General features: G+C 46.5%; 4 protein-coding genes across 6 annotated transcripts; 1 reads left to right on the forward strand and 3 right to left on the reverse strand.

The window, feature by feature from the left end:
* Positions 1 to 7,443: 7,443 nt before the first annotated feature.
* Positions 7,444 to 39,660, reverse strand: VANGL1 (VANGL planar cell polarity protein 1). Its single transcript, XM_075722249.1, has 7 exons — positions 39,578 to 39,660; positions 37,647 to 37,773; positions 33,100 to 33,707; positions 14,568 to 14,701; positions 11,127 to 11,259; positions 8,857 to 9,091; positions 7,444 to 7,704 (listed from the first exon to the last, which is right to left on the reverse strand). Exons 1-7 carry the CDS (start codon positions 39,658 to 39,660, stop codon positions 7,444 to 7,446), a joined length of 1,581 nt encoding a protein of 526 aa, XP_075578364.1.
* A 15,420-nt stretch (positions 39,661 to 55,080) lies between these two features.
* Positions 55,081 to 79,517, reverse strand: CHD1L (chromodomain helicase DNA binding protein 1 like). 3 transcript variants are annotated; one of them, XM_075710004.1, is made up of 23 exons: positions 79,477 to 79,517; positions 78,043 to 78,155; positions 77,150 to 77,256; positions 75,782 to 75,896; positions 74,191 to 74,222; positions 71,780 to 71,861; positions 70,334 to 70,496; positions 69,838 to 69,993; positions 68,519 to 68,611; positions 67,962 to 68,058; positions 66,472 to 66,545; positions 65,265 to 65,375; positions 63,543 to 63,657; positions 62,951 to 63,104; positions 61,685 to 61,850; positions 60,306 to 60,451; positions 59,809 to 59,972; positions 58,859 to 59,067; positions 57,700 to 57,798; positions 56,873 to 56,943; positions 56,499 to 56,613; positions 56,141 to 56,249; positions 55,081 to 55,436 (listed from the first exon to the last, which is right to left on the reverse strand). In XM_075710004.1, exons 2-23 carry the CDS (start codon positions 78,064 to 78,066, stop codon positions 55,358 to 55,360), a joined length of 2,481 nt encoding a protein of 826 aa, XP_075566119.1. In that variant the 5' UTR covers positions 78,067 to 78,155; positions 79,477 to 79,517; the 3' UTR covers positions 55,081 to 55,357. The 3 variants fall into 3 exon arrangements, with proteins under 3 accessions (XP_075566119.1, XP_075566127.1, XP_075566126.1); XM_075710012.1 differs by having other exon boundaries at positions 70,334 to 70,504; positions 71,779 to 71,861; positions 79,477 to 79,507; XM_075710011.1 differs by lacking the exons at positions 77,150 to 77,256; positions 79,477 to 79,517 and having other exon boundaries at positions 78,043 to 78,119.
* Positions 79,518 to 79,788: 271 nt separating this feature from the next.
* On the forward strand, positions 79,789 to 96,016 carry LOC104029169 (uncharacterized). Its single transcript, XM_075725889.1, has 20 exons — positions 79,789 to 79,944; positions 80,222 to 80,278; positions 82,000 to 82,037; positions 83,294 to 83,434; positions 85,016 to 85,078; positions 86,237 to 86,357; positions 86,783 to 86,875; positions 87,931 to 88,091; positions 89,195 to 89,280; positions 89,495 to 89,578; positions 90,811 to 90,873; positions 91,012 to 91,089; positions 91,200 to 91,288; positions 92,034 to 92,070; positions 93,318 to 93,466; positions 93,683 to 93,745; positions 94,065 to 94,140; positions 94,785 to 94,869; positions 95,051 to 95,138; positions 95,764 to 96,016. The coding sequence occupies exons 1-20, from the start codon at positions 79,789 to 79,791 to the stop codon at positions 95,872 to 95,874; spliced, it is 1,839 nt and encodes a 612-aa protein (XP_075582004.1). The 3' UTR covers positions 95,875 to 96,016.
* Positions 96,017 to 98,547: 2,531 nt separating this feature from the next.
* Positions 98,548 to 107,054, reverse strand: TMEM39A (transmembrane protein 39A). The gene is made up of 8 exons (XM_009480395.2): positions 106,867 to 107,054; positions 105,060 to 105,282; positions 103,557 to 103,640; positions 102,001 to 102,143; positions 101,166 to 101,514; positions 100,158 to 100,345; positions 99,514 to 99,634; positions 98,548 to 98,952 (listed from the first exon to the last, which is right to left on the reverse strand). The coding sequence occupies exons 1-8, from the start codon at positions 106,977 to 106,979 to the stop codon at positions 98,719 to 98,721; spliced, it is 1,455 nt and encodes a 484-aa protein (XP_009478670.2). The 5' UTR covers positions 106,980 to 107,054; the 3' UTR covers positions 98,548 to 98,718.
* Between the last annotated feature and the right edge of the window lie 19,853 nt (positions 107,055 to 126,907).

Genomic DNA, 126,907 nt, shown 5'->3' on the forward strand with positions numbered 1-126,907 from the left:
GGCAGGAGAGAAAGTGCCACGAATGGCAGCAATCAGGTGTTGATTCGGTATCAGCACTAAACCACAAATGAAACAGAGCATGCTGAACTCGTATGTACAGACACAACTCTCAAGGCTAAGAGCCTAGGATGAGGCTGACAAGCAGATCATCTTGTTTGTGCCAAATTCCTGCTTCTAACACCTTCCCGCGGCACACCTGCAGCCAGCTCCCACAGTGTATTTACCTACACAGCTCCAGTCCGCCAAGTCAGATCTTCCCCCAAGAGGCAGGAAGGGACCAGCAATGGCTGCACACCCATCACAGGCTCTGCAGGGCGGTAGCAGCGTTATTTCCTTTCCCTGCCCACCTCCAGGAGCTGCACTACAAACAGCCCAGGGCTGGGCACTGCCAAAGCACCAGCAGGATGAGGGGGACAGATCAAAAGCTGAGAGATCAAGGGAGGGCAGGACCCACCACACCCCCATCCCACCCTTCCTGCTTCCTCCTGGGCTTTAGTTCAGTGCTCTATAGCCTAAATACATCCATCCACCCCCAAGCAGAGAATTATCCATTTAGATGTTTCTCTCCACCAGCGTTTGTACGTGTGCTGCTTATCTCCACAACTGTTGCATTCTATTTTTTCACTGCGCAGCAGCATCCTGTGGATTTTTCCAGCAGTTGAAGCCACCGAGGAGATCTGCTGGGCAGGGCGCAGCTGTGAGGCCAGGCACTCCCCATTAAAAGGGCCTTTCCTGAAGTGCAGGCACCAAAGCCTGTCTAGGTAAGAAGGCTGCTCCCATCTTTCCTTGGGCACAGCAGCTCAGTCTTTCCGAGCACTCGGCGCTCTGGTGATGGAAACTGGAGGTGGGGAGAGCCACACCCACAGGTGCTGTTGAGGCGAGATCCCTGCACGTTGTTTTAGCAGAGCACAGGCTCACATCCACACAAACAAGGAGCACTGCCTTTTCCTCCTCTCACCACTCCTCCTCCGCGTCAGGTCCAAATAAGGAACTCGGCAATGAGTCCTGCGCTTCATAATTCATGTGCAAACTAGGAGAGAAGACAGAAGGCAGAAAAACCTGTTCCCATTCCAGTCATGCCCCCCCCCAGCTGCATTTGCTCCCCACCAGTTGAGATTTCAGGTGTTCAAAGCAGTCACCTACCAGTCTTTCTTCAGGAGTGATAAATGAGTTTGCATTTTACTGTGGCAGGGTGGATCAGAAAGGTCTAGAACGAGTGTGACAAAAAGACAGCCTCAAAAAGGTTAAACCACATGTTTGCAGGGCCCCTCCCAGCCACAGCTAAGGAATGCTTGAAGGCCAGAAAAAGCTTTTTTGTCTGAAAGGAAAAGAGGAAGGAGTGGGACAATGGAATCTGGTTTCAGTTTATTTCCAGAATTTTACTGTACAAAATATGCAAAGTGTAAAACGGTTTTATGTTTCAGTTTAAAAACAACAAAACCCCATCCATCTATAACTTAAGAGAACCCAGCTTGGAACAGAACAATTTACTAGGCTAGACCCACAGTGCATTAATGTCACAGACACCAGGAATTTGCTTACTTAAGTTCACGATTAGAAAAGAACAGAAAGACCATGTACCATTGCAGTTAAAGTCACATGTGCAAAGAGGGAGGGAAGAAATGCTGGTTAGTGTCTATTAGTTAGAAAACCTTGGCAAAATCCATCTTACTATACACAGTTTGTGTAGAAAAAGAGTATTACACAGTGATCAAAAGGGGGCGAGGGAAGGGCGTTTGCTCCCACCCCCTTCCCCAAGACACAATAATGCTGAATCAAAGAAACAGGCACAGAAGAGTGTTAAGATTCCTTCACAGTTACATCTGTGCAGGTAGCGAGCCACGGCATCCCCCGTGCACACAGGAGATACCCCCAAGCATCCTTAGCGCTGGTGAGAGGTGCCCGGGAAGCAGCCAGAGGGGAGGATTCCCTCTCTCGGCAGAGCACACATAGGGCAGGGCTGGCTGCCTGCTGCCCGCAGGGCTTCAGTATGTTGCAGGGATAGAAACGCAGTCTCTTGGAGGGATGCAGAGGGGCAGATGACACCAGCTGTACCGCTGGTGCTGCGGGGACCCGGCTCAGGAGTATCCCAAAGCGATCCGCACCGGTCACAGAGCAGCTGTCGGAAACGGCAACTTTTGGTCATCATCTATCGGAGGCAGCAGCCTGAACGCAGGAGGATGCATATTCCTGTAGGACACTACATGGCCCAAAGCCATCTCTTTCAGGAGAACAGAAATTTGGGGTGGGTTGGTTTTTTTTTTGGGGGGGGGGGGGGGGGGGGGGGGGGGTGTTAATTTAAAAAAAAGAAAACCAAACAAACCCAACAGCTCAATCCCAAGAGCACTTCCTTCTTAACACAGTTTAAATACTGAACCACCAAGCCTGGCTTGAGGCTTTATACATGTATAATGCACACATCTATAAGGGAAAAAGCATACAAACACACAAGCTGAATGAGGAAACAGACATCTGCGCATACATCTCGCAAACAGCTCTCATACAGCAGGGCAGAACTGAGTGCAACTGAATAGCAGAGTCTGGGACCAGACTACAGCATTTTTGCAAAACACTGCAAGACTTTTGTTTTACCTTTGAAAAGCACAGATTTACACATTTTGGTAAGCAAGATGAAATTGGCTTGAATAGGTTTCCACGTTTAGCATGGTATGGATCTTTCCAGTTTCTTCAGCAGCAAGTGTTGGAAATGAGCACATCTCAAACAAGACTTAAAAGCTGCATATGCAGGGCCAGCTTCAGAAACTGCTTCCCTGCAGCTTTTGGCATACTTGGCAACAGCTGATTCCTGACGCCTTGCGTGGTGATCCCCATCCCAAAGGAAAAGGTTAAGAGGCTCTGTGAGGACTGGGGTTTGTTCAGACTTCCCCCAAACTTGGCACCTTATCATGAGCTGCCCCCAAGCTCCAAGCTGCAGCCCCAGCACCTCCCATCCCAGTGTATACTTGTTCTGCCTCACTAGGGAACTTTAGGGAAAAATACATGGAGGGGAGGACGGGAGCTGGAGGTGGAGTGACTGAAGTTGCTGGCAGGAAAATTTTGAGAGCCAGAAGTCAGAGGAATAGCTGGCAGAAGCTGAAATCAGATCTGCCTTTCTCTCCAATATCCCCCTTCAGAGAAGATTGCTCTTGAAGGCACCCAGGACAACCCCAGAAGCAGGAGCCGACCTTGCTCTGCAAGCAAGCTGCATCCCACCACCCTTTCATGCATGGTGCATCCCACCCCAGCTTCCCTGCTGCCTACAGGGGTGCATGGGTAGCAACATTTCCCCTCTGCAGGGTGTAAACTGGTAGTTGCAAGCAGCCCCCCACCCCCCGCAAGCCAACCACAGGGGCTTGGTCAGGGACTGGTACGCTATGGAGGGGAGTGCTAAAATGCTTACACTTCTGAGAGCGCTGCCTGCTCCGCTCCCGGAGCGGGAAAGGAGTCTGAGACCTGGGGCAGCCCCACAGAGCCTATACAAGGACAGCTGCAGCCACATGGCAACGAGAGGCTACCAGATGTGCCTACAACCTTTACTCAAGCCTAGTTACAGGACTGGCAAGGTATGAAGGGTCTAGTATCTGCCCCTACACTCCTAGAAGCTGCAATAAATCTCAATCTTTCACTCTTCAGCCATGAAAGAGAAAGCCAGCCTTCATGGAAACCCACAGCCATTTCCATCTGCTCTGGAACAGTTGAAAGTCTTCGCTGCATCTGGTTTTGGAAGATCTCAGCATGGTTTTGGATTTAGGCTGTAACAAGTCTGAGAGCAAAACCAAAGCCTTTAAAGTATCTGAGCAGCATACTTGAGAGTCACAGGAAAAACACCAACATGGAACGGAGGAGTGGGGCAACACAGCACCCTATCGAATGGTTCAGCCTTTAGTGAAGGATGTCCACTGCAAGGAACATTGCCCACTTCACCACAAACAGGGTTGTCTTATAAACCACTTGAATTCTAAAAAAAAAAAAAAAACAAACCAATTCCCAGCCAGGTACAAGCATCCAAGCTGGGAGGAAGGAGGGAGAATACGTGCAAGGAGACAATGCAGGATAGGAGAGTCATTTGGAGGAAAACAGCCTGCGCTTGGCTGGCAAACCCTACAAGCCTTATTTATGCTCAGCTCTTGGCAAGCTCTGCAGAAGTAAGGACTGCAGGATTTGGATCAGAGCTTCATTCCCTGTGACTCGATTCTTACTCATTAGCTGGCTATAAACAGAGTTAAACAAACCAGTCTGTTCTCACCACGCAGTATTTTTATAAAGAGTCCGAATTCCTATAGATAGGTGCCACAGATCCATCTGTGGACCTCAAAGCACTTGATGACAAGTTGAGTTTAGCCTCACAACACCCCAGTGAGGTAGGTATGACAGTGGTCCCCTGATTTTGCACAGAAAGGGGAAACAAGAGGGAACACTCAGGAGTCCCGATTCCCCTTTTGGTCTGCCCTCACCCCTAAGTCAGTTGCATTGGTAAAGAGACCATTTGAGAGGCCCAGTCCTCTCCTTCAGATTTCATCAGGCAAAGCTCTCGCACTACTGACACAAGGAAGAGCGTTTAATGTAGGAGTTGGCCCCCATTAACTGTCCTTTTCGGCAGCAGGCAGAAAAGGCAGCGCTGAACCACAGCACACAGATGAGGAAGCAGATCCGGAGCGAGCACATGCCGCTTCCGTCTGGTTCTCCATGTGTTCAAGGATTTAACGCAATTAAGACATGAGTTTCCTGAGCAGATACTGTCAGACAACTCCCCTCGCAGGGGAGGGAAAAGGAAAGGGAAAGGAAATCCTGGGAAAGTAAGAAAGTTTTGCAGAGGTGCCCGAGACAAGGTGCTCTCACGCACATGGCACACCCAAGCCCCCGGCAAGGTGGTTCTTGTTCTGGCTTCACAGAAATGAGCCAATTCAGCTACAGGCAGTAGCCTCCACACAGGCATAAGTGCTCCACAGTCTCCCAAGCTACTCCCAGTCTCTCCCACCTTACTGGTTATACACATCATAAAAGCCAGATACACGCATCTTTAGGAGAGCCAAGGTGTGAGACACTACATGCTCCTTTTTTTTTTTTTTTTGTAAGGAGGGAAGAAAATAATCTATTTTTTCAAAATGAAATACTGCAAAGGCCACAGTCAATAAAGGAGTTCCCGTACAGACTACCAGAAAGCCTGACCTAGAAAGAAACCCAAACACTAAGCTTAGAGAAGGGAAAACTCTACCTACTTCCCATCCTTTAAGGGATGTGTGCGTGATCCCGACATGTACCATGCCATCCCGTTTCTTCACAACCACATCTGGCACATTACGTGGAGAAAACAGGATCCAGGTGACTACCACGCACTTGTAAGAAAGATGCAGGACACTGCTGGTGTCACTTGGATGGGGAATCACCACTTTTGACCCTTGCTCACCAGGGTGCTCCCTTGATCCCAAGAGGACTATCCACAGGTGCTCCTGAACATGCAGCTCCATTGCTGCTGAAGCTGGAAGGGGCTGGACCCCCTGCTTAAGGCTGCTCCCTCCCACCAGTGGTGGGCACTGGCCAGCCCACACCAGCCATGCCATGCAAGACTGGCAAAGACCCACTCCCTGGCCACAGCTGGGCCACCTCACGCTGGTGGGAGTGGGGGGCAGCCCCACGAGCTGGTGATGGAGCCCAGGGAAGGCCTAAGGGGACAGAAAGGGCTGTCACAGGCCCCCTCGGAAGACAATGCCACCCTGGCAGTGAAAGGCACTGGCTTATGTACCTTGCTGAACTGGGGCCCTCTGTATTAAGACATCCATATGGAAGGCAGATCAGCTCCTGCCTGGTAGAGATATTTGCATGGCAAAAGACTGGGCAGAATGAATCAAGTGTTTGCATTCACACACACAAATCCACTGCCACAGAGCTGGGGGACTCCTGGAAGGACCTGACTGAAGGCAGGTCACTGCTGGCCTTGGAGCTAGCTCCAGAGTCATGCAATGCCCTGTGCCGGCAATCAGACTTCAGACACCGGTTTAGACTCATCGTTAAAAGCAAACCTTTCAAAACTCCACACATCTCAAGACAAAAGTCACACACAAAAGCTGCACTGATGGACAAAGGCAGCCTTACAAACCAAACTGCAATTTAAGAGCTACGCATCTCTCACAGGAGCAGATCCCAGCATTGAGCAGAAACTCCTGCAGTACAGAAAGGCCAATAAAGGCAGGCAGATTTTCAACATTCAGACATAGTTTGGTATTTCTTAGCTATAGCTGAAGGCGTATGGTGGGGAAGGACACACTGCAGTGTTTCCAGAGCACAGCAGTTCTCCAAAGCAAGTGCATGTGGCAGAGGTAGCCCTTCCCTGGCTCCTCTCCTCAAGGAGGGAAGTGCTTTTGCCCGTCTTTCCTCCAGACACACTTGAAGCCGGCTGGAAAGGGAGGGGCACATTCCTGCCTGCACTCCCCTTCCCCTCAAAGAGGCTGTCAGACATAGGGAGGGTCTGTGATTTATCTGAGGAGAAGCCAGCTACTTACCTACCCTGTGCCAGTGCAAATACGCAGCTCTTGCAGGTGCAAAAGGAAGCGGCAGTAAGGCAGACCCTGAGGGGACTGTGGCTGGAGAAACACATTCAGAAAGCCAGACAGAAGGGACAGAAACAGGGAGCCTTGGGAGTGCCTGACACAGATGCAGGCAAGCAGGAGAGAGGGAAGCAGGTGAGAGATAACAGGGAACTGTGTCACACAGAACAGTTTCACTAACAAGCACTGGTTAAAAAAAAAAAAAAATTGAAGAGCTGCAAGATGGGCTGATGCAGTTCAAGACAAGCAACTTCAGAGAGACAGAGAGCAAAACCATCCCCCTATGCTAGTACAGGTCCAGCATTGACAGAAGAGGGCACATGGAGAGGAGGAGGAAGAGAGTAAGTCTTCAGTCTCCAGATTAGGTGGCTCACAGAAGCAGCCCTCTCACACCCCACCCCCCCTTTGATACCCTCTCTTCCCCAAATGAACAGGGACTGCAAACCCCCCCTTGCAAGCAGGTTTCTGTAGTGGAGAGGTGAGCAACACGCTCTCATAAACAGCTACAGGTAGCAAAAGCAGACACACAAAAGCGCAGGCGCGTGCACGGCATAAGGCAGTGCTCCAACAAAAATACCGACGTTGCAATCGTGCAGAGAAAGAGAGAGCATGAGATTTACAGTATGCCTGGAAAAGGGAGAGGGGGAGGGGGGGAGAAAAAAATCTGTTCTGTCTCCAAGGCTGAGCTAACCGAGCCAAGTCACCCTGTCGCCTCTTAAGATATTTCTTTCTAGATAAGAAATCCCAACTCCCCCCTCCCCTTTCCAAATAAAGTGCAGATGGTCAAATATTACTGGTCCATCATCTGCCAGTTTCAGTCAGCATTGGGGAAATTAAACCCAAAAGCACAATATTGAAAAAAAAAAAAAATCCCCAAACAACCCACCCTCAAAATCCCTTAGACTGAAGTCTCAGACTGTAAGCGGAGGACAAATTTATGAGATTTAGGGTCTATGAACTCTTCTGAGAGTTTGATGAAGGGGATTTTCTTCACATTAACAACAAGGCTGAAGTCCAAGCACTTGAGGACAAAAACAATGCCATCTTGTAACCCGCTTGTGACCGCTTCCTCGCTGACAAGCGTCCACTGCTTGGAGAACCAGCGATCCCTGTCGTACTGGAGGGTTGGGCCCGGGTTGAGGTAACGCTCCAGGAATGCCTGCCAAGACAGGGACACGCGTTAGCGCTGGCTCCGCAACTTGTTCTGCATTGATGCTCTCTTCCCATCTCCAGCTACAGCTCCGCGAGCACAGGCTTGCCATGCTGCAAATGGTTTCAGCTTCCACGCTTTAGAAGACATCCTCTCCCCAGTCCCTCCCAGATTTTCAGACCCCAGGAGCAGACACAACCACCAGATCATCCTCTTTCAGCCCATCCCAGCAAGCTTGCAAAGCTATAGCCCTGACTTCTGTTATCAGCACTGCCATCCAGCAGCAGTTCAGTAGAGCAGAGGTAATTTCTCCCCTACTAGCCCCATCACCCACCCCAAAACTGTAGTCCCAGACAGGCAGATGGGATAGCTGGCCCTCCCTTCTTCAGGCCAAGCTAAGGTTTCCATGTTTGCAGCCTGAGGCTGCAAAACTGAAAGCAGAACAGGGAAAACCATTTGATGTCGCTTGTGTTTTAAAGTTGTCATTGCAATCTTAATGGCAGCAGAACTCCCCCTTGCATACCTGGGTGAGGTCCCAGGTGGACCCCAGTGAGAGGGTGCTAAGTCCCATCTCGACAACATTTCTGCTCTTAGCGTAGTAAGTCCAGGGTAAATGCCCAGGAGTAAATGTTTGCATTTCTAACCCTTCTCTAGGATTGTGGGGTGTTTTTAGAGGGGAAGGCGGAGAGTGTGACCCGTTTCCCTCATCATTCAGTCCCTTCCTGTGCCTGCAAGTCAACAGTCACAGTCAGGGTGTGAAGCAGCAAACTGACATTCGACCAAGCAGCCCACAAATAAGAAACACTGAGACAGACAGGGACTTTAGGTGATAATCAGCAGCAGTCCAAAATGCAGCTACCATGAGCCAGCTGGGACCTGTGACTCAAGGCCACTGTCTTGGACACTTTGGTACTCCCTTTGCTGAACTGGATATGAGAACAATTATCTCATAGGCACTTTCAGATCAAGAGACAGATGATGCTGTAGAGGAAACATTACTTCCCTTTAAGACCTGATGCAACCTACAATGCATTGATATCACAGGCAGCAACGATGAAAACCTCCACTCACCTCCCCTGACAATTTTCTGTTCTGCATGCACACACAGATGTGCTATCCCTTTCTCCCTCCTTCCTGCACCAACATTAGAGAAAGCATTACCTTTGGTGTCATGTTATTGGTGATGCAGAAGGACAAGTGTTGCAAGATGCTCTCCATGCTGTGGTACTGTTGCTGGCGGGTGGTCCGAAGGTACTTCTGCAGAGCTCTTGCCATGGAGGGGAAGATTGCCTGGGCTGCTTCTCGGGGGTCCATCATCTCTCCTGGAGCTTTCTGCTGTTCCTCTGCCTGGAGGCGTTTAATGTGAGTGAAAGCCTCCTCTACTGCAACTACAAGCCTGCATAAGGAAAATTGGGACAGTAAGAGTCACAACAAGAGAGGTAGGATGGGTCTGTGGTTAAGGCAGAGCCTGGGAGTCAGGATTTACAAGCTCCTATTCCCGTCTCTGCCACTGACTCACTGCCTGCCATCAGACAATTTACATAAAATCTTCTCTACTGACAGTAGTCTGAGGGGTAGACAGCAGCTTTTCTTTCCCTGCCCAAGCCATCCAGCAAATGAGGGTCATAAACCAGGATTAAGACTTTAAAAGCCTGAGTGTCGTACTTGGTTCTGCCAACACAGCATAAACATCAGCTACATGACTCAAACAAGACACAGCTGCCCTTGCATTTAATGCACGTCTTTGAAAACAACGGTTCCAGCATACAGTACTGCAGTGTGAAGCATAAGGATGGGCAAGCAGTCAGGAAGGGGCTGGCTATAAGCTAGTACAGACTGCTCTGTGACTCTGTGCTCACAAACTGCAATCTGCTCTGATTTACATCGACTGGGTACAGACCTTGTGCTGCTGAATGACTGTTCTGCACCCCTACACTGAACAGTGACAGAGCTCCCGTCTTCACTCCTAATGCTGCAGCTAAGAGACATCGTCTGCAAACCATTCCTGTGTTGGCACAGGTGAGCAAACAGCAAGACCACGCCATAAAAAGGCAAACAGATGCCATACGACACTTTCAAGTTAGCCCAGTACTAGATACCAAGTGAGGGGCTACACTGCAGTTAGTGAGGGAAAAATAACGATAATGGAAGAGTCACTCAACAAAACTCTTTTGCCCCTCCAGAAAGGACTTGTTTCACACTAGGTTTCCACTCAAGTCACCAACTTCTGTCCACGCTGCCCTCAATACCCAAAGCATCTTAAAGCCAGGGGAAGCTGCCTCACAACAAGCAGAGGTATAGCATACCACATTCAGACTATATACGAGAAACAGCATGAGAAGCCCTGACCCCTGCCCATTTTGTTTCATTTGACTTGGGGAAGGTGGGGGGTGGAAATCAGTTTCTAATCTCTTCACGTCTTTTTGTTGCAGTTCTGACCTTCCTCCTTTGAAACATCTGGCCTGGTCTTCCAGTGACTGATGGTTTTCCTCTGACTAAGCAGCTGTTCTAACCAAATTCAGCAAGCAAGGGAGATGTGCCCGAGTTAGGATGCTACATTGCACGGAAAGGAAAGTTGAAGTTCCTCTTGCTCCGAGGCTGGAAGAGAGCCCAAAAGACAGTGGCTATGGAGCACAGGTCAGACCGAAGCAGGCCGGGGGAGACACTGTGCCAGCACTTTCCCAATGAAATAAAAACTGCCAAAAGAAAACACAAAAAAAGCCAGCTCCTTCCAGTTACGGCACATTCCTTCCAAACACAGCTCAGTTCAGGGGTGCCTGTCTGTAAGTAACTTGCCTCAAACTGTTATGTATGCTAAGTACAAACTGTAATTAGGCTCCAGAGCAAACAGATGCACTATCTCCGGTCACCTCAACACAGCATCAACTCTGCAGCCTAAGTGTGACTGGCAGAAAACATACCTATGTTCCAAAATAAAACACAACCAGTTCTGGTCACGTCTTTCCTCCGCAACTCATTGAAAAGGGCAAACTGCCCCTTTTAGTAGTCTGCAAACACAAATACTCTCCTCGCCCATGAACAGGCAACACCAAGTGCTCCACCGATCCTGTCCCTGGATTATGTGAGCTGAGAAAACAAGCCTGGGCATAGGGGAAGTAATGGGATTTCCTACAGCAAGTAACTACAGATTTGTCAAGCACTGGACTATTCCCTAATCCGTGACATTGCATTAGCTTATCTGGCACAGTAAACATGAGCTCTGCTTTATGAATGTTCTGCAGATAATTCCAGCTGCAAGCTGTCACCATCCCTTATGCATCTGGGTTTCATACGCTGCTTCGCTATGACAGATTTACAGCCAACCCCCAGCCCTTAATCAAGGGTTCCCCCTGTCTCATCAGGCTCAACAAGCCCCATGTGACTGAGCCTCATGGCGCTGGGGAGCAGCACCCGGGAAGGGACAGCTTTACCTTGCACGGCGTTTTTTCACTCGGCGCTCGTGGTCAGCCTCTTCATAGTAGAGTTCATTGTGACTGGAGTCCCTGCGACGGGCCGCGGCTGCAATCATGGCACGGGACTGCCCCGAGGCGTTGTTACCTGGGCCTTTGGGGAGGGGAGGACGAGCAGAAAGGAAACAAGAAAGGTGGCGTTACTGCCACAGGACTGGGGCTGGGACAGACCAGCACCCCACAGCACCTGTCACAAGTGTTCTGTGGCTCCAACCTTTGCATCCAAGGCTGTAAACCCTTCCCCAGCCCTCAGGAGCTCCGACAGAAACCCTGCTAGACAGCAGGGCTTTGGCTTGTGGACAAGGGAAGTTAGTTGGGATAAAGGATCTCACGCAACGTACACAAAGGCAGGGGTGAGGTGCACATGCCAAGGATGCAACTTACCACCCATTATATATGTTTTCAGTTTGAAGGCAAAGGCAGCTGGAACACACCACATTTCAGCAACAATACAGTATGAGAGCACCAAGAAGTGGGGAGTTGCAAAGAGGAGAAAGACAAACAAGAACATCAAGAGACATGGAGATGAATGAATGAAAGCCAAACTCCAGACAGTTACATGCAGGGAGTATAGAGAGGATGCAGAGGCAGCAGGGTCATCTCTAGACAAAGCATAGGGTCTTCCAGAAGGGCAGATGCTGTCAGAACAGCAGTCCTGCAATAGGGTAGGCTGGGTTCTATATGCATAGTAGCCTCTCAAAGCTCCGAGAGCAGCACCTGCCATTAGCGCTTCTGTTGCTGTCAACAGATCCTACACAGCTACAGGAACAGGGAAGCTGCAGTCTGGTCTAACACCTGGACAAGCGACAGAGCTGTCTACACTACAGGACCTTAACTAGTGACCTTAAAATGTAGTAGTAGTTTCTGCAGTTCCTCCATGAAGCTCACAGCTCTGGCTGTTTGGGCACAGAGGGGGGAAAAAAAAATTGTTGCCCCAGAAGAGTCTACCAACCCTTTTATCTAGATGGAGGACAAAGGTGGGTCTACCCAGAGGGAAAAAGGAGAAATCCAGGACTGTCTCCAAACCACCAAGAGCTGCTTTTCTGACTAACTGCTCTGAAAGCCCACAATTTCAACTCGCAGTGGTTAGGGCCAATCAATTTCCACAGACATGCTTAAAATTGTTCTGCTCATGCAAGGGCAACTTGTTAATTTTTTCCTAAAAAGCACAAACCAGATTCCAAAACAGAAGCCTGCAGCTCAGCAGTGGGAAGGACGAGCGTTCACACAGACAGCTTCTTAAGAGTTTAAACACTTCAGATTTTGACAGCCCTGAAATGGAGGATATGACTCAAGGGGGACACTAACTCCCAAATTTGGGTTAGAACTGTAATTTGCCTTGTTGACTATGCCTGGCAATGAAAATCCTGGTTTTGAAGGTGAGCCTCCCCACTCTATATAAGAGAGATTACAGCAAGATGTTTTTCCTTCCTGGCTGCTCCAGTATCAAATACAAAAGCTGCCAACAAATTAGGCTGCCTTAATAGCATTACTGTCTTTTCACATGGACACTGTATGAGACTGTCAGGATGCCACAGTACACTGCAGCCAGAACTACACTCCGCTTCGTAAAATGGATGAGAATCTTCTTAAGGACATGCCTCTAAGCCTGAGATCTCCACGTCCTCAAAGGCAGCGGCATTGCACAAGGAACAGCCCAGGGAACCAGTGCTGCCCCAAAATGGAAGGCACGAGTTTTCAGGTCCTGCCAGGCTCATGAACTTGACACTTGGAAAGGCCTGCCAGCCACATGTGGAGCTTGCTTCTGGTTCCTTCTCTTCCAACAAAGTTTTGTGAGCTCACAGCTGCTAAGCTACTAAGGCTACCAGACCAGCAGTCTTTCCTCTGAGCTTGGGAGTCCCAATGTCCCAGCAGGTGCTGCAGGAACAGAACCCCTGCCACCTCCTGAAGAGATGCTGCAGTGCAGGAGAAGACAAGCTGGCTAGTAACCAGAATGGCACGCCCTGCAGCCAGCCTGGCAGGCCGTTCGGTTTGAATGGTGTGCAGACAGCTGTGGGACTGGGAAGCCCTCACTTTCCACACACCAGGCCTCATTGAGAGTGAGCAGTTGGAATGAAAAATTTCACCTCTAGAAAAGTGCAGAGCAAGTGTGTTTGCTTCCCCTCTCCAACTCAATTCATTCTCTCCCACCTGAGAGCTTCTTCGCTCCAGGTAGCAGGGGACACACGATGAGCAAGCCTGACCCTCTCCCTCCCCCTTGCTTCCCTTCACCTTCCTCTGTCAGGATGGGGACATCTCTAAGGATCTAAACCTCCAATTAATTTTACGGACTCAGGAGTGCTGCATCAGGTTTGGGGAAACATTTAGAATAAGGTCTTTGAAACTTCTGAAGTCATCAAAAATAAAAAAAACACAAACCCAAAACCAAACCCATAAGGCACTGAAGCTTTGTTGAAGGTAAAACAATCATGTCTCGTGTTTTCCCATCTGACAGATATTTATCATATTTTGGTCTCCACACCCTGCATGCAGAGCCACCTTGCCCAGCTAAATCCCTTCAGTCCCTTCTCCCTTCCAGCTCTCAAAGCCTTTCAATACTAACAAATTCAAGGGTAGGATGTGCCTTACCACATCTTGTCACAGGACTTCTCCATAAAAGCTTCCCTACACAACTTCAGCTCTTCCATCAAAGGAATGTGCACTTTTTATAAAGGCTGTGATGGCTGGGCACACCCTGCTTATCAATCCTAGCTTTCACTGATAGGGTTTAAGAGTATCAAATGATTAAGTCCAGTTTTCACTGCTTTGAGTGTCCACAGAGATCCACCCATCCATCCTCCCACAGGCCTCTTTAAAGCCCGAAATTTTGAAACAGGTTTGTAGAATGGCAAAGCTCAAGAGGGATAGTTATCTGTCTCTGAATTTCCATGAACTGCTTAGCATCACGATGACTTGGGAGATGGCCACACATAAGCCAGGCATAGCTAATTTACTGCTAAGGCTGCTGCTTCTTCCCACATCGGTATCAACCTCCTCCACTTTCCTGAAGGCTGCCTGTGGAAGTGGCATGGTAGAAGACTGAGGAACTCATTTAGGTTAAAAGTTGTGTTTATTATACTAGCACAGCCAAGGAAATGACCCAAGGGTGACAAAAAGCAGAGGCTGCCTAAAACAAGCAGCAGTGCCAAAAAGCGCTTGTCAAGCCACATGATAATTACGCCTGACCCAAAACTTGGCTGTTTCACCTGGCAAAGACAAAAGCCTTATTGTGGACTAAATGCATCTGTAAAGTCATCTGGAACCACTGTTCGGAAGATTTCCAGCAAGAGACAAGGATTTGGCAAAGCAAAAAGGTGAGAATGTGTGCATAACAAAGCATAAAGCCAACCCAGCCCTTCCCCATCCCACCCAGTCTCAGAGACTACATTTCACCTCACCTACCATCAACATTGTAGACCTTCAGGCCAGCCATGTGCTTGGCTGCACGGGATTTGGAGGCTGTTAACAAGGCCGGGTTGTAGACTGTGAAATCTTTGTAGTAATTTTCCAGAACCACCAATGCAGCTCTCTGGATGCTAGGGGAAAACAAGAAAAAAAAAAAAAAACAAAAAACACAAGACAAAACCCCTCAAAATGCAACAAGTTCTTTCATTTCCTTAAAATAAAAAAAAAAAAAATTAAAAAAAAGAATAGCCACATTATTTGGAACACTGTTGTCATGCCCACATAATCATGCAATATGCAGAATATTAATTACTCTCTCTAGGACCTGAAATTTCATTTGAGGTGCAAGATAAATGTCTCTGCCCTCACCTCAATAGGAGGATGAAAGGAAATCCCTAAACAAGGACAGAACATAAACCAAAGCACTGAGCTGCCTGCAGTATGGGAACACACAGAAAGAAAGCTCAGCCCACCTCAGCAGCAGGGCAGCTGTGACACAGAGACCTTTCCCAGGCTGAAGATCAGAGCACTGTGCTGGTTTTGCTGTAGCTGGCCAGCCTAGATGGAGGGACCAGCTCAGGATGGATGCTTTTCCCTTTGAGTCATTTTCAGCCGCACCTCACAGCTCCTCAGATCTCTTCCATCCGAGCACTGACAAGAGCCCAATCTTTTCAGCTTTCACAGCAAGATAAGATCGCTGCCTGAGGAGCACAGCTGCCAGAGAAGGGATTACCTCAATATTGCTTGTTAAATCCCAGGCGAGGGACAGAATAAGGAGCAGTGACACTCCCTCCCTCCCTTTGAAGGGATGCCTCCACATAAAATGATGACACACGGGAGCAAAACAGCACACGCGCCAGCAGCAGGAAAGGCTCAACCCAGAGGTATCTTCCTTTGCAATCATTTCAACAACAGAGAGAGATGTCTGTAGGCACTGCTACTAACAAGTAGGACGGTATTTCAAAACAAGCCAGAGCTATGGTGTTTAAAAAAAGCCAACATGCACGCAGGATCTAGGACACAGCTCTCTCCACGTTGCTCTGGCTTCATGCCCCAGCGTGGCGTCCGGCTGGCAGTAGTATTCTCAGCAAATCACCAAGATCACCGATTCAGCCAGCTGGAGTTTGCCAAGAACCCACGCTTAATTTCATTTTGAACCCACAAAAATTATAAGCGAACTGCCAACACATTTGTTGCCAGTTAATTGTAAAGTTCACACTTACCAACAAAGCCTCTCCTAAGGAAAGCAACCAAGTATTCTCACACATTACAACATAGGAAGAAAACATTACAAGGATGGTAACGTGGGAAAATAAGACATGAACAAATTAAGACCTAAATTCAATTCTCAGCACTACCACTGATTCAATGCATGCTCCCAGAGGAGCAATTTAAATTTTCCTGTATCTTGTGCTAATATTAAACTTCTGCATCACGCCCCAGTAATTTAAACACACACACACCCCCCCTCTGCCATCCTCATTTTCCAGCTGTCCCCCTCCCACTGATCAGTGAATTAAGCATGCATGCCAGCCCATTCACGAGATTCTGAGAAAGAAGAACAAACCCAGACTTGTTTGCTGTGTACCTTCATCAGTCAGTATTATGGTACAGCACCATATATTTCATTAGCAGTGTACCTTTAAGATGATTAATTTAGCTTTTGAAGCAAATGCCATCTTTAGGACTGTTTGGTGGGGTCTTTTGCATGCTGCTAGAGCATCTTAAAGAAGCTTTACTTTTCAAGTGCTGGCCCTTCATATTTCCTCATATCAGGTTTGTTAAAAGTAACTCCATTGAAGCACCCAGCTACTGATATGGAATAAAAAGCCACTATTTAATCAAGGAAATAATCTTCCTTTAATGAAGTAGTACAGACTGACCCGCTGCCACACACACGTAGGCACTGACACAGAACAAGTGAAAAGCTGGTGTATTTCTCCCTGCCAAACTTCTGATTTCTACTGTGAATTTGCTGCAGCTTAAAAACAAAATTTCATAAAAGTCATGTGGCAGCAGCACATATTCCCCCTTCTGACTGCATTCAAACATGACCGAGTTTTTCCATGTCCACTTCCCAGGAAGGTAGAACCCCATAGAGTTTCATCTCAAAACGCACCACTTGGAAAACCAGGATCAACTAAAACCAAGAAGAAAAAAATGAACAGAGTTATACTCTGCTAATACATTGTGCTCATTTCAGGCAGCATTAGAACTTCCATCCCAGCAGTGGGAAACATTTGGGAGGTGCTCCATTAGTTCTATTAGGACAAAGCACAATGCATCACAGGAGAGAATAATTTATTTCAATACATACACATTTTCCCTGGACCCCACCAGAACGTTATCATCAGGATGCCAGCTTTCCCCACCCACTAGCCCTTCCATCCCCTCACTAAATAACCTATCCCACCAATTCATTGGCACACGCACCCAAAATCCAAACACAATAAACCTTTTACATTGCAATAAGCAACCATCGTTGCCCTGAAAATTAAAGCCCAGCTATTTTTTGCTGATGCAAATCCAGTACAGGCTCAGCCCCACATATGAGGTACCCCAATCACACAGAGGGTCTGCTCTCTAGGGAAAGAATTGTAATTAAACATCAGTTTCCTAAATTTCTACCAGCCCATTTCTGTCTCCCATGTAGCCTGTTCTAAGCATGGCATGTTAGGAAGACAGCCGGACTGCAACTCGTCAAATTGTCTTGGGGGGGGGGGAAGAAAAAAAAGAATTAAAGAGAAGATGCTGCGGACAAGAAAATTAGAAGGGTCACAGCAATTAGCAAGAGCAAGGAGAAAGCTGAATCAGAGCCTTCTGGGTTGTGTTGCTCAATCTCTTCACCCACATCAAGGGGAAGCCTCACCCTGCACAGCACAGGACAAACCAGCCCTGCCCCACACAGGAGCTGCAAAGCAACAAGAAACCCCCCAAACATGCATAGCCATCACAAGCCCAGCAGAACGGGACCCAATGCGCTTGCACAACACAGCGTGCAAGGAGGAGGGTAACTGCAAGCAAATAGGCGTCCAGAGCAGGCCTGAGGAACAAGTAAGGAACAAAGCAAAACGCTAAGGAAGCCTGCTGTCTCCCAACAGAAATTCAGTTTTTTGGGACTTTCTGCTGCAGGGCAGACCCTCTGCTGCCTTGTAAGCAAGGTGAAGTGGCTACAGCAAGCCTCCTCTCCACCCACCCACACGCCAGCTCCGATGGGAATGGAAACTGGCAGTCTTCCCAGAGCCCACGTTTAGAGGCTGTTTCCTTGCAGAAGTGTCTCAGGAGGAGTTCAGCACCATGTCAAGTCACTGCATTCGTTCACCATGCACTTCAGCAAACTAAGGCTTTCCTTGCATTTATGATTTGAAAAGAATGGGGAGGGGCAGGAAGAAAATGAACAAAAAGTTTTAATACTTAATTGACTGTTTGGAGAGGGTCAGAGTAAGGATCCTCATGTCCTACCAAGCGGATCTGGCAGCTGAATGTATTTCGGGCATTGTAACAAACTACCAGAACATAGAAAAGCATATCAGGACACGAAAAGCATTTTCATGCAACAGTTCAGACTCAGAAAACCTATGACATGAGAAAAAAACCCTCTTGCACAGGCCAGTGACCTACCGGAAACCCAGTTTTCCTTGTAGGCAATATCGGTAAGGCTCTACATTTTGTTGCTTTGCATTTTGTGTGGCTGGAGCATTGCTTTGGTTTTTGGAGGTGTTTTTGGGTTGTTTTGGTTTTTTTTTTTTAATTATTATTACTACTACCCTGAAGAAGGCCATGTCACAGCACACTGCCAACAAGAAAAACAAACAAGCAGATCCAACAGAAGCACAGGGTACCTCAGTGGCATTTGGCAGCAGAGAAACACAGTTCTTTACAAACAGTAATGAATTAACTTTTACAGGGCACCCAAGGAAGTGGAGGAGGGGACTATGTGACACAAAGGCAGCAACTACTGCCAATTTTTTTTTTTTCCTCTCAAAAGGTAAGTCAGGAACAGTTCTGCCTGAATACTTGCTGCTACATGGTATTTTGATATTTGAGGTCTTGCCATAGTCTATAGCTCAGAGCCCATTCTGGCTTTGTATTTGCTTTCTGTAACATAGCTACACCAACACTGAAATTGGCTTTTTTAGAGGATTTCCAGAAAAACAAGACAGTGCTATACTGAAGCAAAGCACAAGGAAAGAAGCCTGTTTATATAACCAACATAGTGGCTTTGAGCCCTGCTGGTTTCTAGAAAAATGGTTTTAAGTTTTCTGAAGTGGTGGAAAAGGGTTAGTGAAAAAGAAGATAAGGAGGGGAAAAAAAAATAAGATTGAAGCCACACCCCTATGCTCAAAGCTGCCATTGGACACATTAGCATCAAACCCAGCAGGCTGCAGCAGCCGTAGTTCACCTGGTTTTAGGGGTTTCATGCTTTCTGCTAAGCTAGAAGCTTAGCCTGTCATGGTACTATACCAACCATCAGCTAGGCACTGCTAATCCTTGAAGGCAGAAGAGTGCCTCACACTTTTGCAACAGATACAGATATAAATGCACATCCACAAAGAGCAGCTTGCTACCACAGCACCCACTTCCTTACCTCGCTATGGATGCAAATCCTGTAGCATCAGAGATTAGGGTGAGCCACATACCTAAAATCCACAGGGATACCCAGAGAGGCCTGATCCCTGCTGTGCTAATTGAGGGCTGAGGGCAGAGGAAGAATAGGGTTATTTAATCAAATGGCTCCTAACACAGACTCCTCTCCTCCAAACATTTTTTTATGTTCTCCAAAACAGACACAGCATCAAAACAAGCCAAGGTCTCTGGGCACATGAAATACATGCCACAGAGAGCTGCGAAGCTTTGGCACCTCAAGGAGAAGCTGAGCAAGGACTACAGAAAGCAACCTTCCACGCAGAGCCGGCTTTGCCTTACTGGCTGTCTCCAGACTACAACTGCATCAAGCTTACCTAGTGCAAGAGATGCTGAGGTCCCCTGGAGTGCTGAGCCACTCATCCACAGCACTTCTTACTCTCTAGCAGTGCTGTCAGCTCACACTCAACAGGCTCGGAAAACTTCTGCACCTTCCCAGAAGCACCCTACAATCACATCTCCCTCCCAGAAAACACATTTCCTTCACACACTCTGTTGCTAGGTGCAGAGCTGGGGCTTGAGTTCCTGGTCCTTCACCACGCTTGACTGCTCTTCCAAAGCAAAGTCACCAGGACCAAAGCCTTGGAAATAACACCGCAAAAAGACAATTGAAATGAAAATGTTTGCCACACCAACATCCCTGCTGAAAACGGTTACAGAAGGTGTTTCCACCGTCCTCTACACAGACTTGATACCCTGCTCTGCCTACTATAGCTAGGGGTGAGGCCAGTGCAGGCTGCCCAGACAGATGCCCCCCGGCCAGCACTGCCACACCAGGGGCCATCTCCTGCGAGCTGGCAGAGTGCGAGGGTTTTGGTACTCGCTGTCCTTCCCAAGCAGCACCTTGAAGCAAGGCTCCCAAGAGGCCTGAGGTGATGCAGAAGTGCTTTGCAGCGCTGGCAGTAGCACCAGTGCCTTAGCTACAGTTTTGTCCTCTCCAGTAAACAGAGCCAGAATCAGATCTCGGCAGAGATGCCAAGACAAGGAACTTCTCCTGCAGCTGTAGCCAAACAAGCAGAGCAGAAAAATGCCTTTTGATCGTCGTAACTACAACAGCATTTCAGTCTGGTAGAGTCAAGAGAACAAGACCACAGGCCCTAGGAACAGGGAAACCACCTTTTCTTGTCAGACAACCACAATAGAAGTCTCTATGTGGCTAAGGCAGGCAAGCGCAATCTTTGCCCTCCCCAGAAACAGCACCGGGTGACAGAATGCAGCGAGTTTGTTTTAGATAGCTGACTTCTGGCATTCGGTCAGACAGGGAAGGGAATTTGCAAGGTCAAGCCTTTATCGGGGAAAGGAAGGAAACCTCAGGGTAGTAACAGGTTGTCACTGTGATGGCAGCACGGCTGCTGCCCCCGAGGAAGTGAACGTCCATCCATTAATGGTGCAATTTATATGGAGCCCAAACACACATGCAGGGTTTGTCCCACAGTTTTGCAGCAACCAGTTCCCATCTGTTCTCTCCCCTCTCAGCCTTTTTAAAAAAAAAAAAACCAAAAACAAACAAACAAAAAAACCCAGGAATTTAAGTGTGTGTCCAAACCCCACAACACTGGACATCTGAACAACTGTCACATGAATGTTTTAAGTTTAAGGAGAGCACCAGCCTGGTTTCTAGCCACAGAACTCCCTTTTCCGCCTTGCGTGGTCTGAGACACAGTGCTCTCCAACACGCATGCCAAGTCTCGTGTTTCATGAGACAAAAACAGAATCGACACACCAGCTGAGCAATACAGCAGTTCGCTGCTGATGCAGAAGGGATTTCAATGTACTGATTTTCTGAATGAGAAGGGGAGAGTAGGATTCATTTTCAGGTTGGGTATTTTTGTTCACTTTCCTCAATAGCAGCCTAGCCAAAACCCTCCGGTATGGACAGAAAAGGAAGGGACCCTGCAAGTCTTCTACTGACATCACTGTTATGGTTTAATCTTTTTGTTTGGAAGCAAAACTGTGAGTATGGAAACGGGAGCTTTTAAATAGAGGATTTTACAGGAGGGTACAACCAAACTTTGGGGGGAAAAAACCCACTCCTTTATGTCATACAACCCAAACAAGCTACTTATTTAAGCCTCCCTGAGGAACCCTATAAAAGTATTCCCAGGCCAGTACTAAGAAGACGCTGCTATAGAAGTACAGAGTGCTAAGTTTTAGCAAGCAGCTATAAAACCCCAGTAAACCCACAGGCATGCTCCCATTGCAATTCTCCTTCTGAGAAACTTTCCAGCCTGATACTTCAGAAAGTTAACTGGTCTTCAGGGTAGCAACACATAGGCTGAATGTTTTTCCCAGTCACTTTTATTGGTAGAACTTCAAATTTCAATGAATGCTTTCCCAATAGCCACACTGCCCTTGCTTCTATTTCCAACAGCTGAAACTCGCAGCTAGTATAATTAGCTAGGACAAAACCCCAAGACACTAGTGAGGAGGAGGAGAGCACAATCCTCTCACTCCAAGAGTGGTCCGAAAGGTCCAATAATACAATTTACCAGGAAAAGACAGTCACTGCGTTGAGGTCAGATACTGTCACAGCACCACACTTCCTCAGTAACACAGCGAACATCTCCTTTCATAGTGTACAGTGCCAAGGGAGGCAAAGATCAAAGGGACACCTGTTACCCCTGACACCACATTCAACAGATAGAAAATGAAATAAGCTGCAAAAGCCTAACGCAAGTTTTAGAAACAATGGAGGTCCCAGAGCACCAGAAGAGCTTCCTATAGGAGGCAGGAGACTCTTTTCACAAGGAAGGAAAGACTTAAGCACTTGCTGAGCCTAAGCTTCTTCCCAGGCTCACTGTATGCAATTCTAGGATGCCTTATTGCAAGGGGTCAGCCTAGGTAACCAGAAAGGCCGCCTTCCAGCCCACTCACAGAATAGCAAAGGGGAGTTTGTTAGCATGCGGCAAAGGTACGTTGCACCAATTACCTCAGCCCATCCATTGGGACGGGTACATGAGCGTACAACAAGAGCAGCTTCAGGCGCTGCATCTGAAAGAGCAGCTTGTGAAAGCCTGAGCACGTGGTGTTCTCCCCCAGAAGGCTGAGGAAGCCAGCTGCCAGGAGAGCAGGCTCCAAAGCAAACCACTCGCATCCTCCAACGCCAAGACCGCCTCTCCAAGACGAACAGTGTGTGTGGGGGGGTTGTTTTCAAGCACTTACTCACCATGCAGATACCTAGCAGAACCACTAAACCCAAATGGTATAGCTCATGGATTAGCCAGTGGACAACAGCAGCTTTCAGGCACTAACAGCTTGGGCTGGATTTCAACCAGTTCCTCAGACACCAATAACCACATGCAGATGCCCCAACAGCTTTCAAACTGGAGACATCCACTTCCCTTTGATCATATGTAACACACTCAAACAGGCGAAGGCACTAACGTCTCATCAAGCAGAGAATGAGCCCTTGCTACCAGCACCTCATTGCCCCCGGGTCTGCTGCAACGCAGGGAAAAAAAAAAAAAGATGAGAACAAAGTTGCTGCCCATGCCCAGCCACGTATCTGCCACGTCCCAGACACCCACAGTGAAGTGAACCAGTGCCTGGCCAGACATCCACACCACAAGCTCAATTCAGTACCCTCAGGAGCCAGTAGTAGTTGGATCGGATCTGGAGAGCAGCAGCTACTGGATCCATTTGCTGGAGCTCAGAAACGGGTTTTCCAGCCACACTGCCAGCATACGAAGCAGTCTGCCTCCACGCCATGGTTTTGCAAAGTGGTGGGGTATCCTCAAGGGAGCTAGTGAGAATACTAACTTTCTTATTTAGGAGGGGGAAAAAAGAACCCCAAACCAAAACCCAAGCAACAACAACTACTGTCCACTCACAGTGAAGCAAAACCAAAGCTGTGAAAGGCTTCCTTTATCTGTTGAGCAAACTGGCAGGTTGGGAAGGAGGGCACTGAGAGAAAAGCACAAAGGGGAGCGCTTAAGTGAAAAGATGATGGAAGGAAGGTGCTGCTGAGCTGTCCCCACGAACCTGCACAGCATGGCAGACACAGGCACACCAGACAGATGCAAGTGCCAAAAGAGAAGGGGCAAACCAGCTTCCCTGGGCACCTGTGTGTGTTGCACCCAGCTGCCAGCAGCCCAAGCAGGCTCCACTTGTGGCACCCAGCTTGACAAAGACCCATGACCAATTTGAGAGAGTGAGGGACACTGCTGAAGTCGATCTCACAGTTAACATCTCCATAACTGAGCAGACTGTTGAGGCCAGTGATCCCCATGGAAGGAGAAAGATACACACACAAACTATAAAGCTACACAGGTCACACAGAGATAAAAATTACCAGTTCCACCGTTCAGATCCCTGTGCAACCAGACAAGATTTCTTTGGGAGGAATCAGAGAGTGGACAGGATATTTTGTTGCAGCAGCACTAGTTTAAGAAGTGATGCAAAACTGTGGTCAAACATTTATGTAATTGAGGGGTGTACCGAGTATTTATGAGGGAGGCTTAACCTCTTCCAAAAGTTTCTACACACTTGAGGTTATATTTAGGATTTAAAGAGCTTCAAACAAGACAGGGGGGACATGACGACACCAAGGTGTGCTTTACCTTCTGAACACAGGAGTTGGGAGCAAGACCAAGAGCTTACCCTGCATGCAAGAGTGAAAGCACCACACCTAGTGCAGACATGTTAAGGGATGAAATACCAGACTCCCCCGAGCCCTGAGCTCCAGGGCGCCCATTAGCCTCCAACTTGAGCTTGTGCCCTGCTCAAGCACCTGGGAACCTTGCAGCAGCCGGCAGTACATGGTACCCTCAATTACCACTTCCAGTCCCTGGGAGTAGCATAATCCACGACAGTGATGTATTTCCTCTTCCCAACACACATGTATGCTATGCCTCTGATTAGTCTGAACCTCAAAAGAAAAAAATATGCGGGACTGGCAGGTATGGCAAGAAGTTTGTAAGAGTATACATTTTCAAAGATAATTTAAAGCCTGTCCATGTATCAAGTAAGGCCAGAGTCTTTAGACAAGGAATTCTTCAAGTTACATTAATAGTTATGCAGTAACTAAGGGTGGGGTGGGGGTTTTTAAGTGAAGGCTAAGAAATGCAACTTTAATTCCAAGGAAAGAACAGAAAAAGTGTTCAAAGCTTCTCCTGGCAGCACAACTTCAGTGCTGTAAACAGGACTTCATATTTAGATGCTGCTGTCATGAAACAGCAGTATTCAGCTCTTGTTCCAACGGCAGCCTGATAGGGCACTCTCTCAAAGAGGACCACCTCTTACTTGACCCCCAGCAGGGGACAGGATTAACGTGGTCAGACTTTGAATGAAATTTGCCATTTGAGTCAATACAACAGCTTCAACTTCTTCTAGGATTTAGCATCGATGCTACCCGCTAGCAGACCCTTGCACACAGAGGAGTATCAGCTCTCAAACTACAGCCCAGCCCTCCCTGCACAGCATCCCTCCACCACAGGGCATCCCCCGCCCCCAGCCGGCTTTGCACAAGCAAGAGCCTCCTCATTTTAAAGCCAGCACCCAGCAACCCTACAGACAATGCTGGGGCTGCAGGGACACGGTCCACGGTTCTGAGCTGAGCATCAAAAATCCAGCCCCAACAAGGATGCAGATGACCGTCCGCCAGCACTTTGGGAGCACAAGCCAGAGTCGTCAGACCCCCAACAGCAGCTAAGGTCCTTACTGCTGTGCCGGGAGCCTGTCTTGCTGTCAGCTGGGGAATAGCTCTCCCCAAACTGTCAGCTGAGGTCACCGCTTGACCTAAACTGCACAAGGCGAATTTAAGCACAGAGGTTCATTTAAGGGGAGTGAGTACTGGAAGGGGAATCAAGTTGTAAGCCAAAATATTGCCCTCAGTTTTGTGGAAAAAAAAAAAAAAAAAGAAAAAATTCTTTTACTACCACCAAGCTCCCTATTAACTCTTCCTTATTCCTTCAGGGTAGGGTCAGGAATTAGCTTCTAGTTTTCTTAGACATATTACTTCATTGTGCTGTATGAGAATTGTAAATTCACAATTTCTTGCACTTCTAACAAAAAGTGAGCCTCCTGCTTTCCCTGAAAGGGCACACAGCTCACTCCTTTGCAGAATATTTGTATTTCAGCATTCACCATAAGAAACACATGTCAAAGGTTGAGGGGGTGGATTTTTTTTTTTCCCCAGCATTTGAAGATAAAAGTATCTTCACAGCCACAAAATTTGTTCAGCAGCTTAGGGAGACCATCTGTCTCCGTGGGTGGTACACACAGACAATTTGGAGGGCACCGGCAGCAGGGGAAAAGAAATTATATGACAAACCCCTTAAGTACAGGGTAGGCTGGAGTGCATGCTGTTCGTGTACTTCTGGGCAGTATTGATTTTGAAAGACAAACCAACAAGAAGGGAAATCCCTGTAGATGAAACCAATGGCATTTCCTCCACACCATCTCTTTCACTGGGACAAAGCCTAGCAGCTCCCCATCAGGGAGCAAGTCATACCATACTAGCCAGGGGGATTAATAATTGACAGCAGGCCTTTCACTTACAAGTAGGCTTGTAAACTTTTAAAGTATTAAGTATTCAAAAAATGTGAGACCGCTCCAGGGTATAACAATCACCCTGCACCACTTGCCATTGCTGCCTGGTGCATTTGCAGGAGCACAATACGACTGGTACCCGGGCTGTGGTCTAGTACACTCAACTCCATGCTCCTTCCGGTGAAAAGGTGAGGAGAGATGGTGTGTGCACAAGGGGTGGTGGGGGTGATCAAAGATCAAGAAGAGCATATGCAGAAAGGCAAGAGGCTAGAAACACATGATCCTTTCCAAAAAGCAGAGCCCTCCCAAGCTTTGGAGACAGGCTTTACCACATCAGAAACTCCCAGATGAGCTGTGCATGCAGTCAGATACTCACAGTCCATCCTAGACTTTCCCCTCCCCTCTAATGAGAGGCACCTGGTACTCCTGGAGCCTGCTGTTCATGACTGTCACAAACAAACATCCTCTTAATGAGGTGTTGCTCTGACCCAAGTAAGATGTCCTATCTGGTCTTTGCTGACAACACACCCCATGCTCCATCAGACAGACCCTCATAAAACAGAACAAGGCACTGTTCTCATAACTCATCTAGAGCATCAAAGGAGACTGCTCCCTGCTCAGCAGGCAACAGCGCACATCTTTTCAGAGGCTACTGGAAAAACCTCTTCTGCAATTCCACAGGTACCCTCACAGCAAGAGCAATCAGATGGACCGCTCTCTGCAGCGCCATTCTCCTGGAAGCGAGGCAGCAGACACAGGCGGGAGGGGGAAAGGTATGGCCTGTGACTAAGAGTGACTAAGAATGTAGCTGGAAGTCTTTTCCCATTAAGTCATTATTAGTTCAGCCCCAAGTCAGAGCTTTCTTCCTTATTCCGTGGCTACTCCATGGCATGGGGCGTTTGAAGGGCATTAATGCTCAACTGCCCATGCCACACAACTGTGGACAGAGAGTTCTGCAAGCTCAGGAATGGGAACATGGAGAGGCAGCCCGGCTGCAGAGATGATGAGTTGCAAAAAGGTGGTTGTAAACACCCAGTTATGCGAAGTGCTGCTGGAAGGGCATTGCCTTGGAGGTCACAAGTCTGACACCTCTCAGTGCTAAAGAAGCTGCTCTGGAGCAGACAGCTTAGCTTCTTCAGAAGCTTCACACTTGCAGATGCCATTAACACCCATTTAGCTGGCTGCCCCAGAACTTGTTGGGAGGAGAGACTATTTAATGCTGATGCTCATCAGGTTTGGCGATGGGCGGGGGGGGGACGACAGTCACACAAATGCTCATCAGAGTGCCTTGTACAGATTTCAGGACAGAAAAATGCTTTCAGGAAGGAGGCTAATATCACACAGGCTCCAGGCTCTGGTGACAGAGCTGCTCTGCAAAGTTGCCAGTCTGTGGAACATGCTGTCCTAGGAAGCTCCTGTAATCAAGGCAGCAGGACACTTAATAAGATGTTTTGGTACAGAACAAGATAAAAACTCATCAGCTCAACCTCTTTCATCACAGTGTTTATCACTGTGGAAGATGGTGAGGGTTGAAGAAACCCCAAGGAGAAAGGAGCGTCAGTGTAATTCCTCTAGTCCCTGGGAACGCAGATCAAGCAAACTGCACACAGGGCAGAAGGAAGAGCGCACAAGCCCAGAGTGCCTCCAGCAGGATTTAGCTGGGCAGGTACAAGCATTGCACCAATGTGCACCAATGCTTGTTCTACAGTCCCACTTCTGACCACCTGACTGGAAACAGAAATAACCCACAAGTGTATGGGATCAGTCACACTAGGAACAACCAATGCAATTAGACACACATTATGAAGTTCCTTCACCAGAAAATAGCAAGATTTCAGCAGCTCTTGCCTCAGGCAAGAGATCCAGCTTCCTAAACCCATGGTTAAGCCGATATATTTCGCCATGCTAGAAACAGAAACAAAGGTGTCTATATGCTGTGAAAGCTCTCCTTTTTGGGGGAGGCGGGGGGGTTATGGAGATTTTAGGACAGCATAACCTAAAGAGAAGTGTTGACACAACTCCAGGCAAGAGCGCTCTGTACAGTTCAAACGCTGACCAGGTGTTCTTCATTAGAAAAATTTCACCCTTGATAAGGGGAGGCATATTTGAGCAACACCTCGTTGTTGAAAGATCAGATGCGAGAGGCTTACAAATGCAGGCTGGACTATGAAAAAAAGCTTATTCCCACTCCTTAGCCCTCTATGCACTCCCTCACTAGGGAACACAGCTGCAGTGGCACCAAGGGACACAGACAAGAGAGTGCTCATCAGATTAGATCAGTAAATACTGACAGCCTAGAGATCAATTTTATAAGCAACAGGTTCAATAGATATGAGACTGCCAACCCAAAGCAGCTGGGTCAAAAGTGGCATCGGCTTCCACCACACAATGCTGTTTCAGCTCTGGTTTGTATTAAAGGTAAGGGCTCACGGACCACCTAAGAAACAGCTACTCTGCTGCCTCCAGTTCAGCTGGGAGACAGACTGAATGTTTTCCCCCTCCGCAAAACATGTATGCATCTACTTTGTTTTGTGAGCATGTGCAAGCCACGAGATTTCTCAGTAAGATACTGATAGTTCCTGCAGGGAAGGTACAGGCTCTTCAGAGACAGGTAGCTGTTTTGAGGACGCAGCTTCTCCCTTCCTGGGTTTTTAAACCACAGTTCAGCAAACACCCATCCAAATGCAGATGGGTAACATGGGTACAGGCAATGCTCTAACAGACTTTTTCCATACAGAGCTGCTATTTCCGAGTACTAAGCTTCTCTTGATCAGATGGACAAAGAACATCAGCCAGCTCACAGCTGTCTGCAAAAGCTGTACCCTGATTCCAAAGGCGTACAGAGGCCTCCCCACTGGCTTCCCAGCCAGCTGGTTCATAAAGGCAAGCCCACGCCAGGAAGGACAGAAAAGCAGACTGAAGCTCTCAGTACTTCATACAGCCTGACACATGATGAACTATCATGGCGCTGCTCCTCATATCCCTATTGCAAGGATGAGCAAAAGGGAGGAGAAAGACCCACTCCCAGACATTCCTAACCTCAGAAAACCAAGACTATACTGGAGCCCAGCATTCAGTCTGTGTGTAAGATCAGTAATTACCACATGTTTGAAGCCATTCATTTTCTTGAGCTGTCTAGACTAGCAAAGCTCTAGGGTGGGGAAAAAGTAGTCACTGGAGAGGAAGGGAATATGTTTAACACCCTAACTACAGAAAAGGAGGGTATTTTCCAGCAACATCCTTCCTACATAGTTTCCGAGCCATCCAGAAGGAACATCCTTCCTACATAGTTTCCGAGTCACCCAGAAGGAACTGAACTGTGGATGACAGGTGCCATCAGTGTCCCTATCTGTAGGGACAAACCGAAGCCTCAGATGCAAATCCAAGCCTCAGCTCACAAAACTATCAGCCTTTCAACAGAAAAGTTATCTACTGTTGCTCTCCCCCACCTTTGTTTCCCTTTGTTGTTGCTTTCAAAACTCTCGCCACCATCCCCACCCAACCTCTCTTGCATTTTCCCAGGCTTGACCTTTCTTGCATCTACTCTATTCCCTGTTCTTTACCCATACGTACCACCATAAAGCATTCCCCCTGCACAGCAACCCTTACTGCCAGGAGCAGCAGAGCAGTCAGTGAGCTGAGACTTGGCACTATATTCATTGGGACTCCAATTTAATTTTTACCTCCCCCCCAAGCTCCTGAATCGTTGCCAAAGGGAACGCTTGCTTTGGCAGTCAAGTCTCCCAGAAGAAAAGTTACAGCCAAAGTGTTGGGGGTGGGACCAAGCCAGCCTATTAATAGGTTGATTATAATATGAATTTGGGGAACTACTCCCAAATATGCTTACCCTCCTGGATCTAGGGCCCTCAGGGGTGGAGTGGAATACCTAACTCGGCACTTTCAGCTTCTTTGCTACATTTGGAGTCAGGGAGGGTGGAAAATCCTGTCTGTACCGTGCCTGGCAAAAACATGGTTTTCCAGAAGGGTAGCCGAGCGATTGCTTTCTTCCCTTCTCCCCCCGAAAGTCTGTTTTCCTCATACTTACATAGCAGCTCCCTCTGCCACATCAGAAAAGACCTAGAATTTGAAAGCCTCCACCTTGGATTAAAAGGTTGATATCAACAACTTCCCTGTGGAAAATGCAGGGTTACTCCAAGAAGCAACAGTGAACAAGATAAGATGTCTCAAGAGCCTTCTTGCCACCAGCTTCTCTGGAGCACAATGGACTGTTGAGGAAGACAAACTCCATGAACAGCCAGGGAGCAAAACTTTTAAGATATTTGGGAGCATGAAGAGGACAAAAGGCTGGACTGAGGCAGCAAGGTTTTGATTTCAGGAGGCAGTCAGATTGCTATAGCTGTTAAAGCATGCTTCCTCCTTCCAAGTGGCAGCCCACAACCTATCTAAGACCCCTTTAAAAGTGCTGGGGTGAGGCAAGCATGCATGGTGGCAAATTAGAGAGCCCAGAGGCAGCAACAAGTAGTATATGCATACTCCATCATAGCTACAACCACCTTGCCAGCACACCCACAAGCTGCTTCTCTAGTCTTTCTGAATAATCCAAAGTGTCCTCGCATTATCTCCACGTTTTCCCATCAGCAGACCTCCCATTCCAGCGCTGTGCCTCAGCCAGAGAGCCAGCCAGAGGCAGAAGGCAGGGCCTTGTGACTCTGACTGACATTTCACCTAAAAGCATGTCAAGACCTTTACGGAAACTTTGCAAACTTATGCTGCAAAGGTGTGCAAAAGTTCCCAAATTTCTCAGGTTTTGCATAAACATCTCGCAATCCTAAGCCTTTAGAAGTTGAAGGAGATACCAGCTGCATTCAACTCTTACCGCCTTTACCACACCAGGGCCACACTCTGTATCAAGATCAGCAGCTCTTAGCATTTACACTCAAGTAACTCTCCCTGTTGCTTATAGCGAGAGAGAATGAACTCTCCCTTAGTTGGGAGACACTTGGCCACAGATCAAATCTCCACAGTTCTACCTTTACATTAGAAAAGGTGGAAAGACACACGGGCTTTAAAACACGTGTCAGTACACATTATACTCATCTGTCAGAAACTAAGGAAAAAGCAACACTAGTTTACCATTATTAGACACGCTTGACAAGACTCTCCTGTAAGACAAGACAGTGAAGCATCTACATACTGCATGGTTTGGATTCAATGTGTCAAACAAACTTGCAATCAGATTGCCAACACATGAGAAGTTATTAATTTTTCATACATCTCAGATTTCACCCTAGGTTTGTAAAACTCTTTGCTGCCCTCGCATCACCCAAGGCATTTCAAAACCTTGCTGCAAAGGGAGAATTGGAGAGAATGCTGTTTCTAACACATGTGCTATTAAATATTTAGGCCTTGACTCTCAAGCAAATTCTTTGCCTCCAATGGCAAGATTACTTCCATGGTTAAAGCCAGGCATGCAGACTTTGGCAGGCGTAGGATCTTAATTCCTCTGAACACAAACCCACAATCTGCCACCAAGCAACCAGCAAACTCTCTCAAACCAAACCTGCACACTCTGTGTGTATATATAGGTTTATACATACATGTACTGAACTTCCTGTGCAGAATTCACTTATGAGAGAACTGCCCTGGCACACCTCAAGGCACAAAGCTGTGGCACAGGGGAACTCTTTGGTAGTCATCTCTCCATCTCTGTACTCTTAAAGGCTACGCGGCATGTATCACTTACCACAGAAGAATTTTTAAGTTTTTTTTTAAAAAAAAAAAAATTGGTTTCACAAGAAAACCAACAGAGATTAGTTCATTTTTTTTAAACCCTGAAGGTGACCTTTCATTAAGTCAATGGGAGCACTTCCATTACAGAAGAGGGGCTCTCCTTCACATTTTATAGAGAAGGAAAATACAGCAGAGTCCAGACCTAGTTCACTCAAAAGGCCTTGAATTCTTCCATTAAGCCAGAAACAACATCCAGGAGTCAGCTCCCAGGCTTGAGCTGCAACCACTAAATCTGCTTCAAAGCAATTCCATTGCTAATCTAACGGCTGCAGGAGAATGTTCCTGCATCCACTTAAACCAGCAGACACCGATCTCTCCATCTGCAATATATAGGCATGCCACAGGGGTCTGGTCAGGATAAGCAGAACAGATGTTTCAGTGCACATACAGTCTGGGGAATCATCTTCAGAGCTCAGCTGCTAGCCTCACAGGGCACAGGAACCAAGAGATTTCTAGAGAGCCTCACAGGACACAGGAACCAAGGAGATTGAGATACCTGTCCTTTCTTGTGCCTTTGCTGAGGGAAGCATTAACCCCAGCAGGAAGGTGGAAGCAGGCATGCATGCGTCATACCTACAGATATTGCACAGCTCCCAAACACTCCGAGATACATCTGACCCAGCAAATCTATCCATACCTATGACAAAAAGAGCATCTTGCTACAAAACCAAACCAGGAGCAGCGTAGCACTGCCAAAAAAAAAAAAAAAAAAAAAAGCACCTACATGTACCCCAGTACTCATTAAAAATATTATTCCTAAATGCCTGAACTGCTGGGTGCTTTTGGCTGCATCAAGGCAACTGCTTCGACAGGACTAAATGCTATTTCCCTCAAGCCAACACAAAACTGTGGAAAACTGCTGATCTTAGAAACAAGGAAAGAGTCCCCAGTCCCTGGAATCAGCCTTCAGATCCCATGGTGTAGCTATCTGGCTAAGCCCTTCAAGGTAGCCCCAGCCTGTCACAGGAACAGGCTTCAGAGCACAAACACCTGAACACAAGCATTTCAACCGGCCACAAAAGACGCACACAGGATCAGAACGACAGGGATGTTTACTCAGGTTCCTCGCATGACTCTTGGCTACACAGGACAATGAGGATAAACGGGCGTTTTCAACAGCACATTAGGTTGCTGAATGCTTTCTCACACAGGGCCACTGACTTCTTCCTTCAGCCCCTGCCACATGGACTGGCCTGCTGTCAGGAGGCTCCGAGGAGCGACTCTCTGCACGGCCTGAAGGGCTGCTCTCAAAGCCGCACCTGGCCCATACAGCCAAAGAGCGCAAGCCAGCCCCAGCTACACAAGGAGGCCTCTCCCCTTTCCTCCAGTAAGGGGACAGGGACAAGAAGCCCAGAGAAGGATCTTAACCAAGTATCTCATTGGGCTTAGCCCAATGACCAGCCTAAAGTTGTGCCATCAGCTCTTTTCATTTACAGAAATGCACAGGACTCCTCTGAAGCAGGGACAACCTCTCCCACACCTGCAGAGGGGAAGAGAGGTTCAGTTTGGTAACTTTGGAGAGACTCTAGGACTCCTCTGGGGTAAGATTCAGAAACCACCAATATCACATGTACAAAAGCAGTTGATGCTTCATGCTACAGCACAGCCACGTTTACAGCGCTGGACTTCAAAGGCTCGTACCTACCTCAAGTGCCCCAAGCTGTAGTATCGCGACTCTCCATCTGTTGACCGAACTACCTTGACAGCGAACATGGGCTGCAGCTGCCGCAGCTCCAGTAGCACAATGGCCAGGTAGTGAATAAAGAGCAGAGCATCCACCAGAGACACTGCATACTGCACTATTCCTTGGTAGTTGGTGTCCTTCGAGTCCAAGATGCGAACGCCGTAAAAGAGCCAGTAGGAAAACACAAACAGGAATATGAGGACCAACAGAAGGGCCCGAAACACAAACACCCTTGGTATATCTGCCTTAGGCTGGCGGAAAAACAGAGCCCAGGTTCCAATAAGAAGAATGAGGAGTTTAAACGCCACAGAGATGAACAGTCCCTCGCAGACAGTACCACATGGCTCCAGATCATCCCGCCACAGGATCTGGGGTAACAGAATGAAGGCGATGGGGGTAAGGAAGACAAGGAGTCCAAGAACAGCTGCCACTGTTAAGCCCAGGTAACGTTTGCAGTCCAGCCCAACGCTGTCCTCCAGATCCTTACTGATCCGGGCAATGTCCTCCTGGGAAATGCTGTGCTCAGAGGTGCCTGTGATTGCTGTCGTGGTCTCACCCCAGTTGTCATCCTGAGGGATGAAGAGATAAACAAAAATAATACTGAAACAATCAGGTTATTCCTTCCAGGTCTTCTCTTTTCCTTGCCTGGAGAAAGATTGCTACAACAGACTTAAGTACCAAAAAAAAAAAAAAAATACAGCAAAAGCAACATCTTCAATATATTGAATAATCAACCCTGAAAATTAACAAAGGTTTGGAAACAACACCAACTTGTCCAAACCACTGACTATAAACATTAGGTGTTAAAAACCTGTAACCCTACAGCAGGTAGCTAAACTTGCTATGCCACTCACTGTACCCCAGAGGTTCCTCTTCCAGCACACTTAACGAGTAATATCACATAGCTCCTGGAAACTGCAGTAACCATCAGTTCCCATGTGCAGGGCAAGGACCAGCACTCTTGCAGCCCACAAATTCTGTGGTGCACTTGCACCACAGAAGCACCTGGAAGGGAAACTTTCATTTCAGTGTTTCAAGCCAGTTGTTACACAATCAAAAACACGTTCACACATTATTCTTCCATCCGTAACAGAAGCAACCACACTTCCAGCAAGTTCCTCTACTTTGTTTTCTTTTATTCTCCTCTACAGTAGCACTGGCCCCAAGAGCTGACATATTCTAATAAAAGTTTAGTTAAACCAACAAATCACAGGTGGTCAAAGAGAATATTTTCAGGTGTGAGGCTTTAAATTTAGAGGAGCCTAGACTACCAAGTAGCTCTGGTATTAGAGTCCAGGACATTGTCAGAAGCTACTTAGCCGCAGAGAAGCTCACCTGAAATACAGTCGCTACATAGTCAAGCTTCAGATTACATTACGTTTTCTGAAAGTCTCATTTCTTCCCTAGCTAATATCAGAGGACTCCTGCAAGCTAATTCTCCCATCCCACGATGCCTCCAATTGCTCCTTCCTAGTGCTGGCAAGGCCAAAGAGTTACACTGACATGTATGGATTTGACTCACAGCTGCTGCTGGAGTGACTCATGCACATGAAGACTCCTGATGCTTCTGACAAATACACACCAAACAGTGGCAATGGATGTGCTTTGTTGCTTGGCACCTGACACCTTTGTAGCTGCAACGCTCATTCAGAAGCACATTTTGCTCTTCCTCCTACTGTCCTATCTTCCTGCAGCCTGTGTCACTAATAGGATTTACACCTTCCCCCAGACTTCTGCAGCTACACATGCTGATCAAAGCATTTTGTTTTAAAGAAACAGGCACCATTCTAAACCTTTAGTCACTTCTTTTAAAGAGTCACAGAATCATAGAATTGCTTAGGTTGGAAAAGACCTTTAAGATCATAGAGTCCAACCATTAACCTGACATTACCAAGTCCACCACTAAACCAATTAAGGGTAGAGTAGTAATTTCCTGTTTCCTGGCTTGTTGGCTGGATTATTTTTTAATGAAAGTAAGAAGAAGTAATGAAGAGTCAGAGGAAAGAGTCTTCAAGAGTCTTTGGGAAAGGAGTAGACAGAGGCAGCACAACTGCTTTGAACAACTCCAGGGATTTAACTTCTAATGCACTCCAAGACATGAATACCTCCCATGCCTAGAGCAGTAGGGTTTTGAGACAGACCAACCACAAACAGTCAGCATCTTGAATTAATATGAGGGGTTTTTGAGTCACTTCTCAACAAAACAGAGGCCCCAGAAGAGATATCTGCACGGTAGTATGTCCTGAAAGGCAGCATAATCCTATCACATTTTCCTCTTTGCCAATGTCTCCAGTAAAGCAATCTAAGCATTTCAACTATTTTATGTTTATGCATGAAACAGCTCTGCACAGCTTCCTCCATTTGATGGACTGAGAAACCGTGCAGATGAAAGAAGGGACAGAAACACCACAGCAACTTAAGGCTACAGCCCAGAAGACACAGGCAACCCTAGTCCCAGTCTACCCCTTATAACAGCTCTTCCCACTTCAAGTGGCACAAGCAAAAAATCACGCAGTTATATGGAAATATGAGTCTAAACCTCCAGTGGTACGAAGTTGTTAGACCCAACCCAGGGCACCCTGCTCCCTAGAAGAAAAGTCTTGCTCATACATCAACTTATTTTGCTTTGACTTTAATTCACATTGAGGAGGTCTGCATGAAAACAAGGGTTTAAGAATTCACCAGAACCTTTAGATTTATTCGAAGTAGTATCTGGGACTCATGAAAACAAGCATCTAATTACAAAATACGAAACAGCAGTAGAATCATAGAATCATAGAATCGTTTAGGTTGGAAAAGACCTTTAAGATCATCCAGTCCAACCATTCACCTACACTACCAAGTCTACTCTAAGCCAATCAAGGGTGGACTAGACTAAACCATGTCCCGAAGTGCCACATCTACCTGTTTTTTGAACACTTCCAGGGATGGGGACTCCACCACCTCTCTGGGCAGCCTGTTCCAATTCTTGACCACCCTTTCTGGAAAGAAATTTTTCCTAATTTCCAACCTAAACCTCCCCTGGCACAGCTTGAGCCCATTTCCTCTCGTCCTGTTGCTAACTACATGGGAGAAGAGACCAACACCCACCTCACCACAACCTCCTTTCAGGGAGTTGTAGAGAGCAATAAGGTCTCCCCTCAGCCTCCTCTTCTCCAGGCTAAACAATCCCAGTTCCCTCAGCCGCTCCTCAGAAGGCCTGTGCTCCAGACCCTTCACCAGCTTCGTTGCCCTTCTCTGAACACGCTCCAGCACCTCAGTGTCCTTCTTGTACTGAGGGGCCCAAAACTGGACACAGTATTCCAGGTGTGGCCTCACCAGCGCCGAGTACAGGGGAACAATCACCTCCCTGCTCCTGCTGGCCACACTATTCCTGATACAAGCCAGGATGCTGTTGGCCTTCTTGGCTACCTGGGCACACTGCTGGCTCATGTTCAGCCAGCTGTCAACTAGCACCCCCAGGTCCTTTTCGGCCAGGCAGCTTTCCAGCCACTCTTCCCCAAGCCTGTAGCATTGCATGGGGTTGTTGTGCCCGAAGTGCAGGACCCGGCACTTGACCTTGTTAAACCTCATACAGTTGGCCGCGGCCCATCGATCCAGCCTGTCCAGGTCCCTCTGCAGGGCCATCCTACCCTCCAGCAGATTGACACTCCCACCCAGTTTGGTGTCGCCTGCAAACTTACATGAAGTGAGCCCACCTGCAGCTACATGAATACTGTTAAAAGTACTACCATACACAATTTGGGTGGAAACTGGGCATTGGTGGGTTTTTTTTTTTTTTTCTGGGTTTTGGGTTTTTTTTTTTTTTGAAAGGGCAGAGGTGAAGCCCCACAGCCAAGGATTAACACACCCCAAATCCAACCCAGAAGGCACTGAAACATCCTGCATTCTATGTCTTGCAGTGTCAGCCATTCTTTGAAAATGAATATGCACCTTCATATCAAATGCTAGAGCAGAGAAAGCACTGGATCCACCCTAAGTACAATCTAAAGCCAGCATTATTCCATTCTTTATTTAATCCAATGTTAATATACTGGCTTTCACCGAGTTCACCCTCCTTTCCAGCTACTTCACATTAGTTTTACATCTCTTGCCTCCTTTCCCTACTGGGATCCTGGTCCTAATGTGCTTTACACAATTACCCAGAGCAAATCCTGCTTAGTAATAGACATGCACATACAGGTGAAAGGGTTGACCTGAATAATGCAAAGTGAGATGATGGAAACAAGATATTTCTATAGAGCTTGGCAGATGACACTCTGGAGACAGAGGGAAATTAGTGCCCCAGGAGTAGTCACATCAGTACTGGTGCTGGCAAAAATAACGCGCTCAGAAAAACGCAAAACTGATTGAGACCTTGGCTTTATGCATGAATAAAGGGTGCCCATAAGTCATGATTCTTTGCTAACAGCCCGTGAGCAATACTTTTTTTTCTACTCGTGTGCCAGTAAGTTATATGCTCTGGCTCCAGAAACCACACACCATGTTTGCTTTCACTCCCTCCTTACCTGTCCCTCTTCTGCCCGAGAGGCATCGTTCCCAAGCAGTGGCTCTGCAGGAGGTGTCTGGATAGTGACGGACTTCTCAGACCGACTGCCATCTTTGCTTCGTGGTGATTTGTGCCTGTCCCGACTCCTTTTCCAAACAGATTAAGAGGAGAACAACATTATCATATAGCTTCTGGAGCAGGGCCTGGAATCTGCTACACCTCTACCTGCAGCAGGTACCCTAAGCAATAGGTCATAGCCATGCTTGCCCATCTCTTGATCAATATTGACTCAATCTGCCACAAAACAAGCTTCGGAAGATGTAGAAAGCGACCTTGCCCAGAGCAGCCCACAGTCTGGTGGCTGGGTCAGTCTACCCTCTCAGGGTACATCAGGGGTACATCCCCACCACCTCAGCTTCTCTTAAAACAGCTCCTGCCAGTGCAGTGCTTGAAAGGGAAGCCTGCATTCTCCAAAAAACTGTCAACTCCATGTAGGATTAACTGGTCTACACAGCTCTCCACCAGTAACGAAGTGTCTCACAGGTACATGTTAACACAAGGAATTAATCAAGACAGCTTTAGTTCCTGCAACAGAGAGTCTTGTTGGCTAGGACCTTAACACTGTATGACAATTGATGAAGTTTATTTCTACTGGTTAATTAACCTCAGTTAACCTCTTACAAAGACAGCAAGAACATCAGGGGTACTAGGGTAGTGCTTACTTCCAGAGTACCATTGTAGACCTCATGGCTTCTTGTCTGAGAATGTCTCAAGAGGAGTTAAGCTCCACCAGTCTGCTCACCAATATTTTCCTCCCCCTTCCTACCTGGACAGGAAAGCAGCCTTTGCACCAGAGATCCTCACTGTGCTCAGGGACTGGCTTAAAGCTCAGGAGCATCCAGTGTCCCAGTTCTGCTCTCTCCATTGCATCTCTCTTGGAATTACCAAAGCCCAAAGGTATCATGGGATGAGACTTTTTCCTGTTCATAGTAAGAGGCTCTAGGATTTTGTATGTTGTTTTGGGAACTTTGAAGGCATCTTTCCACATTGCATTCTAAGCTTCAAAGGGCAATCCATATTGGGGGTGAGGATGTTAAAGAAGGGAGAAAAGGCAAACAAGAAATGTTTTACTCAATAACTGGACTGTGAGCAAAGAGACTTCATTTAATGGAAGAATTCTTTTTCCAACCACACAGGATAATCCCTTCTGAAATGCAAAGTTATTTTGGACCAGCTCAGTTCTAAGTTGTAAAGACTGTAAGTGGCACACAATTTGCATGTAAAACTTATGATGATACACGGGGGGGGGGGGGGGGGGGGGGGGGGAAAGGATAATAGTTTCAAGTAATCAGAAGTTTTAGAGCAAGATGGTTTTTGAGGCTGCTTGAACTACCACAACAAAGAGGACTTGCTATTCAAGTTCAGGAAAACATGACTTCTAATCCAATCAGTGCTGATAAAGGACTTGTAGACTCAAGTACCACTCAAATTCTAGTAAAAAAAACAATCCCAACACACCAGCAACAAAGTAGCCAGGAGCACAGTCCAGGCAGAGAGGAAACCTTATTGTTACACAATAAAGAAGTGGCATCAGAAGAGAAAACAATCAGGAATTATCAGTTTAGGAAGTCTGACACATCTTCCCCCCTCAAGAGACTGTACTCATCCCTTGTACTTTAAAGAGCAGAGTTAAGTGATCTTTTCCTTCTGCTGGCACTTTCCCAATCTTTCTGGTCATACATGACCTCAGCATGCATCCAACAGGTTGAATATCATTAAGTTAGCAGCATTATTGCTTCCAGTCTCCTCACTGGGTTCCTCATGAGGACTCTCCACATGTGTCTCCTCCAGAGCTGTAGCCCCGCTGATTTCATCCTGGCTTACAATTTTTTTCCATGCGACATGTCCTAGCTTAGAGCAACAAGTAATTAAAAATAAACATTTCCTTACCCTTGTCTGTGGGCTTTTTTGGAGTGACCTGAGTAGTGGGAGTATCCCGAGTATGTCGATTCTGTATCCATTGCAGCAGACATTGGGTCTGCACAGAAGGGGCACAGATTTTTACTTAAAAGATGAGTTCCTGGTGCTCCTGAGGTGGAGTCCGTGGTAAAAGTGCTTTGCTGGGTACTCTTTGCTTCCCAGTCATCAGTGAGGCCTGGTCCTCCGGGAGCGAGTGAGCTTCATTTACAAGCAATCCAATCAGAGGAGGGGGAAGGGAGGGTGCTCAGGTCCTCACGATCGACCTAAGGAAAGACAAATGGGCATGGAAGTGCACTCTAAGCAAAGCAAAACAGCATTCCTACGGCAGCAATTCCCTCACTCTGGCCACATGTCAACCCCTCATCGTACTGTGCCCAATTTGCAAGCTCGTCCTGGCCAATACCTCTTTCCAGTCTACAGAAATACATGCATTTGTAGAGCTTTAAATAAGCTGATAACATATCTCTGTTTTGCAAACTCTAGCCCATTCACCTAAAAATCCAGAAGAAACAGTGTAAGTCACCTGGAAAAGACAGTAACTTGGAGAAGGCTCAGCAGCCTAGATACAGCAACTGAACCCCAGAAAAAGTACTGGGCTTGACTTCCACACTCCCATTTCTTCATCTGTGTAATGCACAGCCCAAATACCCCCAGATTCAGAATAGCAGCATTATAGCCTATATATAGGGGGAAGGAGTGGAGGGTGAGCGTGACTCTCCTAAGAGAAATGCAGGGGATGATCAGATCACCATGTCTGAACCTGCTTTGTTTTCACAACTGCAAGGTGTGCCCATTTTACAAGCATTAGTTACTATACAATCAATGGCACTATGATCACCTCCCTTCCTTTGTAACCTTTGCCTCCAGAAGCTAATTTGGGCCTTGAAGAATTTAATTTTATTAAAAATTGTCTCTATATATACACATACTAATAACACCGGGGAGAGTTGATTAGAGATCACATCTAGCTTATATGGGCCAACACTTCTTACAACGTACTTCCATTTGGAACAGAAGCTTAAGTCCCATCTGTAAAGGGCAGAAGAGCATCATGTTTTTTTGGAACAGAAGCAGGGTGACATCAGAACAATTCTGAACAGCAACATGTCAAAAACCCTGAACCCTGAGGGGAAGAAGGGCAGATACCATCCCGCTTTCCAAACCCATATATTGCATTAGGTAACAAGAGAAACAGAAAGGACAGGAGTTAGTTACCAGTTTGGGGAAACACATGCAAATGGTGAAGAGGTGCAGACAGAGGGGTTGCAGCTATGGACAGACGCACCTTGGCACAGCCCAGCGTTTGGCATGAAGGAGCACTCTCACATGCCTGCTGCCCAGACAACTGCTGCTGCCAGCCAACACAGGGCTACAGCCATGCTGTACTTTCAGAGCAGGCAAAAGACTTGAAAATTAAATTAGATCCCTCCATTATTTTCTGCTCACAGCAGTTTTCAGAGCTGTTAGCAATAAAACAGTCAACCAGTGCTTTGAGCCCTTTCCCTCCCCAAATACAGGGGGACAACAACAGAAATCAGGCTTTATACTTGGCCATCTATTCCTTCCAGTCATAAGATTCCTCCGCTAACACCTCCAGAAAAGCTCGTAAGCAAGCAGAGAGCTCTACCACATGCAAGCCGTGCCAAAAAACGAAGCCTCTTCCCCACAGGGTGCCTTGGCTGGCAGTGCAATACGCAACCAAAGAAGTGTTCCTGCTGCATCGGGAGCTGCAGGTATTTATTTGCACAACACTTGGGCTTGCCAGGGCTCTTGGAAAGGAGGCGGTGTGCAGGGTGGCCACACATCTTTTGTGTACAGGAATTCCCAAGCTCTAAGGGACTATCGTGCCACAAGAAATCTCCTTAAAGGCACCACAGAATCAAGGGAGGACAAATAAGGATGGGAACAAAAAGGCCTGGTTTTGGGGGGGGAGGAATTAGAATGAATTTAAACACAGCAAAACATAAAGCCAAGGCACGGCACAGTTTGGAATATGGCATCATTACTGTAACAGGAATAAAAATTCCCCAGCCTGGGACACATGATGTAACACTCATTAACTCCCTAGACTTGCACACAGCCTGTAGCTTACGGATCCAGGAATAGGCTGGGACTCATTAAGCCTGATTTTTACCTCTGTCCTGCTACGCAACCTTGAAAAACCCCTTCCTCTGTGTCCATCCTTCAATAAATAGGGGTGAGGGCACCACCCCCCGCCTTCAAAAAGCGCTACCCATAGAGGAGATGGCTACACAGGACCTTGGAAACATTAGGCATTACAAACCAGGTAACACCCTCAGTCGTAGAGAAGGTGATAACAAGTATTATGGGCTTAAACCACTGACTGTTTGTGACATTACTAGAGTCCCTTTGAGAACAATAACTGCCTTCACAAATACATATGACCACATTACAGGAATAGGGAAAGCAAGGAGAGCTGCTGGCATTCATCAGTAAGGGTTACGCATTTTCCTTGGCTTCTGGGAAAGTATCAACTCCCAACCTTTTCCTCTAACAGTGTAACAGATTTTTTTCCCCCCCAACTCCCAGACTGAAGAATCAGAGCTGAGACAGGGACTGGGAGCAGAGCCCCTCTTCTGCCCCCTCTCAGCCCCAGCAGCACAGGGTCACACTTCCCTGGAGATGTCGGAGAACATTTCAGCAGGTGGAGGCTGCTGTGCAAATGCACAGTCTGCCTAGAAAGGAAGGATGAGCGAGCGGTGCCCATTTGACAGTGGGTGAAGCAAGGCAGTGCTGGGTACCAGGCACAGAAAGCAGACTCATGGGAAGACCAACACAGGAACATCGGGGCAGGCTGGATCATGCCAACTTTCATTTTCTGTGTAAACAAGAGCAACGGTTTTGACACAGCTCTGTGAAAAGTCAACAAGGCACCCCCCAAAAACGTTAAGTCTCCTGGATTGTTGTCAAAAGCAATACAATGAACCTGGGGACTCTGCACCACCTCCTGGCCCCAGCTGCAAGACACGCTGGTGGCCAAATAGATCTTCCTGCCAAGGCAGTTACAGGGCTGCCAGGAATAAACTATATCTGCCCAACTTCAGCTGGAAAAAGCAGAAGACCGCTGGCTTTGCCTGGTGCCTAACCGAGGCTGATTGTCAATACGGCTTCCTAGATTTGGCCAACGAAGGATGGCCTGGGCTGCTAGCTAGGTACCACTTCCAATCTGAGCAGGATGAAATGAAGAAACCAAGGAGGAGGAGCACAATCCAAACACACACTCCTCATAGCCAAGCCAAGCAGGTTACCTACCTCCTAGTCTATTTCACTGCAGGAAGGGGACCAGCCCTACCCCAGAAAAGCTTCTGGAACTACTGGGGAAGAGGTAGGGAAGGGACCAAAAGAGAACTAACATGCTGAACTATGTCTTTGGGTTAGGGCTCTTTCAATGGCACAGACAGAAGCCAAACCTGGATTAACCACCACCCCAACACTGCCCACCATGAGAGCCTGAGCAAAGCTACAGAAGACAAGCTGTGCGTGTATCCTACATAGCACAATCATATCCAAACTAAGCACAGTCTTTAAACATCTCCACTACTAAATCATTATTAATGAAGATTCTTACCCTACCCCTCTGTGTAAGGACAACTGTGCTGCTTAAAGAAGCGGCCCCATCATCTGGGGCCTCATCCCTCCACAAACAACTGTGAATTGAGAGCCCAATTTAACCAACTGAAATGGCTTCACAAAAGATTATTACATCTTGCAGGACGCCACTGAAGGCATGGTCTGTTTGCAGAGCTTCTGGCCCTGCGTGAAAGAACGCTCCTTCAGCCCAAGGGTACAGTTGCACTGTATTTCAGCATTGACAAGAAAGCTGGTGTAAGTAGTTTCCACCTCCACAGCATGGTTCACCACTCTCGGTTGTGTCAACACAATTCTCAGCAAGCAAATAGCACTGCTGGAAAACAAAACAACAAAAAAAACCCATTTTCTACTCCTCATCACACTTTTGTCTTGGATCTTTTCTATGACCTAGTTCACAGCAGAGCCCCAAACAGCAAAACCAACACCATGGTGAATAGCAGCACAAGTGAACAGCTAGAGGGGAGACGGGAATGCCTCCTCTGCTCCAACCACCGCAACTGTGTAACTGCACACCCAGCACTTTGCTCCCAGTAGGGCTGGCACTCTCACTTTGCCTCTCCCTTACTGATGACAGAAGGATGCCAAGTACTAGATGGAAAACAATGCTAAGGATGCCCCAAAGGAAATTTTGGGATCCTATTCTGGCAAGAAGGATGGCTGCATCTTGCCTGACAGCAGAGAAATGTAGTTACCCCTGAACACTGCAGAGATCGCTGTAATTACAGTTTCTATGCAGCTACACAACTCATTGTAACTCCCTCTTTTCATACATTCATAAATCTCCTAAAAGAGTTCTTTCGAATCACTATTTTCCACGCTGGGAGCCCAGTCCTATTTCCAATGAAGTTCACTTTGTGATCGTCTTCAAGGGAGCACAGTTTGGCTCCCAGCCCAAGGGAAATTTAAAAGAGCAAGTTACATCTTTAAATCAAAGAAGGCAAACGCAAACAAGAGCGCTCTTTTACATCCCATGCTTTCCCGATGGATTTTCCCCTGTGAAGTTGAGGCAAATAACTCCAAAGCAGCTCAGCTTTGAAATCCTTGCCTGTACAGTTTCAATCTTACTCTGTTTAAAACTTGCAATCAATTAGAGTTGATTTACCAGTTGGTTCATGAAGTTACATATATTTGGAAGTGCCATCTGGAGCACAAGCAGCCACAAGTGTCCATGAGGATGTACGCACATGCAGCTCCGTACGCTGTCAGCCTCACTTGTTAAACAGTACCAGCTGTCTATAGGGTAACGGATGCCCACGAGCTATCGCGCTGAGAAATCCTTCTTCTTCGTTTAGTGAAACAAAGAGCTTTACAAATTAAACATACAGAACCCCAAGAGCTAAGCTATGGGATAGTGTTAGGGTTCAAGAGTAAAAATAATGAAAAGATGGCTAGGGAGCGAGGAAGCCTTCCAACTCTGGCATTAACTCGGCTGCACAGTATGGCTGTAGCATATTCCTATTATTCACTTCAGAAAAACGAGAAGTTACGTAACTTGCTACATTCAACTGCATATACAGTAAGACCTATGAGCAATGCCACAGGAACCTTTTGCTTCTGAATTTCCTGAGGAGGCCCCAATCCAGCAATTTGATCTGTAAGCACAGAAGTTCAGCCACGCTGATCTACTCACAGAGCCAAAGCTTTCAGTTTTAATGGCCAACAAGCTTTGGGAAACAGGGTTTTTCCAAAAGCTTTCTATTTATTTTCACATGTCATTAAATAAGGTTAATTTTGGCCTTGAACATATATAAACACCAGGGCTTTTACTTTACGGTGGTGGGTCTTGATTTGCAAGCCCCTCATCCTAAAAAAATGTTTTTCAGTTCAGTCAGCAAATTCAATCCCTCCAGCAATAAGTGCTCTTTTCTTTTGCTTCTCAGAAAGATTTCATAGACCCCCGGGAATTTCCAGCCCCTAGGCTGAAAACTATTAGTCCATGACATGGATATTTCAGAAAGAAAAGTCACTTGGTTTACTGAAGTAATCCACCTGCATGTTTAATCAGAACATGCAACAACACAGGTCTGAAAACATAGCAAGGCTGTTTCAATTGACAACAGAAACGCCTGGCCAAAACCACCACCAGCAAGTGGTGTTTCCAAGTGGTAAGCCCCAGCCTCTTGCCTCCCTGGTACACAGCTAGATGTTGGGAAGTTCTCAGCGTGGGACCCATCAGTGAAGTACCTCCCTAGAGAATGTCCTTTGCCCACTCAAAGAACCACATCTGCGCTGTCCAAGTTTGCAAAGCACAACCAGCATTCAAGTCGATCATGCAAATTACACCTTAGCTGCCATCCTGTCAAACTGGTGAAAGTTTGCGCTTCCTTGGTCATATGTCTCCCATGTTGCTAGACCTTCAAGTGCTCCTCTTAACCCCCTGGGGTTAATTGGTCATGCAACATGGTAGAGGGTATTGTGGCCTCATCCTCATGATACTAGAGGAGCTGGGACTGTGCACAGGAACACAGTTTTCCATACTGACATTTAAAGCCCTACAGCCTTACTGAAACAAACAGGGAAAGACTCTTGCAAGACTTTTCAGACTCTGCATATCCAAGCAGGTGCTACCCGTACCTTATTTTCAAAGTTTACTTTTAGCCACAGCACTTAGATACTGAGATAGCATTAAAGGCTATAAACTACAAAAGGTTTCTCTACTGAAAGTGCACCCCCTCCTTTAGGATGCTGCACGTCTTCCTGCATTTTCTATTTGAATTTAAAAAGAAAGAAAAGTCTACAGACACTGATCAAATCGCCAGTACACAACACAGCGGGACTCCACAGTATGGAGTCTCCCTCTATCGCCCTCCTCCCACTCAACCCTGTACAAAGCCAATGCCATTCTGACCTTGCAAGGAGAAAGGGCAAGGCTGTTGACTCCTGAGGAAATAACCACTGTTTTTTAATTTGACCCCAATAAGGTAATTCCAAAGTAAAGGCTAACGAGAAATTAAAGGAATTCATAGGATAGTTTTCACAAGGATTCATTTTCCCCTTCCGCCAAATTGCCCAGTGACACTACCAGATACAGAGGAGCATGACACTGCTTGTGCCTTTTACAATTACTGCTTCCCACCAGGAGAACTGGACATCAGTTCTCCACTCGGGTCTGCCTCCCGGGTCCCTGTGCAGCACAACATACCCTATAGCAACAAAGCCACATTTCTGATACCATTCTTCACTTTGGTTGTCAGAGATAGGGGTCGAAGGAAGGCAGGCTACCACAACAGTATGACATGCAGTTTTGCTAGGACAACTGCAGTCATCTTGGTAGCACTTTCCTAGTACAGCATCCTGGTCTCCCAGTGACAGTAAGTCCTCCCTAGGCACACATATTCATAAGATAAGGGCTACCAAGAACACTGCCACTACTAATCAAAACTAAAAGGCCAGCAGCAGCCACAGGGAGCTGCTGGCCAATGATCATGGGCAGTTAGACACTTGCCTGGGTGGTTCTGACACAGGCTGGAATACTTCCAAAATTTCAGCTCATAGGGAGCATTCTTAAGAGAGGCTTTCTGTACGACTCTATTCACCATTTATTTTTCAAAATTAACAAGTGAAATGATCACAGAGCCAACACTGGTCCCACAGCTGCAGCCAGCTATATAGCCAAACCCCAGTGGGGGAAAGGAGCCAAGCATGGCCAAAATGAGAGCTTCAGCAGTACTTTGCAATCTTTGAAGAGCTGCTTCTCCACAACTCGTCTCCTCAAAGTCATGGCACCCCAGCGATGGGCTCACAGGCAATGATATCACAGAAAATACTCCACGACGTCTTAATTTGCTCTTCCAGCCAGTGTGACTTAATTTCTTAACTCTTATTTAAGCCGCAAAGATCTTGTGGGCAAGTTGTTATTGACAAACCCAGGGCCAAAAAACCCCACTGCTTCAAACAGTGACAGAATTGCTAAGTCTGCCTCCCCAGACCAAAACCCCTGCTATCAAGTCATTTACGCTTTCATAGACCCTGCAGTCAAACAGCTCAGCCTTTGGCATAAGAGAGTTAGTTTACAACCTTGACAGTCTTCTAAATAAGAAAACAACGTTGTTCCACAGCGGCTCTCCAAAGCGTGCCATTACCGAAGCCGAACAGCTAACGCAATAGCTTTGCCCTCTATTGGGCGCACTCAGAAGCGTGCAGGTATGCATCCCAGGCCAGCACTGCCAAGGCGCTGGAGACTCTCCTTTCATCGACTGTCGCTGGAGCAGATTTATCCCCGGACATGTGAGCTTCCCCACGCCGTAACTTGCTGAACGGAAAGCACCGTTCAGTCCTGCAAGCCCATGACTTTGGGCGTCGCTTCAGCGACCAAACCAGCTTGTAAGCAGAGAAACGCGATCGTGTCCTCTCCGCGCCTTGGTAGCGACCCCCGTGCTGCCCAGTGGGATGAGCCGGGACATAAAGCAGCTTGCTTGATACAGCCTAGGCATGCGAGGCATTTGGCAGAGCCTTCACACCGGCGTGAATTCACCCGTGCTGGCGTGTTAACAGCGCGGCGCCTGCTCCAGAGGCAAGGCTTGGCAGAGGGAGCGCTGCCCACCGTCAGGGGCTACACCTACGGCCCTCGCCGGCATTTACGGGTTTCACCCCGGGACGCTGAGACTCCTCCCGCCCGCGGCACTGGAGCCGGGACCCGCCGCCCGAGCAGCCTCACCGCGGGCGAGGGCAGAGCCCCGGCCGGCAGGAGGGAGGCCCGGCGGCCGCCCCCGCCCGCCTTCCCCCTCCGCCCGGCCACGGGAACCGGCCCCCAGCCGTGCCGCAAAAGCTTTGGGCAGGGGGAGCGGGGACACAGCGGGCTCCCCCGCGCAGCCGGCACCACCGTAGCCCTGCCAGGCTCTCAGCTGCCCCCGGCCGGGGCGGGAGCCGAGGAGGCTGCCCCGCCGCTGCTCCCCCCGCCCGGCCCGGGCACCCGGGGCAGAGCGGCAGCGGGGTCCCCAGGGCGGGAGGGCGTGGTGGAGGGCAGCGCCGCCGCGCCCCGCACCGCACCCGGCCCCGCACACATAGGCATGCATGCATGCAGAGACAGACGGACAGACGGACAGACTCACCTCCCTCCCGCGGCCGCCCCATGCCGCTCCCGGCACCCACCCGCCGCCTTCCCCCGGCGGCGGCCGCCGTCGCTGCTGCCGCCGCTTTCCGCTTCCTGTGCCCGGCACCGCCCCGCCCCGCACCCCGTCCCTCCCCCGCCGGCCGCCGCACCGCCCCCGCCCCCGCCCGCCGCAGCCCCCGCCCCCGGGCCCGGCCGCGCTCGCTCCCAGCGGGACCGGGGAGCCGCCGCTGCCCGCCCGCCACAGCCGAGCCCCGTCAGCTCCCAGCCGGCCCTCGCTGCAGCCGTAGCTGGTGGCGACCTGCGGCTGGACCCGCTGCGCACCCCTCCAGGCCCGATTTCAGCCTCTGAACCTCTCCCTGCAGCTCTGCCGCCTCTGCATCTCAGCTCGTACACACGCTCCCTCGCACCTCTCCTCCTGCCGCTGCCCCTCTTGCCGAGAGCTTGCCATCACCCCGCTCCTGGGTGCCCACCGCCTGAGCCCCGCAGCCCATCCAGGACAACCCTGTCCTCGGGTTCCTCTCCAAGGCCAAACGTATTGCTAGGCACTGTTAATGCCTCGCCTTCAGGACTGCTTGGTCTGTTCCTCCAACCACAGCCTGCAGCTGCAGCGCACTTTGCCCCTGGTCACAAGAGGTCTGCAATTAGGAAGGACCTCCTCCCCCCGAGGGAGAAGGGCCCTGTTTGCCCAAAGCCTCTAACACGCTGCCCCAAGCCTGCCTTGGGCACCAAATTCCTTACATTGCTTGCTCTGGGCAGCTGGGAAGGAAACAGGCAGAGTTCTGCATGCCATGCAAGTCTCCTTTTCTGTATTCAAATGTTGCTCCTTTTTCAATTCACCTTTGGGTTGTCTTACCTTTTAAAAATAGTTACGTTTTCAGGCTGTGCAATGAACCAGCAGCTGGGAATGCACGAAGAAAATCTAGACCTATGTTTTGAACTACATAAAAACAATTCAGTCTACAAAGGGAACAAATGTAGAAGATACCAAAGTTATTCCTATCGGATAGTTTCCGTGTTGCATTACTGTGGCTTCTGCAGATTGCATCTTTTATTTCTCCCCTCACTCACTTTTTCCGAAACAATGCCACAATTTTATTTGTGGTGCTTGCCCCCTACACAGCATCCGTACAACATGGAAGGACTTTACAATGGAACAGTCAACCGGCAATTAGAAGAAACGCTTCCATATCACTCTGATTTGGTAGTTACATTACCTCCTGTTTTGCATGGCATACATGCTTACCCAACCCCGTGACTGACTGGAAGAAGCCGATATCAAGTGATAGGCTCCATCAGCTCCATCTCGTATTATGCATCAACATGTGTCTAAACCTGCCCAAGGCCCGAGTACTCTGCTGCATTCCAGGCAATGGCCCTGCCCTGGAAAGCGTCTGACACCCTGCTGAAAGCCTGCCTCTCAGCCCGGCTGGCTGCTAATGGCTCCCCGCGGCTCGACTGTGGCAACGGGGCTTTCTTCCTCCCCGCTCAGAGGTGGGGGAAATGTGGCAGAAGGCAACTGGCTAGAGTTTATTGCAGGCCATGCATCTGGCACAGGGGAGAGACTCGGTGCAAGGAGCAAGGTTTTACCTGTGCCGAGTGGGGAAGAGGACAAGGGGAGATGCTGCCCTGCCTGAAAGGCTACATACAGAAACTCAGGGGAAAGAACTTCAACAAGGGAAAGGGGACTTCTTCAAAGGTCTTTAACTGGACTTCTTTGAAAGCAACCAAGAAACTCCTCAGCTAAGTCTGTATTTCTCCTGCTATGCCACCCCAGCAGCTGCTCAAGAAGATTTAGAGGATTTCTAAATACTAGTTTCATGGTCTAGAGCAGCAGGACTTGGTGCAGTACCCCACAGAAAAGAGATTACCAAGAGATCTAAGCTGGGGATGTATACAAACCTCAGAGAGGACCAGCACCTACGCCCTGCCCAGGCCTTGCTGCTGTAGGCACCTGTTAGACCCACTTGCACCCAACTATGTCAAGCTGTTACGCAGAATGTGGGCAAAGGAGGAATAGACTGAAGGTGGGCTCAGGGGCAGATGCTGAGATGCTGTTACATGCTCATCTCTCATCATCTGTTTAAACCACTGAGACATGAGGAAATGCTTCGCATGAGTCGAGCTACTTGTGTGGTAAGGTCGTAGTTCAGAAATTTGTAAAGTGCTATGCTCCTGTACACTAGTGAATAAGTAAGATTAGAGGATTTTTTAGATTACCCAGAACAGATCTTATAGATTCACAGGAGAATTGCTGAAGTTGGAATGGACTTCCGGAGATCATCTAGTCCAGACTCCCCACTTAGAACAAAGTCAACTAGAGCAGGTTGCTTGGGGCTGTGCCAAGTTGGGTTTTGAGCATCTCCAAGGACAGAGAGTCCACAACCTCCCTCCGCAACTAGTTCCAGTGTTTGAACATCCTCACAGTAAAAACTTTTTTTTCCTCACGTTTCAGCTTGCCCCTGTTCCCTCTTCCTTTTACTGGATACCACTGAGAAGGGTCTGCCTCCATTTTTTTACTCCCTTCCCATCAGGTATTTATACACATTTACACACATTGATTCCACTCTGAAACCTCTCTTCTCAAGGCTAAAAAACCCCAGCTCTCCCAGCCTCTCCTGGTACGTCAGATGCTCCAATCCCTGAAGCATTTTAGTGGACCTATGCTGGACTCAGTCCAGCATGTCCATGTCAAACAAAGATGGTCTCTGGTCCAGAGTGTGCTCCGTCTGCATGTAATGCAAGACACCTTCACTGTTCAGTTCCCTTCTGTTTTGATCTTTTCCAGTTCCTGCTGGCATAGTGGCCAGGGGATCTTTTAGGCAGGATCTGTAAGTGGTCAAGTACATGGATTGGTACTGCTTTACAGCATGCTCTTAGATGCACACACAGATAGACAGATAAAGAGGTAGGACACTCATGTGAAGCCAGGCCCAAACTTGGCCTGTTGCATGATGTGACACACAGAAAAGGGATACAATCTCAGATTCTTCATCCCTTTCTGCAGTGGATTTGCATGAGATCACAAATACCTTTGATTTGCTCCTAACTTGTCTCTCTCCTCCAATTTGGAAAAAAAAAAATCCTTATCATGTGAACGCTGAAGCTACAACCTCAAATTCACTGGAAGTAGTAGAGGAAGGCTAGTAGATGCCTCACACTTAGTTCAATAAATAAGTTAATAAAATAATTATTTTCTGCTCAAGGCAGCAAAAGCTGAGACTTTTCCAGATCTTACAAGAAGCAGCTTCTGGCTTCCCTTAACACTCCGTTGGTTTGTTTTTCCAACAGAAACATGACAGACATTCTCACTTCATGTAGTTCCTTGAGGGGACTGTTTCTATCCATAACTTTGAAGAAATACTCAAGAAAATGCTAGGAAGTGCAAGCAGGAACATTCTTTTTCTGGTTGAAACATGAGGATCCTCATTACATTTTCAGAAGGTTCTAGGTGTCTTCCCACAAATGCAATACCATCTGACCAAGGCCAAGATCGGTGGATGGTAGAGTCCAGCATGGAAAACACACACTGACTCATTCATGCAAGGAATTCAAAATGATACAGAGATCTGCTTTTTTAGAGGAAATACTCATCTGTAATTCTACTAATCCTGCTACTGCATTCCTCAGGCTTGTATTTTTCACTCTGAAAAGCATGAGTTGGACAGAAGACCAGGGAGAGATGGATTTTCAGTCACAGCTGTGGAACACAAGTGATCTTGGACATACTAAAGGAGGTACTTTCCAGAATGTGGACATTATCCCTTCTTATAACAAATCCCTTAGTGTTTTGAATCACTTTGTCTCACATTTTGATTTGCTGATCACAGTGCATGACCAGCCTGCTTAGCTAAATAAAGGTCCACGCTGTCTCTTCTAGGATCATCTATTGTAAAGTGGTGGGAGTTTTCACATGACTTGACATGTAGGTTACACTTTTAAGTCACCTCTTTGCTCAAAGGTTTTCTTTCTTTTTTCCCCTCCAGGACCACCAGATTCACTTATTTTAAAATAAATCCATCTTCTTATCCTTATGTTTTTCTACTGATCATTTTTGTGGGTCAGATTCTGCCTTGTTTGGAGACACACACATACAATATTTTTAAGATACTGATGTTGAATTTGCTGTAGATTTTCTCCATCACCTTGGGAACCAGGCTTCCTCTGTTTCCCCAAAATACAGACTCCACCTTCTCCAACGCACAGTGACATATCCAGATAATTTTTGTCTGTGATAAAATTCAGTGACAAAATCACAAGTCTACACATGTCCAAAAAACCTGATTGATTGCTCTTTTTTATTTTTTTTTTCCTGTTTCCTGAGTAGGATAAAAAGATGATCCTTAAGTTACAGGCCACAGAAATTCCTCACCAAAGATAGAATTTGTCTGCACAACGCTTTGAGAATCAGAGGCAGTGCCATGTCAAGTAAGAAACATAAGCATGAGCTGAGCCAGCACAAGTATAAATGTCATTCTGAATTACTGCCCACTCTTACATGGCATCAGCTGGAGCCTCCAGCATGGGGTGGAGGAGAAAGTTTTTCACTGAGAGTGGATGCCACTTCACAGGCCCTATCTGATCAATCTGCTTGTATAGCCAATCTGAACTGTGCATGATCTTGCTCTGTGCTGCTGACCTCAATCTAGCAGCATACATCTAAAGTCTAAGTAAACATGCAGTGACAGATATGCACAAGGAACCACATTTCAGCTCTTATGCCGCAGAAAATCTTGTTTAGAGGAAGAGAGAGGCCAGAGGGACATGAGTACAAAAGCACACCTTCCTTCCCTTTTGGGGTGGTTGCTATTTAGAAAGGGAAAATGCGTAGTACTGCACAGCTGAAGAAACAGCACAACACATTTATTTTGCATAGCAACTTGCATAAAAGCTACTGAGCCCTTTATGGAATTAATTACCCAAAATACATGATTTCTGCCCAAATAAAGAGAAATGGTGGGGGGTAGCAAGCGCTAGAAAAACTTCACTTGGCTGAGATTCTGCAAAACCCACTTCAGGATTCAGCTGAAATCTCACTTCCATTTCAAAGCAGACAGAGCTAGTACTTGTCTTTGGGTTCAGCAGATTTAAAGAATATTGTTTAAAACAAAAAAAAAAGACCCCCCAAAAAACCCCCACACTCCAGAAGCATTTCCTAAGTAAATTTAAAGGGGAAAAAAAATAAGGTAGATTTCATCTGTACAGGGCAAGAGGACTACAGGGGGAAAAGAGAATATCTTTTGTCTGACTTTGTGTAACTGCATGGTGGCCAGAGATCCCACAGGTGGGCCAGGATTTGGCCATAGGTGTGTGTGAAGCTGAGGAACAAGACTGCACACACTGGAACACTTGGGAATGAAACCTTATAAAGAAGGGCAATAAATATACAGGAAAAGAATAGGTGGAGGAACAGAGCCTTGAGTCTGCAGACTGAAATTACATGTTCAGTCAAGCTGGCAAAGAGAAAAGCATAATTGATGTTTTAATTCTGGCAAAGAGGGAGCATTTTTCCAGGCTGGAGATGACTGCCCTGCTCTCTGAAAGGAGGCTGAAGAGCAACATGTGCTGCTGCAGCTGATGAACAGTGCCACCAGCCGGCCTGCTGGAAGAGTGCCAGTTCGCAGGATGGGGGGGGAAACAAGGTAATGTACATCTACTCACCATCTTTCACCCCAGAAAGTCTTCACAGTCAGACTTTGATCCTGCAAGTCCTTTGCCAAATACAAAGGGGCTGTTCCTGCAAGCAGCTACAAGAAAGGTCTTACCCACAGAGGTGCTATGCAGCACTAGCTTACCTAAGCTTCAGCAGGGTCAAAGAGGATAACAAATCACTTGGGGTTTTCTGGTAGAGCTAAAAGTACATGACAGAGTATCCAACTCAGGAAGGCTTCTTCTAGTGTGGAGCACACCAGTCAGCATGATGACCCATGTCAGAATCAGGCCTGAAATTATTAAGTAACCAGATGGTGCTAGAGAGGCAGTTTAAATGCAGCCAATGAGATGTGTGTTGGCAATTAGGTATTTAAAGACACACTTTCCACTGCTTGTGGGGCGATTTCCTATTGGAAGCGGAACTTTTAATTGAATTAAGTTTGGCACCTCACAGTCTCTCTGGTCAAAACACTTACTAGGAGAGCTACTATTGCCTGGTTGTACTAAAAAAAACCCTAAAAAATTATGTTAAAGCCAACGGTGCCAACAATGCAAAACCCAGGAAAGTTCTGTTGCAATTGACTAAAGCCAACATTAAAAACTCTGCATTAAGATTTCCTTAAAGTGAATCAAAGGGTCATAGAACCTTTCACACAGCTTTTTGGACAGCAGTATGGAACTGGTTTTGCCCAACAGCTGCAACAAAGAACAGTGTAATGAAAAAGCAGTTGTGGGAGAAGGAAAGGTGTCATTTACAAAGCCAGTCTCAAATTTTGGCAGCATTGCACACCTTTGCCAAGAACACTGGGTCGGGATTTTGCTAGATTGCAAGCACTTGATTATATGGCTAAATTTTATATTTGAACAAATGCAAGTCAAATGGACTTCTGGGGAACTGGAACAGTATAAACAGTTTATACTACGTGGTTGTCATGCGTTGTTGTTAAGGCAGACAGCTTCCTTTCCACTGAGACATGTATGTAGGCATGTACACAGAGTCCCTGGTAACCACTAAAAAGCTGATTGAAAACAGGTATAGTGAGACAACAGATGAAATCTGAAGAGGGGAAAAAATATGGCCAAACAATACTGTATTCGAAGTATATGTATTCCAAGTATATGTATTCCCTAGCAATAACTTAATGTAAGGGATAACAACTGACCACCAGTGAAAGTTTTATTTTCCATCTGCAAAACAGATCTGGGATTGAGCCAACATCCTTATCCAAAGAGTCTTTGAACTCTGAAGCAGTCTCATTCCTCTTCAGAGCCACTGACAATATGTAAACGTTCTGGCCAATAAAGGTGGAGAGATACAGGAGCAAATAATAGCTGTGAGAGCCATGTTTCTGAAATGAATGCATACAGACTGTCTTTGCGATGTTGAAAAGATCCTTGGCTTTTTGTGCATGTTTCTCAATGAAATTACTGCATCGTCATGGCTTTGAGACTGTCATTGGAGATGAATATGGTTGTGAAGCAGAGGAAGAGCCTTTATTCCTAGGGAAGTAGTATCTAATAAGAAGTGTCAAGGAAGTGCTGTCAAGTGTCAAGGAATGCCAGACAACATGTCCACTAAGAGATTCACCAAGGAAGGAGGCAGAATACTCTGAATACTACTGTCTTTGTTTCAGGTTTTCAGTTTCACAGAATTGCTGACAGTGGCAGTACAGCAAATGCATGTCTTCCTAGAGAAATGACAAAAAAGAGCCTCCTTGTAAACCTCCATTTCCTTTCCTGGAAGGTGAAAGCAATGAGCTGTTTTGTTTTAAGAGCCTGTCCTAACACACACCAACTCCACCATGTTCAGCCAAGGAAGCAGGTTATCACTTGCATGGAACACTGTAATGGTTTTTTTCACATCCTCACTTTTGCTACTTTCTGAGTCACTTCCATTATTCTGAAATTCCAGGCATCTCCCCCACAGACATGGCACATACATGTAAGTTGATGGCTGTCAACAGAAGACTAGCATCCAGTTCCAACAAATTCTGACAGGCATACTGAATCACACAAATCTGTCATTATCACCTAAGTTGGCAAGTCCTCACTGTGGAATGAGTACCTGGATGAGAGCAAAATCAGATAAACCAGGTTTTTAGCTGGACTGCGGCATCTGTGCCTTGCCTTGCTTTCTTACTTTGCAACCACCAAGATATTTAGGGGATCCTTTCAATATTAGATTGTGAACCAAATACAAACATACTCCAAAAGGATACATAAGAGTGGGGATACCCCGTGTTGCCAAATATTTTCGGATGAGCCGCTCGGTACCATACCAGTTGAAACCTTTTGTTGCATACCCAATACGTGGAAGATGCACTGTTGCTGAGGAGGAGGGAACAGAGAGTGCACACTCTTTACGACAAGGTACACACACAGAAAGCAATCTAGATAAGGACTTCAAGCTACCCAACAAGAACAGAAGAAATATTTTGAAACACAACATATCTGCCATGGAGATCTCACTCTTGCTTCACTTCAGAAAAAACAGTACAGGAGAGGTGGAAATTGGTCATCATCTTTAGGTGCAATCACACATGTAAAGATTCACTGTTCTACTGCACAAACACTTACCATTCCTTTTCTTGGCTGCTAAATAAATCTTCTTCAAGCCCTTTTCCAAAGCAGACAGCTTAATGCCAGACAAGTTGTTGGACCGATCCCGGTGCTGAGCAACAATCAAGGCCAGCTAAGGAGGAAACACAAAAAACATGAAATGGAGTCCATATACTGCACTAAGAGACAGTGATAGCTGCTGGAAAACTGCATTACTAACTAATAGCTTTAATAAACAGGAAAAACATCTCCTTTCCCTTAATGTTTAACTGCAACTTAGCCATGTTCAGTATTCAGTGCCATTACTATTGGGAAAAAGACATAACGTTCATTTCGCACAGCTTCAAAAACATGTGGACAGAGCAACACAAAAAGGAGTTTCTCATTCTCACCAAGTCTTGTCCTTTTTTCCTGGATTTTTTATCATCAATGGGGAATAACAGGGTTCCTCCTAACTCCAGGTCTGTCAAGAAAACAAGAACAGAACAACAACAAAAAAATCAGTCCTGAAGAGTCAACAGTGTGTCAATGCAGCAGTGATTTCACTGTCATGTTCTGTATCATTCTCCTTGGCTTTCTTTATCTCCACATGATAGTTTCAGCAGAGTCAGTCCCTTTGCCCAGGGAAGCAAGACAGACATTACCTGCCCTGAGACACACTCACATCCCAGTTAAAGACCACAAATGGAAAGAGAGACACTGGAACAAGAAGAGAACATCTCGCAGGAAATTAGAAAAAACAACAGGTCTGCTTTACAGCAAGATGTGCATTCCTCACCAGCTGCAAATAGCTCAAAACTGCTAATACATGCTCAGGAGAAGATTAGTGCTTGGAGGGAACCAAAGGCTCAACTGAGTACTGCCTGAGGTGGCTTTCATCCTTCTTAAAAGCACTTTGACAGAAGATGCAGGACTCTGTCTTATATAGTGAAAAACATCCTGTGAATAATGAACAAGTTCAGTTTTTTTCTTTTTTTCTTTTATGATTTGCAGCATGGACTGGAATGACCAACCCCTATGCAGAGTTCTCACACTTGACCCAAAAAGTCAAGTCAAAGCACCCGCTGTATTACTACTTTCAGAGCTAGGGATGCACATATCTAGAGAAAGAGGAAAAAAGCACGAGTATCAAGGTATCCAGGCACCTCACTCCTGCAACATCAGTGGGATTTAAGCTCTTTCAAGTATCTTGGCCTAAAGTCATGTTTTAATCTCTTACCTTTCATCTTTCCTGCCATCTCATATATTTTCCTTGGCTGATCAGAACGAGCCTCCAGAGCTGTAAATAAACCACCCCTTCCCCAGCGGCCGGAGTCATCTAGAATGAAATGACAAGTTAGACCCCTTTTAGAAAGTGAGGTTGAAGACCACCCCTGCAGGAAAGGGACCTACTCTGTACAAATGCAATGAACGATTATCAAAACCAAATATGGGAACCACACACGAACTGAAGTCAACCAGTACTCAAGGGACCATCCTAGAGGATAAACCTCAGCCCCTGAGAAAAACAAACTTGTCACAGCTCCCTGAAAAACTCTGGGGGAAGAATTTCTTCTTATTGTCCACTGAGGATGCTCAAACAAGCACTAACCATGGCACTGAGCATATAAACCTGTCAGCATCCTCACGTATATGCACAGGTGCATAGAACATGCACCTAGTATGTCCCCAGATTGGTGCCTTTGGCTTTCCACAACTAGATGTTTGTTATTTGTGGTCTTTCACTTTTATTTGGCATTTCCGCTTTAAGCATGAGGTTTCATGCTGAGTTTAACACAAGCCAAAGCAGATTATAATGTTTTGCTATAGCTCTGGTCAGAGAGCAGCCCCAACACCGATTCAGGAGGAACTCTGTAATGTGAATTTCCCTCCCTCAGCTTTAGTGTCTTAACAGAGGTCCTTAAATTAGGAGACTAACCTAGAGCGTCTGTACTGTCAGTGTTGAGAGATGAGCACTGAGATAGAGAAACTCAGACCTCAGCCTGGAAGTGCCTGTCTCTCTGTGCTGACTGTGTAAGGGAGATGATTTTCAGTATCTCAGTTCAATCCCTACAGCTTCCACAGGATGAACAAAAGGCCCTGCTCTCAGGAGGAAATGTCCCCATGTGGCCACAGACATAAAATTTCAAGCCATAGAGCCACCTTTCAAGAGGCTCACCCATAAATCCAGAGATGGCATGTAAAGACCCATGTACAACTTGCTAGTACTTGTATGGGTTATACATGGTGGAGTAGAGGCTGTATTGCCTCTGCAGCACTCAAGATTAAGTCAGACTCAAATCAAATTATTTCAGTCTGGATGGGAATTAGAAACTATTGAGCTAGTAAGAACAATTCAGCCCCCTTGTTCACCTCACCCAACAACATTCCTGTCCCACCTAGGCAGTGGACAATGATGGCATCCTCCTCTTCTGCTTTGGGGTGGGTCACATCTCCCATGACGTACTTGATACACTTCAGGTCTGCATCTTCATAATCTAAATGCACATTCAGCCCAGCCTCATCCTCCTCAAACTCTTGCTCAGAGTCACTTTCCTCTGAAGGAAGGCAGGTAGATATGTAATGATTTGCCTCCCACCAGGCCATCCTGAAACAGAACAAGAAAAGATGATGTTCAATCAAAATCAAAGGTGGGGGGCATACACCTTGTTTTAAATCATTGCAGTGAAACACAGGAGACCCAGACCTGCATTCTCTCTGCTCCCCTCCTCTATTTTAGACCACAACAAAGTTTACCACAGTTGTTATCTGTGATATTAAGAGCCACATGCCAGTGTGATAAGTCAACTGCAGGCATGGAAAAAGTGAGCATAATGACAAAGGGCAAGGAGCTACTTAGAGCTGTGAAAAGGAAGAACATCTAGGAAACAAGAAGGAGAAAGTTCAGACCCTTGCCAGAGAGTCACAGATGTCAGACCAATACATAGGGGCCAACTGTGACATTTCAGAAAGCTTCTCCCAAAAGCTCACTGTACATTCAGATATGGGGTTCTTATTCAGGCCACTCTCTATGAATTAAATCAGATGTGAAGTCAGGCAGTGTATTCAGGGGAAAAGAACCCTTGCTAGGGACTCAAGCCATTTTTCCACCTTCACATCCCTACATTATCCAGTTTGAGCGCACACAAAGAAACATCCTGATGTATGAAGTTAACTCTCTCATGAGGGTGGCCTGCAGCCATTTTGTCATCTTCTCCTCCCCTCATCCCCAGCCCCACCTGCCAGAGTGGATACAGAGCATGACTTTTTTCGTCAATCAGACACACATTTCTAGGGTACAGTGTAACAGACATCAGCTTACAAGTAGTAGATGAAGTACAAACCATACTTTTTCTTGTGTTCTGCCTCTGCTTTTGCCACCTTCTTTTCCTCCATGAGCCTTGCTCTCTTTGCTGCTGCTTCTTGGCGCTTCTTCCTCCTAGCCTCCAGCTCCTCTGCACTCAGCAAGTGCTTCCTCCTGGTTGACTGTTCCTGGAGGCCTGTGAGAAGGGCCTGGAGAAAGAAAGAAGTATCATGGAAACAAACTGCTCATCTGGTGCACTCCTTAACCTACAACTCCTTTCCCATTTGTCTACGTGTCTGCAGGTCTTAATCATCAGATCCTGATTGTCACATAATATGTGGTTTTGTGACCTAAGTTGATATGAGTGCCCTGCACATCATATCTCTGATCTGCTATCAGAATGGGAATTGTCAAGTCCTCAGATTCAAGAGCCAACTTAACTACATTGACATCCAAATCATACCTTCTGCAAGCTGTAGGTAAAGAGAGAAAAATGTCAGCCTTAAAGAGCATCATGTGCCTTGTCACGTCTTTTGTCTTACGTTTGCTTTGTTCCGGAGAGCTCTCCCTTCCTTACTGGTCTCTTCAGTCAAGGCTTTCTGAAGATCCAAAAGCTGATCAAATGCTTTTTTGTCTTCTCTGCTGGGTTCTTTTGAATAATCTTTGCCTTCGTACACATACATGTGATCTTTAAAAAATAATTAAAAAGTGTAAAAAGGAACTGAAAGCCACTAGCACCTAAAAAGTACGGTGAGATCAAATGAAATCTGGCTTCTCTGTAACACTGTTCTACCCTCAGAAGAAAAGGATGTTCAGTCTCATAATTTTTTTCTATGATCAGTGTAAGCATCATGTAGAAACAAGAGAATCAAAATTTGCTTCCTTAGGCAAAAGCTTTTCGTTTAAGTCATTTATACTGGCAAAGAACCTTTCTTCCTATGTCGGTCAATTAACTATTTTAAGTGGTGGCTTCATTGCTGTTCTCTTTGGTCATTCCATCTCTGCCAGCAGCAAATCCATCTAGCTTTGCTATCTAGTTACAGGCAACTCTTGTAAAGGGACAGAAAACTTTTGCTTTTGAACTCCCAAACAAAATAAAAGCACAGAACTTGGGCAGCCCAGAGTTACTGCTCATCAGGTGAGCTATTTTCTGAATAACTATTACACAGTGTGGTACCACTGCTCCTCTAAGTTACCAGCAGAAAATACCACTCTTTGCTACCTCTCAGCAAATAATTACTTTTGCTGGCAACTGCTGCAGGACAGAAAGCACCTAACCTGCAAGGCCGTATTTCTGCTTCAGTTACAGATCTATATTTAAGTGCTACTGTGTAGTCAAAACAGAAATTCAGTCTTTCTCACCACGATGCTAGAAGAGGGAAAGTATCCTTAGAATTTATTCTCATATAGTATGGGGCTATGAAAAACTAACCACAATTGTGTGACATTTGGACTGGAAGGTAGAGTACTGAAGACAGAGTAGATTTGTTCTAGTTGTTTAGAAAACTGTGGTTTTCTAAACAACTGTAGTTATCTAAAACTGTAGATCTATCTTAATGGTTCTCTGTGGGAAAAACAGCATCTGCAATTTGAATAATTCCCCTTGTCTCGTGAATTTCATCTGAGGTCTCAAAATATTTGAAGCACATGAAGGAATTCAGCCCCCCAGCCATGCAACTGGGCGAGTATTGTTATTATTACCTTAAAAATAGGCAAATAAGGACACAAAAAGAAGAAAAAGACCAATAAAGGCTTGGAAATAAAGTTTGTGGATAGGCCACAAACAAAGTCCAAGTCACTCACCCAATTACAAGTCCACTTTTCTTCGTGTTGCCTGAAAAATGCCACCCCTGCCTGGGAAGCCTTCTGTAAGAGCACCCAAGTGTCATGCATTTCATAGGTATTTAGATTCTTAACTTACTCTCTGTATCCTCCTCTTCACTCTCTTCTTCGAGTGGCAGCACAACATCCATTACCCACTTCCCTCCTTTTGTCTCTCCAAGGATGTTTTCTAGCTCCACATCCTGTATAGTACTCCCTTCAGAGGAGAGCAATTTATCCAAGCCAAATTTCAAGATTTCACTCAGCTTTAACAAAGAGAAGGGGAAGTTCAGTATTAATATCTCCTAATTCCATTCCAATCCCAGTGCCTCGAGTTTCTCAGGCTTAAATGCAAAGGATGTACGAGTGGAAAAATCTAAGCCTTAATGTTACTTGTCAAAATATTTATGCTTTAACACACTTAGTTGTCCCAACACCTGATGGGACAGGCCCCTACAACGTACCTCCCTCAAACATAACTCATCCAGACTTAAATGGTCATTTTTCTCCAGGGCTAAATGACAGAACAGCATTGTACTGACTGTGTTCAAGCAGCTTTCTTCATAGCCAGAAAGACTGGGCTTGTTTTTGTCCCCAACTCCTTTAAAACAAAAGCTTAAATACCACAAAAATCCATGGGGAGAAAAATATCAGCATGGAATTTCCTATGGGCTCAGTTCCACTTCTCCCATGGAAACTATAATTGCTAAAATACATGCTGATGGGGCGAGGAGGGGAGGTGGCAGGGAAAAGGATACGCTAATTCCAAACCTCTCCCAGGTTTAGCTGCACACAGGGGATATATTCCCCTAAATGTCACTTTGCTTGAGGTTTTCCACCCAAGTTCTCAGCACAAACCTCAGCTTTCAGGTCAGAATTATAAATCATGCCCTGACTCCTGAGACACTGTATTTGCCAAGAGGTCAACAGAAGGTTGACTGAGTTTCAGACTAGCACCCAAAAGTTGACTAAGTACTTATCATCAGCTCTGTCTGTGAGAGAAAAGCACCAGAGGCAGTTAAGTTCTAGAAACAGTGAGTCAGCTTCCACTTTAGACCTGTTATAATTAAAAATAAACAAGTAAAACAAGGAGAGGTTCTCCCTTTCCCTCTTCTCCAGGAAAGCACACCCTTTTTCAACAATGGATGCACCTCAAAATTGTAAAAACTGTCTTCAAACATCAGCTCTTGTCTGGACCTGGGATGTCATTTTGGTTCCTAAGACATGCAAAAGCTGTCATGTCCATGCACATCTCCCCCAAAACAAAGTGTTGGGCTAGGTTCATATCAGACATAAATACAGAAACACTCTGGGACGTTTCTAAAGACATTACTGGAGTCAAATTGAGGATATAGCTCTATTTTACCTGTAACTCTGCTGCTCCCTGAGTCTTGGGCGCTCCCAGAGCAAACTGACCCCCTTCTACAATGGCATTTGTCAGCCGGAGCTTAGAAGCAGCTCTTCGGTAGATTATTTCTTCAACCGTATCTCGCCCAATCAAGCGGATAATTTTTACAGGCCTTGAAAAGTTTAAGAAAATTCTTATTATTTTCTTTTTTTGAGGTGCACTAAAGCTCTTTCCTTGCATGGAGCACTAGCCCCTCACCCACTCCTCTGGTAAGGAAGAAAAGGCAAGAACAAAATCAACAAAAATAATCAGCAGAAATGTAATGCTGATGCAATTGCTTCTTGACACAGGAGAAATGCTCACTGCAAAAGTGCAGGCAAACCTCCAGATTCCCTTTTTTCCTCCAAATCAACAAAGCTCCCACCCTAGACACATGACAAGGACAAGACTGCATGAGGCTGCCACGGAAAATCAAAGACATAAAATCCTCTCTGCTTTCCTTCTTTGATCTTCAATCTATTGTACTTTAATCTGCCATTGCCTATGGATAGGGAAAGCAGTAGTGAGAGACCAAGAGAGCAACCAAACCAGAAGTAGCAATATTTCTCACTTGTGTTGCCCAATCCTATGAGCTCTTGCTATTGCTTGCAAGTCATTTTGCGGGTTAAAATCACTATCGGTAAAAATAACTGTATCTGCTGCTGTCAGGTTCATGCCAACTCCACCTACAAACAAAGAAGAAAGTCACAAAATATGTCACCAGCAGAAAATAAAGGAGAAGCTGGAGAATTTTTGCTATGCAAGGTTCTGGCAGATCTGATCAACTGTATCTAATTCAATCCACCTCTCAACCCCAAATCTAAGTCTTATAAGGATCTAAAAAGATAGGTAAGCCTTCCATTTCCAGCTTCTAGCTTTCTGCAGCAGCCCAAAACCAAGCTGTACTGTGCAATGTAGTCAAAAAAGATAGGGTGCAAGTGAACCAATGCAAAGGGGACTGGTTGTCAAGACTGACGAACAGAGACGTGTTCTTCTGCTGGCAGGCAGATTAACCCAGCAAGGACTGGCTTCACTGAGGCTACAAGGGACTGCCCAAGTCATGACTTGACTGCAGCACAGAAGCAACAGGTAAATACACTCCTGAAACAGTGGAAAACACCAGGCCCAACTATCCAATAACCAGAGCCTAGGTATTTATATGAATTAAAGTTTTTGAGATTAGAGTTTGGGCTCTCATGAAATGAGAAGAAAAAAAATACAGTTAATTATATATTTTTTAATACCGACTATTGTCACTACATACAGTAGTTAAAGAGGGGAGAGCCTGCTGCCTTGCATTTTTTCCAGCTCATGCCAAGCACCTCTTCACAGTAATCAGAACATCCCTGCAAGTGGAGACAGTCATGCACCTGAAAATCTCTGTCCATAACAGTGATGGAAATACTGCTAGCATGCCTGTTCCCAGCTGAATACAAGATGCTTTGGCTAGACATAGTAATGTGCAGTAAAAACCAACTCTAAATCTCGCTGACATGGGCAGGGAGAGTTCAGGCACTGTGGTGGGAGACACGCTTATTCCTACCATTAGCATTAGGCGCTTCTCTTCAGTCTCTCTACATACTCCCCTCAATGCACTGCAGTATCATTCAAGCCAGGCTCATCCAGGCTCATCCAGCAAAATCTGACCAGAAGCCCAAAGCAAAACTTAGTTCAAGTTTGATGCTTGAGATCAAGCAGTGTGGATCCCTCCTCTGAAGACAAGCCTGCCTCCGTGCTTGCTTGAATAGAGAGACAGGGAGGTTTGAAACTGTGTAGAAGACACAGATCTGCCTGAGGAGCTAAGAGGGGAAGAAGCACAGATGGCAGTCCCATAGTGTCCTTTGCAGTCTCAAGATGGTAAAAAGCTCTCATTTGAGTCAGTCTGCCAGCTAGAGAGCATGTCCATGTTCAGTGAACTTGAGAAGCAATTCCATCAGCTTACTTAAAGGAAGTCTGTCCCTGCCTAAAGTCTGGTGCTTGCAGAAATAAAATGCTCGTAAGATTCCTTAAGCTCAACCTGGCACAGGGACAGGCATTATGGGACTTGGAATAAAAAAAGTAACTCGAGTGGTTGCAATATGAAAAGTATCTTGGCATCAGCTGCCAAAACGAAAGCACAGAAACCAGATGTCCTAGCTGAGACCCCCAATTTCAGGATGCATCTAGTCTCCCTCAAAAATCCCCCACATGAACAGGCTCTGCAGGACTCAGAACTCCCTGAAATCTTGCCAGAGAGAGCAAAAGAAGAGTGCAGAAGCAAGATGGGTTGTTTGTCTCTCTTTTCCTTACTTACCTGCTCTGGTGCTCAGCAGGAAGATAAAGATGGGCTGTTGACCAAAGTTCTTAATTGCAAGGTGTCTCTCTTCACCCCTAACAGAACCATCCAGCCGCTCGTAGCTGTAGCCTTTTCAAACAAGCAACATGTAAGTTTCTGAAATTCTGTCTATGTTCTTACCCTCTTACCTCATTCTCTATTGTCTCACTGCTGTCCTGAATCTTTTTATGCCAAATCCTCCTGCCTTGGTTCTCATTTTATTGCCTTCAACTCCTTCACTCTTTCCCAGTTAAACCTTGTATAAACTGAAGGAGTGACCCTGACTTCCAGATTGGCTGTTGGCAAAGGGTAATTTAGCTGAGTCTGAAGCAGAGACTCAGCATTTCATTTGCTGCTTGGAAACACAACAGGAAAATTCAGAGCCAAAGTAAAAGAACATTAGCACACAGTCCCATTTCAGACTATGCTGTGCTGGCTGTTGGCCCCACAAAACAGGCCAACAACCACTAGATCCTCCTTATGCAAACTCCCACAGCCTTCAATCTGTGCTTTCCTGTGAGCAAGCAGTACGGGATATGGCCCTACATTTGGCTTTATCCTGTGTTATTAGTTGTCCAAAACCATAAACACCAAACAAAAGCCTCTTTCATGGGAAATCCTAAGTAGGCGTGGAGCCATGTGGATTGAAACAAAAGAAAATGTCCCAAGAACACTTTGTTAACCTTGCCAAAAATGGTCTGATCCAACCTGTCCTCGCAGACATGTTGAGGCCCCACTGCCAACAACTGTTTTAATCAAAAATTAATTTCCTGGTATGAATGTGGACCAATTTGTGTTTTGTGCTGGACAAACTGAATCTAGAGCAAGCCTGTTGCCTTCAGTGCAATTACTTCAGGACTCAGGTACATAACTGAACACAGGTATGTAATGAAACGTTGCTAACCTGCCATCTGTTATCTCCATTTTATCATGGAACCAAACTACTTTGAAGAACAACATTTAGGTGCCAGCTCATTTCAGGCAGATGGTAGCACAGCAAAGAGCTGGACTCAAGACCCTCCAACTCACAGCGCCACTGCAACAACATGGTTTCTATCTACTCAGCAGCAATAAATCCCATCACAGTCCCTGCTCCATTCTCGGCAGATCAACCAAAATCAGAGGAACAATATATGGCAGAGATCATTAGGATAAGCTCTCTGCTGCCAAAGCATGCAGAACATACCTCTATAGTCCATGTAATCTTGCAGGATATCAAGCAGTTGAGTCATCTGAGAAAAGAGCAAGACACGGTGGCCACTGGAAGAAGAACGTGAGACACCATGAGCCACAAAATACTGTGACAGCATTTCACAGAGTGGTAGAGGGGTTACAATAGCCTAAACAGTCACTGTCACATAGCAAGGCCTCATCACCTCTGTACACTAAGCTCACAGAGTCATGGCCCATTCCCTCACCACATTTTCAGCCCCACATCCAGATGCAACCAGTCAGCCTCATCTGCCATCATCAGTTGCCATGTCTAGAGTGTGGAGTCACAGAGAGGTAATAAGGCTGTGGCACAGCTCCGCTGCTGGCTGGATGCAGCCTGGTGAGGATCCAAAGAACCCTAAAAGGGTCCTCCTCAGCTTCAACCTAGCATCATGAGGTCTGTCACACCAGACTGCTCTCAAATTGCACACTACAAAGGATATTAAATGCTGGTAAAAGGTAATAACAGCATCTCTGTGACAGTAGAGCATTTCTTCCTCCAGCAAATGACCCTCAAAGATCAAACTCTGCCTACAATTGTGTATAAGTGAGGAATCAACTTGCCTCCCTCCCAGCTCTAGGCCTCAGTGCTCTGTTTAAATCAGACTTCACTGTAGAGCAGAACACAGGCTTTTTCAACTCCAGAATTTGCACAGGGCTGGTCCTGTGGCAAAGACATTCAAGGGAGAGGCACCCACTCACACGGTGCTATACAGCAGAAGGACAAAGACCTCCGCAACCATATCAGAACTTCCCAAGGTCTGTTGAAGCTCTGTCCTTTGGAAGTAGTCAAAGGAAAATAACAGCCCAATTAAGAGAGGAGGTAGAATTTGTGTCATGCAGGAAGCACTGCTTCATGGACTGCACAAGCATGCAAACCGCAGTTTAGTTTGCTTCCCATCTGAGAGCTGGAGGTAAATACCCAAGGTCCTTGGGTTCCAGGTTCTGAAGTCACCAGAGCCCAGCACCAGGAGTTCTGAATGCCATTCCCAAAGCTGAAGTTTCAGCTTATTCTTGGTTTTTGGTCCAGTCAAATTTCTTTTTCACATTTGCTATGTATTCTGCCTCCCAGGCTAACACAGGCATGGTAGCACAAAGGAACTCAACTGATGCACCAGAAGCCACCCTCAGGAAACCCACGGTCAAACCAGATATGCTGAATACTGTGTCAGATAGTTATTCTCCCAGGTTCCCAAATATGGCAAATATGAGAACATGTGAGAGAGTTAGTGAAGTGTTTTGAGAAATCTTTAAAGGGAAGCTATAAAAATCTTTGAGGTTCCTCTACCGTCTCTAATGCAGCTCCTCATACTGAAATGACTTCTTTCAAGTAGTCAGTAACGTGCAATAAATAGGGCAGTGCTTGCGTTGTGATGAGTATCTGCTCAATCTATGGCTAAATAAGGTAGTTTGCCTTCCCAGTTTACCTCTTCTCCCTATCTTCCTCATCCCAACATGACATACCCAGCGTACAAGAATGAAAGGAGTTTATCCAATAAACACAGCTTCCCACTGGCTTCAACAATATGGTCTCCAATCTCAAAGGGTTCTGGCTCAACACCTGGAACAGAAAGGAGTTTCAGAAGCAGACCTAATACTATGCAAGTAACAACTCAATGGTCAACCTCAGTGTGTCTGCACTGCCAACTATCACCAAGCAGAACCCCATGATGCTTGTTTGAGAAGTCATGGTCCTTCTCAGTCTCTAAAGAACATGCTCAGTAGTTCACAAAGCATTGTGATTTCATTGTTTAGGTAAGAGTAGATGCATTGATGAGAAAACAAGCGGAGAGCTGCAGTAAGAAACTCAGACTTCACAGTCCCCTACTTTATTCCTCATTATTGATGAACTGTCATATGTTGGAACTGGTCACAAACTCACAGCTGGTTCTGATTCAAGTACGACATTGTTTATTACGTGCTTCTTCTAAGCATTACACTGCCAAGCAATAATAGAAAACCATTGTGTAAGTCGAGAAACTTATTTCTTTCTATTTCAAGAGAGAAGAGTGCTTTCTTACCATTGAAAAGGTATGGGTGGGCAACACACTTCCGAAGCTGAATTAAGACATTCTGAAGCGTCACCTTCCTTCCTGTTTCACTTTCAAAAGCGTCTGGAACAAAGAGCACAGAAAAGGAACTGAGCAAGAAAGCCCATGCTCCATCAATGGGAGTGACTGGGAATGTCTGGGCGCTGCTCTGCAGTGCTTCAGCACTGAAGTATCTCTCTCTGCCTATCACATTTGCATTTGAATTTCGATCTCAAGACTAATACATCTGTTTTCATGGACCAAACAAAATTTTCCTCACAGTTTTTTGGACAAGCCTTTAGAAAAAGACCCTGATGAAAACTACTCTGCCTTGTCAAACTCCCTAGAACTTTCTGGACTCCCTGGAAAGGGACACTGTCATTTTCTAAGAGTGAATTATAGATCTAGAAATCATCAAAGATAGCAAAGAAATTTGGTGCAGTTAATTTGAATTTTCCAACAAAAAAAGTAATACAGCAGAGTCAAGATCTACTGGGCAATCAGGAAGTTAAGAAGGGCTGCATTTTTGTGAGGAGAAAAAGAAGATATGTGCACATATGCTGACTTCAGAAGAAGAAGGTTCAGCTTGCCTGGTGATGGGCATGCAAAGTGCCACTGGCTCCTTGATGCACCAGGCATTAGCCCTAGAATAACAAAGTGTCTCCATCCCCTCAGTTTTACTTTCCCTAAAACACATAAGCACTGGCAAGCCATATGATGTGGTATGCATAGATGGAAGAGCAGGAATTCAGAGAGAAGCAAATACTTTCTCATACCTCAGGATGCTTTGTTACAGTTAGTTCATATGTGAAGTGACAAGGAGTGAACTATTATGGTAAGAGTCTGTGGCTGCATTGTCTATATGGCCCTGTGGTTTCCTAAGAAACTCATATCTACATCCAGTACATTTAAATTTGCTGTATGGCATCTGTACTACTACTGGAAAATTTGTAGAGATCCACAGATCCAAAATTTCCTGTACCATCCTTTTGTCTGAATTCAAAAACATGGGATAGGAGCAGGCTTACCTGGTGATAAGTATTTTTAATTACCAGATGGCCCAAAGCAGAGTCCTGAAGCTGACCCTCCCCAGCTCTGGAAAAGCTCAGCTCTAGATTCATATATCTCTTATTTTATCATAAGCTAAAACCACAAATCCAGCAGCCCAAAGCACTGAATTTGGCATGTTCATTCTATGCATATTCTGCAGGTCAAAGTATCTTCTCCTTCACTACAACAGAGCACAGATTTACAAAAGGAATTAATTTTTGTTTTAAAATTAGCTGATAGGGTTCAAACCCCTCAGTTACCTAGATCTTTTGTCAAAATGGCCTTGTAGTACTTCCTTTGCAGAGCTGACATTCCATGGTACAGAACCACTTCCACCTTCTTTGGCAGTTCTGCAGCCACCTCAGACTTGACTCTTCGAAGCAAAAATGGCTGCAGAAGATTATGCAATTCTTTGGCTACGCACAGGCAGGGGAAAAAAAAAGAGATTACTGCATTAAGTGTAAGGAACGTATACACTGCCTTCACAACTATACTTACAAAATAAATGTATAAGGAACTTTACATCTATTAGTGAAATGATTCAAGCCCAATTTTACAAACAGAGAAACCAAAACATAGCTGCATACCTTAAATATGTAAGAGCTATGTTGAGGTAAGTAATCATTACTTTCAGCAGCTTTGTTTTAAAGCTAGTCAGCATTAAAAAAAAACCAAATAAAGGGGGGACAACATGTCTGCTTCCTAGTCAAGGTAACAGCTGGTTCTGATTCAAGTACAACATTGTTTATTACTGACCTGGCTCACTCTCCTTTCCAATTGCTTGGTAATACTCAACAAACTCTTTCACTTGTTCCCTAGGAAAGATGTCAGGCTCAATAAGGCTGAGTAAGGAGTACAGTTCCTGGAGGCTGTTCTGGATTGGAGTGCCTGTGAGTAGCAGGCTGAAGCCTACTGAGAACTGAAAGAACCAGCGACAAAACAAAATTATTCAGAGAAAATGCATGGAATGAAAAGTTACTTAATATACAACTCCACCCATGCCAATCTTAAGCTTAACTTAAAGATGACAGGTGGCACAGAACTGTCTGCAGAATGCTGCAAATGTCTGCCAAAACCATCCAACATAAGGTATGGTGGGACAGTCAACCACCTCCACCAAACCAACTAGGACAGCACCAATGCAAGGAAGATAGTGTAAGCAAAATAAGAACAAAGTGCAAAACCGCCACCGTTAAGATTCTCAGAGCCATGTGCTCTATGGTCCCATACTGCATACTCAGTGTTAGGTAATGAGACATAACTGGAAAATGCTGTTGGAATCGGACAGCAAAATGAAACTGCAAAAGACTATGTTCCATTTCTATTTGCTGGCTGACAAACACAGTAACATTATCTGGTCCAAGCTGCTTACAGTAATCCTTGTAAAAAGACTTGGGGAATATGGCTACCTTTGAATAAATACAAGTCTTCTCTCAAGTTTAGTAATAGAAAATACATTAGGAGGAGAGCTAAGGTAAATCATGCTTATTTCTTTGTGACTACGACCAAAGCTCCTGAAATGCAGACATCATGGACACTATGTTCAGAAGATATGAGATTTTCAGGAATTAAATAAAAAAATTATTTTTCAAGGTACTATAGTTCATTGTTGCTGATGCCAGCCTAGACCTAATGCCCAGTTTCACTGTCATGACAAGAAGTGTATCCTTCACTCAGGCATTCATTTTACTCTGGCAGGGTGCTTTGGAAGCTGGAGCAATTCTATTAATTTAAATAAAAAAGGGTGGCTCCATTAAATCGGGCAATGAAAGTCAACAGTTCATGACTCAAGGTCCCATGAACTAGGCAAGGGTTCCTTTACCCTGCCAGAGCTGGAGACAGCCTCTTGTCACTTCGTATTGTCTTAGGTCAGCCAAACTTCTACCACTTCGGTAGCACAGCTGTGGTTCAGCACTATGTCTGGCTGCTTTAGATTTTTCAGTCTCTCAAATTGCTCCAATGTGTCAAGCCCAAACATGAGTCAGAATGAGAGATAAGCTCCAAATCCTGCCCACCTCCATGCAAAGCCAACAAGATAGGCCTTCATCTGTCTGCTACTAAATATGGGAACACATTCACCAGCTCTGATTGAAACTGGTTGTGGCCCAGAGCTTAATAAATACTCAGAGGAACAGAGAATCTGTATGCTATACTGAAGAGAAAAAAGGTTTTAGAAACTAAAAGATGGATGAGTTATTTTACCTCAGAAAGAGTCTTGTGAAGTAGAGAACTTTGATTTTTCAGTCTATGAGCTTCATCTACAACCAAGGCAGCCCAGTTAAAGCTGAAAAAACAGCATCTTCAGTTAGGGGCAGGCAATTCATTCTTGTTAGTACAAAAAGACTGAAATAAGTGGTGGCTCTGCTTGGCTGAACTTGAGATGGTCCTACCCCATGAACCACAAGCAAACATCACAAGCAGGGCGAGAGAAATTCACAAGTACTGGTTTTCAAGAGCCAGTGCAGCTTCTTAACTATGGCCTGGATCAGTTTTTCCGAAATCACTTGAATTTGTTGCTTCTCTCTCCACCCCCATTTCTATGGGGAAAATGACACAAGCTCAAGTTAGTCAGACATTCAAGGAGGTCTACAATTTGGAACAAAATAGACATGAAACTAGGCCCTTGCACCTGTGCAAAAACCCAACAGCTATGATCAGGTAGTGATGGCAGAGTGATTACAAGCCTTTTGCAAATCACGAAAGACAGCAGTTTCAGCTTGTTCTGGGCTTGATACAGCTACATGCAGTGTCTCATCAAGTAGGCTGCAGCATCACTGGTGACCTAGTAGATCCACTAGGCTTAATACAAACTCCAGATCTTTTCAACCCTCAGTGTTTGTGCCTGCTTACCACTAGGGTTTCAACTCCCACATCACAGAGTGATTTCCACATAGTCAAGTTTGGCTGATGGGTAGACAGGGGAGGGAGTGCATCACTCTGCAGCTTTTCTCACACACGCGCTTGCCTTCCCAGTGGAATACAAGGGCTGGAATCACAGGGACCTATATTCTCCCAACAGTTCTTCTGTGTCCCTTGATTCCCCTCTTTGCTATTTAAGAGTGGTTCTCCACTGCCAGGACTGTGAAATGCCATTATTCTTATTCTCCAGGTTCAGCAACTGAATCTCTCCACATTAGATTAGAACAGAGCTCTTGCTCAACTCATTTGTGTTGTGACACTGCTTGTAAGGAGTGGTGGTGGTGATACGTCTAATAATTCTGACCTACCATTACAAAGTGCTCCAAGTACTCTTACACAGGACAAGGTACAAATGATTAGCAGCCACTTTTTTCAGAAGGAATACTAGACCGCAAAAAACCCCTTGAGGGACATGGCTTTGAGATTATGTGTCAGCGTCAAAAGTAGGAAATTGCACTGGAGCTGACACTTCTGTGATACTAGGGCTAGTTACTTGCTCTCCCTAGGTATTACATCCCAGGGCTAAGCTGCAGCAGCGCAGGACACGATACAAAACGATAAGGACAGTATGGCCACGGCTACCTTTCGTAAGGCCTGGCTTCTACCACGATGCGTTCATCCAGCACAACCTGCTGTTTCCACCAGCGGCCAAGGGCAGGCGCTTTGCAGAAAGACAACAGGGTGCCTGTATTGGGCCTGACTAGTTCCGGGAGATCTGAAATTGTGGCAGTGGGGGCCACTGGGTTTCTGTTCCTACAAAGGTCCTGAGCCATTCATGATATCTGTCTGCCCCCAGCATTTGTCACAGCACTTACCACTACTGCAAGGCATTGGCGCTATTACTAAAAAATATGAAAATTCCTCCCCATTTCAAGTGTAGGTTTCTCTAAATTCCTGCATGGCCATGACAATACAATACTTCCTACAGGCTCAACTTCAGCTGTATAATCAGTCTTGCTAGAAAGCATAACGCTCCATAAACTCTCCACAGTTCTGACTGGTGGCAGGAGGCAATAAACTTCAGGAATATGGTATTAGCACATGATCACCACAGTATAATGCAGGTCAATTTCAGCAAATTTTGCATCTAATACCTTTATAATCTGACGCTTTTGAGGATGTCCTCTTTTCTAAATACCAATCTTCTGGACTGATATTTAGCGTACTGCTATAAGCCACTATATATCATAAAAATGGGTAGGTGTGGCACTTTGGGACATGGTTTAGTGGGCATGGTGGTTTTGGGTTGATGGTTGGACTGATGACCTTAGAGATCCTTTCCAATCTTAATGATTCCTAGTTTTACTTTCATGAAAAATAATCCAGCCACCAAACCAGGAAACATGAAATTGCTACTCTACCCTTAATTGGTTTAGTGTGGACTTGGTAATGTTAGGTTAATGGTTGGACTGGATGATCTTAAAGGTCTTTTCCAACCTAAACGATTCTATGATTCTATATTATTTCGAGTTAACTGGCTTGAAAACTGTCCTTGGGGGAAGTTCACATACGTCTTAGCTGACATTAAAGATTCTTCACTGAAAGTTGGTAAAGGCAAAGCTCTAATCACAAGCAAAGAACATGCTTGGCTTTTGTGAAACAAGCATGAGATCTCACACACATACAAACATACACTTAAAAAATCGCTGACAGACACACAGAATTAAATTTGAAAAAACTAAAACCAGACTCACAGTTTTAGAAATGCTGCATCTTTCAGGCAAATCTGCAATGAAAAGAAATGAACCATGATTTATGACTTAAGTTAATACACCAGTTAAGAAACAGAACATCTTTTTGTCTACTTGCAAACTATGGTGGAATGGTGGAGAGTGGAATGAAGCCACTTACTACCTGAGGAAAGTAACGTGACAGCTATTGTAACCACAAGCTGTTGTGATCCTATATTTTAACTCTTGTCTGGCAAAACACCAGCAGTAGAACCTCAGAGAATTAATGGAAATTTACACACACCATAAATGCTCTTCACCTCTGTAAAGTTTTTCATATCTTTCTCGCTCAGTAAGAAACACTGTGCATCACAGAAGATGCACAGAAGAAACAACTTCAGCATCACAATCTTTTTCACTCTAAACAAACATATACTCCAGTGGATTAATCTAAGCTATTACAACAGCCTGATAGTATCCTAAAGTGTAGACATTGCTTGCCCAACTTCAGATTCAGAGGAAGAGAAATCAGGTCACTCAAGAGAAATCCTTAAAAAGCACAGAATTTTACCATCAAAAGCAACAGAGACAAGAAAAATCCTAGCTAAGTGAGTATCTTGATGTAGTCGATCGCTTTCTTGGACTTGCTTCAGTATGAGCACCTCCATTTATCACATTCAGGACAAGGGTTACCACTGCTACCCACTCCTGCTTGTGCAACATGGAAAAAGATTCAGTTCAGAGTGGGCAACGCAGGTCACACAGCTCCCAGTGGGAAAAGACAGTAAAATACTTGAAGAGAGGGAAAGCAAAAGGGCAAAGGGAAAGGGAGATCAGAAGTTGGAGGGGAGAGGAAGGAGCTGTAAGAGGTGCTTCTCATCTAATTTCAAGTTGATGTGTTTGTTAAGAGATTGTTAAAATAAAATCAAAGTGCTGATATGAAGTAAAACCTGAGTGGGACTGACTCATAAGAGAAAAAAAAAGGGGCTTTTTCCCACTCCAGATAACTAAGCACCAGATCATGCAAAGCCCAAAGCAGTTGACCAAGGAAGCAACCCTGTTCTGGTTAGTTCCATTTACAGCAGGACAGGGCCTTCTCAGGAAAGCTCTGACCAGATTCAGCCCAAAGTCCTATCAACTGTAACAGGAACCTCACCATTTTGCAGTCCAGGAATGACAGTTTTGTCTGAGGAGGGCATGCTGAAGAGGGTACAAAAAAGGCAAAACTCTTTCTAAGTGTTCTTGCATTGCCCAATTAATAGGATCTTAATAAACATCACATGTGTATGCTTCTATTAAATGTTAAAAGTCTGTAAGGCACCATACAAAGAGAATGCAGCAGCATTTAGCATTAGTTGAGGATGGACACGTCTGTTTTCTTTACTCAAGGTGTGATAAAGCTATGTGGTAAAGCTGGGATTAAAGTAGATTATCTTAGGGACACAAAAACTGCAGCAATTTAGATCAGTTGGTGAAATGGGTTACAGAGTAGAAAATCACTGACGAAGGTCAGAGATGAGTACAGAGGACAAGGCATGAGCTGGGTGGTTCAGAGGTACGGAAAAGGTGAGGAAAAACTTGAGCCCTCCTTTTAAGTGATAAAGACATCACATACCTCATATGTTGTCAAGAGCGCATGGAAGTGAGATTGCTCCTTCAGGTTCTGCTGCAGTTTGGGTCGTTCCTCCTTGCTGCCTATGTATGTCACAAAAGAAAGACTTGGAGCAAACCTGTCGTCAAGAGAAAGATAGAGAAAAAACAGTGAGTCAAGCTAATTCTCTCATGTTTATGACCCTGGACCCCATTATCAAACACAGCTACTGCACAGATCATGAGAACCTCCTATCCAAACGCCCTACCCTCCTGTGAGATGTGGCTGGATCTCAGCTTCTGAACCTAACCCCTTCCCTTCCTCATTAATTTGCATCTCAGGTTGACACCTCAGCTGCTGGTTCTGGTTTGGACAAGTCCCACATAAACTGCGTTCTCCTAGGTCTAAAAGTCCAAGGCAGATCATTGAAAACCAGTCTCACGGCCCATCTGCCATTCTGAACTGAAAAAGCTCATGAGAAGCAGGTGAATGAATACAGTTTGCCCAGTTGGGACCAAAGAATTGGCCTAAATCATGCTAAAATAAAGGCAAACAACATCTGCAGCAAACAGGTACAAGTCAGGACCTCAAAAATCCATCCTCTCAGTCAAAAAGCAGATAAAACCAGTCCCATGGAGGAAGAGCTGGGACCATAAGATTCTTCCTCATTTAATCCACTGATATTTGCCTAATGTTCCTTCTAGATAGCTGTCCACTGCTAATCTATGAAGGAATGCCCTTTCCCCCAACTATTCCAACTGCAAGTCTATCCAAATCACACCAGCTCACTTCAGAATGTAACCTGGATGACTTCAGATGCTGAGAGACAGCATTGTCACACAGAGAGAGTTCTGTTCCAATCTTTAACTTCCTGCCCTTCCTCTTAAAAAGGAATGTTTTGGCTCCAGCTTAAAAATGTATATATTCTGGGCACAGCAAATGTGCCATCAGCACAGTCACTGCACCCCAGTGAAGACGGGTTGCATGCACAGATGTAATGTATTTTGCATGCATATGTGAGCATGCCAAGAAAGATACTATTCAACTCAGGTCTTACCTTTCAGAATCCTGGCTGTCTTCAGCAGATTTTGCCTAAGAGAGGCTGAGCATGGAGGGTTATAAAACAATAAAAAGCCAGGAGCTAGTGGGGGGCATTCGTACTGAAAGTCAGCCAATACTACAAGTTGGATGAATTCATGTATACCACAGCATTGCAAAGACTACACATTAACTGCAAGTGGTGTTTGCATTGATTTGTAGTTTCAGTAGCTTCCTTTTTTACTTTTTTTCCCTTTTGAAAGGACAAAAACTGTTGGACTGAGCCCATTTGAAGAGAATCTTTGTAACTTGCTGTACAAGCGTATGACGAGCTGGACAATTGTTGAAACTTACCTCTCCAGTTCCTCCTTCCAGTTGCTCAGGACAGACAGAGGACAAAGTATCAGAAATCTCTCTTTGTTCGTTAAATTTTTTGTCAAATAAAGAAGTAGAGAAATAGTCTAGAAGGGAAGGAAATTTTTTTTTTTTAATAATAAGAAAAGGGTTAAACCCAATAGCTGAACCTACATAAACTGTCTACCTCTTGAGCTTTGCAGCTGGTTCCCACAGGTTCTCTAGCACAAAGCAGAGCTAAAAGAATGTCAGGTGAGATCCACCATCAATGACAAAAAAGCTTAGATCCCAAAACGTGACCTCGATATCTGCAGGCCCTTTCCAAAGACCTTTTTCCACAGTCACAAAAAAGATCTACTATACATCACTTTCTAAAACTACCAGCTTGTTATTTAAGACCCATTGAATACCACCAGCTGAAACAAAATGCAAACATTCATCTTCCGACAAAACTGAAACCCGTTCAAAAACTTACCAAAAAAAAAAAAAAAAGCACCACTGAAAAATTTACACCTGTAAATTTTAATCCATGTGTTGACAAACCCAAAAATCATCTTGCTGCAGGTGCATCAAAATGACATCATCCTCTCTGTACTGGCTGTGAATTGTCTCTTCAACTCTGCGCACTATGAATTACACATTCAGATTTCTGTGTAAAATGACCACTCATCTTTTTACAAAATCCTGAAACCTTTTTAGAGTGTCACTCAGGACCTAACAGGGGGTTTAACTGATTAAGGAATGAAAGAAACAATGAGCCCTCTCTTTTGAGTATGGACTTCAGGACAAGGCTGCTTAACTGACCAATCATTAGGGTGACTTTCTTTTCATTCTGCAGAAACATTGGGCTAAATTAGGCAAAGATCATTTTCCAGAAGACAAGGACAACGCACCTGACAAGTCTTCCCAAGACCCATCTCATCGCCCAGGATACAGCCATGCTGGACTTCGTAGCATTGCACCAGCCAGTTTACACCTTCTATTTGATAGGGACGAAGCTTAATGCCTGGGAATAAAAACAATTTGTCACATTTACACAGTCATCCAATACACTCTATGCACAGTTATACTATGAAGCCACCACAAACAGGTCCTGCACAAATAGGCCATCCCGAACAACTGCCTTGCAGATAAAGCACAAGAGTTGTCAGCAAAGCTGGTTTACACTGCCGGAGAGCAGAGACACTGGTGTTACAGCAAATCCATTAAATGAAACCATATTCAGGAACTTGTACACACAAAAGTGCCCCAAGTCATTACAAAGGCCTGTACAAGGAACCTAATCTGATAATTAAGCCGCTACTTTGCATTTCTAAAAGATGGCTTGATTTTCAGCTCCAGACGCTTTTTTAAATATGTAAGTACTACATCCAGGGACACACTTCAGGCTACCAAAAATGTCTGTAACACTACGCTATTATATAACAATCATTTCTCAACCAGATGTTTTCCAGCTTTCCTATGCTTAAGCTGGGACAGACCTCAAGTGTAGGTCACTGTAGCTGCTACCACCATTGCAATCCTTATTATGGGGCACAATAGGTCAAAACAAACACAAAACAAGCCAAGTGGGAGTTCTCAAGAGCATTCCTTGTACCTGGGCTCAAGTGCTGTGTATTGTTAGCAATGTTGTGCCATTGCCACCCTCTCCTCCTCGGGGAAAGGTGCACGCCGAGCGCGTGAAGGAACTCACCAGCCCGCAGGAAACAGAAACCCAAACTGGCACAGGGACTGAAGAATGGGGGACTGAAATATGGGCTCCCCACGGCTAAGGAAAACGCGCAAGCAGGCTCGATAGCCCTGGCGCTCCCCTTCAATGTCTACCCTTCAGGCGGTGGAAAGCACTTTAAAGCATTCACGCTCAGCATCGGCCCACTTTGGGGCTGGCGGACGTCGTCCTGTTGCTCTCCCCCCCGAAGCAGAGAGCCGTCTCGGGCTGCGCTGACACACTGGAGCGGTAAAAGCAGGGCTCAGGGGGCCAAGGCCCTGGCCTCACCGCCCACCCGGCTGCGAAGCCAAGCAGAGCACGGCTGGGGAAGGTTTGCACGGCGCGGCGAGCGCGGCAGCAACATCGTTCTCTGCAGCAGCTGTGGCTCACTTTTACAGGCCCGGGAGCCACCTCTAATTACACCTCCGTTTCTTTCAGGCCTGGGGGTTGCCGCCGCAGAGCCCAGACGACTGCAGCTGCACAGCACCGGGCAGCCGCACGGCCCCTCCGCCGCCTCCCGCCATCCTCTCACGGAAACCAGCGCGCGTTGCCGCTCCCTCGCCCGCCCTTCCCCCGGGCAGCCCGGGGCCTGGCCGGCTCCCGGCGGCGGCCCGCTGACCTGTCAGACCCCACCGGTACACGTCCGCCTCCTCCACGCCCGGACCCCCCGCCCGGGCGCTGGCGGCGCGGCGAAGCGCCTGGAAGAACCGGGACATGGCGGGCGGCGGGGGAGGCACGGCTCGCCCCGGCCTGGCAGGCGCCGGCAGCCACCGCGCTGCTCCCGCCGCCTCCTCCCGGCTGCCGGGGGGAGGGCGCAGGCGCCCTCGGTGCGCGGGCAGGGCCGGCCCGCAGGCGGGGCGAGGCCCCAGCACCGCCCCGGCAGCGGGAGGGCTCAGCTGCTGCTGCTGCCGGGCGCGGTAGCAGGGCAGACATGGCACCGCTGCTGCTGCTGCTGCTCCTCTTACTGCTGCCGGCCGCCGTCTGCCTGTGCTGCGTGCGGCGGCACACGGGCAGCGCGGCGGCCGTGCTGCGCCGCCGGGAGCCGGGCCGGGCCGAGGCGCGGGGCCGCAGCCCGCCGAGGGAACGCGTGAGCGCCGGGGGGGGGGGGGGCGGCGGGGCCTGGAGAGCGGGCGGGGGGCGGCGGGGCCCGGGGCCTGGGGAGCGGGGCCCGGGGAGCGGGACCCGGGGGGCGGCGGGCCTGGGGAGCGGGCGGGGGGCGGCGGGGCCCGGGGCCTGGGGAGCGGGGCCCGGGGAGCGGGACCCGGGGGGCGGCGGGGCCTGGGGCCTGGGGGGCGGCGGGGCCCGAGGCCTGGGGGGCGGCGGGGCCCGGGGCCCAGCGCTCACCTTCCGCCTCCTCTCCGCAGTGGGCCCCGCGGCTGTCCGGCTCCGGGCTGCGCCTCTTCGCCCATGTGGCCAACACGGTGAGTGCGGGGGGAGCGGGGCCGGGTCGCCGCCCCGGCCCGGCACCTGACGGCGTTGCGGGAGCCGGGTAGGCAAGGCAGGGAAACCCGAGGTTGCCCGGGGAAACCGGCCGGGGGTTTCGGAGGGAGGAGGTCTCGGTGGGAAGGTAAAACCCGCGTTTGCTGGGAAGCTGTAGGGAGGTTGTGGAATCATAGAATCGTTTAGGTTGGAAAAGACCTTTAAGATCATCCAGTCCAACCATTAACCTACCAAGTCCACCACTAAACCAATTAAGGGTAGAGTAGCAACCCCACGCCTCCTGGCTTGGTGGCTGGATCATTTATAATAAAAGTAAAAACTAGGTTGTGGCTCTCTGCGTGGTTTTGGGTTCACGGTCTCTGGGGTGAGGGTGTCCGGAGTGTCTTCGGGCGTGGCGACCCCGAAGCCGACATCAAGCTTGCAATACAGCCACCGCCAGCTTTCCTCGGGTGTGAAGGGGTTCGGGTCCTTCAGCCCTCTGAGTGGGGTTTTCGGGAAGGCGCTGAAGGCAGCTATTCCCCCGGCGCTCTTCCTCGGGTGGGCTTTGGCGTGCCTTTGAGCCTGCGGGCTGATTCCCGCCGAGGCTGTTGCGGAGGAGGCATGACCGCTGTGTGGCAGGGTGCTGGGGGGAGAGAAGCCTGTGTCCCCTTGGCAGTGAGCGCTTTGCGGCAGCATCCACCCAAAACCAGGTGGATTTTGTTGCTGCTGGGCCTTTCCTTCTGAGCCCGTGTCAAGGTTAGGCACGGAAGTTGCATTTCAGCAGTGTGACCTGTTGCAGAGCTTGGTGGCTGGTTGAGCCTGGAGTGAAAGCTAGGGACGGGCTGTGTTTATTTGTGAGAATACCTTCCAAATGGCTTTCTTCCAGGATATAACAACCAGAATACCTTTTTATCCTCTGCTTTGTGGCCGTTTCTGGTGTGTGACCCTGGGCTTGTTTCCTTTCTTGACAACCCCCTTGGAGGGGGGACGTCAGAGTCTCAATCTCCTACAAGATTGTGCTGTCTTAGGTTAGATGTAGATTAGGAGCGATGCATTTTCAAAAAGAGACTGCAATTCTTACGTAATGTGTGAGGCAACATATCACCTCACAGATCTAGGAGTGTGAGCCTTGCTTCAGACTTGCACTATATTTGTACATCCCTTAACGGGTTTTTGCAGTCCATTGTCGAGCTATTAAGACAGGCTAGAACAAGGCTGGTCTCTTTGGGACTGCTACACTGGGAACCAAGGTATTCAAAGAGTGTTTTCAGCTGTCTGCTACTATGGAGTCTCTACATTTCTCATGCTTTTCCAAGTTGACTCGGTTTACTGCAGGAGCTGGTAATAATCTTCTACCTTATCCAATGTTTACATTATCTGCATAACATGAAGAAAGTAATGGATGTGGGCTATATGGATGCCTCTTAACAGTGTTGCAGCCTGCAGCTGCGGGCTTTCCAGGCAGAGTCAGGGAAGGACAGAGTCAGGAGAACCAGAAGAATACACTCTTTATATAATGAGAGGTGGGGGCGAAGCATTTTGGGCCAGTTTTGTGGCCTAAAATACAAGTATGTGTGCAGCTTTTTTCTACCTAGCATTGCATGCTCTGTAGGGTGCTCTGAGACTGCAGCAATTGTGAGCACATTCAGCATACCTTGTCTACTGAGGAAGGTGTTCAGGTCAAAGTTACCGCAAACCAACGTTTCTGCTTACTTTCTTCTAGGCTTTTGGACAGATCTGCTTACTGCCATTCTTCATAAGGTAAGAGTGGGGAGTTTTCTCCCCATTCAAGTTTCTTGGGGGTTTTTTTGTTTGTGGTTTTTTTTTTTTTTTTTTTTTTAAAGGTGCTTGCATTGCACACCGCTTAGGTTATCTGAAATGACCTTTTTTAAGAAGGCTGCATAACTTGATTGGAGAGTGAGCAAGATTATGTCATAGCTGCTGTTTACTAGATTTTTTTTTTAACTACTTTGGTTTGAGTGGGTCTCTATCAGAAGAAATTAACCTTTTTTCACACTCAGGCAGGTGCGTAGAAACCAAATTAGCCAGCTTGCCTCTTTGCCTTTCTGTTCTTTTTCTGAAGAGCAGTCTTTCTTTCAAACCTTGTGGATGTGCGAATCTGCTGTGTTTATCACCAGTAGGGGTAAAAGAATAGAAGTAGTGGGCAAAGGAGGCCAGACATGTTCTTTTTAACAATATTCACTATTTTAGGTCAGCCTTTTCTCTTTCTCTCTCACTTACGTTTTTGTTTAGAAACTGTGCTTTCAAGTGTACGTTGCACTAAGAGCCACTCAGGTAAGAGGTGTCGGGAACCTCAAGCTCACACTTGGCTCACAGAGTTTGCCCATCATTTGGTGGGTCATCTGTGCAGATCCCAGGACACTGAGAAATGTATTGCACACAGTTGGTACCCCTGAATTTTTACTTGGGGCATGAGCTTTTTGAGTGAATCAAACCCAGACAAGTGTCACTGCTGTTATACAGCAGATCATTCCTTGACGTCTATGACAGGGTCTTGATTTCCTTGCTTCGTTACGTGTTCCAAGCCCTGGACTCGTGCTGCAATCCCCTGTTATATTTGGTTGTGAACAAACTATGTTAAAGCAGGTCATGGAAAGGTCTGAAGAGGTGCTTATTTTAACAGGATTAGTGCTTGAATGTATAGCTTATACTACTTTCTCTGTTCTTTTCCTCTCCATTTCTGTCTTTATCGGTCTGTGGGTGATATGTCTAATTAAAATGAATCAAAAACTTTCACTGGTTCTTTCCCAGCTTGGGTTTATGGAGGCTGGCTGGCCTTGTGTCAAGAGGTAGGAGGCTTTGTTAAGCAAGCAGAATAGATTTGATCCTGCCTTTAGGAAAGGGGTGAGAGAGAGAATCTTGTAACTGTTGCGACTCCCTGCTGTCAGAGCAGACTGCCAAGACAGAATGTTCTTGGGTAAGGTTCCCTCTGAACAGTCTGAAAAATTAGTCATGGTAGAGCTTGCAAACTCTAACAGTGACTCTCTCTCTTTCAGGCTGAACAACTTCTCACTCATGCGTTCACTTGACATTCACGAAGATCCCACGTTTATCCCGGAGGTTGCTGCAGAGGTTACGGAAGACAAGTCTGAGGCTAAAAGCACTTCGGAAATTGTCAAGCAGCTGATAGATGCAAGGTCAGTATGCGATATGTAAGAGTGGAGTGGAAGAACACGTGTTGGCGCTATTATTTTAGTGGGAAGCTGTCACTGTCAGTAAATTAGATTAAAATCTTTTTCCACACTCAGCTATGTTACAAAACAAATTGTGCTGTCCGTTGTCTTTCCTTTTGTAACTTATAAATCACCAGTAGTTACAAGCAATGTGAAGTTTCTACAAGCTTCAGAGAGTCTGCTTACTGGGGAGAGACCAAATTCTGCCTTTGCCAGGGCTGTGGTTGCACTATTAGAGCAGATACGCTTAGTGGTTGACTAGTCAGCACATACATGCCTTTAAGTGAGTTTGCAGGTGAGCTGTTTCTTGCCTGCAAGGAATTTCAAAGAGAACATAGGGGTTGCTTGGAAGAGAGAAGGAACGTAGGGTATAAAGAAAATGATCCACAAGAAATTAGGCTTTGTAACAAAGGTTAGGTTGCTTGGTTAAAAGCCTGTTCAGCTTATTGATTGCAGCCTGTACTTGGTTAAATCCCACTAGATTCCAGGTGAAACATTACTCAGGCTTTCTCATCTCACTGAGGTCTGATGCTGAGGTGGGAGGAGCTGGGCTGCTACAAATGCTCTCCCCATCTGGTTTTGTTCTTAGTTGTGGGCCTATCCAGAAGTTACTAAGGGTGTCTGTGAGCTGCACTTCATCAGCATCTCAGACAGTGGGTTGTCTGTATGTATCTCTGCTTTTAGCAAGACTAAGCTTGAGTTCTTAAGCTAGAGCAAGTAAAAACTTTCACTCCTTCACTTTAGAGGAAGGAATGTATTTCCTGCAGGCATTGGTCAGGGTGAGTGCAGGCTTCTGGTTCTTGTGTCCCCAGCCCCACCAGTGATATATTGAGTCTTACAGGGCACGTTACTGGAGCCTTGCCTCTTCCCTGCATAGCACATTACAGTGCCATACAATGTCCTATTCCAGGATATGGCTTCTGGTTTGGGTGATGACATGGAGATATCACAGGAGTAGTAATTGTAGCTAGCTCTTCAGATGATCTTACGTTCATCCTGTTGTGATGAGAAATGGTCTGTTTCTTATGTGCTACAGCCATCGTCAATCTACTTTTTAAGCAGTTTGCTGGTGTGAATCTCAGTGTGTGCTGCATAATGTCTCTTGCCTCTCCTGCAACAGACACTGTGTGTGCTGCTGGCTATCTGGATCAAACTTGGGACAGAGAGCTTGGGAGTAGGTTTACCAGTATATTCTAGCTATTTTGTAATGCTCCAGTGGCGAGTAGCAAATGTAAACCTGGAATAAATTCTGAACAGTTTAGTGACTGCTGTATTGCAGTAGAAATATGAAGGAACTAGAACATGTCAGCAAGACAGACCCCTTATTTCTGTGGCATCCTTAGTGTACCTGGTGTCTTGCATGTGTGCAAGGAGTCTGACAGAGTGTGAGCTGAAATGTGTAGGCTAGCAGTCCAAATGGTGGCCAGCAGGTTTTCTGGAAGTGAGTGATGCCCAGCCTACGTTGGATTGTGATACTGAAGTCCGCAGGTCTGAACAGAGGTGGCTTGACAGTTCACAGTTGCCCCTTTAATCCTTTCTTTGCAGGTCTGATTCTGCTAGCGATGGGTTTAGCTTCAAAGGGATCAAAGACTACCTGGACTGCTACCGGTAGGTGAAACTGTGGTCTGGGAACAACCTGTCTCGCATGTTCCCCTGCTGTGGGCTGCTACTGTTCCACAAGGTCTCAGGCATCTCTTTGTTAGGATTGTCCTTGAGGTACCACTGTTTAGCATCACCCTTCGCAATCCTTTTGCTCTAATAGAATGATGAAGGAAAGCCAGCTGGGGGAACTGGCACAACTTTTACAAGCCCTGCAAGGATATTTAAATGCTGTTTTCCTTGGCCGATTGCCAGTCTTCTCTGGGAGAGATTTCTACATACCTTGTTTGCCCAAGCATGTGAGTAAGGAGAGGAAAGTTCATCTGGATGATGCAAATTGCACATACTGCGGGTCTCTGAAGTATCCCTTGGTTCCCCAGCTGCTTGTGCTCCTGTGAGCAGTTTGACTGCTTTCACCAAGTAAATGTGTCCAGCTCGGGAACAGCTGGAAGCATGCCCATGACTCTGATGTTCTGCGAGCTGTTGACTGCTTGGTTACTCCTGGTTGCCTCTGGGACATGTGCTAGATGTGGAGCGCTCAGATAAATCCTCCTCCACTCCTGGCGCATGTTCCTCAAGGGCCACCTCTGCCAGTAGGCTGCAGCATTGGAGCAAAAGGCTGACACTGCAGTCTGGTGTTATAGGTGAATCCTGACTGTGAGGCTTTCGTGTCAGCCAGATAGATGTGTTTGCAGTGTAACGCAGCCTTTTGCCAGGAGGGAGGTAAGGCCTGTTTACTAAAGGTGGGTTATGGCAGTACTGCTGGGAGCTCCTTCTCTGTAATGGGAGGCCTGTATAAAGGGTGCTGGCCTTTTGGTCTTAGCTCATGATACTGGGAGTTTCACAGCCTCAGGATTTCAGGAGCTTGAGGACTCTCTGTAGAGCTGTCAGCTGTCGTTCCCTGTTTATCTGGTGGTTCAGGAGTATCTGGGTAACTCTCCTACCTCCTGCCCCTACTCTAAGGGCTGGGGGCATGCTGTGTAGGCAGGTTGTCCCCTTAAGGGAGTCTCCTGTCTTGATGGTGTAAACTGCGTTGAAATCGTCACCTCACACGGATTCTTACCTAGTTCTTGCTTACAGCTGTGACAGCTGCCATCTTATTACATGAGAGACAAACCCTCTGTGTGGGTGTCTTGTAACAAGGTCCCAACTTCTCCTGTCCTGTAGGAGTGGGAAGCTGACGCCATCTCAGGTAGCAAAGAACATCATTGCCGTGCTGGAGGACTGCGACAAATCCACGCCCCCGCTCAGAGCGATAGTGCAATGGGACCAGGAGCAAATAATGCTGGTAATGTCTGCCTCTGGTGGGAAAGGGGCCTCTGCCACTCCAAGAGGAGTAGCATCCTTTAGAAGGGCCAGAGGCTATTCTGCTGATATGTTGCACAGATAAATATGTACATTTTTCCTCCCTCCTTGTGTAGAGGACTACAAACAAGTTTGTTTTCCTTCCTGCAAAGAGAGGTAGCATTAAAGCAATCTGTTTCCTGCTGGAAACTATGTTTAAAACAGGACTTCTGTGCTTATGTGGCATCCGTTAGCATAGATGCTTCCAAGTAGTAGTTTCCCATCAGCATATGGTGGAAGAAGAAACTTTTGTAGTTTGGCTTAGTAGAAGCCTGAGAAAGACATTTTTGGTATCTGTTCTGATACTGGTAATGACCTTCAGCTTGACTAAATATATATAACTTTTTTTTTTTTTTTTTCTCTGTGCAGATGGCTGAGGCCTCCACTGCTCGTTACAGGAATAAATGTACCCTGTCTTATCTGGATGGCATCCCAGTGTGTCTGAAAGAAGAGTTCAAAGTGGTGAGTTTCCTTGTCTAACTGTCAGTTCATGCTGCAGGTGGTCAACTTGGATAACTCACTGCACAAGGTTTTAAGGCCAACACCTCAGCAGAAGCCTGAGAATATGTTTGTAATAAGGGGTAGGATGTGGGTTTGTAATAAGTAGGATTAACAAGTTTTGCCGGGTGAAGACAGATCTTGAGTACAGCAGACGTGTTCCATATCTTGTACTGATCTCTTTAATCTATGGGGAGTAGAGGGTGGGGGTGGGAAACAATCCCTCTTATGATGAAATGAGAATGAGTAAAAGCATCTGTAGCGGTGGGTGTAACTGTCTGTATTTCTCAGGCACTGACTGCTCCACTGGCAAAGCATCCCTCTCTCCTTACCTTAAAGGACAGACTTGTGTCAGAAATATGCAAGTTACTTTGAAAATTCCCACTCACAAGGAGTTTTGCCTGTGGCTTAACAACACTTACCATTAAATACTCCTGGCAGTGCCGTCAAGCTGTTGTAGGCTCTGCAGAGACCTACCCATAGGGTGGGAGTCCTGTTTATGTACAGATTCTTCCATTGCTGCATCAAAGTGAAGAGTACTTAGCATACCCTGAAAATGAGTCCATCTGGTATTTTGGCATCCATCTAGTCTTGGTGCCTTGCTTCAAAGCACTGTAGATCTGAAATGCTGCAGCTCTGTCTGTAGAAAAATGGAAAATAGAGGTCCTGTGTGCTGTGGGGCCAAGGTGACTGTTCTGCAGCCTCTGGGCATAGCAATTGCATTGCTGCAGGGAGGCAGACTTTTTGATCATCTACATGTTTCTGCTCTTCTGTATCATGGTATTAAAAGGACTCCTGTGCGTGGGAGAAGGACCAAATATTGAAGGGTTAAGTGTCCCTCCTAACAGAAATCAAAGCAGGACAAGTTGAAGAGTGAAGCTTCCTAGCACTTACTTACCTCTGTGGGTCCTAATGTCTGGGATCTGTTGTGGAGTTGAAGTGTGCACATGAAGCACGCACATGTGCCTACCTACCTTGCTAGGGTTTTAGTGTGAATAATAAGGTGTCTTCTTGCTAAGGTACCTTACTATCACCGAGTGGGAACAGTGTATCTTGGGACAGAGCCTGAAACAGAAGATGCTACTGTGGCCAAGAAGCTGCGAGAGGCTGGTGCTATCATTATTGGGGTCTCAAACATGCATGAACTAGGGACTGGAACAACTGGATGTAACCCTAATAGGTAAATATTCCTTTCCCCTCTCTTCCCCCATGTCTAGAAAGACCTAAAAGTCTGTCCAGAACTGACAGAGGAGGGTACAAAAATAGGGCAAGCACATGAGAATAAAACTGATGGAAGCACCCTGTGCAGGGAGAACCCTAGGGATATGAAAACCCAGCGTTGTAGATTTGAGGGTCAGAGTAGTTGTAGGAAGCCTGAAGGCTCCTGAAACCAAAGGAAGAAGAGGATCCAAGTGGTGTCTGCTGAGTAAGGAACTTGGTTTGCCAGGCCTTGGAGGCCTGGAGGTGTGAATGTTTACACGATGAGTGGTAGACAAAAGCAGTGACAGAAAACAAATAGTAATCTAATGCTCAGTCACAGTGATGGCTAAAGGCCCAGAACAGTGAGAAAAGGTACAGTCATCTCAGGAGAACATAGTGTTCTTATTTCCTAGCTAAACCAGGTTCACTGGAATTTGCTTTACTGTTGCGAATTCTTCAGCTATAGCCAAGCTGAGAACTGCTGTTCCAGAGCAGCGGTCCTCACAGGCTTGATAAGCCATGTGCAGAGCCACACTTCGTTCATGTGCAGCTGGATGGAACTGGAGCTCCCCCCTCAGCTGCAACAATGTGCCAGGGCATTTCCTCACTGTCTGAGGTTGGCTGGATACCCCGCCACTTGGCAGGTCTGTCTGGGGACTGTGGTCAGACTGGAGACTTTGGGAGCTGCTGCTCTGGGATAAAGGGCAAAGTTGGGGATGCTGGCTTGCTTGTCTGTAAGAACTGCTGCTCACCAACTGCTCCACCTTTTGGAATTGCATAATGCACTTTGGCATGCAGTCATGGCACAGTGCTGTCACAGACAGAAGAGCTGGAGCAGCATCCTTTCTCTTGCTTTGAGCCTGTCTCTTTTTGGATAGGCTGCTTATGGTAACAGGAGATTGAACTCTGAGGCAGAAGTCTTTTTTGTGTCTTGTTTTCTAGGGACATGGCACTATCTGGGATGAAATGGTATCTCTTTACTAAGAGATTGGAATCCCTGAGCTGTGTTTCTGGATCTTTTCCTGCCTTGTAGTGCACACGGTCCTTCCTAGGAAAAGATTCAACACTATTTGTCTGCCTCAGGTACCACAAGATCCCTAGGAATCCCTACAAGCCTAACCACTACACAGGTGGGAGCTCCAGTGGGTCAGCAGCAGCTGTAGCAGCAGGTAGGTGGTCCTAACCAAGTTCAGGGGTGGTGGGAGGAAGGTCCTGAGCCAAAGTACCTCAGACATTTAGTTTCTATGAGTGGGTTTAGAAGCTGGAGGGAACTCCTACCTGAACAGAGTGCTCTGTGTGCTCTCTTGGCTACAGTTGCTGGTAGAATGGACAGGGCAATATGATGTCTCTTTGATCGCAGGCCAATGTGTGGTTTTTTTGTAGGTCTCTGCCCGGTGGCTATTGGCACAGATGGAGGTGGCTCTGTAAGGATTCCTGCTTCGTTCTGTGGTGTGGTGGGGCTGAAAGGTAGAGCCCTTTAATCATGGAGGGGGTGCGTGTCTTGTTTGCTGTATCAGATAGAATGCCACAAACAAGTCAGGCACAGTCTGTGAATTCCTGTCAAGCAAAACTCGACCAGAGAAGCTCTGGAGTATAACACTCTGAGAGTCATGTGGGTTGGACTGGCAGATTGGAAGTATTCTCAGTACTGGCTATTGAACAGATGTTCAAAAAAACCTAACTTGTTTGAGTCAAATGCTAAACAAAACCTGCTTGCTGCTTTTCTTTCTACCCACTTGTCCCACTTTCAATCTTCCTTCTCTGCTGGGAGGTGTTCCCAACATAGTTGGGTATCTGTAGTGAGTTGGTGAAAAGCATCTCCACCCACGATGGTGTGCCATCACCCCAATTGTATGGAGAGGTTAATGCTGCTCAGGTTTGTGTCTGGTAAGTTAATAGGCTTGTTTGAAACCAGGACATAGCCATTCCCTCTTATGTCAGTGTTACAAGGAATAGCAATGCAGTTCTTGCGATAAGAATTAATGTAATCAAGGGGAATGTGCAGAGGACATAAGAAATGCACAGGGCAGCGTCTACAGCATGGAAAGTGGCGAGGCAGGATTGTCACTTGGAAGAGATGCTGGCTTTTTGGAATAGTTTATCATTCTGAAGAATCTTGGGTGCTTCATCTGAGACCAGATACTCGGCCATTACTGTTTTTCCATCCTTCACATGTGATCGACTCGATTAATCTTGATTCATCTGAGGAAGATAATGATGACGATGACAAAAATGTAACTGGTCTGGTCAGAAAGGTGATACGAGTACTTGCAGAAGACAACCAGTGTTAGGCATGAAGTCTCACTGGTGAAGCGGGTGAGATCTCCCAGGCGGTATCTCATGCTGTTGATAATCCTGCTCCTGCCTCTCCATCCTCCATACCATAGACGCTGCTTCTGCATATTTAAATGCATGTATTTCAAAATGTCCCTGCACATATTTCCCCTCAACTAAATAATGTCTTACGGGGGAACACAGTTTCACTATTTGTTGAACGCATCTGTTTCACTGATAAGACAGATTGTGGTCAGCAGAACAGGGTATTGAAAGATGAGTGACTGGGCTCTGAAATGGCAGACATAAAAGTGACTGTCAGGGAGGGGTGTGTTGCTTACCGACTGGGTGCACCAGAACCATCTAGGTCAGATCTTACCAGCGACTGCTGCTATCTAGCTAACTGCCCATTTCTTTTTCTCTAGGTACGTTTGGGCGCATTAGTCCTCATGGCAGCTTGCCACTCTCCTACTCTACAGTCAGCGTAGGTAAGAGGACTTGTGCTCCACTTCAGGGACCTTGCTGTGTGGTGCTCTCACAGGGGAGGCAATCTGTGCCTACAAAAGGCCTTGGGAGGAAGGTACTATTTACCTCTTGCACATTTTTATAACCGATCTGTTTTACAGGCCCTATCTGTACCTCAGTGGCAGATGCAGCCATTGTTTACAGTATCCTTGCTGAGCCGGATCCACTCTATCCATATGGTGAGTGAGCCCTCTCCCTCCCTGAGGGAGGCTCAGGGTGCTCCCTCAGGTGCTCTGCCTTCCTAGAGGCATCCTAGATAAAAGGAGGAACTCTTGTTTGTTCTCTGCAGGACTAAAACAGCCCAAAGCAACCCTATCTGATATGTGTGCTCCTGACCTGAAAGGCTTAAAACTGGGAGTGGACTGGACATTTTTTAAGGTGCCTGTTCTCTCTCTCTCTTTCTGCTGCTTTGCAAAATGAGATTTTGAATGAGTTCAGTGCATTCACTGTTCTCTTGCCTGTCATCGTTAGAGCTTCTTATATTTAGTCCTAGAATTAGAAGAGAATATAATCTGGGTGAAAACATCGACAGGGATAGATTCTTTTTTTTTTTTTTCCTAAGGCAGCCTTTTGAATAACAGTCTGTTGGAGGCATGAGGAAAGGTAACGACTGCACAGCTGATGGCTTCCTCATGCTGCTGTTTCCATTGGAAGCAATGCTTCTGAACTGATTACAAAAGGCAGCTACTTTAAAATCAAATGAGGAAAATTAGTGTATCCATTTGGTGACAGTGCTGTAGCTGCTGAGTGGTAGTTCATCATTCCAATGTAGAAACTGGGCTTGCAAGCTAGTACTGCTCCACAACTGTAATGCAACCCCACAAATATGCTCAGGATTTCTTTCCTGGAGGAAAACAAGGGCACTTTCTGGCTCTGCCCCAGTGCAGAGGAGGAATATCCTCTCCTCTTGAAAAGATGACCTTTCCTTTTCCATAGGGGCATGACCTGCAAGCTGTTTTCTTGGAGCAGGTGGCCTAAGGCAGTCCTGGAGGGCTGTGTTTCACTACTATTAGGGACAGGAACAAGGAAAGCTCCGTGAGGACTGAAGTCTTGGTGAGTGTGCTCACCAGAGAGAGGAGGACAGTGACTAAAGTCTACTTAGTTCTTTCCTCTTTTTCTCTAGGCGTGTGATGCTGAAGTCCTGTCCATCTGTGAGAAAGGTAAAGAGGAAAAGTCTCTTGTTCTGTCTGATGTCATGGTATCACTTGGTGTTCCTCTTATGTATGCATTAAAAAGATCTCGCCTGAAGTCCTTAAAGGCAGATGCTTAAAGAGGTCTGGCTGGACAAACAGCAGTAGCTTTGTATTAGGGAAGCCCTCCTGACTGCTGAGGGTTAAAAAGCTCGGCAGTTGTAGGCTTGTCAGGTTACAATGGAAGAATGCAGTCCACTGTGCTAAGCCTCTGTCTGTACAAAGATAGATCAGTGTTCAGTAATACTTACTCTGCAAGCTTTAATGGTAAAAGACTTTTAAGGGAGGGAGTTACTTCACAACATAATATTCAGTAGGAAAGACAGGACTAGGTCTTTGTGATGTATCCAGTCCTCTGGTATTTCCGTGCAATCAGCCAAATGGTGCCTTTAGGGTGTCTTTGTCAGGTTTTAGATTAAGCAAAATTGAGGGGGTGGGGCAGAAAGACTCTACAATGCCTTATAGTAGTTGGCCTCCTATGCATTGCAGCTGAGACAGTTCACAGTATTCAGGCTTTGTTTGCCTGGATTTTGTTTAGTCTCCTTATTTCCATAGACTCTCATGCTTCTACATGTGTGGAGTTTTCTTAGGAGAGATGCACCATAAGTCAGTGAAATAGGCAAGCTTGGGTATTTATGAAGAAGTTGGGGTCAAAGAAAGAAGGGGATTCTTTTTAGACTGTAAAAGATTCACTTTTTCTGAAGTCTTGGTATTCAGCCTTGCTAAAGTGCATCAGGATTTAGTGAACCTGTACTGTTGACCTGGTCTCTTGAGTATCCCCCGGGTTCCTCTGCCATTATGGTTCAGAATAGGCTTTGAATGGGAATCTCATGATGCTAAATAATCACTTCATGCTGATAGAATACTGGTCACATCAAGTGCTCAGGGAAGCATTGTCAGTCGACCTTTACTCTTTGGGTTAACTGGGAGGTTAGAGGGAGGAGATGAACTTGCCTGAAATGTAGCGAGTAAGTTAGGAACCTGTCTCCAAGCCCCTACCTCTGCCCTGTGGGAATACAGAGATCTAGTTAGGCTGAAGGCTTTTACCTGTGGGAAGCAGCTGCAGAAGTCTGCATGCCACATGATGCACTGAAGATGCTTACCTTGTAATGGCCTGTGGGGCCTCTAACTTCTCAAGGGGGTGGGTATTCACAGCCCTTCTATGAAGTTTGGTGAACTCAGGGATGCTGTCTGTGCTTTACCTGTTCTGTACTCAGCTGTGGAGCACCTGCAGAGTTTGGGAGCCAGCGTGGTTAAAGTGTCTCTTCCAGAGATGGAGGAAGTGCAAGTAGCACATATAATCTGCATTCTCAGTGAGATGAGGGACTTCCTGCAACCTGACTTCAATAAGCATTTCCAGGAAATGGTAAGTAGCAGCAGCTTGGATCAGTGGCAGTAGCTATCCTGCCTGATACAGAACAAGTGTCATGTCAGTGAGAAAGCTGAGGCTCTCCTGCTTTTTCTATGACAAACCACCTGTTGGATGACTACTGATACAGGATAGCAGACCTGGAAGAGAACTCCTGGGCTGTCACATTCAGTTTCTTGCAAGCAGAGCCATGATCGATGTTTTCTCTTTCAGAATTTGGACACTCGGGCTAACCTGGCCTTGGCTTCCCAGTTCACAGCTCTGGATTATATTACGGTAAGGAACATACTGTGGTGAAGGCTAAGGGAGGCACCTAGTGAAATTGTAAAGGTGGGATAGAGGATTCTCTTACCTTCCCATACACATGGGAAGGTATCACCCAGCTGTACTGCCCTCTGCTGTGAAAGCATGCTGAATGGTGGGGCACCACAGAGGACATGCCATGTGGATTGGTGTCCTGTATGTTCATTCCAAACTCAGGAATGGTGGTGTCTTTTGCAAAGACATAGGCTCTGATGGGCAGAGTCTGTCATCATCAGACATGAGCCTCTTGAACCAAGAGGGCCTGGTCAGACGGTAATCTCTCTGCTTGCAGGCAAATCGACAGAGAACTCGGAGCATGAGATTTTTGCGAGAGATCTTCACCACTGTGAACTGTATCCTTACACCAGGTATTGGCAGCTTTGGCCAAAGAGCTGGTCCCTGACTGCTGTGTGGTGCATTTTAAGAACAGTTACTCCATTAACTTTCCCTCTCCAATTTTAAGAGCATGACTTTCATGCAAAGACTGCTGTGCCTACAAGCCTTTAGAAGATAATGCAGCCTGGCTAGAAGGACTGCTGTGTATTTCTAGACTTACTGCCTATATCCATGGCAGTGAGAAACTCCTTCTTGGTACTTGAAACAGGAGCCGCAGAGCCAGCACATTTATGCAGGAGAGACGGGACATCTACTTATGTATGCAAAGGTTCTTGCTCTAAATAGAAACTAACTGCTTAATTCATAAATTCCAGTGACTTGATTGTGTTTCAGGGGCATGAGTTTGCATCACCAATGTATATATCAAACATGTGGCTTTAATGAACTGAGCTGCTCCTTGAAGATTGCCCATTGCCTGACTCTTCCTTTGCTCTTTAAGCACTGGATCAGGTTGCCCAGAGAGGCTGCGGAATCTCCATCCCTGGGGATATTCAAAAGCCATTCGGACATGGTCCTGGGCAACCTGCTCTAGCTGACTGTCCTTGAGACAGAAGGTTAGGCAAGATGACCTCCTGAGGTCCCTTTCAATCTCAGTCATTCTGTGATTCTTCCACAGCTGTTGCTTCCACTGCCCCAAGAATCTACGAATCTGACCTCTTGACTGGCAGCAGCGATTTGTCCTTTGCAATCCGGTCTGTGAGGTAAGAAGAGTGCTGCTTGCACTACGGAAGCAGAAGTTTGGGAACAGCTGAAGACTAGCTGCACTAACTGAAAGAGCTCAGGCTGTAAGGCAGGAGAGATGGATCCTAGCTGCCTCTCCCAAAAAAGGATGGCTTTGCTGCTGTCCCAAGGCAGGAATGCTGACAATGGCTTTTCCTCTAGGTTCATGCAGCTTGGTAACTTCACTGGGATTCCAGGCCTTGTGGTCCCCATTGGATATTCTACTGATGGGCTTCCTATCAGCTTCCAGGTGAGCATTGGCTGTTCATGAATGCTGGGTCACAAAATCCCTAGCTGGCTTTGTCCTGAATGACTATAACCAGGTTCCTGCTGTTCCACACAGCACGCTTGAGGAGTTGGCAGGTACTGGCAATAAAGTCTTAACTTGTGGGTAAAGAGACTTGCTTCAGAGTAACTCCTGAATGGCAGAGGGACTCTTCAGGTATCTGGGAGATAGATTTCTCTGTCTCCCTGTCTACTTGCATCAGTACCCATTATTTGTCACCACTCTTTCCTCTCTTTTTCCTATTTCTCAGTTCTGTAACTTCTTTAAGTCCTTCCTTGCTCTTCTCCTTCTTGAAACGGGTCTCATTTAAATGAAAGGTCCATGTCTTGTAATTAGAAGTCACACAGCTGCCTTTATCCCAAATGCAGTGATGCCATACTTACTAGTAAGAGTAAGAGGGAAAAGCACATGTCCTTTTGGTGCTGTTGGGGGAAAAAAATTTAAGTTATGTTTTGCAGGGCTTTCAAGAGTATCTGTATGGGATGATGCTACCTTTTTTTTTTTCTTCTTTTTTTCTTTTTTTCCTTTTTTTTTTTCTTCTTTTTTTCCTCTCCTCCTTTCTCTCTCTGCCTCTCTTATCTTCTCCCAGGTCATGGCAAAATGGTGGGATGAAGCTGTTCTTCTGAGGATTGGCCTGAAGCTAGAGCAGTTTCGTTACCAGACAAAAAAACCATCCATTTATTATGACATCCTTGCATGACGGAGTGACTAAGATGGGGAATAAGTCTTTCTTTTCCTAGTCTGACCTTACTAAAAGTGGACTTGCTTTCAAAGTTCATCTGAATAAGACTTAGTAGCAGGCCCATTTGAGGAATGTGGAGGAACACTGATCTAAGCAGAGAGTGATGCTGAGCAGACATTATTCCTGCTCCCGGTTTGTTACTGGATCGTCCAGTTTTTACTGGGGAGACCAACTGTGCTAGCTAGTTCCTTGCTGTGTTTTTGCCAAAAGTGGAAGCTGCAACTATCTTCAACTTCTTTCCGTGTCGGAGTCCTGGAAAAGATGGAAGACTGTTGCATCTACAGGACTGCAGGCAGGCAGTTCATACTACTGTGCATGGAAAGGTACAGTCCCTAGACCTTAAACCTTCTCACAGAACTCCTCCTGCTCCAGGATATAACAAAGGTACTGTTTTGAGGGGGAAAGGCAGCTTCCCTTAAGAAATAATGCTTAGGTCCCTTGGAATGAGGAGGATCTTAACACACCTGCAATTAGGTAGTGTGTGTTGTGGCCCCTTTGATAGTCCCTCAGAGCAAAATAGAAAGCCTGTAGCTATGGAAGTGTCACTGTGCTTCTGTCCCTTATGCTGCAGTGTAAGGTCAGTCTAACTGTTGCATAAAGTATGGATGTGCTCGGTGCATGACCAGTCCTACCTACTTTCAGCCTTACACGCAAGGGGAGGAAAAAGCAGAGCATGAATCCTCATCAACTCTGTGACCCAGGGTTCTGGCTTTCTGTTGCACATCTCTATTTCCCAAGCTAAGCCTTGGAGACCCTCTTTTCTCCCACTCGTTGCTTAAGTATAAGCCTACTATCATTTAGGTGTCCCAAGTGAAAGAAACTGCTTTGTAATGCTGTGAAATAATGCTTAAGGGGTACCGAGCCAGCTATTACAAACAGGTGAAATTTGTGTGGTACTGAAAGTAGGAAATACTACTGAGCTACTGGCAAGAGTTGAAGCTGGGTGTGAGAAAGGTGTTGCACAAAGCCATGTGCAGCAGTGAGCTTGCTCTAGATAAGAAGCCAGCTCCCTCTTATCCCAAATGTACCTCATGAAGTAACCAGGGTAAAATTAAGACATGGATTAAAGATGAGGCTATTCTACATAAAGCATGACGTGGCTCTAAGCCACAGTACTGTGGTTCATTGAAAGGCCCCGTAGTGTAAACTCCCAAGTACCTGTGTCCTGCCAGCAGCACTAGGGCCACATGAAAGATAAGGGGCCTAGGAGTAACCAAAGCTAAGCATTTGTGTTCGTTCTGGAGTACCTTGGGGGTTAATGCTCAGAGGCAACTCCTGTTGCCTGCCTCATCAGGTATCCTGGGCTTGTGATCGGGCTGCTGGAGAAGCTGTCCTACAGACAGGAGCAGAGAAGATGGCTGTATTCTTGCTTAGCTTGGAAGGAAAGAAGGGACAGAAAGTAGTTGCAGTTTCTCCCGAACTCAGTACAGTTTGGGTTTTTTTTTTCCCCCCATATATACCCACTCTTTAAACAGAGCTAGCACTTTACTAATGGCTGAAGTTAAAAGTTAGATGGCATCTGAATGGAAGAACATTGCATTGCCATCTCCTCCTTAATTACCCAAGTTAAAGCATCAACTCTTACCATCAACTGTCACCAGCATCCACAGTTAAATTATTTATATGGTTGATACTGTCTTTTATCTTCAGTTCCTCTGTGTGATACTGCCACAGCTATTTTTTCACTAGATTCTAGTATAGCTAAGCTTTATGAAGAACAGTTAAAAAGCAAAATATTTCCTCTATTATTAATGATAAGTTATTAAACACTACTAACATATCTTAGAGTGAAACACTGATGAAATGCATTGTATAGCAATAAGGGAGTTGGTAAGTGTTTGACAAGAATAAATTTCTGCCAGGAACATTACTGCTTGAAGGAAATGGCTGAATATTCCCTAATTTAATGTTATTACTCAAGGGATTAGAGATGGATGTTTAAAATAATCAATTACCATCCTGCTAGATGAAGCTATTTATTTCAAATACCTTCCTAAATGATACATTACCCTGAAATGATAACTTCAATATTTAGTTCATTCTCTGGGTAGAGTGAGGGAGCTCACGTTACTAGGAAGACAGATAGAAGCTAAAGTGAATCATAGAATCATCTATGTTGGAAAAGACCTTTAAGATCGTCGAGTCAAACCACAAAAAGTTTGCTATTTTTTAAAAATAATAATACTTGCATCTTGCTAGCAGTGGGAATAAGAAAGAAGTGAGAGCTTTTACTGACTGACAGTAACTAAGTCTGTCTTTCCACACACTGCTTCCTCCCTTTCCCTAAACTGGTATCACATCAGTGCACATTTCCAGTGTAAGACTTCCCTAGTACTGAGGTTACTAAGCTAAACTTTACTCATCCTGGTGAAAGGCCCCCATGTTTCCTTTCTTCCCCTGGCTGTTAGCTTAAAGTTCTACAGCAGACCAGTTCCTAATTAACAGCAGTTCTGTCCCCACAGTATGCAGTAGCAAGGCAGTTGTGTGAGCAAAGCAGACACAGTGACCACACACACAATCCTGTTGCTTCACATAGATATATGTATGGGTATGGATATACGGTATATACACATTGATCTTATTTTATATATATAAAATAACACCTTGTTTATGAAGCGACATTTAATTGCCACTGGTTCCCTTCCCGCCCCACAAAAACAATAGTATACAAAATATAAAATATTTTAAATATTTATAAACGCCACAAGAAAAAAATAGAACTGTACGAAAATATTTTTTTTTTCTGAGGTTCCCTCCCTGCCCTGTGGGAAGGGAAAGAGAAGGGGTACACGTTTGGCCAGCCTAGTGTGCCTTGAGTCCATAGTTGTTAAGCGGGTAGGAGTATGCTCTGCCTAATACTATCCGGTCCCGGAGGAGCTTAAATAAGACGTAATAATTGCAGAAAAGGATGAGGGCCATGGAGAGGGTATGGTTCCACTTCTCTGAGCGCAGCAGTGAGTAGAGCTGGTAGCAGACCACACTGCCTTCGATGAGAATCAGCAGGTTGAGCAGCCGTAATGGACGGTGAAAAAGGAACTGCAGGGAAACAGTTAAAAAGGACAGATTTCTATAATTTGTTGCACATACCCCTCCCAACTTTAACACTGCATAATGCTATTGGGCATCACTGAGCTAGCAACCACTGTGCTGGGCAGAAAAAATGTTTGTACTCCAACCACCGCTAGCTGCTACTTAGGGAAAGCAGCATAAAAAAAAGGCATGTAAAAGTGTCATTTTACTTGAGAAGGGGAGGATGGGTTAAATAACCTGTTGGGCAGCTGACATACTTTGCCATTTCCCTGGAAGATGTTAACTAGAACCCTCTTAAGAATATGCCACTGCCTGATGGGAGAGCTGTGTCACCGTAATGAGAAAGCACTGACAAGGCAGCTGTGGTGGCTTCCATCTTGCCGAGACATCACTGTAATACTGCAATGGGAAGGCCCCCCTGCTGAGAACAGGTATTTTGCTTAGCAGCAACAGGCTGTTGCACAGCACTGAACTCTGTTCTGCACGATCTGCTCTGCTGCAGCTAGGTTTGAGCCTCTCCTCCCTCCCACAGTCATTAACATGTCAAGCACGAGAAAAGATACTTGCATAAAAGCGGGCATGGGACACATCTGAAGGCACTGCTACGTTGTAAGGCCCAACTGCTTTATACAGGCATCGGCTACGTCGCACCAGAACTCCTTGTGGCCATATTGTGTTTTCTGACCAGCTGCAGGGAAAGAATGCCAGAGCGTTAGCATCTGTGCTCCCAACGCCCTGAACATGGGTTCAAAGGAACTGACTGCATCTTGAAAAATACCAAAGTCTCTGCCACAAGGACATGTCCCAGCTCCCACTAGAAAAGCACAGAGAGGTGATCACAAGCCCACCAGATGGACTTTGACTGAGTAATGTCAACAAATGGCTCCCAGTGCAAGAATCTAGCCCACTGCATCGGAGGGGGCCACCTCCTGCCCCTGCAGAAGCTACTTCTCCAGTGGCCAAGAAGATCTCAGCGTTTGTTTCTGGGAAGGAACCAGTGGTGACCGCAGGAGCTCAGGCAGCTCTCTAGAGCTGATGTTTCTATTTCTAGGGAACAGAAAAACCTGCAGAGTTGCACCTGTGACCCCTGGCACTGTGGTGAATGGGGAAGCTTCCTCAGTAGATAAGCATGGCCAATACCTGCTTAGCTACTAGAATGTCTTCTCAGCCCTTTGCTGGGCATGCTAACCCTTCCCCATCCCCACACTCACATATGCTGTGGAGCATTGCTGTAGGAACCATGTTCTAATTTCTGCCACTTGCCGAGGTGGGCAGCTGATCTGTGGAGCAGGTCACAGTACTTGGGAGGCAGGAGCTGAGTGGTGAGCATGACAAAGGCATTGATCCACACCATGATGAGGTGCTCACAGGACCAGCGCATGTCATAGTACTGGGTGCTCTGCAAAGAGACCAGACAAGAACTTGGCACCGCTGTCACAAAACAGAGGAGGGAATGACAAGGGACGTACTGCATGTGCATCCAGCAGACCCACACCACACATTACAGGCATGCGCTTTTGGACTAGTGATTTCAGAGGGTTACGGCTTAGGAAACACTCAAGACTCCCTTCTCCTTGACCTGAAGGAGAAAGGGCAGGGGGATGATGCTGCAGCTGGTGCATCTCCTCTTCCAGCAGCAGATAACAAGGGGGTGTGCTTGCCACAGAACTGCCCCAGAAGCACCAATTGCACCAAGACTGCTACATGTATTGTGGAGCCCTGCCCATTTTGCTACACCAACTGGAGCTCGTTCAAGTTAGAAAAGAGACAAATTAAAAAATACAACCCCCACACTGACAAGAGTTTCTTGGATTTAGCTTGCCAAGCATCCTAGTTGGCTCTGTTTTCTAACAGGTTGAACACCAAAGCCTCTGATCCAAGCACTCAAAAGCCAGGATGTTGGATCTGAGACAGGTAACGACAGGTTCCCTTTTCTAGGAAGGACACAGCTATCCATCTGTCTCGGACAGGGGGTGGGAGAAGGGGAGTTAGTAGGTGGGGTGATGGGACTAGAGGTGCATCACATTTATGGCAATACCTATCCGCCAACCAGGAGCAGTACTAGTGCACTCCGGATGCAGCCATGCTCCGCTATCCGGGCTGCCAAAGGGGAGACAGAGAAAAGGGGAATTAACCAGGAATCTGGCCTGGCAGCAATTCACACAACATTCAGAAGGAGACGGCGGGCAGGGGCACAGAGAGCACCAGACAAGAGCTACCTTCACAAAACACAGTGGCAGGAATGCCACATAGTAGGCACTGAAGAGAGAGTTGAAGAGAACTTCCTTGATCCTGCGGTTGAAATCTGCTTTTAGGCACTCCACCTCATTGCGGATGAGATCTGGGGAGAGGGGGCAGCTGTGGGTGGGGATAGACGTAGGATTATTGAACTGTTCTCTTAGGGATTCCCACAGAAGCGAGAGGAAATCTTTGGGTTTGACCAGGCTGCTGACAGCTGAAGCCCCATCATCCACCATCTGGTCCTGTACCAAGTAACCACAGTCTGCAGGTAGGGGCTGTGCTCTGCTGTCCTGGTGGAAGCAGCAGAGAGGAACGTAAACACCAAACCTGCAGGGAAGGAAAGAAAAACAAGGGGCTGAAATGCCAGCCATCCCAACATGAAGCAGGGGGCACCTTCTCAACAGATGTTGGCCCTTATGAGAGGGACACCATGTAGGAACCCTCACTCCAGAAGCTAGTGGCCAACTCTTCTCCCCACTAAGAGGTTAGGGGAGAAGAGAAAAGCCCTGTGAGACAGCTATGCAGAGAAGCTTCTTTAAATCCTATTTGTGGAACTAGTCATCCCAGTGTCTCAGTCTTCAGTCACAGTAAAGGCCCCTCACACAAACAGCATACTGCAATTTGTTTTGTAAGCTCCTTGCATGATCCCCAGCCATTCCTACTCCCCCTTTAATCCTAAAATGAAGAGACTTTTGTCTGCATGTCTTTTGGGGGCAGATTACAGCCAACAGCTCTGCTTCCCATGGTGTCTCATGCCATCCCCAAGCAGCTATGCTCCCCTCCACCCTGAAGGTACAAGGTGGTCTCACTCACGGGTAGCCCAGGAAGAGAAGGTTGAGAACAGAATGGCTGCGGAAGAGGTTGACCAAAGTCCAGCAGAGCACCCATCCACAGAGGGTGAGCAGCACCAGGCGCACCATATAGTGAATCACTGATGTCGCACCCACCTGAGAGGCCTGCAAACGGAGAAGAAACATTCAGCAGCCCTGTTAACGCTAGTGCTAGAACATGAGCACAGAGGATGCCTGTGGAGGAGGAGCCAGGAGAGGGTGTCAGGAGGCACTGTAACAGGGATGGCTACCCTCTGCCTCCCAGGAGCAGGAGACTAACTCTCTTAGCAAGACAAACGCCTTTGACTTTATTCATGACCGGTAGAATCCAAAAATTTCAAATAAGCACAAATTGTTGGGCGTGACTAAAATAGGGCCTTTTAAAAATCAGAGCTGCAAAGTCCCATGTTGTTCTGATGATAGTCCAGGAGAGCCTGAAACACATTTCCTCTTGTTCTTTCCTTTAGAAGGATCAGGTCTCACCATTCATTTTCCTAAAGAACTGGAATGTCACAGTTCTCAGCTGAGGGAAGAGAAGATGGTGCACCTTGGCAATTCCAAAACTAGATTTCCATCACTCATCTCTACTGCATTGTACAGCCTGCAGTCTCGTGAGGAGGCACCACCTTCAAAAGGACAGCAAGAAAGCTTGCTCCAGTCTCCAGAGGGGAGAAGGCAACTGAACTATGAAAAGATTCTTAGGGGTTAGAGCCAATAGATGGTACGTGCAAGAACTTGCATGGAAGGTTTCAATGCAGAAATTTCAGTCTGTGAGAGGTTTTACAGAGGATGTGAACATAAATGAAAATGGCAGGAATCGGAGATGAAAAGAGAACTTCAGAGATCCCATCTTGTCCATTCACCTATTCAACAGGACATAACTTTTCCTTTGTTTTATTTGTTTATTTTTAAACTTACTGATCAGTTGCTTAGCCTGGAGTCGTATTAACCATTTCAGTGGACAGAACTTCCATTTTCCTCAAAACAACCTTTCTCAAACATGTATTTGGCCTGGTTCTGCTCTCACAAACACGAAATGGCTCTCAAAATCTGAGGTGACATGACCAGAGCTTCAGAGTTATTGAGTAACCAGGACTGGAAAAGCAGTTCTACCAGCTATTCCTATTTCACTTTAGTGTAATCACACATCCTGACCTTTCCCCTCTAATCTGTTCATTCTTGGCTAACCTGCCTATTTGCCTTTCTGCTACCTGACTTGTAATTCTCTCAGCCACTTCTCTGGCACAAGACAGTGAGGTACAGTATTGCACCTGCAAGGACACAGAAGCAAGTGGGACAATTTCATCTCCTCCTAGCTGCAGAGGCAACAGAGCTACCCAATACTGCAGGGCATGAATGGCCTCAAGGAGAGAACTCCAGGGCAGAAAGGCATCCCCAAAATCTTAGTCCTTCGCAGCCAGACTTATTCTGGGGGAAGAAACCCTCCAGCTATCCAACTTGCAGAACCTTCTCAGGCCATGGATGGTCATGCTCCGCAATCAGTACTACAGGCAGGAGAGGGAACAGTGGGAATGTTACCTCAGAGATGAGGGCCCACACCAGCCTCCGCGCCAGCATCACTGTGATGAACGCCGCCAGGTGGTAGTCAATGAGGTGAAAATTCTGAAGGAGGAAAGAGAAAAGGTCTTCACCAGGGGAAGGGACTCTGAAACCACCCAGCTGGGGTGGGACTGGAAAGCTGGCTGCTCTGAGCACATTAGGACCTTGTGTAAGTGTTCCCCAAATCTCTCTATTAGGGATGAGGGAGAAATTATAAACTTCAGTAACAAAGGAATATCTCCAGAAGCAAGATCTTCCCCATATGGAGGTTCCTTCCCATGGGGAGATTTCCACTGAAAACAAAAAAACCCATCCTTCAGGCAGGTATTTTTGGGGTCAAAGGGACATCTAGGACCAGGATTCTACTATGGAGAACAGCTTGCAAGTTCTCCTGGGAAAAGCCACTGAGCAACCAGAGCAAGGGCAGCCAAAATGGAGTCCAGAGCACACCAGCTCACTTTAGCTCTTTAGACCTCACTTTAGGTCTCAGAAAAGGTCTGTAGTGACCGGTTCTCCCTGATAAGTTGATCTGAGAAATGTCATCTTCGTGGGCCATAGATCTGCATTAGAAGTTAATGTTGACTCCAGCTGCATCAAGTTAGATACAGCTCTTGGACCATTTATGATTTTTCAATAAAGCCATCAAATATGTTCTGGCTAGAACAGTGAGCAGACTGAATACTGCTGTCTGGGACTTCAAGGACATTTTGGGTGAAAAAGAATGCTTGACTTCTGATGGGAACAAACAAATGACCATTAAATCCTTTCGGGTAGGGAGCCTAAAACAGAATGCTTTTTCTTCAAAGAAAGCTGTGTCCAGCATCGCACAGCTGAACTTGAAACTAACAGCTGGATAACTGGAACAGCAGCACCACCTGTTGGTATGGTTAACTAAGGAACCACCTCATGCTTCCAAGCAGCAAGGACACAATATAAATTGAAGGACCACTTCAGAGGCTAGCTCCACTCGGATGAGGTTTGCTGACTCAGGTACAAGTCACTGCCACGTTGTGCAGCTTATTGGGCCAGGAAGAAGACTGAAACCGAGGAGACTGGAAAGTTTACAATAGCTGAGGATCTGACCCCCTCCTCAACTCCTCTGCTGCTGACCTGGTGTGAGATCCTAATGAAAGGTTCCGTCATCTCCCTTCTCTCAGGCTCCGTTGTTTCTACTGGGAAGGAGCACCCACAGCCAGCTCCTGGAGTCTCAACTCCATTTCAAATCCTTGGGGCTAGCTAGGCCGTGCAAGTATCTGCAAGAAATTTCTACTGAATGGGCCCTCTCTCTCTTTCTCTCTCTCACCTTCCATGTATTTTCTCCCCTGTAAAATGGCAATGTCATGGCCTTGTCTGATGGGGGTGCATGTGAACTCCCCTTCACGCCATTAATGTCAAATGCGTGGTGATTCCTGGACTGAAGAAGCATGGAAAGAAGCTGTGTAATGACAAAGCACGAGTGATGGCATTTGCTGGGGAACTCACCAGTGAGGTGCAGGAAGCAGGGTGATTGTATGGGTACCACCAGACAGTCTTATAGATGTTGATGTACTGAATGAAGAGGGCTACCAGTAGGTAGATGAAGAATAGGAATTCAAAGAGAAGGCTCCCATCCAATGGCAATTCAGGGATCCGGCAGTGACGTACAGGCTCTGGAGTAATCAGCGCTGTGATTGGAGGCGCGGAGAGGCTGATGGCGCTACCATTCCTGAAGCAGACAGATACCACTCACTTGGTAAACGTTCTATATCATCTCTACCATTTTCCAGGACATAGAGTACTGGGTGTTGTGAATTTGGGGCTGGGCATTGCTAGAGGAGAGATGGCAGCAGTCTTGCATTCATATTTCTGTCTCAAGACTGGTGGTGAGCTTCATCTTCTCAGCTCAGACAAAACTCTTATCCAGCATTTTCTCTAGACAACAGGTTGGTCTGCCAGAGGTGCTGTGACATGCCCAGCAACACTTCAGTAAACTTGCAGATGGAGGAACAGAGGTACAGAGTGAGGAAGCAACTCCAAGCAAAAGTCATTGAGGACTCTGTGCCAGACTAAGCGCTTAATGTTGGGTCCTTCCACCCATTACTAGGACGTTACGGGACCACCCAGCCTCCTTCTCCAATACTGCAAAGTACCCATCATCTTTCTGCTCACAGTTCCTCTCTTAAAAAGAGAGGTAACTAAAAATGGAATGGAGGAGTTCAGCCACTTCCTAGAGACTGACCTCTCAAGTGTTCTCACACTTCCTTCTTTCCTAGCCTTCAGAGGAGGCTAGGACAACTAAAAGCTCCAGCAGACTAAACTGATGGAGGAAGTTCAGACATAAGTTGTGCTGTGTCTGACTAAAAACAGGATAAGCGATGCTCCCCTGGGACCTTGGGGGCACTGACTCCATGGCCTCAACACAGTCACTTGTTCCTCAAGAATCTAAGACCGTGCCATCCATCCATCTGTCCCAGCCAGAGAAGTCTTTAAAGGCCAAAGCTAAATGGCTTGGATCTCTCTACTCTGTAAGGATGAACCTATACCAAGTAGATCAGGGCCTCAACATGCAGCAAATAGCTTCTCTAGTCTGCCAACTTCTGTATGGAAGGCAGTAACACTGGGCATTTTTAGTCTTTACGCCAAATGCGGAGACCTAAATGTCACCATGTGTTCCTTTTTCAGCCCCCAACTTCCCCAGAAAATGGAGGTGAGCTTTGCCAGCTGTGCAAGTTAGTTTCATCTGCAGCCAGCAGGGCAAGAACAGAATATAGGCATCCTCCTGCCCCACCTTTTTATCATGTAGGAGGGGGACTCACAGCTGAGCTCTGACATGTCACACTAACTCCCTGTGGCATTGCAGGCAAGCAAGCAAGCGAGACAAGGACTCATCATCTGCTAGGACTCACTGCTCTGGGAACTGCTGCACGGAAAGACAAACTGACCACTGGGCAATTTCCACCCCTGGCCATTGTGACCATGGTGAGCGGTGAAGGGTAGCTGAGACCACTTCCACAATCCTCCCCATGGGGCTGATTTTAACGCATGAAGTCAAGAGAGGGGCACAGAGGGAAGCATGCGCCACAGCAGAGCTGAGAAAAGAAGCTGGAAGAGGTTTGTCACAGAGGGTATGTTCCCTCTTGGATGGGCCATCTCCTAATGCCACAGCAGAGGGCTCGAGGTTCCTATCTCCCAGTTCTTTGCTTTAACCAGGAAGCCGCGCTTCCGCGCAGAGGTCAGAGTGGAGCAAGGCTCCTAGCTTTTAGCGCTATCCTAGCTGCAGGTGTCTCAACAACCCTACCTTTGTCCTCACCTGTTTCTCAAACCGGTACCGTTTCCGCAGCTCCCGCCAACCAGCGTTTGGAGAGAAGGCAAAGCTGAACGGCTTAGCTGCTGCCGGCTGGGTCCCCTCCTTCCACCGGGCATGACCAGGAACCAATCCACTTCCAGTGCCTCCAGCAGGCTGTGCCCTGAGACCCAGACAACAATCCCGAAGCCTTCCCAGGTCTGCAAAGGAGGCAGAAACATCACTTAAGCTGCAAACTGCTGGTCACCTGGTTCACACTCCAGCCAAGTGAGTTCATGCAAAAGGAAGCCACTCTCATATACTCAGAGCCCTGTGGGGCACCCATCACCACCCTAATACACTGTGCCATTTCAACAGCACCAGATCCACGTCTGCTTGCATACACAGAATGGATGCCACTGACACTGTGTCTTTAAAAAGCGGCTGCTTAAATTAGCCACCAGCGACTGCTAGCACTTCCTGTTGGCTGGAAAGCACCACCGAGCATCTCCAGTGCTGGAGACCGCACAACTGCATGCCTCGTTTCAAAAGCAAGCCTGGGAAGAGCCCTCTCCCTGCTCCGCACAGACAGACTGGTCTCCATGAAGTTAATTGCATGGTTCAGCTCCCTTCTATACTAAGAAAAGCCGACTGACATGATGGTAGGAGGTCCATCTAAAAGTAGTTCTAGTTAGCAGAGTAGTGCAGCAAAACACACACATATGCACGTACTTGAAATGCACATATAGGCAATCACATATCCCAGCCCTCAAACAAAAATATTTAAAAAGTAAGCCTGTAAATATTTATTCATTTTAAATGACACATTTAAATCAATCAGTTCCTTAAAATGAACTAGTATGAGAGAGGCTGGGCAATTCAGAATATCAGTAGCAAAGGTGGATTCTCTGGCGCAGACTTTATCACTTCCTATACGATTTTGCTTTTATTTCACTGGTCTCCCACATGACACTAAGGATTTCAGCAGTCAGGTAAATATCTGATGGCTTGCAGACATAAGAGAGTGAGGGGTTGAACTGGAGTGTGAATCTGGAAGTCATTCCAAGCACGCGTGCTGTACAGAATCAAGACACTGAGCGAGCATCTCGCTACAAGGACTCTGGTGTGTCTGCATGTCTGGAGACTAATCAGCTGCTCTTTTGGCAAAATATCATAGTCAGAATCAACCCAGGGTCCAAAAAAGCACCCCCACCCTCTGGGAAACTCTGGATCTAGCTTTGAAATTTACAGATGGAACCTATCATCTATTTATAATTCAGTTATCACCTCCTTTAAACTCCTGAGAAATCGCAGCTGGCAGAAATGCCAGGAAGTTTTCTCAATGAGTCACACCACTGTCACCATGAACACAGTGGGCCGGAGAACTATTCTAAAAAGCTCCCTCAAAGAATCATCCTTGGTATTAAAATTTCCCATCCTTCATCTCTACTCCAATAACCAATTCTCAAAATTTCAACAAAAATCAAGATGTTTCAAAAGGCTTTCCACATACCCACATGAAGGTCACTTGCACAAAAAAAAAAAAAAAGGTAAACCAGAGATCCTGGGGGAAAGGGAAAAAAAAAAGGGAGTTGTAAAATTGCATGAAAGGAGAGAGCAAATATTGGACAATTTCTGGACAATTTGGGTTTGGAGGAGACTAATGTGTTTTGGCAGACTTCGAAACTCTCATTATAATTCTGATGACAACACGACAGATAATTGAAGCCTTCCTTACCTTTCTAGTCAAGGCTCTAAAGCTTTCAGAGAACTTTCTCTAGGATGTTCTAGAGTTTTATTTGAGAATATTTACATTTCAGGAACTAAATATGAACAGAAGAAAATTCTCCATGCGAAAGATGAGCAGGGGCAGCAACAGAAAATGCAGAATTCCCCTAGGGCATCCAGAATCTTTAGATAAGCAGCTATGGTAAAGAAAAAAAATGAGAAAAATCTCTAAAAGGAGCAACTTTGAAAGCCATTTTAAGCCAAATTAAACTATTACAGGGACTGTGGAAGCTAAAACAATTGGTCTGATTCAACCTACAGGATATTTACGATAACGGATGCAATGCGTTGGTGGTCTAATTAGTGGTATTAACAGTGGAAGGTATTTTATGCCTCATTCAATAATTCATGTAAATTATTTAACAGCCTCATTAGTATTATCCCATTAGTATGCTTCACATGCTCACCAATATAGACACTTGGGCACTGAGTAATTGCACTTCCACCCTCTGGTTTTGCAAACCAGTAAAATGCAGGTTTCTACCAGTAAAAAAGAATGCCTGTGGAAAGGAGCCCTCCTTAACGTCAGTGCCCCATATTTTAAATGCACTTGAATAAGCTCTTTCACAGTGATCCATGAACATATAGACAGGGCAGTTCCTCAAGCCAAGCTTTAAATAACTTCACTGGAGTCTGATCAAATTAGGTAGGTGTCTGTTAGAGCAAAATCTGTCTAAGAACCGTTCCTTTTTTGTTTGCTTTTCTTTTGTAAAACTAGCCACACAAAACTGAAGCTCCCCAGATAAAGTTAAACAAAGCAGTGAGATTACAGATCAGTTTGACTCTAAGTCTGCTTTTTTTGGCCTTGAACCAATTAACAGCTGTCCTGTTTTGAGGAGAGAGACATGGAGAAAAGCCTTTTTATAGTTTTCAATTAATAAACAAAGACATGATTCTACTGTGAAAAATATGCTAACAAGAAAAAAAAGCATCCATGACCCTTTACTCCCAACAGATAAGATTCCTGTGTGCATCCAAGTCATATGAAGTATTAATGAAGAGCCTGCAGAGCGAGCTGGGAGTCTATCAGGCTCCCTAATCTGTTTGCAGAATCCCCACCCCATCAGCGATCTTATTTTATATAGAGTCACAGGCACAAAAAGTGAGTAATGGAAGATAAAAGCTTTGCCTGACAAGACTCTTTCATCCATTAATGCGATCCCACATTGTTCTTCCCAGTTCACCTATAATTTCCCTCAAAAATAAGTCACATACTTGTAGTCCCTTCATCCTCAACATCCCCAGCACAGAAACTGCATAGCTTCCAAGATCTCCTCTCTCATAAAAACACACAAGAAGGATCTGGGGACAAGCTATGGAACAGTGGTGCCATCCACACCCAGGGAACAGATATGGGTACAGACAGCTCTTGGGTCCTAGAGAGGGACTGTGCTCTTTCTTCGGGACAGAGACAAAGCCTTCAGCTGTGACACAGTTATAAGGAGATCCAGAAATGTAAGGCATCAGACCCTCTGATTTCCAGTTCATGCTTTTAGGACTACAGAAATCACTTGGGCATTTTGTTTCCCTGTACCAACACTCCTGCTCCCCCATCAGCTCCCCAGCTATCCTGATGAGGCAGGATCAAGGCAGGCAAGAACCACAGCTGTGAGCAAGGCTTTGCTGATGAAGAGCTAGGCAGATGAAGGATCCACCAGTTCAGAGGTGAAGCAGCATGCAGCCCTGTCCGGCTCCCCAGGGACCATCACTCAGAATTATGCTCCTGCATCAGCAGCTGCCCAAACAGCTCTTAGAAGAGGCAAATCAGCAGAGAGTCAGTGACTCATCAGAATGAAAAGTCTGCCTGGTTCCCCATCTCTTTGCTGGAAACGCTATGACGGTCAGCCAGTTATTTTAATGGCATTAACGTTTTTTAATTGGAGAAAACTCCAAGCCTCCAATCCTCTTGGGAAGCTTGCTGCACCAAGGCGTGAGAACTCTTAGAGCTTGGAAAACATTCAAGAGGCTCTCCTTAGCTCCACAAGTCCTACACCCAGATACTCTCAAGAGCAGAGAGGGAAATGTGGCCATCCTCGCCGCAGCGACGTGGCCTGAGCAGACCACAGGTCTCTCGCTGCAACTCCCCATCTTGATCAAAGCAGCCTTCTTCCTGCCGAGTAAGCATGTGACATCTTGGGGTAAAGAGACACGTTGCCTCTGTGGCCCTTAGCGAGGGAGGCCTGCTTGCCGCCGCCGCCTCCTCAGTGACACAGAAGCTCCCAGCGTTGTCTGGGTTGCTAGCAAGACTTTCCATTTGGGGCACCCATGTTTTATGGTTATGCAGGCATGAAAACACACCTGCCACCTGTGCAGTGCTCCCTCGCAGGGAAGTGCAGCAGGCCACCCCCACAACACGGCTGCAGATGACTGACAAGAAGCATGCGGAACTACCAGCGCTGACAAAACACCATTGACATTTCCAGCCCCTCCGGGTGCTAGTGGTAATACCCTGAACCACAGCTAGCATCAAGTGCGAGACAAAAGGATAAGGGAACTGGGAACCATGCAGGGAAAGTGCAGGCCAAGGAGCGTGGAAGCAGCAGTGCAAGAAGCAGCCATTCAGAGCCACGGCAAGCAGCACCGCCCATCTCCAGAGCACTCCTGCATCCAAGTATCTGGCAATTCCTCCCCCCGCTGCAGCAGCCACCTATACCCCTGCTGTCAGGAGCACTGGCTTCTAGGTCGTTTTCCTTCAAAAAGGAACGCATATCCTGGCACTGGACTGTCTGGATAAGCTCTGAGGTGCAAGCTCCCAGACCACAAAGGCAAGGGACCATTTAAGACCTTGCCGGTTCACCCTGGCCTGAGTGAAAGGCTCTGTCCTCAGGGCTGCCACTGAAGAGCACAGCCAGCACCTGTACAGCTCCTGAGGATGCTAATGGGCAATGCCCATAAGCAACGCCACAGGTGACAACAACTCACTGTGTCCCTGACAGTGGCTTATTTATAAAACCTTGTTTGCAAGGCTGCAAAAGACAGCTACTAGCCCCTGGTGAAACCATTTCTGGAAGGATGGGAGGAGGAAAATAAGGTAGGATTCTCCAGCCTTTGGGATTAAATATATACCGTAACAGTCGTGACTTTCAGCTGGGAGACAAGCAGCTCTTTCTCTCCTCTTCCTCCCTCCCTCCCACCCCCATCAGTCTCCGAAACTGAAACAAGCAATGTGAAAAGGTCTCTTGGGTTACTAATGTCCTCACTTCAAGGCGCTGTAGCTGGTCACCCTAATCCCAAACTTGCATTTGTCCAACAAGCCTAATGTCTTTGGAAATTATCAGCGAATCCACCTTACAATCAAGTTTTCTTTTGAACTGCTGTGAGTCCTGGTTATTACGGCTCATTTTTACTTCCTTTAAATAAATAAATAAAAGGCTCACACTTAAATAAAAACATTCTGACAGCTGGAGAAACCGAGACACAAAGCTGGTAACCGATTTGCCCAACACAGTGCTAAAAAAATTGAGAAGAGAGCCTAGAACAGCGATGGCTGCATCCCTGCCTCGGTCACGAGGCCACCTTGTCAGCCCCCTCACATCTGCCACGCTGAAAGCCAAGAAGCTGCAAAACTGCTGTGGAAGCCCTAACCTGGTGTGGGACTAAAAACCATTTGGTTGTTGCGAGGGAGGAAACAACCTGGAAAGCTAAATATTTGGCTTGTGCAGAGCTCCCCCGGCGCTAAGTCAACACAACCTTTCAACTCGGGCTGGCTCCAAAGGCACACACCCGCCACCTGGCCCAGAGCTCGGCCCTGGCCCCGGGCTGGGAGGCAAAACCGGTTAGGAGGGAGGTCTCCCAAGTCAGCACATTTTCCAAGTCCTCACACCGTACGGAGTGACGGATTAAGGAGGAGATTCGGTGCAGAGAGAGGCAGAAACCCCCCCTGAAGCCGCAGCCCAGGGTCGGGCGAGGAGGATGAGAGCCGGGCGGTGAATCACCGCCGTCAGGTGATGCACCAGCGAGACTCATTTTTGCTCAGTGACTAAGAACCAAGAACCTCCTCTGTAATAACAAAACCAACCCAGCAAGGCCAAGTCAGCGTAGGCCGATACAGGACAACTCTGGCTGAAGAGGCTCCATCTAGCAGTCCTCTACACACGTGCCAAAACCAAAGGGTGAAAGTAGCAGTAAGAAGGCAAGATTTCACAAATGGCGTATATACTGTATGACTCATTTCAGGCATCTTCAGCGAGGAAGGCTAGAGCTGACCAGACAGATAAGTGGGGAAAATAAAAGTTCTAGCTAAAGACAAAGGGAAGGCAGCGCTTGCCCTTTGTGGCTGCCACAGTACTTCAAATACCCACCCACAAAAACAGGAGCAGGAAAGAGAAGTTTTCCAGGAAAAGCCTTTCCAGGTTAAAGTGCAGGAAACTCAGTTCAGCTCATTTTGCAGACGTGCTCTTTAAGGATGGGACATAGATTTAAATTCTTAATACTCCAGACCAAGAAAATTATCCAAGAGATTGAAAAAGCAATTTTTAAAAATAGAGAGGGAGTTCCAACCCAAATCCTACACATACCTTAAAAATCCTCTCAAAGACCTTACTTCAGGGGGTGCAAGGAAGAGATTTCCAGAGGCATGCAGGAGATACCGTCCTCTTCAGAACACAGATGAATTCAAGTCTTTGTGAATTGGAGGAAAGAAGATACAGACACTAAGCGCTCTTAATGAACCTCTGGCAAGTAGAAGAACAAAGCCGCGATTCCTGGAGTAATAAAATAATACCTCGTAACCATATAATTACCTTGTGCAACTTACTGCTGCAGGAGGTCAAAGCAAACAGCTTAGTAAGACTTTAATGAATGACTATAATAATTTTATGAATGAAGACAAGTGAAATCATGTTCCAAAAAAAGCAAAAAAAAAACCCCACAACACAAGGTCCTCAGGGCTCATCAGCTACAAAAAGCCAATAACACACTTCTCACCAAGACAACAGTATTGCACAGTTAGCAAGACATTAACATTTTCGTTGGCTTCTTCTGATGTATACAGCAACACTCGCAGCCAAATACTGGATCTGGGAATAAGAAAGCGTTGGCTTGTTCTTGTGTGAGAACAAGACAGAACTGCAAAGTTGAGCTTTTCCAGCAGCAAAGGGAAATGCGGGCCTGACCAGTTGGGTCATGGTCTATTTTGGTCCTACAGTTCCCATGCTTCTAAATCATGTGGAGAAAGGGACAGCAAGTCCAGCCTCATCCAGAGCAAGAGGCTCAAACTAAAGAGCTGGCAGGCATTACTGAGCTAGACGTACGGTTCTCAAAGACAACCTGCACTGTTGTCTGAAAGCTTGGGAGAGTTTCAACTTCAGATCCAAAACAGGATTTGGATATGTAACAACATAAAAGTTTTAAGCTCCAATTCCACATGCCTGTTACAGACAGAAACAAGAGCTCACTTTAGAAAGTTGGGAAGTAATGCTAAATCACAAGGATGATGTATTAGCAGACACAACACGGGCAAAGCTATCAAAGCTGGCCGCTAATACAATTTATCAACACGCACTCCTAAGTACATCTTGCACCAAAGCTCTTCAGTAAACACTGAACAGGCACAGCACTGCTAAAACACAGCCACCGATCACCCTCTGTTACACCATGCAACGCACAGCGACTGCCGAAAGGAGGGGAATTTTGGCTATGGCCACTGAGATTTTCTTTTCCAACTTGTCAGGGCAAATGCAAAGCAAAATAGATCACTATTGGGGGTGGGGAGGGGGGGGAGGAAAAGTTGCTCTTGCCTTAAGAGCCCATCTTATAATTTTCAGCCAAGCAAGCCACCAAAATACGCCTTCGCCTCCCAACCCTGAACACATACATATGGTCCGATGGCCCGAGTACAGGACTGCAAGCCAGGAACTCTTTTGCTTTTTAATCTCTGCTCTTCAAGTACTTCCAGGGAAGCTGTTTTACAGATTTAGACCTCAATTTCCTTATCGCAAACAGGATAAACTGTTCAGCAAGTACTTCTCCTCCCAGGGGTCTCTGTACGTAGTAGTGAGTATTTTTCACAGTATTATTTTAGTGCTTTAGACAGCTTTTTTAAAAACAAACAGAAGCAGCTTTCCTGCTGTTTTTGCTCCCCTGCCAATCCCTATGTTTAATTTAGAGGAGATCAGCCATGATAACAAATCATGGGGAGTCACTAGGATTTTTCTATTTTGTCCTCACACAGCTAAAAATAAGGCAGGCATCTGCCATCTGCAGCAACGAGTTTGAAGGCATGGAGTAAAACACAAGGAAGAAACACCTCCTCGAGCCTTACTCCAAGTCATTGCACTGGGATTCATATCAAAAAGTATCAATGCAACAATGCTTTGCATATCCCTGACACCATGGAAAAGCAAAATTATTGCATGGGAGTCTAAATAAATCATAACTTGCATAAATCATAAATTTGCATTAAAATATAAAACACATATGAAATACATCAACTCCCCTCTACTTGCCTCTTAAATAACAGGTTCAGGTAATACACAAGTTCCCCACAAAATGGTAAGGCTCTTCAACTTCCATTACTCTGGTAGGCGGCACTCAGAACCTCATACGATCATTTAGAGAGCAACTAATCTAGCAGTAGGGAAAATGCAATAGGATATGTTAATCCCTGGTATAATTAATTATACCAAGACTAATTTAGCTGTCTGAATCTGCATACATGCTCCCTTATTTCTGGGCCACAGATGTCTATTGACAATTTTGCTATAAACCAACCATTTCAACCCCCCCAGCATCCATGGATGCTGCTGCACCATGTTAGCCAGCACACCTTTTCTGACTAGCTTGCATAATACTCACTTCCCACCAAAAGTCTCATTTTCCACTTGCAACACGTTCAGCCCAAAAAGTCAAAAAAAGGTTGGAAATGACTCTCCAATGACTACACCCCACGAAGAATGGCAGGAAATCTGTCAGGCGAGTTTGAGATAGCTCATGAGTGATTTGCCCAAGTCACACAGCTACTAGAGATTTACCTCTGATTCTAAAAATCCACCTGCTAAAAGCTGTACCGCTTATCTAATTGTGGTACAGTTAGAAATAAATGGACTCAAATTCCCATCAGCACAAGAGATCTGCTGTGGTTAGGTGAACAAAGAGGAGGAGAGAGCTAACTTCATGGCACCATCCATTACCATGACAGGCCAAACTCTGCAGCCAGAGAGCGGATTAAAGAGATGGCAGAGGGAAGGGATCACTGAAAGAAGAGGAAGGTCAACTGTCATAATTTCATATCTTCCTTATGATTTCTTGTGCATAAGCTAGCACTGCAAGTACTGTCATCAAACTGTATCAGTTCTCCAACTGAATGGCAGTGCAAGGAGAACAAAAATTGGGCCTCAAAAGGAAAGTACATATAACAGAATATCATACTGCACAATTAAGTATGACAGCCAAGTTCACAGGTTCAATCCCTGCTTACTGCAGGGGGGTTGGGCTCGATGATCTCTCAAGGTCCCTTCCAACCCAAAGCATTCTATGATTCTATGTAGAAGAAGAAGATCAAGTAATACTAAAGTCTAAAGATCCCAAACATTTAAGTAGATTCTGTAAGTGAAATTCAGCCCTTCTCTGTATTTCCCAGTCCATAAACATGCCAAGACATAAAACTTCACAATGGACAAACAAAAAAATGGTCAGAAATCAGTAATATCTTTAAGACCAAATGTTCTAATAGTAAACAAATTCAGCCAAATCTCTGATTTTCACCAGTGCTAAAAAGCACATACATCTCTGCATTGACAAAATATCTCTTCTTTAAATCCAGAGTTCGAATTGAACCCTTCCAACTCAAGAATTTCACATCCATAAGCTAAAACTGAACCACATGCTTGTAACAGCCAGAAGAAAACTTTTTTCCAGGATTTCATGATACTGAGGCACAGGGAAAGCACTGAGACTGACAAGTAGGATGGTCTCAGAATCAGTACTCTCTTGTTGCTTTGCACGATACCCATCTTTAGGAGCTGTAACTCTACAGAGTTGTACTGAGTGATGCGACTGGCTTCTGAACTGAATGCTTGTGGAAATTGGAAGCCACTTTAACAAACACTTCTAGTATATGTGCTCTTGCTGTATTCTCAAACATCCAGATTTGATGCCTGCAGAAGAAAAAAAAGTTAGGTTTATGATATCCAGACCTGATTGCCCAAGTCAATTTGCAATACAGACACTTTCAGAGAAAGATCTGTGTTCAGCACTGCTCAATTCCAAAACCAGCAGAAAGGTGTGGGTTTTCCCCTCAAATGCAATTCTCTAAAATTTCAGACCAAAAAGTAGTGTCTGAAGAAAGCATAGACAAAAAAGTGATTAGGCCTGTCTGCTTTTGAGTAATTGTCCTGGTTTTGGCTGGGGTAGAGTTAATTTTCCTCCTAGTAGCTGGCATAGTGCTGTGGTTTGGATTTAGGATGAGAATAATGTTGATAACACACTGATGTTTTAGTTGTTGCTGAGCAGTGCTTACACTAGTCAAGGACTTTTGCAGTTTCCCATGCTCTGCCAGGTGCACAAGAAACTGGGAGGGGGCACAGCCAGGACAGCTGACCCAAACTGACCAAAGGGGCATTCCATACCATATGATGTCATGCTCAGTATAGAAACTGGGGGGGGGGGGGGTGGCCAGGGAGCAGCGATCACTGCTTGGGGAGTGGCTGGGCATCGGTCAGCGGGTGGTGAGCAATTACATTGTGCATCACTTGCTTTGTATATTCTTTTATCATTATTATTATTATTTTCACTTCCTCCACCGTCCTATTAAAATGCCTTTATCTCAACCCACAGGTTTTACTTTCTTTTTTTCCTCAATTCTCTCCCCTATTCCACGGCGGAGGGGGAGGGTGAGCAAGCGGCTGTGTGGTGCTTAGTTGCCAACTGGGGTTAAACCACAACAGTAATACATAACAGTATAACAGTATAACATCTTGGCGATGTTACATCAGCACAAATATTGCTAATATAGGCAGGCCTCTAAGATGAGAATAGCTTTATTTCCTTAGCTACCACAGGATGCCGTTAGTGTCTCTGTAAAAAGACTAATTCAGCAAGGTGCTAACCTGTACATTGCAAGAAGTTTTTAAAAGAATTTATCTTCTTACAAGCAGAATAGAAACATACTCTGCAAAAGTAGGAAGCAAAATGTTTTATCCCCATTTTACTGTCAGAAAGACTGTAAAAAATAAAAGTAAAGTAAAAAATAAAAAGGCCTGCCTTTTCTAAATTGTCAGTGATTTTGAATGCTCAGGTTGAGGCAATATAGACACCTCTATCAGTAGGAGCGTGGATACCCAGACCTTCTGAAAATCAGGTCTCAAATGCCTGCAAGTCACTAGGTCTGCAAAGAGGCAGCCAGGAATAAGCTGTACAGGAACCATGCAGACCTCTACGGTCTTGAGGTTAGGAGTACACATCACACCGGACACAGTTAACCGGGTAAGCGATATTACCCGAGCTCTTCTGTCCTTCCAAGTAAGTCAGACCTGGATAGCATTCCCACCCTACATGCTGGTTTGCACTGCAAAACCCCAGTCAAAGATGCTCAAGAACAGAAACGGGGAGTAGCTGCATCTACACCTGAAGAGCTTCCAGTCCAGTAAGGGACAACAAGGAGCGGGTGAAGTTTCAGCACAACTCCCAGAGGTCAACATCACCTCGCTACCACTTTGGCTCCAGCGGGCCCAGGTTTTACCAGCAGAGCATCATCCGACCGTGATACCAAGCACCTCAGCTGAAGGAGCTGGCACTCCAGAGGAGGGGCTGGAAGGAGAAAGGAGTGTTCAGAAACAAAACCATCCAACAACAGGAGTGCCAGGAGGTGAGAAAAGAAGCAGACTGCAGGTTAAAGGGCTGGGGTTCTGCTCTGCTCTTGACATCCTGGAGCTGAGCCATTCCAGCCCCATCCCTGTACTACCGTATCCCTCTCACAGAAAATCTCTTCTGATCACAGCGAGTGAACAGACCCGAGCTGGTTACAGAAGGGATGCCTAGCCTCCATAAACTTTGTGACCCATTGCTTTGGAATATAGGCGCCTCATTCCTTCACTTACAGACGTAACAGATGCCAGTGATATGATGGGCCTGCGATTCACGACGACAAGGCATGCATGAGAGTGATCGTAAATTGCAAACAAAGCTGCCTCTGTTTCAGCTACACGTTCACATGTTGAAACAACGCTGGAGTAGCAAAAGAGCTACCTCACGTAATAAGGAAAATCATTGGCCTAGCTGCTACCCTACATAATGGGAGGATGATTGATGCACTGTTTTCTTAGCGCTACAAAAAAGAACAGCCGTAGAGATGCGCACCCACATCCCTTCTGGAAACGGCACCTTATGGCGGGTTAGATTCGCCTCGACTTACGGAGGATTGGCGTAGCGCTCCATCCTCCACAGGACGGTGCTGTCTCCTGCCTCCTTTCTAGGGCTGATTAGGTAGGAGCAGCGTCTTAAAAGCCGAAAGCAAACCTACCCGTGGACCCCTCACCAACTGCCTCGCGTTTAATCCTCAACCCTGCCCGCACTCAGCAACGTGCTCGGAGCTCCTGCTCTAACCCAGCCCCATCAGGAAACCTCCAAAGCCAGCAGCCCGGGACCCAGCGCCCCAACTTACCAGCGGGGCCAAACAAAGCCAGCAGAAGCCTCCCCGCCACGCACACGCGCGAAGTTGCAGGGAGGCGGCGCGGCAGGCAGCGGGCAGCCTGCGGGGGGCTCCGGCGGGAGGCGGCTGGGCCGCCCGGCCCCGCACCGCCGCGCCAGGGTCCCGCCCGGCCCAGCGCAGCCCGCCGCCCGCTTCAATCGCTCGGGCTTGCCCGGAGCGGAGCCGCCCCGAGGGAGCGGCGCGGCGCGGCGCGGCCGGTACTCACACATCCAAGCGCGGGCGGCGGCGCGGCTCGGACATCAGCCGGCGGCGGGGTCCCCTTCCGGCGGCAGCGGCCCGGCGGCGAGCCCCGAGCCCCGCAGCCCCCCGCACCGCCGGCGGGGGACGAGGCTGCGGCGGCGGCTGCCCCTCCTCCCGCCGGGCAGACCCACCTCGCCGCTGCCCGCCGGCGGGGCAGGAGCAGAGGCGGGCAGCCGCGGCCGCCCTGCAGGGAAGGGAAAGGGAAAGGGAAGAGGAGAGGAGAGGAGAGGAGGCGGGCGGGCGGGCCCGGCCTCGGCGCCCCGGCACGGCCCTGCACACTGCCGGCTGCCCGCGCCGCCGCCGCTGCCGCCGCCGCTGCTGCTGCTGCTGCCGCCGCCGCCGCAGCTGCCCGGGAGACGTGGCAGTGAGGGCTGATGCTCTCATCACAGGGCGACAGGCGGCGGCGGCAGCAGCCACCGCGGCGGCCGCCGGCCGCGGCCGGCCCAGGGAGGGAAGGGCGCCGCGGGGGCGGGGCGGACGCGCCGCGCCGCCATCTTGGTGGTGGCGACGGCCGGGGCCGGGGCCGGGGCCGGGGCCGGGGCCGGCTGGTTGCGTTACCGGCGGCGGTGCTGCCGCTGGTTTGTCCCCTTTGCTGCGTTTTTAAACCCGCGCATCGCCGGCACGGCCCAGGCGGGGGTCTTCAGGGGGGATACTCCGTCTCCTCATTTGCTCTTCGCTGCGCCAAGAGCATTCTTGTTGCTCTCAGGTAATAATAAATCCAGAAAGCTCCACGTTTTGCAGCGTGAGATGCCAAAAAAAAAAAAAAATCCATGATTAACCGCTGCATTACAACGAGCAAAACCTATTTATCCCACGGCTGAACATCAACAGCTGAAAGGTCCTGCTGCCACTGCCACTTTCAGCTGAGGGGTGATGCAGATGCTGTAACTGGAGAAGACCTGGGCCACCTCAATTCAAAAAATGGGTAGACGTGGCACCTTGGGACATGGCCTAGTAGGCATGGTGGTGTTGGGTTGATGGTGGGACTGATGATCGTAGAGGTCCTTTCCAACCTTCATGATTCCTAGTTTTACTTTCATTAAAAAATAATCCAGCCACCAAGCCGGGAAACATGGAATTGCTACTATACCCTTAAATGGTTTAGTGGTGGACTTGGTAGTGTTAGGTTAATGGTTGGACTGGGTCATCTTAAAGGTCTTTTCCAACCTAAACGATTCTATGAATCTATGAATGTGTTAGGAGGTACGCGCAGGTACTCGGGACAGCCTCCGGCCCTGGAAGACCCAGTGAAGGGCGAGCAGTGGGGAGGGGACACCGGGTAGTGTCTGCAACAGCCACCAAGCGGCAGCAAATAATCAAAGGTTGGCGGTGGCTGACACGAAACCAAAACAAGGCTTGCTTGAGCAGTGTTCAGTAACTGACTTCTGGGCCAGCTGTTAGGTGCCAGCCCAAAGGTACGTCCTTGAATGATTAGCTTTCACAACCACAACAAGAAAACTCTCCCAGGGAGTGAGAGGAAATAGTGGAGAAGAGAAATAATCTTGCATGTGAGCAATAGACAATTCTGCGTGGGGATGCACCGCTTAAAAGTTTTACCCTGAGAACCTGGTAACTCAGGCTCGGCAAGTCTATGATAAATGGCATAGAGCTGGCCTGACCAACCCTCCCCTCTATTCTGTTTTACTTTTAAAATGATGACCTGGAAGGGGCTCCGATAAAGTCTCATTGGCTTATCAGTGTGGTTGGGCTTCTTTCTGAAATGGAATTCTCCCTCTTTATTCCCTGCCAGCAGATCAGGCTCTGTCCCTCATGCATTCACTTTCCTTCCTCCAGCCTAAGCAGCATCTTCAGATAATTTTCACGTGATAGGACAAGAGGAAACAGCCTCAGGTTGCGCCAGAGGAAGTTTAGATTGGATATTAGGAAAAACTTCTTCACCGAAAGGGTTGTCAAGCACTGGAACAGGCTGCCCATGGAAGTGGTGGAGTCCCCATCCCTATAGGTATTTAAAAGACATGTAGGTGTGGGGTTTAGTGGTGGATTTGGCAGTGCAGGGTTAACGGTTGGACTTGATGATCTTAAAGGTCTTTTTCAACCTAAACGATTCTATGATTCTATGTCTATGAACCAGACCACAGCTGCCACACTCTGAACAGTCCGCATGTGCCTGCCACACTGCCCTCACACCTCTGCTTTGCTCATCCTTCTCCCTGTAGCCACAGAAATGTCCAGTGACATCCCAGCTGTACCAGTAGACTGTGGCCGTAGTCCCTGTGTCTGCTCCTCTGTAATATGCACCTAGTACTAGGAAATCTGCCAAAGCAGCCTGTTGTTCCAGATCAGCTGGAAAAAAAAACAAACTAAAATGTGAAATCTTTCAAAAAATAAATGGTTCTGAACCTCGGTCCAAGTGTCTCTAAGGCCTGACGCCCTTGCTCCAAGAAAAAGCTGCTCTTTGCATAAAATGTGCCCAGGAGATCATAGCTGATGGAGCTGCGCAGCAGGGCACAGTAAGGTAGGAGACCTTAGTAAGGTAGGAGTCTGTGTCAATTCCACAGTGGGGAAATTCCTTCACAGCCGCAAACCTGAACACCAGTTTAAGTCTGGATACATGCAGAAAAATCTTACAGCTGCTACGCATTTTGACTCAAAGAAGTAACTTTTTGTTATTTGTGAAAGGTAGGCTAATGACCTGACAACAACTCTGACTGGATGTTTTAAGGTTTACACACCCTCCTCCTTACATACTACTTATTAATGGTTATGCATACAGAATTCAATGAAACCCTATGGAGACTTGGGTGCTTTGTCTTTTCCTTTCTCATTCTCACTCAGAAACAGTATGAGTCCGGGACAATTGTGGAGTGACAATTAATTCCCATCTATCCTTGATAACGCTATTTCAGAAATACCTTGCATTTATCTGCCAGGGTCCTTGTGGCCAATCCATGGAGTGTTGTATTTTTATCACTGAATTCATCAGAGAGATGTGTGAAGGTTTGGGTCCTTGCTCTCCTCAAATTTGCAAGGAAACTGTAATCCATACGGAGCTAAGGAAACTAGTACTGAGGAATAAGGAGCAGCTCAGGCAGAATGTGAAAGATGAGACCATCCTTATTACATTTCTTGAAGTCCCCCTAGTGTTTTAACTGATCCTTGCATGGGACTTCATCATGTGAAACACTGAACTACATCAGTGAGAAGCCCAGGAAAGTACAGAGGCCCATGTTCAAAAAGACCCTTCCTCTCTGATTAAATGTATAACTGCTACAGGGACTTTGATAAAACATGCATACTGAGTGTCCTGATTTCGGCTGGGATAGAGTTAATTTTCTTCCTAGTAGCAGGCACAGTGCTGTGGTTTGGATTTAGTAGGAGAAGAATGTTGATAACACGCTGATGTTTTAGTTGTTGCTAAGTACTGCTTATGCTAGTCAAGGACTTTACAGCTTCCCATGCTCTGCCAGGTGCACAAGAAACTGGGAGGGGGCACAGCCAGGACAGCTGACCCAAACTGACCAAAGGGCTATTCCATACCATATGATGTCATGCTCAGTATAGAAACTGGCGGGGGGGGGAAGCTGGCCAGGGAGCAGCGATCGCTGCTCGGGAACTGTCTGGGTATCGGTCGGCAGGTGGTGAGCAATTGCATTGTGCATCACTTGCTTTGTATATTATTGTTATTATTATTATCATTATTATACTGTTACTATTATCATTACTATTTTACTTTATTTCAATTATTAAACTGTTCTTATGTCAACCCAGGAGTGTTTCTCACTCTTACTCCTCCAATTCTCTCCCCCATCCCATCAGGGTAGAGGGAGTGAGTGAGCGGCTGCGTGGTGCTTAGTTGCTGGCTGGGGCTAAGCCACGACACTGACCCACCGTACCACCACTTTCCCCACTGGCCAGTACACCAGCAAACACTAACGGTATGAAACTTCACATGCTCTCAGCCAGTAGCACACTTGATTTTGCCTATCTTTACCTCTGTTCCTGTTTTCTTCTCACTCTCATTTCCTTTCTGGTATTTTAGGTTAATGCCCTTTTCATCTACTTCTCACTTCTGCCATGCTTTATGTCTGTTTTCTGCTGTCCCTTAGAAGACCTAAACCCTTTCTCTTTGTCACTCACTCTCCTTCCCATTTCAAATCCCTTTCCAGTCTTGCTGATTCAACTCCTTCCTTTTTCATTTTATCAAACATCCCCTCTATCCTTTTATTCCAGGACTATTGCCCCCCAGTCTGTGGGACATAAATGCATGCAACCCTGAACAGTCCTGTAAATTTACCCTGGGATACAGCTGTTACTTAACTCGGAGAGTCAAAGCCTTACCTCAACAAAGCAAAGTCTCGTGTACACTGATCCAGATGAGGTTGGATGCCACTAACGATGTAGCTGTAGTGATATGAAATTCAGCATGCACCAATTGCTTTAACGTCCACCAGTAGCTGGGATGACTTTTGAAGCCCAGTCTAAACTCCTTGCTACTGACAGCACACTGTTATCGGCACCTGGCTCATGCTGAAGTGAGCTCTGCTGTGCTGACTTGTACAACTGTGACAGTAAGTCATCACTGCCAGGGCATATTTCCATGGAATTTATTTTGTGCTGCGGGGTATTTACTTAGTGTGCGCTAGGATGGGGCTCCGAGGTTTAAAATATGGTGTAGCTGAATAAGACACAGTAAAAATAGGAGCACAGAACTCTGGATTTAACACAAGTACCCTAACACTCCTACAGAAACTACTAGTTTCACAGGGATCACAAGTCACCGATGTCTAAACACTTGAGGCAGAACTTCCTCTTGTGCCCACACAAACACTGGTTGGATTTTGGGTGTAAAACACTGCCAGGGAAGTCAAATCTCCCTTCCAAAGGTTCTTCTGTATCCCATCTGCACGCAAGAAAGGGTCACTGCTGTTGTTCACCTTTCGAGGCCACATTGCCACAGGGCAAACAGCTTTCATCCAAAAGATTTATCAGGTAAAAGGCCTGTGTTTAAACTGTGAGATTGAAGAATGCAGACGAAAAGAAAGGCTGCTTTCACACTTGCTGCAGGGAAAAGCGCCCGATGTGGACTTTGTATCTATGTAAGAAAACGGTGCTTCCGTACACCTTCTGCAAGTCGTGTTACAGAAAAATTTTACTTCAGATCACTGATGTCTATGTGGATAGGAAACTAACCCGCAGGGCTTTAAAATCTACTCCTGCTCAGCAAATAGCAACACTAACAGAAACAGACCCAAATGACCTGTGTTCTGTTTGCTCAGAAATTCCGCTATTTCTCTGACACTGTATGGAGATAAACTACATCCAGGATCGCTTAATCTGTAATTTTTTAGTAGCGCTAAGAACCTGCTGGTATAGATTTGATTTCTGAGGGAAACTGTTTATGCTGTGCTAAGGAAACTGATGAGGTACCAGGTTTTCTGTCTGATATCATTGCCTCTTCCCAGACAGGAAAAAAAATGTCCGTTCATCACCTCAACATAATAATGTTGCTCAACATGCCATATACTGTATGTCCTTCTCCAAACTGGAGGTGTAGCATTGCCCTGAAATACTGACTACTAAGTTTACAGATAATTGTTTATTGGATGGCATTATTTCCACAACTAATGATCTTTGGTCTTTGTCAAAGATTTCAAAAATATCATCTTACGCTTTGAAAACCCTGAGTCACTGGGACATTTGGGGAAAAAATAGCTTGTACGACATTTGCATGTGGCATGGGGTCCAATGATACACGGCTGATATTCTGCATAGCTTAAGTTCAGTTCTGGTTATATTCTACAGGTGAGATTAAAATCAACAGCTAAAGACCTCATCTAGGACAACCTGAGTTTTTGAGGTAGGGGAAAATGCAAGATTTTACTTAATAAAAGATTACAGACAGATCACTGAAGGAGACCCCAGATTCAGGACCCTTCTCAGTACAGACTCCATTCCCATGACATCCACAAGAGGGTTTTATTTTTTAGAACAAAGATCACATTTACTCCAGAGGAAAGAAACCTGATTAAAGAAAGTGTGGCAAATGTTCAATTTGCCAGATAAGAACGCTTGTGGCGGAAACACGCAGAAGGACTTTTATAGAAGTGTAGCTATAGAATCATAGAATCATAGAATCATAGAATCATAGAATCATAGAATGCTTTGGGTTGGAAGGGACCTTGAGAGATCATCGAGCCCAACCCCCCTGCAGTAAGCAGGGATAGAATATAGATATAGAAGTGCTTGTAACAGTTTAACACGGTTTTCCAGGGGCCATAAATGGAGTTAATTGCTGTTCCCAGTGCATTTCTTTCCCATATCCCCCACGACACCTTCACTACAATAGCCCAAGTTTCTTGCACATCCTTTGTACCCCTGACACCTCCAAGTCCACACAACACTTGCAGATCCTCTGCGTATCCCGATTCGCTTCCAGCATCTTCACACATACCTTTGGCCACTCTTCTCCCCCCTTATCTATCCTGCGAGACCACCACCATAAGAGCTTCATGTCTCACTGTTTGTTTACCTATCTTTGGTGGCCAGTAGGATGAACGAGAATGTGATTTGCGTTGGGACTTAAGGTACACGCTGAGGTAAGGGCTTTTCTAGTGCTTGACAACACATTCCTCTTGGGTGCAACTTTATGAGGTCTGGGTGGAATATTCCAGCTGCTGACAGGCATGTCTGCAGGCTTACCCTAGAGCCAGGTAGACTTAGCAGGGCAGCAGCATGGTCAATGCTACTGTTCCCCTTCTGCTCTTCTTGCCATTGTCAGTGCAATGGCTTTGATATTTTGACCAAATAATTTAAAAGAATTGTTCCTCTTCTGTAGGTAAGGGCAGTTATGCTGGGAAGTTTTGCATGGAGAAACAACAAATGTTACATTATAGCAATACGAACTTTGGTTAATCCATAGGGCCATCTAATTTTTACTGCAGCAGAAACACTTTGAGGCTTTCTCCAAATCCTAAGAGAACTTACTAGTAACAGACAAAGACTTGCGGCCATCTGCATGCGGGCATGTACACTTGAAGGGGTTTTGTCCGCACCCTGTTAGGGTTTGACAGAAAAAGCCCTTTTGCGATTCCACTTAAGATTTAGGAAGGGGAACACCTTTCTCTTTCCTGAGCAATTAGGTTTTGGAAGCAGGTATCTTAAGTCCTGATTTCTGAGATTCGAAGAACTCCTGCCAAGCTCCATTTAATTTCGCAGTAAAGAAGTGCTAAATGCGATACATTTTGAGAGGAAGCGCCAACTTTTGACGAGTACCAGCAGCGCAAACGCTGTGATGCCCACGGCCCTCAAAGCTCCCCAGCGGCTTCCAAAAACCCAGGCGCTTCTGCGTTCCCGCAAATGGCAAGGCCTGACAGGGTTCCAGCACCCAGCCACGAAGGTCCCGGGCGTGCTGAGCCGTCGGCACCATCTGAC

The sequence above is a fragment of the Pelecanus crispus genome, chromosome 1, assembly GCF_030463565.1.
Source record: "Pelecanus crispus isolate bPelCri1 chromosome 1, bPelCri1.pri, whole genome shotgun sequence".
NCBI classification, from domain to species: Eukaryota; Metazoa; Chordata; class Aves; order Pelecaniformes; family Pelecanidae; genus Pelecanus; species Pelecanus crispus.

What these genes read in the sequence shown, in the direction of transcription:
- VANGL1 (XM_075722249.1), bottom strand. Translation starts at nt 39,660, where the DNA reads ATGTCTGCTGCAATGGATACAGAATCGACATACTCGGGATACTCCCAC. An exon ending in AAAAAAGCCCACAGACAAGG is followed by an intron (nt 37,774 to 39,577) that starts GTAAGGAAATGT and finishes TGTTTGGAAAAG; the next exon opens with GAGTCGGGACAGGCACAAAT. An exon ending in CCAATAACATGACACCAAAG is followed by an intron (nt 7,705 to 8,856) that starts GTAATGCTTTCT and finishes CTGTCTTGGCAG; the next exon opens with GCATTCCTGGAGCGTTACCT.
- LOC104029169 (XM_075725889.1), top strand. Translation starts at nt 79,789, where the DNA reads ATGGCACCGCTGCTGCTGCTGCTGCTCCTCTTACTGCTGCCGGCCGCC. An exon ending in ACTGGATGTAACCCTAATAG is followed by an intron (nt 88,092 to 89,194) that starts GTAAATATTCCT and finishes TGTCTGCCTCAG; the next exon opens with GTACCACAAGATCCCTAGGA. An exon ending in TGGACTGGACATTTTTTAAG is followed by an intron (nt 91,289 to 92,033) that starts GTGCCTGTTCTC and finishes CTTTTTCTCTAG; the next exon opens with GCGTGTGATGCTGAAGTCCT.
- CHD1L (XM_075710012.1), bottom strand. Translation starts at nt 78,066, where the DNA reads ATGGGTCTTGGGAAGACTTGTCAG. An exon ending in AGGGAGCAGCAGAGTTACAG is followed by an intron (nt 61,851 to 62,950) that starts GTAAAATAGAGC and finishes TCTTTGTTAAAG; the next exon opens with CTGAGTGAAATCTTGAAATT. An exon ending in CATCATTGTCCACTGCCTAG is followed by an intron (nt 57,799 to 58,858) that starts GTGGGACAGGAA and finishes ATTTCATTCTAG; the next exon opens with ATGACTCCGGCCGCTGGGGA.
- TMEM39A (XM_009480395.2), bottom strand. Translation starts at nt 106,979, where the DNA reads ATGCCCGGTGGAAGGAGGGGACCCAGCCGGCAGCAGCTAAGCCGTTCA. An exon ending in GGTACCGGTTTGAGAAACAG is followed by an intron (nt 105,283 to 106,866) that starts GTGAGGACAAAG and finishes TGTCTGCTTCAG; the next exon opens with GAATGGTAGCGCCATCAGCC. An exon ending in TGTCCCATGCCCGCTTTTAT is followed by an intron (nt 98,953 to 99,513) that starts GCAAGTATCTTT and finishes GTTTCCCTGCAG; the next exon opens with TTCCTTTTTCACCGTCCATT.